Below are 144179 nucleotides of genomic sequence, written 5' to 3' on the forward strand. Positions count from 1 at the left end.
TGGATCCTGGCAGTATGGAGCAGACAACAGTCCCTGCGTTTAGGTGTTACATGAAGACAATTATTGTCAGTCCCATAAATACGCGGCAAGCCCTCACATGCTTGCCTTGGTATCTCTCTCCTTGAGCCCTGACCTTGTTCGCCTGTTACGAGATCCTGAGCCTGCATCTGACCTTGTTCCGTGCTTATCCTGACCTGGTCCCTCTTGTGTTCCTGTACCCTTTCTTTTACCCTTCAGCCCGATCCATCCCCTCCCTGTCCTGTTGGTTCCCAGTCCCTCATCTACTGATCTCCCGTGTATGACCTTGGCCTGGCTAATGTTTACATTTCTGGAACATCCTTTGTCTTTCTGCTGATCTGCTGTGTATGACCCTGGCCTGGCTGACATCTGTGATTTTGGTACTGCCCCTTGCTGTATATACTGTTGTTGTTGGTGGGTTTGTTGGGTTGGTTGTGCACTGTTTGTATTTCTTATTTATCACCTATCTTTAATAAATATCATTACTATTCACCTTTCATGCATTTTTGGTTATCTCTATGCAGTCCACATAGTCTGGTCTACTAACTCTCCTGACAGAACGGGTGTTTGCTAGCTGGCCGGCTTTTAACCTTGATGTTTTATTATTCACTTCTTATGTAAGTGCAACCTTTTATATGCAAGTTATTGGGCATACAAAGGGTATGGGGGTCCTGGTACTACCCTGGGTGACATGTATCAATGAAAAGTGATTTACTGATGCTTAAAGTGAAATAATAAAAATGAAAAATCCCTTTAAGTATAATGCCTGAGGAGGGTGCCCTTAGTCTACCTGAAAAGTGGTGCATATGTACCATGTATAGAACCTGCTGCAGCAAAAATGACATTTAAAAAGCCAAAAAAATTACATTTTCCCTAAAAGCTTTCTTTATTTTAAAAACAGCAGCTTGGGGAGCCAGTCTGTATGATGATGCCACAATTTAGTACACACAATACAAGATTAGGGATTTTTTGGATAAATTCTGGTGTCTATTTCGCAGACTTTGGATAGAAGTAACTGGTACAGAAAAATTGGGCTTTGGGTGTTGGCGGTGCCTTCACACCGTAACCTTATATAGGTACTCTTGGTGAAAGCAAGAATTGGCCTTGCTGTAAAAAAATGTAATTACATGCACCTGTCAAATAGGTGCGGAAAAATTGGTCCTTGGGTGTTAATTGTGCCCATGAAACCTATACCAAAAAATTTCTTCCAGATAAAATCAACACCCACAAAGCTAGGCAGCGTAGACAGTCTTGCAGGGATTCCAGATTAAGAAAACACTTAATCTGCAACACCGGCATCAGGGGCTTGATAGCTGCTGCTAATCCAGGAATGATTAATTTTGCTAAATGTCAGCCAGTCAACGGAGTCTGTGGACAGGCGTGCCCTTTTATCTTTCACAAAATCTCCAGCAGCACTGAATACCATTGGGAAAGCACACTGGATGCAGGGCAACACAGCAGCTCAATTGCATACTGGGCAAGTTCTGGCCAGTGTTCTAATTTCATGACCCAGTAACCCAGTGGATCGTCAACTGGAAAGCTCTCCATGTCTGATTTTCCCCCTGGATAATCCCCCGCCATATGATGCAGACACTGCCAATGGGACATGGAAGCTGACAGCCCTGGCCTCCAAGGACTAAAAAAAATTTGAAATGCATCATTGAGGCAGCCCCCTCGATGAGTTCTGAGACTTTCCCCTTGTAACAGTGGTCAAGGAAGGTTGCCAGTCAATAATTCTGAAATGCATCACTAAGGCAGCCCCCTTCTCCATCACTCCTCTCTTGACCAACAGAAACCTCAAAACTAGCTTTTCCATGAGACTGTAACTTACCAGAGTCTGGAAAGGCGTTATATAAACTCATCTTTAAGGTGTTCTCAAGATATTTAATCTTCTGCTCCCTCTGTGGGGACGGGATGAGTTCTGACACTTTCCCCTTGTCAAGGTCAAGGAGGGTTGCCAACCAATTATGATCCCTCTGCTGCAAGTACAGCTGCTGCAGCATTGCCAAAGTTGAGTTCCAGCTGGTAGGCATGTCACAAATCAGGTGGTTTACAGGCAGGTTGAATTCCCACTGAATTTCAGCCAACCAAGCACTGGCTGTGTATGACTGCCTGAAATGGCTACAGACTCTTCTGGCCTGCTTTAGCAGATCTTCCAACCCTGGGTACCTGTTTGAGAAACCCTGAACCACCAAATTGAGGACATGTGCCAGGCATGGCACATATGTCAACTTTCCCTGTCGAAGGGCGGAGGGGAGGTTACTGCCAGTATCGCACACCACCATTCCTGGCTCAAGCTGTCGTGGCGTGAACCACCTCTGGGCCTGTCTCTGCAGAGCTGAAAAAATCTCTGCTCCAGTGTGCCTCCTGTCCCCTAGACAGACCAGCTGAAGCACTGCATGGCATCTTTTAGCCTTATTTGTTGAATAGCCCCTTTAACACTTAGGGGGTATTGGTGGTTCATAGGACAATTCAGCAGAGGAGGGCATGGAGGAAGAAGAGGGGGTGGAGCTGACAAATCTTGCATCATCACTACGAGCTGTATGGAGACATGGTGGGGGCAAAACAAGCTGCAGCACCGAGCCCTGTCCTGCATTTTTCCGCATTGCAAGCAGAGTTACCCAGTGTTCTGTGAATGAAACATATCGTCCCTGACCTTGTGACTGGCTGCCTTGCCCAACGATGCCGCAACATTGCCTTCCACTTGATGGTACAGAGCTGGAATGGCCTTACGCGCAAATAAATCATGACTGGGAAACTGCCCTTGTGGTACAGCACATTCTGCAAATTGACAGAAGGGGGCAGAATCCACCAGATGGAAAGGCAGGAGTTGTAAAGCCAGCAGCTTTGACAAGCTGGAATTTAAACGCTGGGCATGTGAGTGGCAGGGAGTGTATTTTTTTTTCGCTGCAGCAGCTGGGCCAGAGAAATTTGCCTGCTATACTCTACAGCCGATGGCAGAAGTGGTGTGCTGATGGCAGAAGTGCTACAAGGACCTGTGACACCCTTCGCTATACCATCATCCCTGTCAGTGGAGGCTGCTGAGAGGTCATGAGATATAGCGGGTGATAGACCTGAAAGGTGAGGAGTAAGGAGGAGCAGAATTGCGTCCCTTTTGTGTGGATTTCAGGTGCTCTTGCCAACGGGCTAAATGGTGGGAGATTAAATGCCTTGTCAAGCATATGGTAACCAAATGTAAAAAACAGCAAGAAGCGCCAATCTAAGTGCAGTATCATGAAACTTTAATGAGATAATTATAAACGGACAAACAGCCAAATGGCTACTCACAAAGATGAAATAGGTTAAGGCAAGGACAAGTAATGGGTCCAGGGACGTCCTCCTCAGATGTGGGCAAAGTGCATGGTGCAGGTTCTCCTGGAAGCGCTGTCCACGTTAGGATGTGCAAGTAGTCACCGGGGTCATCGCTGGGTGCTGGGCTGCAAAACGATGGAGGTGTCCGCAAAGACAACCAGCGTCTAAGTGGACATGGAGAGCCAGAGCCGTCGCAGTAGACAGGAACCGGAAGACAAGCGTGGAACGCAAGGCACTTAGTCCAGGAACCAACAAAGCGGAAGTGACGTATGGACGTGTTGGATGACGCGTTTCAATGCTTCCGCATTTTCTTCAGATCCGATAGGCTAATACAACAGGTGTCCTTTTATGGGAGCTATGGAGTCAGTAACTAGGCAACAGCTATGCAGTTTGCTTTTGATCTGTTTCTACACTGCTTTTTGCTGTGCATTAAAGTACAGTATAGAGTTCCCGGAACTCTATACTGTACTTTAATGCACAGCAAAAAGCAGTGTAGAAACAGATCAAAAGCAAACTGCATAGCTGTTGCCTAGTTACTGACTCCATAGCTCCCATAAAAGGACACCTGTTGTATTAGCCTATCGGATCTGAAGAAAATGCGGAAGCATTGAAACGCGTCATCCAACACGTCCATACGTCACTTCCGCTTTGTTGGTTCCTGGACTAAGTGCCTTGCGTTCCACGCTTGTCTTCCGGTTCCTGTCTACTGCGACGGCTCTGGCTCTCCATGTCCACTTAGACGCTGGTTGTCTTTGCGGACACCTCCATCGTTTTGCAGCCCAGCACCCAGCGATGACCCCGGTGACTACTTGCACATCCTAACGTGGACAACGCTTCCAGGAGAACCTGCACCATGCACTTTGCCCACATCTGAGGAGGACGTCCCTGGACCCATTACTTGTCCTTGCCTTAACCGATTTCATCTTTGTGAGTAGCCATTTGGCTGTTTGTCCGTTTATAATTATCTCATTAAAGTTTCATGATACTGCACTTAGATTGGCGCTTCTTGCTGTTTTTTACATTGTTTTTTCAGAGTTGCCTGCTTCCACTCTCAAGTGAGCTGCCGCTGGTGCTTTTTATCAGATCTTTAATTTCAGTGACTTTTTTTATATATATATATATATATACATACAATTTTTCTATATATATATAATTTTATTGACTATCACACCCTGGATGTTTTTTCACATTTACTTTGGACTCTTTATATGCATGTTTGTATGTTCTAGCGCCATTTATCCTTTTTTGTATATGGTAACCAAATAGCTGGTGTTTTTGCCATGCTTGATCTACTTGAGGCAAAGTTTGCAAATTGCAACAGTGCAATCGGCTGCACATGTGCTAAAAAAAGGTCCAGACAGCTGAGCTGTGGGAAGTGGGCTGGGAGACAATGTGATGGAAAAGGGTGGCTGCTCTCTACTCTTCCATGATGGTCGCTTTGTTGGGGTTGTGGCTCCCCCTCATTTTCCTCCTCTGCTCTATCTGGCACCCAATCACGACAGTGACCTCGTCACCATTATCCCCTCCATCCTCATCATCACTGGAGCCAACATGGCAATACGCTGCGGCTGGGGGAACAGGACTGCCAATTTGTTGTTTACCAGTGTTCTCCCCTCTCTGTAGGTTCATGTTCCTACCTTCCTCAACCTCAGAACCAACATCAGAATCAAGTAATGTCTGTGCATCATAAAGGAGCAAGTGGCTGACACTGTGTTCAAATAACTCATGATGCTCATAATGCAATGGGTATGGCAGGAGTAGCTGTGGACAAGGAGGCAGAAAAAGCTGCTCTGACAGCTGCGGTGGACTGCGCACTAGTCTCTGCTTGGTTGATAGAGGATGAGGAGGATAAGGATGGTTTAGTAATCCAGTCCACCACCTTCTCTGCATGCTGTGGCAGGATAGCACTGGCAACATCACTAAACAGAGGAAATGTTGCCCTGCCTTAGGACGGACCACGTCCACCTTTAACTTTGGACACAGAAGCTGCGGGCCCCTTCACAGTTCCAGGGGAACGTCTGCCTCTCCTTGTTGGCCTCCCAGACATGATGGGGGGGGCTTATTACCGAAATGTTAAGGAGACTGGGAAATGTGTACTTGCACTTTAATCAATGGAAAATGGTGTTTGGTGCAATTTAACCATTTCAGCCCCAGAAGATTTTTCCCCCTTAATGACCAGGCCATTTTTTTGCGATACTGCACTGCGTCGCTTTGACTGACAATTGCGCGGTCGTGCGACGCTGTACCCAAACAAAATTGACGTCCTTTTTTTCCCACATATATAGCTTTCTTTTGGTGGTATTTGATCACCTCTGTGGTTTTTATTTTTTACACTATAAACAAAAAAAGAGCTACAATTTTGAAAAAAAAAATATTTTATATCTTTTGCTATAATAAATATCCAAAAAAAATGTAAAAAAAGAAATGTCTTCATTAGTTTAGGCCAATATATATTTTTCTACATATTTTTGGTAAAAGTGGTCTCTGCGGCGGATTCGCCACGATATCACTGTTATCGGTGGCGAGGGAGGGCCCCCCTCCTGCCATGATCCGGTGCCCTCTGCCGCTTACCGGAACCGTCGGCAGTGGCGGAGGTGATCGCGTCCTGTCGGTAGCTGGGTATGGAGACGAGTGAGGGGTCCTGTCATGCTTTTTTCTATTACAAAGGGTGTTTCCGATCCTTGTAATAGGAATAAAAGTGACATTTTTTTTTTAAAAACATTGTAAAAATCAAAATAAAAGGTAAAATAAATAATAATAGAAAAATAATGTTTAAACACGCCCCGTCCCGACGAGCTCACGTGCAGAAGCAAACGCATACGTGAGTAGCGCCTGCATATGAAAATGGTGTTCAAACCACACATGTGAGGTATCGCCACGATCGGTAGAGTGAGAGAAATAATTCTAGCCCTAGACCTCCTCAATAACTTAAAATATGCAACCTGTAGAATTTTTTAAACGTCGCCTATGGAGATTTTTAAGGGTAAAAGTTTTTTGCCATTCCACAAGCGAGCGCAATTTTGAAGTAGGACATGTTGGGTATCAATTTACTCGGCGTACCACTATCTTTCATAATATAAAACAAAATTGGGCTAACTTTATTGGTGTCTTTTCTTTTCAAAAAAGTGTATTTTTTTTCAAAAAAGTGCGCTTGTAAGACCGCTGCGCAAATACAGTATGACATAAAGTATTGTAACGACCGCCATTTTATTCTCTAGGGTGTTAGAAAAAAATGTATAATGTTTCGTGTTTCTAAGTAATTTTCTAGCAAAAAAAACTGTTTTAACTTGTAAACAACAAATCTCTGAAAGAGGCTCGGTACTTAAGTGGTTATAGGGCCGACGTACAGCTACGGCGATTTGCGGGAACGAGCCGACCTGCCGCAGTATAATGACAGCAGCTGGTCGGCTAGTGGTTAACTTGAGGACTCACTACACAGACACACTCCACTGACACACTACAACATACTGCAGTAAAACTGCACTGATGCACTTCAATAAACTGCAGTAAAAGTGCACTAATGCAATTCAATATATTGCAGTAAAAGTGCACTAACGTGCTTCAATATATTACAGTAAAAGTGCATTAATGCACGTCAATATATTGCAGTAAAAGTTCCCTGATGCACTTCAATATACTGCAGTAAAAGTGCACTAATGCACATTAATATACTGCACTAAAAGTGCACGGACACACTTCAATATACTGCAGTAAAAGTGCACTAACGCACTTCAATATACTGCAGTAAAAGTGCCCTGATGCACTTTAATATACTGCAGTAAAAGTGCCTTGATGCACTTCAATATACTGCAGTAAAAGTGCCCAGACACACTTAACCAGTTGCCGACCGCCGCACGACGATGTACGTCGGCAGAATGGCACGGGCAGGCAAAAGGACTTACAGGTACGTCCTTGCCTGCCCGATCGGACCCCCCCGGTGCCTGAGGTGGTCGGTAAATCTCCCCCGGCGATCGGAGGTGAGGTGGAGGCTATCCATTCGTGGCCCCCCTCGCGATCGCTCCCAGCCAATGGGATCATTTCCCTGCCTCTGTATTGTACACAGAGGCAGAGGAAATTACTTCATCTCTCCTCGGCTCGGCATTTTCCGTTCCCGCGCCGAGAAGAGAAGACTGGAGTGTGAGTGCACCAACACACACACTCAGTAGAACATGCCAGGCACACATTATACCCCCGATCCCCCCCCGATCCCCCCCAATCACCCCTCCCCCCCTGTCACACTGACACCAAACTGTTTTTTTTTTTCTTCTGATTACTGCATGGTGTCAGTTTGTGACAGTTAGTGTGGTAGGGCAGTTAGCATTAGCCCCTTTTAGGTCTAGGGTACCCCCCTAACCCCCCCAATAAAGTTTTAACCCCTTGATCACCCCCCCTTCGCCAGTGTCACTAAGCGATCGTTTTTCTGATCGCTGTATTAGTGTCACTGGTGACGCTAGTTAGGGAGGTAAATATTTAGGTTCGCCGTCAGCGTTTTATAGCGACAGGGACCCCCATATACTACCGAACAAATGTTTTAACCCCTTGATTGCCCCCTAGTTAACCCTTTCACCACTGATCACCGTATAACCGTTACGGGTGACGCTGGTTAGTTTGTTTATTTTTTATAGTGTCAGGGCACCCGCCGTTTATTACCGAATAAAGGTTTAGCCCCCTGATTGCCCGGCGGTGATATGCGTCGCCCCAGGCAGCGTCAGATTAGCGCCAGTACCGCTAACACCCACGCACGCAGCATACACCTCCCTTAGTGGTATAGTATCTGATCGGATCAATATCTGATCCGATCCGATCTATACTAGCATCCCCAGCAGTTTAGGGTTCCCAAAAACGCAGTGTTAGCGGGATCAGCCCAGATACCTGCTAGCACCTGCGTTTTGCCCCTCCGCCCAGCCCAGCCCAGCCCACCCAAGGGCAGTATCGATCGATCACTGTCACTTACAAAACACTAAAGGCATAACTGCAGCGTTTGCAGAGTCAGGCCTGATCCCTGCGATCGCTAACAGTTTTTTTGGTAGCGTTTTGGTGAACTGGCAAGCACCAGCCCCAGGCAGCGTCAGGTTAGTGCCAGTACCGCTAACACCCACGCACGCACCGTACACCTCCCTTAGTGGTGTAGTATCTGAACGGATCAATATCTGATCCGATCAGATCTATACTAGCGTCCCCAGCAGTTTAGGGTTCCCAAAAACGCAGTGTTAGCGGGATCAGCCCAGATACCTGCTAGCACCTGCGTTTTGCCCCTCCGCCCGGCCCAGCCCAGCTCACCCAAGTGCAGTATCGATCGATCACTGTCACTTACAAAATACTAAACGCATAACTGCAGCGTTCACAGAGTCAGGCCTGATCCCTGCGATCGCTAACAGTTTTTTTGGTAGCGTTTAGGTGAACTGGCAAGCACCAGCGGCCTAGTACACCCCAGTCGTAGTCAAACCAGCACTGCAGTAACACTTGGTGACATGGCGAGTCCCATAAGTGCAGTTCAAGCTGGTGAGGTGGCAAGCACAAGTAGTGTCCTGCTGCCACCAAGAAGATAAACACAGGCCCGTCGTGCCCATAGTGCCCTTCCTGCTGCATTCGCCAATCCTAATTGGGAACCCACCGCTTCTGCAGCACCCGTACTTCCCCCATTCACATCCCCAACCAAATGCAGTCGGCTGCATGAGAGGCATTTTCTTTATGTCCTCCCGAGTACCCCTACCCAACTAACCCCCCCAAAAAAGATGTCGTGACTGCAGCAAGCGCGGATATAGGCGCAACACCCGCTATTATTTTCCCTCCTGGCCTGACAATCCTGGTTTTTGCATTGGTGAATGTTTTGAACGCTACCATGCACTAGTTGAGTATTAGCGTAGGGTACAGCATTGCACAGACTAGGCACACTTTCACAGGGTCTCCCAAGATGCCATCGCATTTTGAGAGACCCGAACCTGGAACCGGTTACAGTTATAAAAGTTACAGTTACAAAAAAAAGTGTAAAAAAAAAAAAACCACAAAAAAAAATATAAAATAAAAAAAAAATAGTTGTCGTTTTATTGTTCTCTCTCTCTCTATTCTCTCTCTATTGTTCTGCTCTTTTTTACTATATTCTATTCTGCAATGTTTTATTGTTATTATGTTTTATCATGCTTTTCAGGAATGCAATTTTTTATACTTTACCGTTTACTGTGTTTTATTGTTAACCATTTTTTTGTCTTCAGATATGCCATTCACGACTTTGAGTGGTTATACCAGAATGATGCCTGCAGGTTTAGGTATCATCTTGATATCATTCTTTTCAGCCAGCGGTCGGCTTTCATGTAAAAGCAATCCTAGCGGCTAATTAGCCTCTAGACTGCTTTTACAAGCAGTGGGACCTGCACCCCCCCCCCCACCGTCTTCCGTGTTTTTCTCTGGCTCTCCTGTCTCCTGTCAGGGAACCTGAGAATGCAGCCAGTGATTCAGCCAGCTGGCCATAGAGCTGATCAGAGACCAGAGTGGCTCCAAACATCTCTATGGCCTAAGAAACTGGAAGCTACGAGCATTTCATGACTTAGATTTCGCCGGATGTAAACAGCGCCATTGGGAAATTGGGAAAGCATTTTATCACACCGATCTTGGTGTGGTCAGATGCTTTGAGGGCAGAGGAGAGATCTAAGGTCTAATAGACCCCATTTTTTTCAAAAAAGAGTACCTGTCACTACCTATTGCTATCATAGGGGATATTTACATTCCCTGAGATAACAATAAAAATGATTTAAAAAAAAAATCAAAGGAACAGTTTAAAAATAAGATAAAAAAGCAAAAAAATAATAAAGAAAAAAAAAAAAAAAGCACCCCTGTCCCCCCCTGCTCTCGCGATAAGGCGAACGCAAGCGTTGGTTTGGCATCAAATGTATGTGAGGTATTACCACGAAGGTCAGATCGAGGGCAGTAATTTTAGCAGTAGACCTTCTCTGTAAATCTAAAGTGGTAACCTGTAAAGGCTTTTAAAGGCTTTTAAAAATGTATTTATTTTGTTGCCACTGCACGTTTGTGCGCAATTTTAAAGCATGTCATGTTTGGTATCCATGTACTCGGCCTAAGATCATCTTTTTTATTTCATCAAACATTTGGGCAATATAGTGTGTTTTAGTGCATTAAAATTTTAAAAAGTGTGTTTTTTCCCCAAAAAATGCGTTAGAAAAATCACTGTGCAAATACTGTGTGAAAAAAAAAAAAAATGAAACACCCACCATTTTAATCTGTAGGGCATTTGCTTTAAAAAAATATATAATGTTCGCGGGTTCAAAGTAATTTTCTTGCAAAAAAAAAAATAATAATTTTTTCATGTAAACAAAAAGTGTCAGAAAGGGCTTTGTCTTCAAGTGGTTAGAAGTCAGTTAGTGACAACTTTGTACAAAAAAAAAAAAAAAAAATGTGTCACTTTCCCGCAACTTGTGTCAAAATATAAAACAATCCATGGACTCAACATGCCTCTCAGCAAATAGCTTGGGGTGTCTACTTTCCAAAATGGGGTCATTTGGGGGGGGGGTGCCATCTGAGCATTTTATGGCCTTCAAAACTGTGATAGGTAGTGAGGAGTGAAATCAAAAATGTATGCCCTTAGAAATCCTGAAGGTGGTGATTGGTTTTCAGGGCCCCGTACGCGGCTAGGCTCCCAAAAAGTCCCACACATGTGGTATCCCCGTACTCAGGAAAAGCAGCTGAATGTATTTTGGGGTGCAATTCCACATTGGCCCATGGCCTGTGTGAGCAATATATAATTTAGTAACAACTTTTTGTAATTTTTTTTTTGTCATTATTCAATCACTCGGGACAAAAAAAATTAATATTCAATGAGCTCAACATGCCCCTGAGCAATTTCCTTGGGGTGTCTACTTTCCAAAATGGGGTCATTTGGGGGGGGTTTGTACTGCCCTGCCATTTTAGCACCTCAAGAAATTACATAGGCAGTCATAATCTAAAAGCTGTGTAAATTCCAAAAAATTTACCCTAGCTTGTTGACGCTATAACTTTTGCGCAAACCAATAAATATACACTTATTGGCATTTTTTTTACCTAAGACATGTGGCCGAATACATTTTGGCCTAAATGTATGACTAAAATTGAGTTTACTGGATTTTTTTTATAACAAAAGGTAGAAAATATCATTTTTTTTCAAAATTTTCGGTCTTTTTCCGTTTATAGTGCAAAAAATAAAAACGGCAGAGGTGATCAAATACCATCAAAAGAAAGCTCTATTTGTGGGAAGAAAAGGATGCAAATTTCGTTTGGGTACAGCATTGCATGACTGCGCAATTAGCAGTTAAAGCGACGCAGTGCCAAATTGTAAAAAGTGCTCTGGTCAGGAAGGGGGTAAATCCTTCCGGGGCTGAAGTGGTTAAATATACCGCAGTAAAAGTGCACTAACGCACTTCAATATACTGCAGTAAAAGTGCACTAACACATTTCAATATATTGCAGTAAAAGTGCACTATCGCACTTCAATATACTGCAGTAAAAGTGCACTAACACATTTCAATATATTGCAGTAAAAGTGCACTAACGCACTTCAATATACTGCAGTAAAACTGCATTCATGCACTTCAATGTACTGCAGTAAAAGTGCACTAATGCACTTCAATATACTGCAGTAAAAGTGCTCAAATACACTTCAGTATACTGCAGTAAAAGTGCACCAACGCACTTCAATATACTGCAGTAAAAGTGCCCAGACACACTTCAATATACTGCAGTAAAAGTGCACTAATGCACTTCAATATACTGCAGTAAAAGTGCACTAACACATTTCAATCTATTGCAGTAAAAGTGCACTATTGCACTTCAATATACTGCAGTAAAAGTGCACAAACACATTTTAATATACTGCAGTAAAATTGCACTAATGCACTCCAATATATTGCAGTAAAAGTGCACATTTCAATGTACTGCAGTAAAAGTGCTCAGACACACTTCAATACACTGCAGTAAAAGTACACTAATGCCCTGTACACACGACTGGTTTTGCCGTCAGAATAAACTCTGAAGGTTTTTCCGACGGAGTTCCAACGGAATTCCGCTCAAGCTGTCTTGCATACACAAGGTCACACCAAATTCCGACCGTCCAGAACGCGGTGACGTACATGTATGACGGGTCTAGAAAATGGAAGTTCAATAACCAGTAGCCAATAGCTGCTGTCTTGTACTTGCTTCAGAGCATGCGTCGTTTTTGGTGCGTCGGAACAGCATACAGACGAGCGGTTTTTCCAATAGTAACTTGTTCCGTCGGAAAAATATAGAACATGTTCTTTATCTAAGAAAAAGTCCGATAGGGCATACACATGGTCGGAATATACGATGAAAAGCTCCCATTGGCCTCTTTCTGTCAGAAATTCCGCTTGTGGTACGCAGCATAACACATTTCAATATACTGCAGTAAAAGTGCACTAATGCACTTCAACATATTGCAGTAAAAGTGCATTAATGCACACTAATATATTTTGCAGCAAAAGTGTCCTGACACACTTCACTATACTGCAGTAAAAGTGCACTAACACATTTCAATTAGGGATGAGCCGAACACCCCCCGGTTCGGTTCGCAGCAGAACCTGCGAACGGACCGAAAGTTCGCACGAACGTTAGAACCCCATTGACGTCTATGGGACTCGAACGTTCGAAATCAAAAGTGCTCATTTTAAAAACTAATTTGCATGGTATTGTCCTAAAAAGGGTTTGGGGACCCGGGATTTACCCCAGGGGACATGTATCATTGCAAAAAAAACTTTTAAAAACGGCCGTTTTTTCGGGAGTAGTGATTTTAATGATGCTTAAAGTAAAAAAAAAAGTGAAATATTCCTTTAAATATCGTACCTGAGGGGTGTCTATAGTATGCCTGTAAAGTGACGCGTGTTTCCCGTGTTTAGAACAGTCCCTGCACCAAATGTCATTTTTAAAGGAAAAAATCTCATTTAAAACTGCTTGCGGGTTTAATGTAATGTCGGGTCCTGGCAATATGGATGAAAATCAGTGAGACAAACGGCATGGGTACCCCCCAGTCCATTACCAGGCCCTTTGGGTCTTGTATGGATATTAAGGGGAACCCCACACCCAAATTAAAATAAGGAAAGGTGTGGGGCCACCAGGCCCTATATACTCTGAACAGCAGTATACAGGCGGTGCAAACAAGACAGGGACTGTAGGTTTGTTGTTAAGTAGAATCTCTTTGTAATTTTGAACGGGTACATTTTTAACGTGTTTAGCTCCAGCCAAAAAATCTTTTTTAAGCTTTTTGGAAAACATAGGGAAGGGTTATCACCCCTGTGACATTTTTTTTTGCTGTCTTTCCTCCTCTTCAGAAGATTTCACCTCACTTTTTGTCCCAATGGATTGGAAAGCATCAGTGGAAAGGAGAAATGTTTTTCCCATATTAACTCTTACAGGAGAGAATTTCCCTTCCTAGGGGTAGATTTCATCTCACTTCCTGTTGTCTCCTTCCGTTTGCAAGTAGGAGTCGTTTGTAAGATAGTTGTTTGAAAGTAGGGTCCTGCCCTATATACTCAGCAGAAATTTGGGCCTTAGGTGTTGCTGTGGCCACAACACTGTAAGCCCTCACAGGGCCCTGCTGTGAAATATTAGATCAAGAATTGTAATTACATGCCCCTGTTGAACAGGAGCTGAAAAATTAGGCCTTAGGCACTGGTGCTGGTGCCACAACACTGCAACCCCTCACAGACACTCTAGTTGGAACGCAGGAACGAGCCCTGCTGCAAAGTATTGCATCAAAAATTGTAATTACACGCCCCTGTTAAACAAGGGCTGAAAAATTGGGCCTTAGACACTGGTGCTGGTGCCACAACACTGCAACCCCTCACAGACACTCTAGTTGGAACGCAGGAATGAGCACAGCTGCAAAGTATTGCATCAAAAATTGTAATTACACGCCCCTGTTAAACAGGGGCAGAAAAAATGGGCCTTAGGCACTGGTGCTGGTGCCACAACACTGCAACCCCTCACAGACACTCTAGTTGGAATGCAGGAACGAGCCCTGCTGCAAAGTATTACATCAAAAATTGTAATTACACGCCCCTGTTAAACAGGGGCTGAAAAATTGTGCCTTAGGCACTGGTGGTGGCGCCCAGAACCAAAAATGTTCTTACAAGCTATCAGCGTGATGATTGAGGAGGAAGAGGATAATTACTCAGGGATAGTCACTCAGCATCAGCATAGGCAGTCTTTGAAGGGATCTGAGATTTCAAAAAAAATTATTCGGTTACATCAGCATCAGGTGCTTGGTAGCTGGTGGTGATCCAAGACTGATCCATTTTTATGAAGGTCAGTCGATCGACCGAGTCAGTGGACAGACGCACCCTGTGATCGGTTACCACACCTCCAGCAGCACTGAATGTGCGTTCCGAAAGAACGCTGGATGCAGGACAGGCCAGTAGCTCAATTGCATACTGTGCAAGCTCTGGCCAGTGATCCATCCTCAAGACCCAGTAACCCAGAGGATTTTCGGTGGGAAAGGTGTCCAAGTCTGATCTTGCCCCTAGGTATTCTTGCACCATGTAAAACAGACGCTGGCGATGGTTGCTGGAACCGATCATACCTTGGGGCTGCGGACCAAAAAATTGTCTGAATACATCGGTCAGACGGCCACCTTCTCCACCGCTCCTTCTTTGACTGACCGAAGCCTCAGCAACACGTTGTCCAGAAACAGGAGTTTGTAACCTCCCAGTCTCTGGAAACGCGTTGCACAGACCTTTCTGCAAGGCCTCCCGAAGATGTTTCATCCTCTGCTCCCTCTGCGATGGCAAGATAAGGTCCGCAACCTTACCCTTGTAACGTGGATCAAGGAGGGTTGCCAGCCAGTATTGGTCCTTCTCCTTGATACCACGAATACGAGGATCCTTACGCAGGCTTTGCAGGATCAGGGAGGCCATGCAGCGTAGGTTTGCTGAGGCATTCGGTCCGGAGTCCTCTGGGTCACTAAGGACGACATGGTCCGCAGCCACCTCCTCCCAGCCACGTACAAGTCCATGTGTTTCTTGGGACTGATCCCTTAAAGACTGCTGCTGATGCTGAGTGCCAGGCTCCACCTCCATACTGACACAATCTTCCTCCTCCTCCTCCTCGTCCTCTTCCTGTGTGATCGGCGGGCACGCAGGAACACTGTCTGGATAAAGGGGGCCTTGAGAGCTAAGGAAGTCCTCCTCTTCCTGCCTCTGTTCTGCCTCAAGTGCCCTGTCCATTATTCCACGCAGCGTGTGCTCCAACAGGTGGACAAGGGGGACAGTGTCACTGATGCATGCACTGTCACTGCTCACCATCCTCGTGGCCTCCTCAAATGGTGACAGGACAGTGCATGCATCCCTGATCATGGCCCACTGGCGTGGGGAAAAAAAAACAAGCTCCCCTGACCCTGTCCTGGTGCCATAGTCGCACAGGTACTCATTGATGGCCCTCTGCTGCGTGTGCAGCCGCTGCAGCATGGCCAACGTTGAGTTCCACCTGGTGGGCATGTCACAGATTAGGCGGTTCTTGGGCAGGTTAAACTCCTTTTGGAGGTCCGTCAGCCGAGCACTGGCATTATATGACCGGCGGAAATGCACACAGACTTTCCTGGCCTGCCTCAGGACATCCTGTAAGCCCGGGTACCTGCCCAAGAACCGCTGCACCACCAAGTTAAGGACGTGAGCCAAACAGGGCACATGGGTCATTTGTCCCTGTCGGAGGGCAGAGAGGAGGTTGGTGCCATTGTCGCAAACCACCATTCCTGCCTTAAGTTGGCGTGGCGTCAACCACCTCTGAACCTGCCCCTGCAGAGCTGACAGAACCTCTCCCCCAGTGTGGCTCCTGTCCCCCAAGCACACCAGCTCAAGCACCGCATGGCATCTTTTGGCCTGCGTACTTGCGTAGCCCCTTGAACTACTACGGAGCACCGCTGGTTCCGAGGAAGAGGCCATGGAGGAAGAAGAAGAGGAGGGGGTGGAGGAGAGAGGTGTGTCACAATCATTAGCATTTTGGAGGCGTGGTGGCGGAACAACCTCCAACACTACTGCACCTTGTCCTGCATCCTTCCCAGCTGCCAGCAGAGTCACCCAATGTGCCGTGAAACTTAGGTAACGTCCCTGTCCATGCCTGCTGGACCATGAGTCAGCGGTAATATGCACCTTACCGCTGACCGCCCTGTCCAGCGAGGCATGGACATTGCCTTCCACATGCTGGTAGAGAGCCGGAATCGCCTTCCGTGAGAAAAAGTGGCGTTTGGGTACCTGCCACTGAGGAACCGCACATTCCACAAACTCACGGAAGGGGGCAGAGTCTACCAACTGAAAAGGCAGCAGTTGAAGTGCTAGCAATTTTGCCAAGCTAGCATTCAACCGCTGGGCATGTGGATGGCTGGGAGCAAACTTCTTTCGGCGGTGCAGCAGCTGGGGCAGGGAAATTTGCCTGGTACAATCTGACGTCGGTGTACAAAAATCAGATTGCCCACAAGTACTTGGCTGTGACACACCTAATTCTACACCTTCATTCCTCTCAGTGCAGGTCTCAGAGAGGACTGAAGGTCTCGTGGGGTTGGAAATCTCAGCTGATGAGGAGCAAGGAGAGGTCCTCTTTGTTCTTTGGTGTGGGTCTTTTAGATACGCTTGCCAATGAACTATATGGCAGGTCAACATATGTCTGGTCAAGCATGTGGTACCCAAGCGGGAGATGTTTTGGCCACGCGAGATACGCTTGAGACATATGTTGCAAATAGCAGCGGTGCGATCTGATGCACTCGTCTCAAAAAAGCCCACACCAAAGAACTTTTTGAATAACGCGCAGAGACTGCAGTGCCCTGCACATGTGGAGCTTTGGGGTGTGATGCAGTCAATGTGCTGCCCTTAGGCTGGCCCCTGGAGGGCATCCTGCCTCGTTGGTGATGTGCCGCCTCCTCCTCCTCCTCTCTCCTATCAGGCACCCACGTTGAGTCAGTGACCTCATCATCCCCTCCCTCCTCATCACTGGAGCAAACCTGGCAGTATGCTGCAGCAGGGGGAGCATGACTGCCAGATTGCTGTCCTTCTTGGGCACCCCCTCTGTCCGTGCTCATGTTACTGCCTTCATCGAGCTCAGTATCATCATCAGAGCCTTCCAAACGCTGGGCATCCTCCTGGAGCATGTACCCAACACTGTGGTCAAACAGTTCGGGGGACTCCTCAGGAGGACATGGTGGGGCTAGGGAAGAAGTCACTGATGACATTGAGCCGAGGGAAGAGGCCGCTGCTTTGCCAGACAAAGTACCCTGGGCATGGGTGAGAGAGGATGAGGAGGATGAGGACGGTTTGGTCATCCACTCGACCAAGTCTTCCGCATGTTGTGGCTCAACATGGCCAGCTGCCGAAAAAAAGGCCAAGCGTGTCCCATGGCCACGTGCTGATGAGGATGCACCGTCTCCACGACCAGCACTAGACACAGAGCCTGCTTGCCCTCTCTTATTGGCTTGTGACTGTCTGCCTCTCCTTCTTGGCCTTCCAGACATACTAATGGCCTGTAGCTGCACTAAGCTGGGATATATATATATATATATATATATATATATATATATATATATATATATATATGTACTGATACTGCAGCTAGCAAAATCAACTGCCTGCCTGTAGTATGAGAACACCACCAACCTTCTACAGGTAGCTTTAGCTGAACACTATGAGGTGGACGCACCCCACTAACTTGTAGGTTTAGCTGAACACTGTGAGCAGGACGAACTGCACTAACTGTAAATAGTCTAGCTGCCTGACTGTGGTACTAATAGGATCAAAAGAACACCAGCAATTTTCTTCAGGTAGCTGTATTTACTGTAACAAGACAAGCCTGCCTGTCAGTAAGAAGATAACAGAAACTGATCTAGCTGAACACTGTGAGCAGGACGCACCCCACTAGCTTGTAGGTTTAGCTGAACACTGTGAGGTGGACGCACGTCACTAACTGGTAGGTTTAGCTGAACACTGTGAGCAGGACGCACCCCACTAACTTGTAGGTTTAGCAGAACACTGTGAGCAGGAAGCACTGCACTAACTGTAAATAGTCTAGCTGCCTGACTGTGGTACTAATAGGATCAAAAGAACACCAGCAATTTTCTTCAGGTAGCTGTATTTACTGTAACAAGACAAGCCTGCCTGTCAGTAGGAAGATAACAGAAACGGATCTAGCTGAACACTGTGAGCAGGACGCACCCCACTAGCTTGTAGGTTTAGCTGAACACTGTGAGGTGGACGCACCCCACTAACTTGTAGGTTTAGCTGAACACTGTGAGCAGGACGCACCCCACTAACTTGTAGGTTTAGCAGAACACTGTGAGCAGGAAGCACTGCACTAACTGTAAATAGTCTAGCTGCCTGACTGTGGTACTAATAGGATCAAAAGAACACCAGCAATTTTCTTCAGGTAGCTGTATTTACTGTAACAAGACAAGCCTGCCTGTCAGTAAGAAGATAACAGAAACGGATCTAGCTGAACACTGTGAGCAGGACGCACCCCACTAGCTTGTAGGTTTAGCTGAACACTGTGAGGTGGACACACCCCACTAACTTGTAGGTTTAGCTGAACACTGTGAGCAGGACGCACCCCACTAGCTTGTAGGTTTAGCTGAACACTGTGAGCAGGACGCACTGCACTAACTGTAAATAGTCTAGCTGCCTGACTGTGGTACTAATAGGATCAAAAGAACACAAGCAATTTTCTTCAGGTAGCTGTATTTACTGTAACAAGACAAGCCTGCCTGTCAGTAAGAAGATAACAGAAACGGATCTAGCTGAACACTGTGAGCAGGACGCACCCCACTAGCTTGTAGGTTTAGCTGAACACTGTGAGGTGGACGCACCCCACTAACTTGTAGGTTTAGCTGAACACTGTGAGCAGGACACACCCCACTAACTTGTAGGTTTAGCAGAACACTGTGAGCAGGATGCACTGCACTAACTGTAAATAGTCTAGCTGCCTGACTGTGGTACTAATAGGATCAAAAGAACACAAGCAATTTTCTTCAGGTAGCTGTATTTACTGTAACAAGACAAGCCTGCCTGTCAGTAAGAAGATAACAGAAACGGATCTAGCTGAACACTGTGAGCAGGACGCACCCCACTAACTTGTAGGTTTAGCAGAACACTGTGAGCAGGACGCTCTGCACTAAATGTAAATAGTCTAGCTGCCTGACTGTGGTACTAATAGGATCAAAAGAACACCAGTAATTTTCTTCAGGTAGCTTTATATACTGTAACAAGACAAGCCTGCCTGTCAGTAAGAAGAGAACAGGAACGGATCTAGCTGAACACTGTGAGCAGGACGCACTGCACTAAATGTAAATAGTCTAGCTGCCTGACTGTGGTACTAATAGGATCAAAAGAACACCAATAATTTTCTTCAAAATACTGTAACAAGACAAGCCTGCCTGTCAGTAAGAAGATAACAGGAACGGATCTAGCTGAACACTGTGAGCAGGACGCACTGCACTAAATGTAAATAGTCTAGCTGCCTGACTGTGGTACTAATAGGATCAAAAGAACACCAGTAATTTTCTTCAAAATACTGTAACAAGACAAGCCTGCCTGTCAGTAAGAAGATAACAGGAACGGATCTAGCTGAACACTGTGAGCAGGACGCACTGCACTAAATGTAAATAGTCTAGAAGATAACAGGAACGGATCTAGCTAAACTGAATACAGTGTATATATATATATATGCAACACCTGGGATGCATATATATAGACAATACACTTTAAGTGCAGCTAACTGACTGACTGTCCTGCCTAATCTAGCTAACTCAAATGAAATGACACTGTCTCTCTCTATTTCTCAGCACACCGGAACACACTGCACAGGGCCGCCGTGCAGGTGGCCTTATATAGTGTGGGCGTGTACTAAATCCCCTGAGCCATAATTGGCCAAAGCCTCTTTGGCTTTGGCCAATTACGGCTCTCTGTTAAGGCGGCGCTGTGATTGGCCAAGCATGCGGGTCATAGTGCATGCTTGGCCAATCATCAGCAAGCAATGCACTGCGATGCCGCAGTGAATTATGGGCCGTGAGGCGCCACACGAATTTGGCGCGAACGGACCATATCGTTCGCAATTCGACGAACGATCGAACAGCCGATGTTCGAGTCGAACATGGGTTCGACTCGAACATGAAGCTCATTCCTAATTTCAATATATTGCAGTAAAAGTGCACTATTGCACTTCAATATACTGCAGTAAAAGTGCACTAACGCACTTCAATATACTGCAGTAAAACTGCATTGATGCACTTCAATGTACTGCAGTAAAAGTGCACTAATGCACTTCAATATACTGCAGTAAAAGCACCCTGATGCACTTAAATATACTGCAGTAAAAGTGCCCAGACACACTTAAATATACCGCAGTAAAAGTGCACTAACACATTTCAATGTACTGCAGTAAAAGTGCTCAGACACACTTTAATACACTGCAGTAAAAGTACACTAATGCCCTGTACACACGACCGGTTTTGCCGTCATAATAAACTCTGAAGGTTTTTCCGACGAAGTTCCAACGGAATTCCGCTCAAGCTGTCCAGAACACGGTGACAAACATGTATGACGGGACTAGAAAATGGAAGTTCAATAACCAGTAGCCAATAGCTGCTGTCTCGTACTTGCTTCAGAGCATGCGTCATTTTTGGTGCGTCGGAACAGCATACAGACGAGCAGTTTTTCCAATAGTAACTTGTTCAGTCGGAAAAATATAGAACATGTTCTCTATCTAAGAAAAAGTCAGATGGGGCATACACATGGTTGGAATATACGATGAAAAGCTCCCATCGGCCTCTTTCTGTCAGAAATTCCGCTTGTGCGTACGCGGCATAACACATTTCAATATACTGCAGTAAAAGTGCACTAATGCACTTCAACATATTGCAGTAAAAGTGCATTAACGCACTTCAATATATTGCAGTAAAAGTGTCCTGACGTACTTCAATATACTGCAGTAAAAGTGCATTAACGCACTTCAATATACTGCAGTAAAAGTGCACTGATTCACTTCAATGTACTGCAGTAAAAGTGCACTAACGCACTTCAATATACTGCAGTAAAAGTGCACTAACACACTTCAATATATTGCACTAAAAGTGCACTATCGCACTTCAATATATTGCAGTAAAAGTGTGTTGACGCACTCCAATATACTGCAGTAAAAGTGCACTAACACACTTCAATATACTGCAGTAAAAGCGCACTAACACACTTCAATATACTGCAGTAAAAGTGCACTAACACACCTCAATATATTGCACTAAAAGTGCACTATCGCACTTCAATATATTGCAGTAAAAGTGCGCTGACGCACTTCAATATACTGCAGTAAAAATGAACCAACACACTTCAATATACTGCAGTAAAAGTGCACTAACACACTTTAAAATACTGCAGTAAAAGTGCAATAATTCACTTCAATATACTGCAGTAAAAGTGCACTAATGCACTTCAATATACCGCAGTAAAAGTTCACTCACACACTTCAATATACTGCTGTAAAAGTGCACTAACACACTTTGATATATTGCACTAAAAGTGCACTATCGCACTTCGATATATTGCAGTAAAAGTGTGCTGACGCACTTCAATATACTGCAGTAATAGTGCACTAACGCACTTCAATATACTACAGTAAAAGTGCACTAACACACTTCAATATACTACAGTAAAAGTGCACTAACACACTTCAATATATTGCAGTAAAAGTGCACTAATGCACTTCAAGATATTGCAGTAAAAGTGCATTAACACACTTCAATATAGTGCAGTAAAAGTGTCCTGATGCACTATAATATACTGCAGTAAAAGTGCACTAACATACTTCAATATACTGCAGTAAAAGGTGCACTAACACACTTCAATATACTGCAGTAAAAGTGCACAAAGGCGCTTCAATTTACTGCAGTAAAAGTGCACTAACATACTTCAATATACTGCAGTAAAAATGCACTAACATACTTCAATATACTGCAGTAAAAGTGCACTAACTTACTTCAATATACTGCAGTAAAAGTGTACTAACATACTTCAATATACTGCAGTAAAAGTGCACTAATGCACCTCAATATACTGCAGTAAAAGTGCACAAATGCAATTCAATATACTTCAGTAAAACTGCAATGATGCACTACCATATACTACAGTAAAACTGCCCTGACACTCTACATTGACACACTTCAATATACTGCAGCAAAACTGCCCTGGCACTCTACACTGACACGCTTCAATATACTGCAGTAAACCTGCCCTGACACACTAAACTAACACTAAAGTAAAAAAGGAGGGTCGCACTACACTCACGCTGCACTATCACTATATTTACACTACACTGATACTCAACACTCACAATAGAATCACAATAGCACACTATTGTACACTAACTCGCTAATAGCAATGAACAGAGCCCTGTTCTATCTCTTCTCCAATATCACACTGCAAATGGCTGCTCTGGGAAGGAACCTTTTATAGTGTGGGGTTGGTCTATGAGCCATTAATGGGTAAGGTGATCATTGCTTTCTCCAATCATGGCTCTGACAGTGTTCCTTTATTGCTTCAGCCAATTAGGACTTATAATGCACTGTGCGGAGTACAGTGTATTGTGGGGTGTTCAGCGGGCCAAACAATTGGTCGAATGCCCTGACAATTTGGGTGTCCGCCAAACGGGCGAATAGCCAATGTTCGGGTCAAACTTATGCTTGACCCAAATCGTTCGCCCAACATTAGTGAAGAAATAGCAGGGTCTGACTGGCAGGATTTTCAAGAAGAGGTTGTGTTCCACCAGGTAGGTCAGATGGCAAAGATCTTGGTGGAATGGAAAAAAGCAAGTATGTGGCTTGCCAATAAAAAAACTGAGAGGACATAGATGCCTATGTAAAGTATGGAAACTTTTTGTTTAAAATGTGCCAACTTCTAACCATACCCCCAAGACCAAAAATACAAACAACTGCACATTCAATAAGTGTTCTGGTCTCTCTTAAATTCTAATTTTGGTCCCAAAATCAGGTCAATACATTAGTATATATATATATATATATATATATATATATATATATATCAGTTTTTAAGGCTCTTATTCTCTTATTATTTTCAAAAATCTATTTTGAAATACCAAAATAGTTGTAAACTGACAGGTAGCAACCCAGAAAAACCAAAACACTAATACTGATTGTCTACAAAAAGAGTTTGGGTGTTCCTCCTCCTTTTCTTTTAGAACTATATTAAACTTGACGGTATATATTTAGGGATTCAACATGCCTTACTTTTTCACACACTGCATTGATGTGAACTAGAAAAAATAGGATATAAGGCAAATCACCATGTCTATGCATTTTGAGGCACTGCCCAATGTAGCCCAAGAAGGCTGGTGCCAAAGAACACTAAGATGAGCGTAGCTGTATTAGTGTACTTGCAGCAACACAGTTGAGTAGTGTTTGTGCTATACAGTATATATATATATATATATATATATATATATATATATATATATATATATATATATATATATATATTGCACTAACAGTTAATTTTCATAAAAAGGGGATTTAGACCACAAAAAGCTTTAACAATTAGTGCAAATAAAAAAGTATCACAAACAGTACTTGTTTGAGAAACTAATAACTGAAGAGGCACAAGAGGGCTGAACCCCTGGCATCTCTTGAGAGGGGCAGTGAAACCACAAGAGGGACTCACTGGGAAAAATCCTGCTGTGGCTTCCATATTTCCTGACAGTGACAACAAACTAAGAGAACTGGAGACAGGTTACAGTTGGGGGACTTTCTATCCATATTGTCCGGACCATTCTATTAATCTCCAGGTTGTCAAGCAAAATAACTCAAAGTTCACGGATACTATTGTCTGGAAGAAAAAGTGGCTCGGACAACACAACCCCATGACAAGGGCCCAAACTTGGTATTATAAAACATACTATAGCCTTGTTTTTTTAGCAGGAGAAGATGATTTTTTTTTTTTTTTTTGCTGTTCATGACCCTACTGGAAATATTTACCTCTCACTTTCTGTTCCTGTGAGATTTGATACATAAGGGAAACAGGTGTCATTGGGATAGGATGCAAAGAAAATATAGTCAAAGGTTCTAGCTTTCTTCAGTCTACTAAAACTGGTGTTTTCTTACTGTTTACTGCTGCTGGGTTTGACAGCTGTGAGCAGATAGCTACAGCCGCTGAGTCCATACACTGCAATGTGGGGCTGTTGGCAGCACAGGCTGTCAGGAGCACAAAGTGTGCCCAATGAAATCTTATTTTTTGTAATTCAGTTCTGCAACTTTCCATGTAATTCCATGTAACCTCTCCAGCTGCATCCTTGTTACTAGATAGTAAATCAGCACCAACACTAGCAGATTATAACGTAATTGGTTAGCTTTCAATAATTATATAACATTTAAACTCCTTTGGCAGGTAAATGGTAACATACTGTATATACTGTACTGTATATTTCAGACATGTATTTATCTTGTTTAAAGATCTATTTTAAAGGTCTCTAAGTTAAAAAAAATATAAGATAATTCCGAGTTAACCACCTGGAGAGGCAAGCAGCCAATCATTGACTAGGCTGGCACATGGCTAAGAAAGTTAAGATAGACTTTCATATGTACCCAAGGATGAGTTTGATCTTTTAGAGAGAAATAGACTATTGGTACAATGAGGCTGTGTGGGACAATTTGGGTATTCCCACACGGAACTGTCATCTGCATGTGGATAATCTCATTATTCAAGCATTTGGAAATGTATGCAGCAGTAGGCCTATGGGTGCCATATATTCAGGGATCAAATACTCTTCTAATGTCCTGATGCATGCTGAATGTTCCAGGGATGAAATTAATGCTGAAGGGAATACTCTTGCATATACAGATCGGGACTTTTATGTTTAAGAATGCAACCAGCTCTGAGACCCTGTTAAAAGTGGACCTGGGATCCTATGATTAAAGACCTGGTACCTGAAGCTATAAGAAGGATATAAAGAGGGTCTGCCCACAGGTGGCTATGGCATTTGACCCTGTAAGTGTGATGTTAAGATTAGCTAGTCAGTGTGGGTATAAAGGGAAGAGGGAAGGGAAGAGGGTGTTGATAGACTTTAAGACAGTGGGCCTAAAGGAGTACAAATATAAATCCAGCTCTAGGGATAGGGGAGGAGGTGAAGCCCCTGTCACCTGAGTACAGGAGCTAAAGTACAGAGAGATTTTGAGTCTTGCCAAAGTGAAAGGTAATAGGAGCCCAATCGCCTGGTAGAGAATGCCAGGGGGTTATGCATATATGTGGAACATACTGATTCTAATGTGCCCACCAACAGGAGCTGCAAGAGTGACCGTTTGTTTGCATTTGTATTCTACATTCAGGGCCGTCTTTAATATTGACTGGACCCTGGGCAAACATTTTCTTGGGCCCCCTCTTCCATGCAATTTTGCTCCACATGCAATAAATAGCAGCTAGACTCAAAATCAGTTTACTGAATCAGATTAGGCAGTGATTGCGATTGGTTGCCAAAGGTTACAATGTATCATTGCCACTCACTGACTGGCTGCTAGAGGTTACAGCACATGACTTCTGCTTGTTGTTTGGTTGCTAGAGATTACTGTACATCAATACTGCTCACTGATTGGTTGCTAGAGGTTACTGGACATCTATACCACTCATTAATTGGTTGCTAGAGGTTAATGCACACTATTACAGCTCACTGATTGGTTGCAAGAGGTTAGTGCACAAAATTACTGCTTACTGATTGGATGCTAAAGGTTACAGCACATCATCTCCTCACTGCCTGCACACCATGGACTGGGGAGGCGAGGGGACCCATCAATAGACAGAAAACTCCTAGAAATCCTAGGATTCCGGTGATCAGTGGCAATGTGGGGGGGGGGGGCATGATCTATGGCAATTCTGGGGTGTTGATGGGATTAGTGGCAGTGGTGGGGAGATGGGATTAGTTAGGAGGCAGTACACTGTGACAAATTCTGAATAATGTAGAGCAAATCTGGAAATCTTTGGCAAGTATATAGTGGGGGATTCTACCAATGTAATGGGGAGTTTACAATAACCACCAATGTGAAGGGGGATTTACACTCACCATCAATGTGAGGGGGAATTTGCCCTGACCACCATGTAACGGGGGATTTTGCACCACCCACCAATAGAAGAGAGGGATTTCTACACTGACACCTGTAATAAGAGCATTTACACCAACCACCAGTGTAAGGGGGAATATACAATGACCCCCATGTAAGGGAGAATTTACACTGACAACCATTGTCAAGGAGATTTGTACTGACCACCAATGTAAGGTGACACTTCTACACCGACCACCAATGTTAGGGGGGATTTACACTGACCACCAATGTAAAGAGGAATTTACACTGACCACCAGTGTAAGGGCAATTCTGCACTTACCACCAATGTAAAGGGAAATGTACACTGATCACGAATGTTATGAAGAGTTTACACTGACATCCAATGTATCAGAAACCATGAACCAGACCGAGACAGAAGTACAGTAAAATCACACTTGTTTATTAATAAAAATAAAAAGGTAAATAGAGTAAGCGTAGTCAAAGCATAGCCAGAGTCCAGTAACCGGATCGGGTAGTCGGCCAAGCCAGAGTTCAGTAACCAGATCGGGTAATCAGCCAAGCCAGAGTTCAGTAATCAGATCGGGTAATCAGCCAGGCCAGAAGTCAGGGATCCAAGTAGAGGAACAGCAAGCAGGATAAGGAGCCAGAAGGGATGTCAGCAAAGCCAGTCTTTAAACAGCAATGCAGGAGATGGTTTCTTGTGATGTGACCAAGGTGAAGGACAGAATGAAGTGAGCTGGAGATCTTTAAGTAGGCGGGACTGATGAGCAGATCCACAACAGCTGGTTAACTGTGGAGAGAGATGAGAGCTGGCAATTAGCCGACAGCTGAGCGGCCAGCTCAGGGATGGAAGGGCTGAGCCAGCCCTGACACAATGTAATGGGGGATTTTACATCAACAGCCCATAAGGGGGGATTTCTACACTGGCCACCAATGTAAGGGGGATTTACACTCATCAGTTGATTAAAGGGGGCTTCTACATGGACCATCAATGTAAGGGAGGATTCGAAACTGACCACAAATGCAGGTTTGGACTTTTTGAACGATTACCAATATAAAGAGGAGTTTCTACACTGGCCACCAATGTAATGGGGATTTACACTGACCACTAATGTAATAGGAGCATTCACAGTAACCACCAATGTATACAGGGCTTTACACTGACCACCAATGTAAGGGGGACCTTCACACTGGTCACTAGTGTGAATGAAAGGATTGTACACCAAGCCCCAATGTAATGAGAAGATTTACACTGACCACCAATGTAACTGAGACATTTAGCCTGCGTTCACATTTGTGTGTGTTGAGAATACATGCAAAATCGCTTTTTCTGACACCCCAGAAACATGCAGCCCTTTCGCAGATACACAGAAGTGCCATTAATTGCACCCTCATGCATTGGCTGAGATGTGCGTATTCACATGCATCAAAATTCAGGATGCTGTGGCACCCTGTTCTTTTGAAGAAGGGTTCCACCTACAATTTTCTTACCTTTGCAGAACAGGCTAATGTTAGGCTTAATGACTATAGCTGTAGGCAGGACTTTCAAGCATGCTCCTTTACTTCCCCAGTGGACAGCATTCAGCAGCAGTGATGGTAGATTTTACCTCAGGGGACATGATATACAGTACATATGAATGACGCCTCTATTTACATATCAGTGCCGCGGTCCGCAACTTTTTACATATTAATGCTGCCACTATTTACATATAAATGCAGCTTATTTACATGTAAACACAGGGTCTGCAAGTGAGTCATCTGTACATGGAAATAGGGCAGAGCTGGGCAGCAGCAGCAGAACTTTACACTGAGATATCTGGACACAGCATGGGACTAAAACTTCAAGGGATAAGGAAAATTAAACTGGGATAGTTGGCAAGTATGAAGCAGCTGCTTTGGGCATCACAACAATGATGGGGCCCAGGGCAGCTGCCCATTTTGCCCTGCATTAAAAACGGTCCTGTCTACAATGACATCAGCAAAAGTGGAACTGAACTCAAAAAGTGAAGATTTGCAATGTATCTTTTGTCTTAAATTTCCCCTGAAAATTGCAGTGCATCTTTTGATATGTAATTTTGCCTAGACACTCCTGTGACTAGGGCTTCATTGTTGTATATCTGCAATATGAGATCTAAGACACTGCTACCTCTGCTGCTAGTTTTAGGAGTTTAGAGTGATATTTGGTGATTTTGCTACTGTACTGATCAATGTTCTATTTGCTGGAGGCTCTGACATGAGGAAACAAAGCCCTGCCTCTATCAAGATGGCCAAATCCACTCAGAGACACCAGTGCAGAACAAGGCATGGTAAGTTAGTAATGGGGAAAATATCAGCTGCGGGGATACCACAGGCAATACTGGTGACTAGTCATCAGCTTCCAGTGTTCAATTCTTCTTTGATAGATTATGTAATTGTGTGAAGTGACTATTTACTGAATAAAGCATGTAAATTAGTTCTCGACAGTCTCCTAAACTGTGTGTATCTGTCCAACCAATCCCTTACAGCATGCTGAAGAATGACACTCACGTCCACGCTGCACAGGCTTCCAGTGGCAGACATTTGTTATATATTATACTGTATTATATGCAGCACCATCCTAGTTAGGTTGCTAGTAGGATTAAGGCAAATTTAGTTTTTGGTTACCCTGTTGCCAGTGGAGCAAAGTTTGATTGCTTTTGGCCGTTCTGGGTTCTGCTGGCTGCAGGATCAACTGCTTCTCCCTGTTTTCTAGTGAGTTCTAGAATTTAGTGGGTTGGAAGAGGCAGACTCTGGACTTGCATATTCAAACAGCCTCAATCAAACCCTGGGAGGAAGAATGACTAGTAGGGGGCTGAGGTGTGTATAAATAGGCTGGGGCCTAAACAGTGGGATCCTTGTTTTGGTGGAGAAGACCCAGCCTAGAGGGTTTTGGCCCTCTGGTTCACTTAGTTGAGGGACCTATCTCTGAAGTTGCTGGGAGCTGTTTGGAGGAAAACCACTGAGGATGTGGCCTGGAGACGCACATTACAGAATCTCTCTTACTGGAGGAAGGCACCGAAGTACACAGTGCACAGTGTGTAAATGCCTAAGAGAGAGATCTGTGACTGTCCTTGTTAACCCTTGGAGAGATTTTACCAGAGTTGCTGGTTTAGGATTTGCTTATGCATTGGAGCTTCCTGAGCTGTATGTTCACCTACCCCTAGCCCCAAATGGGGTCACCCTAAAGATTTCCATTATAGCCAGAGAGTGTCCTCTGTTGTATTTTTGCACTAATTTTGGAGTACCTCAAGGCTCACCTTGCGCCCTAACCAAGTTTAACCAGTATTAGACTACAAAATTACATGCATTGCCTGTTTCTTGAGTTGTGACACTGTGGAGCTGCTGTGTGCCTGGGTGCCGTCTACCTCATAGGGAATAAAACCTGGTAAATAATAATAATAATAATAATAATAAAAACTGCTAGACCGTTCCAAGGTTTGTGCTATATACACAATATTATAATGTACTGAATTATGCAATACAGAAGCCCTGATGATGAGGGAGTGCCCGAATCCCGAAAATGTGTTGGCATTCTTTCTACTGATTATTTATTAAAACATTGCTTTGCACTCTTAGAACGTTGGTGTGGTGTTCCTTCTGTTTCCTGTATAGTTGCAAAAAAAGCTAGGCAAAAGGTCTACCTCTTTCACGTTCTATCAAAAACTTGAAAGAAAAAACGTTTTGCCTTTACACGCAATGTAACTACTTGTAGGCCGGGCAGCGTACCCATATATCGTGGTCTTTTTTCTGGTTTTGGAGAGAGCGTGCATTTGCCACCTGCTGACCTGTGCTGTGTCCAATCACAGCACGGGGGCCAGCAGGGGGCAAACGCATGCTCTCTCCAAACCCAGAAGCAAGGCCGTGATGTATGGGTATGGTGCCCAGTCAACTGATCAGCTGTGGCCAATCACACACAGAATTCTATGTGTACGAAGAAGAACTCTGTGTACTGTGAACAGTGATCTGGCTGTTTCTTCTTCCTGCAAAGCAGAGAGAAAAAGCAGCCAGATAATAAAGTAAAAGCAGCACACATTACACATTGTTATGCACCCAGTTAACCCCTTGATTGCCCCTAGATTTGAACCCCTTCCCTGCCAGTCATTGGTACAGTGTCAGTGTACCGTATTATCACTCATCACTGTATTAGTGACCCTGCCAGATAGTGTCTGTTATCGCCAGATTGCCGCCACCCTATCACAGTCCCACTATAAGTCGCTGATCACCGCCATTACAGCATAGTGTCTACAGCTGTGTAAATTCCAGTAAATATGTACACAGTTTGTAGACACTATAACTTTCGCACAAACCAATTAATATACACTTATTGGGATTTTTTTTACCAAAGATATGTAGCAGAATGCATTTTGACTTTTTTTTTTTTTTTTTTCAATTGACAATTTTTATTACATTTTTCTTTCACATAACAAAGAGGGAAAAGGAACAACATGCAAAGGACATCATGTAAGGTCCACAATAATTTTTTTATTGGATATGTTTTATAACAGAAAGTAGAAAATTTTTTTTTTTTCATTTTCATTTATAGCACAAAAACGAAAAAATCCAGTGGTGATCAAATACCACCAAAAGAAAGCTTTATTTCTGTGAAAAAAAAATATAAAAATGTAATTTACATACAGTGTTGCATGACCGCACAATTGCCAGTTAAAGTAGTGCAGTGCTGAATAGCAAAAAATGCTCTGGTCATGAGGGGGGGTAAAACCTTCTGAAGTGGTTAAAGCCCAACTCCAGGAAACTTAAAAGGAAACTTAAAAAAGATCCCTTGCATGTGGGCTGCACCCACACTGCAAGGGATCATTTCTCTTTATGTTTAGAGGACTTAGAAAAGAAGATTCACTTACCTGTTCCTTTTCCTCTTTGTGCGGTCCCTGCAGTGTCTACTGTCCCAGGCTCAAGGTCAAAGGTCCTGAGGTCATGAAGACCATCGCATGGGGCCACAGCGCTGTATCGGATGTGATGACACCACGGGACAGTCCACCACATGGAGGAGCACCACCTGCTAAGGGAGAGGAGGATCAGATAAGTAGGAGTGCTTCTCCTTTCCCCTTAAACCAAACAAGCAATTAACCCTTACAATGTAGGCACAGCCCCACTGCAAGGGAACATTTTATTTTCTAGGAGTTGGGCTTTAAATTCAAATTTGGGCAGGTGTATCTTGCACTTAGAGACATGGTGACACCGAAAAAACGTATTTCTCACAAAAAGGTTGTATTTATTTTTTTTTCCCCCATAATTTCACTGAAGTTCTGTTTATCTTGAAATACACTTTGCATATGTTTTTCAAAATCTGAAAGTACTCTTCATTTTGTAAGTCAGAAAAGAAACATAAACTAAGGAGAGCTCTAAAATTTCATCAAAGTAACTTCCCTTTTTAGAAGACCGTTTTATTTCCACTAATTCAGCTCGCCAGTAAAATACATGACTGCGGCATCCTTGCTTCACAGCAAATATTTAATACATGAGAAATAGGGCACAGCCGTGTCAAAGAAACCTCACAAAGAAAACATTTGGTTAACTCCTCTAAATTCAAAGAGTCGGCATTTCGCACGCTTACTTACAAACTTAACCTTTCGTTATGGATATTGGTCGGAACAGTCTGCTGTGTTCTACAGCATCCCAGCGCCCTTACTGGTTCTGATGCTTCCCTTTGTGTCAGGATCTGTTATTGGGTCACTTTTCATGGTGTAATAGTATTTTGTCTGAGTCTTTGCTAACAAAATATTAGTCAATTTGCACCAGCTTACCCTTCTGGTGAGGACTACATTTACCGAAAGGATCAGGCCTATATTTTCTTTTACTTACTGATATCATTCCACAGCCAAATCAGATAGGAATAATTATCCTGGGATATTAGGCGGTACATCTCCAGGACCAGACGGACGACAGCTGCTCTAATAGTCAACCGCAGAAAGGCAAAGGATTAATCGCGCATCTTAGTTACTCTGAGAATGACAATGGAAGGGCCTTTCTGGAGATTCATGATAAGTTGTTCTCAATTGTTTTCACAAATTTGACAGAGGATTTGCAGGGGAAATGGGGGGATTTTGCGGTAAGGTTTAAGTCAAAGTTTCTGACTGAAAGGACAAGGCCTGTAATTGTCCTCACCATAGGATGCCAAATCGCATTGGGAAATGGTTTTACTTCACTACCTGCAGCTGCTGAGACTATAGCATATACAGTACATTCTATAAAAGAGCTCATAAATTAGAGTTTTGTGAGGTTTTGGATGAAAGACAGTCCAAATGAATATGTTCCTGTAAGTATGAAGAAAATCAGTTAAAAGACAGTAAATGTTCAATGTAATCATGAATAAAGGCCTCGGGCATACCAGACCTCAGGCCTTTTTTCATATCAATTGACTTGCTAGTTAGATGGTTAGATTCTGATAAAAATACATTGCATTTAAGACAAATAAAACTGTAAGAACATTGTCTCAAGTGTATATATATATATATATATATATATATATATATATATATATATATATATATATATATATATATATATATAAAAATAAACAATATTTAAAGGCCATTAAACATAAAGTTATGATTTACTTTGAAAGGATATTACACAATAATTACTTGTGGACGGGTGACTGGAAGTGATATCCCTGCTTGCAGATGGTGTTTTCCATAAAACCCCATGTAGCTCACTCTGGGATTGAGTATGACGTACTTGGGAGGTAATACCATAAATTCCATGGTACATTCTTATGAGGTGTGGAGTGCTTTCTACAGTCAAATTAGCAGACAATTCTTTCTGGGATCCTGTTTACAAATGATGGAAAGGTGGAGCTTTAAGGAGCTTTAAAGAGACTCAGTCACGGTGGGTGGGGGGTTTGGGGAACAAATCTGCTACCAATATAAAGTGCAGGTACCTAGAGGTGCCCGAATATACCTGTAACAGCCTCTCAAACCTTCCTCTTATGGCCAAATTTTAGGCCATTCTGATTTTGAGGTTTGGCACATCCTTTTAGTGTACAATCTTGCTTGCCCCTTCCTACCGTCTGCACTTCAATACAAGACATAAAACATACATGAAAGTGGGGCAGAACATTTCTACTGGCCAGTTAAGTTACCAATTATGGTGCTAAACTAACGGTAATGTGAGGGGCAGGGCTTTGAGGCAAGCTTCGATACTACCCAGGAGTGTCAGAGTTTGGGCTGCCAGAGCACCCTGATATTTAGTCATGACAAGGGGGTTTGAGAGGCTGCTGCAGCTATGTACAAGCACATCTAGCTGTCTGCACTTTACAACTGCAGCAGTTTTGTTATTTCTTCCCCATGGCAAATCTCTTAAAAGAGAAGAATTGAGTGAGTACCTGCAGTTTAGAAAATATGGATTTAGCCTGTGGAAGAGATTGTGTAAGTTGCATTTTTGAAAAAGGGTTGCCATTTGGCAGTTATTCACTGTCCTAATATTCATACACTTATGAGCTACTGTATGAGTTGGAAGAACAAGGCTCTAAGTAAAATTGGTGAAAATAGCTTTTGGCTCACTCTTCGACAAAGGAGATGCATGTACCAGGCTAGAAATTCCTCCAAGTCTGTCACTACTTTGAATTGAGAAGTGCCAGTTGAAGTATTTTGGCCAACCCAAAGGACAGTGGAAGGATAATACCCTCTACCATCATTCAGGAAGACCTAGAGTCTGTGACCAGGTGTAGAGAAGTGATGATGACCTTATTCTGCATCTCTGAAGACCCTCTATAGGATAAAGCTGTTTGAAATTATTGCTGAGATGTAGATGATGTTGCTAAAAAAAGGGCAACTTGATTTTCATAAAAGAGTTTTTGAATAAATTTTAAACTAGGGTATATGGGAGACTAAAACAACCTACTGTCCTGTATTCCGATTTAAGTACATTATCAGCTGCAACCTATATCTCAAAAGAGAAGTATGGTCAAAGCCATTTTTGGCCATACTTCTCCTGTGGGTCCAGTGGCGTAGCGTGGGTTGTCAGCAAGGCAAGTAATTTGCGCCCCCTAACCTGCGGTCTTTTAGCACTCCTCGAGTCTCTTCAAATACAATAGTACTGACCTACCTGATTCCTATACTCACCACTACACTAACCTACTTGATTTCAACACTGACCAACCTGATTCCTTTACCGACCATTACACACTACACTGACCACTATACTATACTGTCCACTACACTGAGAACTACACTTAACACTATACTACACTGACCACTATACTATACTATCCACTACACTGACCACTATACTGTCCACTACACTATACTGACCACTACACTGTCCACTACACTACACTGACCACTATACTGTCTACTACACTACACTGACCACTACACTATACTGTCCACTACACTGACCACTATACTGTCTACTACACTACACTGACCACTACACTGACCACTATACTGTCCACTACGCTGTTCACTACACTGACCACTACACTACACTGACCACTATACTACACTGTCCACTACACTGACCACCATACTACACTACACTGACCACCATACTACACTGACCACCATACTACACTATACTGATCACCATACTACACTACACTGACCACCATACTACACTACACTGACCACCATACTACACTACACTGTTCACTATACTACACTGACCACTATACTACACTACACTGACCACCATACTACACTATACTGACCACCATACTACACTATACTGACCACCATACTACACTACACTGTCCACTATACTACACTACACTGTCTACTATACTACACTACACTGTCCACTATACTACACTGACCACTATACTACACTACACTGACCACCATACTACACTACACTCACCACCATACTACACTACACTGTCCACTATACTACATTACACTGTCCACTATACTACACTGACCACTATACTACACTACACTGACCACCATACTACACTACACTGACCACTATACTACACTATACTGTCCTGCCTATGGTCTCTCTCTCTCTCATCCCCCCCGGGGCCAGTAGCACAGCTCTCACGAGGGAGTCTCACTCACCTTCTTGTCCTGGCCTGCCTCGGTCTGGGGGATAGAAGGAGGAGAAGACAGCGGCGGCTCACATTTTTGCTTCTCTCCCCTGCGCTCTAGCTGCCATGTTCAGTGTCCAGCGCACTGTGATTGGGCGTATGGGGGTCATGTGCGGAGACGGGACTTCAGGAGCGATCGCGGATAGGCCAGCCATACGCCTCACATGACCCCCATATGTCCAATCACAGAGCGTCGGACACTGAACATGGCAGCCAGAGCGCGGGGGACACAGGAACTTAAAATTAGGGGGAGGCAGCCAGTAGTGACACATACTGGCACCCCCCTAAATGTTGCACCCGGGGCCACGGCACCTCCTGCACCCCCCCACGCTACGCCACTGTGTGGGTCACAGCAGTATGTTTACTATTGGACTCCTGTGACCTAGACACAGCTGATAGCAGGCTACAAGCCACCATCAATCAACAGGACAGAGCTGCAACAAGCTCTGGAAGGATCCCAACAATATTGACAGTCGGCACTGCATTTCAGCACATGGTTGAGGTACGGACAGCTGCACTCAGCCCTCCCCAGCCGGTGCTCCAGTGAACACTGAGGGAGTAGAACATATAGTCACTGATAGTCACTGCTCTCTGCTTGGAACAAATCAAGATCTGAGCGATCAGCGGTCTTGTGATCCCTCAGTTCATGGTCTTAGAGACAGGACAGCTGCAGCATCACACTGGAGTATGGATGTTTGGGGGGGGGGTTTACATCTCTTTTACATTTTTTTTATACTTCTCCTTAAAAAAAACAACTAAAGCATGACAATCTAAACAAGTATCAAATACAAGCCTCATAAAGTAAATAAAACACTTCCTTTACTGTCCCTGACAGAGCAAAATTCTCCTTCATTTGTGTTTCACACACTCCCCCCTCCCAGACACTGCAGCTCACAGTGCGAGGGTTTCAACAACAGAGGCAATGCTGCCATTCCAGAAAGCATTGGGCAGGACTAGGTATGGCAAGTTGATATTTGACAGTTTACAGTATGGGCTTATTAATTAGCAGTGATAATGAGGATAGCCACACCCCATGCAACATTTTTTTAATCCCGCTGTGGTGCAAGCAGGCACAGACTACATGAAAGTGACAACTCTGCTCTGATTTCAGGAGCAGTGCAGGATTGTTGCCGCACCATCACAGGAAGATGCATTAACTGAACTTTACTAGCAGGCTCATCAGGAGTTTGTGGGTTTTTGCAGGGGGACAAAAAAAAACATATACTTAAAGCGGTTGTAATCCCCACTTTGTTATTTTTACCTACAGGTAAGCCTATAATAGGTTTAGGAGATATTCACTCTGCATGCAGCCGCTGACGTCAGCAGCGCATGCACACTGAAGGTCTGGCACAGCATGCCAGACCTTCAGAGCTTCTTACCGGAACCGAGGGTGATGTCATTGCAGTTCCGGCCACTCACAGCACTGGACCCCACGATCTCGGAAGAAGGGACAGAAAAAGATGTCAGCCCTCTCAGCAGTGTGTGGGCGCTGCTGGAAGGGCTTTGTTCTAAGGCAAGTATTTTATAATGTGCTAGTGCTAGCACATTATACCATTGTCTTGTAGGTCCTTTTTTTTTTTTTTTAAAGGTTTACTACCGCTTTAAGTGCTGCATCACATATTTTTTTAAAGATAAGCCATAGTCCTTTTTTAAATCATTAATAGCTAACATAGAACATATAGACCATATATAAAAACGCTATCTAAATCGACAGTACCTGTTGCAGTTGTTACGTGGAACATTTACATACGTAGCTGCGAATGCTTTTGACAATTGTTTCAATGAAGTAACTTTTTTGTTTTAGGTTTAGCAATTTTTAAAGGAAAGAAAAGTTGTTGTTTTTTTAACTCTCCTTTATCGCCTTCTTCCAAAAAGCCCATGGCACTGTAGTGCATATGAGGATTATTTCCTGCAGGGAAAGATAAAAATTGGAGCATTGTGGGTGGGGTCATGGACATGACCTACGAACTGGAAACACGTAACCTATCTGTCTGAAGGTTTTCCGCTCTATTAGGGGTACTGTATATAGATTTGACCTTATTCCTGGTAAGATAATGTAACAATTTTCAAAGATCACAGGTAGGTCTAAATAGCTTTCAGAACCTTAGGAAAACATATCATTGCCAATCTAGCTTAGACAGAATGAAAGGCCAAACCAGAACCACCTCTTTAACAATCAACGGTAAGGGGATGAGCAGGAGAAAAGAGCTTTTAAAAAATATACAGGGCTGAATTATTATACGCAAAAGTTCTTAAGGATTCTGTTCATTGTTTGACACTACAATATCACTCTCTGTTATTTTCAGGCTTAAGACTCTTGTCTTTGTTTGATTGTCTTCCTTTATATCAAGGAGTTTCATATCTTAGAAAACAGGGAAGTTACTTGGATTATGTAGCATTGTCAGAGTGTGATATGTGCACACACATGGAAAGACAAGCTGTAAGAAGCTTTTATGATGCTAATTTCTCATGCAGAAGGAAAGGCCAAATAAGACTATGACCACAATAACCCTGGAGGTGGAAGTTGGAGGGGTGCAAGATCATTATATGAAGATGTGCTGAAAATAAAGTCCTATAGAGCAGTGTCATTGGTATGGAAAGAAAATTTGGGTGGATCAAAAGTGCCAAAGTGAACAATAGAATACATTATTTTAAAACTAGAGAATAAATATCAGATAGTCCTCCTTTATATTCATCACATACATTTTCTTCTTTTTTTTTTTATTCCCTTTGATATTGGCTTAGTCGGAAGCACTGTATGTCTGTAGCACTTCTGTTCTGGTTTTAGTTGAACCAAACCTGCAATTATACTAGCACTGACACATGTTGCATGGAGTCTATATGTTTTTCCAGAGTTTTCAAGGTTTCCTCTGGTTAAGCCATTTCCAAAGATATCCACCCAAAATTCTTATGTTTGTGTGTGGGTGTGGCTGCATAGACTATTCTCTCTAATGCCCCGTACACAGGGTCGGACATTGATCGGACATTCCGACAACAAAATCCTAGGATTTTTTCCGACGGATGTTGGCTCAAACTTGTCTTGCATACACACGGTCACACAAAGTTGTCGGAAAATCCGATCGTTCTGAACGCGGTGACGTAAAACACGTACGTCGGGACTATAAACGGGGCAATAGCTTTCATCGCTTTATTTATTCTGAGCATGCGTGGCACTTTGTCCGTCGGATTTGTGTACACACGATCGGAATTTCCAACAACGGATTTTGTTGTCGGAAAATTTTATAGCCTGCTCTCAAACTTTGTGTGTCGGAAAATCCGATGGAAAATGTCCGATGGAGCCCACACACGGTCGGAATTTCCGACAACACGCTCCGATCAGACATTTTCCATCGGAAAATCCGACCGTGTGTACGGGGCATTAGAATCTGTAACAACAGAGTGTCAAGCTGAGAATCACTGCTTCAACAAAATAGTTTAGAACACAGCTATGTAGAAGTCACACACATAAGTCCAGGGTAGCTCTTGCAACGCAGGTAAACAGCTGGAGGTATCCAGGGCCCAAGAACAAAGGATCACCCCACTGGAGCAGTATACTCTGGTAGCAATCAGGGAGGGTCTTCTGGAGAATCTGTGTGCCACACACTGGTTCTGACAATGAAGGAACTCTCATCTGGCTGCAGACCTCTTGCCCAGCTACCTCTGCCTCACCAGGTGTGGCCTCTCTGAGCTTCTGATGGAGAGAAGCTGAGGAATACATGCTCCCTGGGCATGACCAGAAAATGTGGACATGCCTGCAATTGAGCACAGTAAGTAAAAGGACTATACAGTATCTCACAAAAGTGAGTACACCCCTCACATTTTTGCAAATATTTTATTATATTTTTTCATGTGACAACACTGAAGAAATGACACTTTGCGACAATGTAAAGTAGTGAGTGTACAGCTTGTATAACAGTATAAATTTACTGTCCCCTCAAAATAACTCAACAGACAGCCATTAATGTGTAAACCACTGGCAACAAAAGTGAGTACACCCCTAGGTGAAAATGTCCAAATTGGGCCCAATTAGCCATTTTCCCTCCCCAGTGTCACGTGACTTGTTAGTGTTACAAGGTCTCAGGTGTGAATGGGTAGCAGGTGTGTTAAATTTGGTGTTATCGCTCTCACTCTCTCATACTGGTCACTGGAAGTTCAACATGGCACCTCATGCATCATGCTTTTTGTGTTTGGAGGAGGAGGAAACGAGTTGTTAAACACAAAACCCTACAAAAAACACACTAAAAAAAATGCATGTACATGCATATTTATGCACTCCCATTGAAGCCTATGGGGCCAAAATTACACACCTCTTCTAAAAACACACTGCAGGAAAATGCATGGATGTGAACGGGTCACATAGAAAACAATGTTAAATAGATTGTCGTGCATTGTTGCGCTTCAGCAAACGTGCTACAAATCATGCAGGTGTAAACCAAACATCAAGAAGGATGATAGATAAAAATAGATTTTACATGTTTTTCTCAAATTTATGTTGTCACTGACAAGCAGTTTTACAATGGAATACAAGTATTTGAAGTGCCTTATCGCTCTTTAAAGTATATCCAATCACATAAATCTCATATAAGCTTTAACATGTTAGTGTCATTTCAAAAGACTTTTCAGTTTTTTTAAATCTGAATCTCCAGCTTTCAATAAAATAATATCTGGTGATACTACCGTGAAGTTCTTTTTTGAGCATTCCTTTTTATTGGGTGATAAGTCTTTGTCCCTGTCTTCATATTGTGCCCCTGCATTGTCTCTCTATGACACAGGCTTCAGATAGAGATTACAAACGGCCGTTTCAAAGCACATTGTGTGGGCATAGTGCACTCTCGTCTCCATCAGGAAATCTACTCTGAAAAATGTCATGCAGCCATCACTGTAGCGCATGCTTGTAGACAGGAAGTGGCCGCAAAGAGGCTGCAGATTATCAGCAGCACAGAGGTGCAATAAAGAATGAAAAAGGTAAAACACGCATTTATTTAAATGTTAATTGTTTATGATACATAATGCTTTAGCAAACTTAAGCTGTTCATTGATAAATCAAAATTTGTCTGGTTCAGCATGTAAGGGCCGAGTTTCGATCCGTCAACATAAGTTGATCTAACAATCGACTTTATTCGATTAGGATGTTGGGAAGTTTTCATTAAATCAGCAGCTGCAGCCAATCTGCTGCAGCAGTAATCACTGTATTCTGTCAGTGGAGTTGTCCCTACTGTCAGAATACAATAACACAACGGGTAGGATTCCTCCATCCACCTTGCTCGTGGGGATGAGCCCATTGACTGATTGAAAAAAAAAAACAATCCATCTATGGCCAGCCTCATATCAGGGTTTTAATCTACTTTAACTGTAATATGGTGACAGGTTCCCTTTAACACTATTCTTGACACTCACAGACTAGAAGAAAACATGAAACTTTAAGTGAAACTCAGCACACGGTGTTTAAATTACATTCTCCCTTCTCTTTCTGTAAATGGATGATGGCACTGTCATTATTTTAATAAAAAAATATTTAAGTACCTTTTTCCTAATCTATATACAGCTGTCACATGACCCAGCTCTTTCCCAGCCTGTCTATAGAGATACATAAGCAGGAGGAGCTTCTAGTCTTCTGCTACTGGTTAAATGTTCAAAAAAAAAAAAGCCTTTAGAATACAAAGTAAAAATAAACAAATAATATCAATAAACTGTTTTAAATCGTCATAAAAATATATATTTGAAATCAAATTGTTATTATTTTTTGCCAATAACGTGGTGTGGGTGGATTTCTGCTAGTCACAGGCTGTGTGACGTCTCTCCAGCCTGTGTCTTAGCATAACAGGGAGGTGAAGCTTCCATCAATCAAGATGTAATATCTCACCCCCATTGTGTTTAGCTGGTTAGTGGGCATGGAGGAGGATGGAGGGAGTGGGCTGTCATTTACCACTGTGTATAGGCCCACATGTGTGACTCTATAGTCACATGGGCTGCTCAGATGTGATAGGGAGGAAATACTCAACATAAAAACTCACTGAAAACTGAGCATGTGCAGTAGCTGCCAACACTGCTCAACCGCATTGGGGACATGAACAGAAGGGGGAGATAGAGAGCGGCAGGATCAACCAGGTTGTTTGCAGAATACAGAAAACGAATCCCATAGTGACTGACTGAGTGAGTATGAACAACATGTAATACACCATTTATTGATAGTTTTTTTTTATGACGTGGCTTTAATGACACTTTAACATTGTTTTAATAAAGGGCTAAATATCCAAGTCACAAATTCAATTGAAGTAAATCACATTTACATATATACCTCACAGAAGAAGTTTACCAGAACTTTCACTTCATCCATTCTGAATTTTGACTTTTTCGGTCCTTTTGACCTTGGAGAGCCTTTTTGAGTGCAGAAATGGAAAAGGCAGTTAATAATGCCGAGTAATTGAAGTTATTCTAATTTTCAAGCCCACCATCTCTAGCCTTATTAAATTTGACTTTATTTTGTTACAGCATATAGGAGTCATAAATATGAAGAGAGCCGCTCAAACAGGATGGAACTTGAAATGTCTATCACCAGGCCTTTGCACAACTCTGTGCTTGCTTTCTATAGACCTTTTCCAAATACCAACATTTGAAAGTATATTAAGACCCATGTTTTCATTAAGAGCTTTAATATAGAGGCAATCAATGTAATTTGAAGCAGTGCTGGGGAGTCAGCGCTGTACTCAGCCATTGTCAGTTCTTCAAAGCATCCGTCCTGCCTAATGACTTGTTTAGAATGACTGCGGGATTAAAAGCATTTACCATATTAAAAGTGAATCTGCTATTTTTTATTCTCCCTACAAATTATCTTGGCAGTTTTAGAGCTTTTCACAGATAGGTCTAAGTGCCTATCTTACACCATTACCATGGTAACCATGGGATGTGGAGTATTTCGGAAACGACTGAATGGCTGTTAAAAAAATGCTGAGATGCCATTGCTTCCTGTTTGACTACTAACAAGTCAACTGGCAAGAAGGCGGTGAACTTTTGTCAACATATACTGTGTGTGTATATATATATATATATATATATATATATATATATATATATATATATATATATATATATATATATATATATTACTGTGCAAAAGAAGTTTGAGGCGGGTGTGAAGAAATGCTGTAAAGTAAGAATGCTTTCAAAAATATATATATTTTAACTTTTGCTTTTTATCAGTTTACAAAATGCAAAGTGAGCGAAAACCTAAATCAAATCAATATTTGGTTTGACTACCCTTTTGATTCAAACCAGCATCAATTCTTACACGTGCACACTTGCACAAAGTCAGTAATTTTGTAGGATTAGAGTCAGGTGTATGATTAACCAAGTATACCAATCAGCTGCTAATGATCATCAATTTTATATGTAGGTTGAAACACAGTCATTAAATAAAACAGCTATGTAAGAGGCTTAAAACTGAGTGAGGAACAGCCAAACTCTGCTACCAAGGTGAGGTTGTGGAAGACAGTTTAATGTCACAGGTCATACACCATGGCAAGGCTTAGCACAGCAACAAGACACAAGGCACTAATGACTAAGCTTCGAGGGGCAGAGCGAAACGCATTGGGGGCATGGCCTGGTCGGAGTCCAGGCTGAGGTTGCCACTAACACATTGATCAGAGGGATCGTTCAGATGTGCATCTAAGGGAGACCTTTTTCATAACAAGACACAAGGTAGTTATACTGCATCAGTAAGGTCTCTCCCAGGCAAAGGTTTTTAAAGCAGGCTGGTGTTTCAGGATGTTCTGTTCAAGCTCTTTTGAAGACGCACAAAGAAACGTACATAGTTGAGGACCGTAGATGCAGTGGTTGGCCAAGGAAACAATGCAGCAGATGAAAGACGCATCATGCTTACTTCCTTTCAATTCCTGAAGATGTCCAGCAGTGCCATCAGCACAGAATTGGCAGACAACAGTGGGGTCCAGGTACACCCATCTACTTTCTGGAGAAGTCTGGCCTTCATGGAAGAATTGCAGCAAAAAAGCCATACCTAAGGCTAAGCAACTCAACTATGCACAAAAACGTAGGAACTGGGGTGCAGAACAATAGCAGCAGGTGCTCTGGACTGATGAGCCAAATTTTAAATATTTGGCTATAGTAGGAGGCAGTTTTCTTACTAAAGGGCTGGAAAGCAGTAAAATAATGAGTGTTTGCAGGCAACAATGAAGCATTGTGGAGGCTCCAGCAAGTTTGGGGCTGCATTTCTGCAAATGGAGTTGGAGATTTGGTCAGGATCAATGATGTCCTCAATGCTGAGAAATACAGGCAGATACTTATCCATCATGCCATACCACAAGGGAAGCGTGTGATTGGACCCAAATGTATTCTACAGCAGGACAATGACCTCAAACATACAGCCAATGTGATTAAGAACTATCTTCAGAGTAAAGAAGAACAAGAAGCCCTGGAAGTGATGGTTTGGCCCCCACAGAGGTCTGATCTTTACATCATTGTGTCTGTCTGGGATTACATGAAGAGATAGAAGGATTTGAGGCAGCCTACGTTCACAGAAGATCTGTGATTAGTTCTCAAAGATGTTTGGAACAACCTACCTGCTGAGTTTCCTCAAAAACTGTGTGCAAGTGTACCAAGAAGAATTGATGCTGTTTTGAAGGCAAAGGGTGGTCGCGACAAATATTGATTTGATTTGGATTTCTCTTCTGTATGTTTACACTGTTTATATACTGTATGTATATATACAGCATCTCACAAAAGTGAGTACACCCCTCACATTTTTGTAAATATTTTATTATATCTTTTCATGTGACAACACTGAAGAAATAACACTTTGCTACAATGTAAAGTAGTGAGTGTACAGCTTGTATAACAGTGTAAATTTGCTGTCCCCTCAAAATAACTTAACACACAGCCTTTAACCACTTCCATACCGGGCCTATTCTGGCACTCCTCTCCTTCATGTAAAAATCATAATTTTTTTGCTAGAAAATTACTCAGAACCCCCAAACATTATATATATTTTTTTAGCAGACACCCTAGGGAATAAAATGGCGGTCGTTGCAACTTTTTATTTCGCACGGTACAATTTTTCAAACGCGTTTTTTTTTGGAAAAAAAAAAAACAGTTTCATGATTTAAAAAATAACAAAACAGTAAAGTTAGCCCATTTTTTTGTTGTATAATGTGAAAGATGATGTTACGCTGAGTAAATAGATACCCAACACATCACGCTTTAAAATTGCACACACTCATGGAATGACGCCAAACTTCGCTACATAAAAATCTCCATAGGCAACGCTTTAACATTTTTTACAGGTTACATGTTTAGAGTTACAGAGGAGGTCTAGTAATGGAATTGTTGCTCGCACTTTAATGCATGCGCCGATACCTCACATGTGTGGTTTGAACAGCGTTTACCCATGTGGGAGGGACTTATGTGTGCGTTCGCTTCTGAGCATGAGCTACCGGGGACAGGGGCATTTTAAATTATTTTTATTTATTTTTTATTTTTTATTTTACTTTATTTTTTTATTTTTACACTTTCTTTTGCATTTTTTTTATCACTTTTATTCCTAATACAAGGAATGTAAACATCCCTTGTAATAGGAATCGTTCGTGACAGGTCCTCTTTATGGAGAGATGAGGGGTCAATAAGACCCCACATCTCTCCTCCAGGCTGAAAAGCATGAGGTCGGAAAAAAAAATCCCCGACCTCATGCTTACCAGCCGCGATCGCGGCTTTGTTTACATCCACGGCCCGGATGTGACGTTATAATGTCGCGCCGGGCCTCCGACGGTCATAGAGTTGACTGGCGACCATGTGGTCGCCAGTCCATCACCTTTACCCTCAGCTTCTTTAGCAAGGCAGTTGTGGTCTTGGAGGTGTGTTTGGGGTCGTTATCATGTTGGAATATTGCCCTGTGGCCCAGTCTCCGAAGGGAGGGGATCATGCTCTGCTTCAGTATGTCACAGTACATGTTGCCATTCATGGTTCCCTCAATGAACTGTAGCTCCCCAGTGGCGGCAGCACTCATGCAGCCCCAGACCATGACACTCCCATAACCATGCTTGACTGTAGCAGTGTTGCCAACCTACCAGACTGAAATTTACTGACATGACACACAAAATTTACTGGCACAACCAAGTTTTTACTGGCATTTCCAAAAGTTACAAAATTACAGTTTTAAGTGCAAATTTCAGTATTTGGGCTACAAACAAGTATAATATACAATGTGATTTAAGGTAGCTATTCAGGCAAAAAGCATATTTCTTATTTTATTTTAAATATAGTAAGTAAGTGGCTTTTACAATTTTTTTTCAATTTTCTATAGCATATGCTACTGAGGGATGTCAGAACATCAGTCTAGGTAGGCCATACTGGACTTATCTTTGAACAACTATGGACAGAAGCACTTTCTATGTTTTTAAAAGGCAACCTTGAGCTAAGTTAAAGAAAACACCAACCTCTAATTTTTTCTGGGTTTGTACTGGGGCCTTGTGTTGTAAGCTAGCTTGTAATTAATAAAAAACCCTATGTTATGATCAACTAGATAACCTGTGCTGGCGGCCATAATAAAGGCAGATTGGCCATTTAAGGCTTTGTCCCTGTCTTCATATTGTGCCCCTGCATTGCCCCCCTATGACACAGGCTTCAGATAGAGATTACAAATGGCCGATTCAACACACATTGTGTGGACATTTGTCTCCATCAGAAAATCTACTCTGAGAAATGTCATGCAGTCATTCTGAAATGCATGCTTGTAGACAGGAAGTGGAGGCAAAGAGGCTACATATAATCAGCAGCACAGAGCGGCAATAAAGAATGAAAAAGGTAAAACAAACATTTTTTTTTTAAATGTTAATGGTTTTCCTGGTGTCTTTACCTTCCAGCCCAAGGGACAAGCACACCTTATCACACCTATATGGGCATCACAGAGACAATAAGTGAGGAGAAATTTTCCCAGTGGGGTCACAGGCAGAATTAAAAACCTAATAGAAATTTTAACCCTTCTAAACTCTATTTTTAAAGAGAAAAGTTCAGAAGGAAGCAAAAATGATCGCACATTTTGAGAAAACTGCACAATGATGTAGGAAAGCAAAGGATTCAAACAGGTAAACAAATCCAGTTTATTCCCATTATTTTCCTCATCTTGTTTGGGCTGTAAGCTCTTGCTCCCAATTTCTATTTCCTTCTATCAGGCTCTATTTATCTCACTGTTTATACTGGAAATATCAGAATGTGTTAGCTAAATAAGGTAATATATTGTGGTCATGATATAGTTCCTCTCCACAGCTGTGACATTAAAAAAAAATGACACTCACAAGCTAACACCATTTCCATTTCCCTGGCTCTGATAAATAGTTTACAGATTGACCCTTATCTTAAAATGTATTTCTGTACTGAGCTAAATGATTTGCTCATCTGTATTCCAGAAAGCTGCAAATAGCATTCCTGCAGCTTTGGCTTGTGTCATATCTGGTGGGGACGTCCAAACTTTTCAAAATCGGCTCCACAAATGATCTGTGTGATTAGAAGCTGATATTCTTTGGAAGCCCAGGAGTGCTTCAAGTTCTGTTTGCATATCAGTTAGGGAGAAAGCTGTCATAAGAGGCTTACATGGCTTCAGGTGAGTTGATAAAGTCTCTCTTATTTCCAAGGTCTTTCACTCAGGGTGACATGATGACAAGGGTCTTGGCCTGTCTATAAAGTTGAAATTGGTATTTTACCTGACATTTCATGGGAAATAGTTTGCACTAGTTTTACCTATTTGTAAATGTCCTCTGTGCAGAGGTGGATATGTCATTTGTGGAAACCATGGGACTATACAAGGGCTCTAAGGGATTAAGGGCCAGTTTACAGTACCCTAGATTTGTGTCAGATCGGAACTGAGACCCCCTATTACTGTCATGTAGATATGGATAAGGCTCACATGAGGGACCAATAATTGCTCTTGCATAGGGACCCTTTGGTTACTCTGTCTACCACTGGCTTTGGGTAAGCTCTTCAGTTGTGTGCAACTTGTAATCAGGCCAACAATTAAAGTTATACTAAAGGTTCAGCTTAAAAAAAATAATAAACATTGGTATACGTACCTGCTTTGTGCAATGGTTTTGGCATACCTCCCAACTTTTTGAGATGGAAATGAGGGACACCTATCAGCAAAAGAATGCAGGCATAGGACACACCCCTTGCCACGCCCCCTTAATGGAGAATTGTACAAAAAAAAAATACGATTGGTTAAACCCATAAGTGCTTTTTTTACCACTACTGTTCCTTTATATTGGCTTTTGGAGTTTACAAATGAAGCAATTTAGAAATCAGATGAAAGGTTTAGAGCTGGAAAACACTTTCTGATAGAGAAAAAGTGCATTTTATATACAACTATATAGATCAGACCAACAGAGGAACAAATGAGGAGCAATGAGGGACACTGTTCCAAATCAGGGACAGTCCCTCGAAATCAGGGACAGTTAGGAGCTATGGTTTTGGACAGAGCAGCCCTGGTCCTCCTCTTCTTGCATCCCCCATTGGCTCTCCTGGCTCCTCCCTCCAGCTGAGTGACCCCAGAGCAAGCTGCTTGTGCGTACTCGCTCCCGAGCAACCTATGTGTGTCCATAAGACACACAGAGTGGCTCGGCGATGCCCTCTGCTCCCTCCTCACTGGCTGTGATTGACAGCAGTGGGAGCTAATGACTCCTGCTGCTGTGTCTCATCCAATGAGGAGAGAGAGACCCGGGAAAGCCTTGGCTCTCATACACATCACTGGACCTGGATCAGGCTCGGGTGAGTATGGGGGGGGCTTTACAACCACTTTAAGAAAAACTTTCCACCATATTTTCTGCCTAACATTTCTTTAATAACTCATGCCACAATAAACAAAGTTTAAAGTGTACCAAGCAACCAACCCCCCATCTAAAAAAATATCCTGGGACTTACCCTCCATTGAGGCCCAAGAGGGAGTTGTTTTTTATTTTCAAATTTTATTGAATCAGTTTTAACCTGTCCTAAGGTGGGAATGCAGAATTTGTGCTCTTCAGGAGCAGCGTTGTCACTCTCGGACTCTGACAAATTGTAAAAAAAAAAAAGGACTCCCCGCAAAGATGACCAAAAATTAATGTCTCCTGCTGTCTACATTGTTGTTCTCTGCAGTAATGAAGACAAGCCACCAGCTGAAGATCCTGCAGAATCTTACACTTCTATGGGGTGTCAATATCCTGGTCCTCTGCTGTGCTCTGTAGTTGCTCCAGCCATCTCCTATAATGCTAATGTACAAAGTAGTGGTGTAGGGACTGGGGGGTTGAACTACAATACATATGGGAGAAGCCAGGATTCTTACTGTGTTCATTACCATATATTTTGGTGCTAGGATTAAAACAATGATATGGCTAAGATTAGAAGTCAAAGGATGCCTGTTCGGGTGACTACATCGCTGAATCCTGGGACAAGTGAGAGTGTGTTTATTAAAAGTCAGCAGCTGTAGCTGTAGTAGCAGTAGCTGCTGACTTATAACAAACACAAAAAATGACTGGAGCTCAATTGCATACTGGGCAAGTTCTGGCCAGTGGTCTATTCTCATGACCCAGTAAGCCAGTGGATCGTCGACTGAAAAGCTCTCTGTGTCTGTTTTTGCCCGTAGATAATCTCCCACCATATGATGCAGATGCTGCTCATGGGATGTGGAAGCTGACAGCCCTGGGCGTTGAGGGCTGATTTTTTTTTAAAATGCATCACTGAGGAGGCCCCCTTCTCCATCGCTCCTCCTCTGACCAACAGAAGCATCAAAACTAGCTTTTCTATGAGACTGTAACCTACCAGAGTCTGGAAAGGCGTTACATAAACTCCTCTTTAAGGTGTCCTCAAGATATTTCATTCTCTGCTCCCTCTGTGGGGACAGGATGTGTTCCGAGACTTTCCTCTTGTAACGGTGGTCAAGGAGGGTTGACAACCAACAATGATCCTTCTCCTTGATGCCACAAATTCTTGGGTCCTTTCGCAGGATTTGAAGAATAACGGAGCTCATGCACTGTAAGTTTTTCAGAGGCATGAGAAGCAGAGTCCTCACTATCACTGGAGATTACAGTATCTGGAAGTGCCTCCTTCCAGCCACGTACTACATCCAAGGGTTTTGGGGACAAAAAACCATCTCTTAAGGTTTGACGTAAGTCTTCCTTTGCTCCAATGCCTCCAAAACTGCCAGAATCCTCCTCCTCCTCTTGTGAGTTCTGTGGCATCACAAGAATGGTGTCTGCATAAAGTGGGCTTTAAAAGGAAAGGAAGTCTGCCTCTTCCTCCCACTGCTTTGCCTCGAGTGCCCTGTCCATAATGCCACGTAGTGTCTGCTCCAGCAGGAACACAAGAGGGAAAGTGTCACTGATGCATAAATTGACACAGCTCACATCCTTGTCGCCTCCTCAAATGGTGACAGTACGGTGCATACATCCTTTATCAGCAGCTATTGGCTTGGTGAAAAAAAGCCAAGCCGCCTTGAGCCTGTCGTTGTGCGATACTCACACAGGTATTCGTTGAAAGTCCTCAGCATTGCCAAAGTTGAGTTCCACCTGATGGGCATATCGCAAATCAGGTGGTTTCACAAAGGGGGAATTCCTGCTGAATTTCAGGCAAACAAACACTGGCTGTGTATGACTGCCTAAAAGGGCTACAGACTCTTTTGGCCTGCTTCAGAAATGCTGCACCAGCAAATTGAGGACATGTGCCAGGCAGTGTGCTGTGAACGAAATAAAGAGTCCCTGACCATCATACCTGTCAGTGGAGGCTGCAGAGAGGTCATGAGATATAGCGGGGGTAGACCTGAAAGGTGAGGAGTGTGGCTTTCAGGTGCTCTTGCCAAGAGGACATACTGCCTCATTGGGGTTGTGCCTTACCCTCACTTTCCTCCTCTGCTCTATCCGGCACCCAAGTTGCATCAGTGACCTCCTCATCATCTTCCTCTCCATCCTCATCATCACTGGAGCTAACTTGGCAATCTGCTGCCTATTTGTTGTTTATCAGTGTGCGTTATTTCCTCTCCGTAGGCTCATCTCATGTTCCTACCTTCCTCAACCTCAACCTCAGAGTCAGAACCAACATCAGAATCAGGTAATGCTTGTGCATCATCAAGGAGCAAGTGGCTGACGCTGTGTTCAAATAACTCAGCTGACTTCTCCATGCATGATGCTGGGGCTATGGCAGAAGTAGCTGTGGACAAGGATGCAGAATAAGCCAGTCTGGTAGTTGCGGTGAACAGCGCACTAGTGCCAGCTTGAAGGGTCATAGAGGATGAGGAGGATGAGGATGGTTTAGTAAGCCAGCCCACCACCTCCCCCACATGCTGTGGCTGGATAGCACAGGCAATATCACTAAACAGAGACAAAGGTGCCCTGCCTGAGGACGGAGCACGTCCACATTTGCCTGTGGACACAGACGCTGCTGGCCCCCTCATAGTGACATGGGAACATCTGCCTCTCCTTGTTGGCCTCCCAGACATGATGGGGGGCTTATTGCCCAAATGTAATAGAAACTGGGAAATGTGTAATTGGATGCATTTTAATCAATGGAAAGTGGTGTTTGTTGCACTTTAACTTGGGGACTACTGCTGCTGACAGAAATGTCAAAACTATAAAAAAAAATTAAAAAAAGGGGGAACAACAGCGCCGCAGTCAGAAAAACTGTGGCTCACAATTTCAAAAAAAGGGGTCAGGCATGGGACATAAAAATATAACACGCAGCAACCAAAAGAAAAAGGGGTATACAGCACTGTATACAGCACTAAATGTTATGTATTGCGGTGTAAAACTACACAGACACAATCCACTGACACACTACAATATACTGCAGTAAAACTGCACTGGTGCATTGATGCACTACAATATACTGAAGTAAAACTGCACTGAATCACTTCAATATACTGCAGTATAACTGCACTGACGCACTACAATATACTGAAGTAAAACTGCACTGAATCACTTCAATATACTGCAGTAAAGCTGCACTGACGCACTACAATACACTGAAGTAAAACTGCACTGATACACTACAATATACTGCAGTAAAACTGCACTGACGCACTTTAATATACTGCAGTAAAACTGCACTGATGCACTACAATGTACTGCAGTAAAACTGCACTGACGCACTACAATATACTGCAGTAAAACTGCTGTGACACACTACAATATACTGCAATAAAAATGCACTGACTCACTTCAATATACTGCAGTAAAACTGCCCTGACACACTAAATGTTATGTAATGCGGTGTAAAACTACACAGACACACTCCACTGACACACTACAATATACTGCAGTAAAACTGCACTAACGCACTACAACATACTGTAGTAAAACTACACTGACACTCTTCAATATACTACAGCAAAACTGCATGGACGCACTACACTGACACTACAGTAAAACTACCCTGACACACTACACTGACACTATGGTAAAATTGTACAGATGCACTACACTGACGCTGCACTATCACTATATTCTCACTACAATGACACTACACTCACAATAGAATCAGAATAGCACACTATAGCACACTAACTCAATAGTAGCAATAAACAGAGCCCTGTTCTATATATCTCCAATATCACACTGCAAATGGTTCCTCTGGGAAGGAACCTTTTATAGCATGGGGTGGATCTATGAGCAATGAGCCATAATTGGGCTAAGTCATCATGAACTTTTCTGAACGTGGCTCTGACAGTGCTCTGTGCCCTGATTGGGCAAAGCCTTCATTGCTTCATCCTATCAGGGCTTAGAATGCACTGTGCGGCGCACAGTGCATTGTGGGGCGTTCGGCGGGCCTAACAAATGGTCGAAACACCCTTCCAATTCGGATGTTTGCTGAACAGGTGAACTTTTGCTCAACACTAGACAGCAGAATTGTAAGTGTGGGAGGGAGGGGAGTGTTAGATGTACTAGCAGATTTAGATACACTAAACAAATTGAAGTCAAACTTCAGCTCACACTTTATAAGCAGTTTATCCCATTTGGGATAAAGATTTTACATAAATAAATGAAGACTGTAACCACCAGTGTCAGTGGTAAATGGTTTGTCTCAACCTTCGAACTACTACATCTGCAGAACAGCTTGTTCTTTTGAAAAACAACAGACTTATTGGCTGGATCACCAAGTGAAAATAAAATAAAGAATCTCTAAAAAAGAAAATGAATGCAGACATCACGTCCAAGAACTGGTAAGTGACAATATAATAGATTTTTACTTTTAGGTTTAAAGTGTCATTAAACCCAGACTAAGAAAAACTCTCATTACATGCTATATAACAGACTGTTCATACTCACAAAGCTTCTAAAGCATTTGTTTTGTGTAGAGTGAAATATACCTGGTTGACCCTTCCTACAGCTGTCCTTCCCATCTTCTCTGTGTCCACACTGCAGCCATGATATTGTGTAGACCTGTGTTTTTCAATTCCAGTCCTCAAGGCGCCCCAACAGGTCATGTTTTCAGGATTACCCTCAGATGAAACAGCTGTGGTAATTACTAAGGCTGTAAAACTGATCAAATCACCAGTGCAAAATAATGGGGAGCCTGAAAACATGACCTGTTGGGGCGCCTTGAGGACTGGAGTTGAGAAACACTGGCGTAGACCAGCTGGTGTCCTCTATGGAGCATGCTCAATTTCAGTTCCCTTCTAAGCTCTTCATTGCCTCCTCTTTCTTATCTGTGCAGTCCACATGACTATAGAGTCATACATATGGAGGTATACACCGTTGTAAATGACACTCCCTTTCCTCCCTCCCTCCTCCTCCATGTTCTCCTATTGCTAAAACCTATGGGAGTAGGGTATAGTTTTATAGTATGCTGATTGATTACATTCACTAAGAAACTCACAAAAACACTTAGATTTAATATAAATCAGTATTAAATATATTTACAGGTAATTGCTATTACCTGTAAAATAAAAAAAGAGCCTTGGATGCAGATTCCGTCTGAACAAAATGAAAGCTTGTGTCAATCATCTCTGACTCCACCTACACCATATTAACCACTTCAGCTCCGGAAGATTTATCCCCTTCATGACCAGGCCATTTTTTGCGATACAGCACTGCGATACTTTAACTGACAATTGCGCGGTAGTGCGATGCTGAACTCAAATAAAATTGATGTAATTTTTTCCCCACAAATAGAGCTTTGTTTTGGTGGTATTTGATCACCTCTGCAATTTTTATTTTTTGCGCTATAAACAAAAAAAGAGTCAATTTAAAAAACAAAAAAAAAAAAACGACTTTCTGCTATAAATCATTCCCAATAAAATAAAATAAAAATACGTTTATATTGATTGGTTTGCGTGAAAGTTATAGCTGCTACAAACTATGGTATATTTTAATTTATTTTCTTTTACTTTTTGTTCTAGTAATGGTGGCAATCAGTGACTCATAGCGGGACTGCGATATTGTGGCAGACAAATCAAACACCTAACTGATACTTTTGACAATTTTTGGGGACCAGTGACACTAATACAGTGATCAGTGCTACTGTACTAATGACACTGGCAGGAAAGGTGTTAACATTGGGAACACAGGATCAGCACATTCTCCTTCTCACAGAATGTTCGTTCTGACTTTCTCCTGAACGATCGGTGGGAGTGGGTTGCCGGCGGAGTGCGCCCCAGACCTGGAAGTGTCAGATCACATACTAGGTACGTGATGTGGCACAGAGCAGCTGTCCTGCAGCAGTAAATGAATGTGGTGCGGCCACTAAGCGATTAAGCATTGTATTATCTATCAGATACACCTTCTATTTAATGCTTCCTCTGATTCTGCTGGTGGTATGGTATTGTGTCTCAACTATGAATACTGCTGTAATGGGATAGTGAGACTTTAGTTCCCAGCACATGGTAATGAAAGAGTGGAGTGTGAGAGAAAGCAGCAATATAACAAGTAAATCAGTTCCTGTGCTGAAGAGAAGGATGCTGATAGGAAGATAAAGCAGAGAGACAAGCTCATCACTGTCCAATCAAAGGCTGGGGGTGGGTCCAGGACAACCTGGTATTGGAGGAAGTGGGTTGAAGGATGCTGGCAGTCAGACTGAAGACATCTAATAGCAGAAAAATAGTACTTCAAGGAAAATCTTTGGATTGAAGCTGAATAATATAGCAAAAGCTGGTTTTGTTATTTTATATTTTAATATGCTATGTATTTTTTTCTTATTTTTTTTCTAGTGTTCAACCACTTGCTGACCAACTTACGTTTTAAAAAATCCTGTCAGCAAGTGGTTATACTAGGATCACAGCTGACCATTTTTACAGTGCTGGGAAGGACCGCCCCCCCTCCTACTGCTGCAGGAAGATCAGGACTGCAGTAAGCAGTCAGAACATCTGCCCGCAAAGGAGTTGGAGCCAATGGCTGCGCTGCTATCAATCTATCCAATCAGGACCGGAGACACCCGCTGGAGCTGGTGTGCTTGTCCCCGTCGCTGGAAAGACCGGGTTCAGGTAAGTAAAAGGGGGGCTCTGGGGGGCTGCTGCAGCACAGGAGGTCTTTCTATGCATTAAAGGGGTTGTAAACGCTATGCATCCTATGCATCTTATGCGTTAAGGTGAAAAAAAGACCTGTCAGTGACCAGCCCCCAGCCTCCCCGTGTTACTTACCTGAACCCTCGAACTTGACCTACGGGGATGTGCTGTCTCTCTGCCCGGGGTGCTCTGCTCTTGATTGGATAGATTGATAGCAGTGCAGCCATTGGCTCCCGCTGCTGTCAATCAAATCCAATGACGCGAGCACTGGGGGCGGAGCCAAGTCCTGCTTTCGGCCTTTATGGACGATTGACAGCAGCGGGAGCCAATGGCTGCACTGCTATCAATCTATCCAATCAAGAGCAGAGCACCCCGGGCAGAGAGACAGCACATCCCCGTAGGTCAAGTTCGAGGGTTCAGGTAAGTAACACGGGGAGGCTGGGGGCTGGTCACTGACAGGTCTTTTTTTCACCTTAACACATAAGATGCATAGGATGCATAGCGTTTACAACCCCTTTAATGCATAGAAAGACCTCCTGTGCTGCAGCAGCCCCCCAGAGCCCCCCTTTTACTTACCTGAACCCGGTCTTTCCAGCGACGGGGACAAGCACACCAGCTCCAGCCGGTGTCTCCGGTCCTGATTGGATAGATTGATAGCAGTGCAGCCATTGGCTCCCGCTGCTGTCAATCAAATCCAATGACGCGAGCACTGGGGGCGGAGCCAAGTCCTGCTTTCGGCCTTTATGGACGCCCAATGCTGGACTTGGGAGCGCGCCCTCAAGGTAACCCCCCGGGAAAGCGCTTCTCCCAGGGGGTTATCTGATGCGGGGAGGAGCCGCGAGAGCTACCGGGGGACCCCAGAAGAGCAGGTTCAGGGCCACTCTGTGCAAATTGAGCTGCACAATGGAGGTAAGTATGATAGGTTTGTTATTTTTTTTTTAATTTAACCTTTACAATCACTTTAAGGTGAAAAACCATGAGGGTTTACAACCCCTTTAAACCCCCGTTCACATTGACTGCAGCTTTGGGTGCTACTTTGAAGACATCTGTGCAGCTTCATGCACAGGATGTCTATCGAAGTCGAACCCGAAATCGGCAAAAGCAGTGCATGCACCACTTTTTCAAATCGATGCGGCACTGCAAATTTGAATTTGAACACTGCCATTGCCAGCAATAGGATGCGACCTGTCATGTGATTTGTCCTGTCAAATCGTATGACAAATTGCTCCAATGTAAACGGGGGCTTAGGCCAGGGTTGCCACCTGTACGGGATTCACCTGAACAGTCCGAGTTTGGAATAATGTGTCCGGGTTTCAGTCTTTCTGAAACCCAGACACATTATTTAGACTGGCCTGTGGCTCCCCAAGTAACTGAGATAGTCACACAAAAATCTGTTGCCATTCGGGAGCTGCGGGCCGCTGTCTGGGGGCTCAGGTCTTTTATAATCCTATAGTGCAGTGGTTCCCAACCTTCCTAGTGCCGTGACCCCTTGATAACATTTCCCAAGTTGTGGGGACCGCTAACAGTAAAAAAAATTTTGTAGCGTGGGTTGTCAGCACCCAAGGCAAGACAAGTAATTTGCGCCCCTAAACCACGGACATTTAGCGCTCCCCAAGTCCCTTCCACGCTTACAGTATTAAAACCCCTAATGGTACATTTTAGGATGTATCACTCTTTGTTCTCCTTTCTTTCTCTTTTATCTCTCTCTATCCTAATTTTTTTTCCCCCATCCCTCTCTCTAGCCGTCTTTCTTGTTCTTTCTCTCCCTTTTTCTTTGTTCCTCCCCCTCTTTTCCTCTCCCTTCCATGTATTCTCTATTCTTCCTTCTCTCACTCCTTGGTGGGGGGAATGAGATGAGTGCAGTGGCGGCTGGTGAAGTTTTAGGATGGGGGGCGCCAGACCCTGCCCTTCCTTTTTGACCCCTCCCACTTGGTGATAATGGGCGTGGTTTCAGCGAAATAGTGGGCGTGGCTCTAAGGTGGTGTGGTTAGCATCTGAAATGAACAAGGGATGGAGGGAGAGGGAGAGAGGAATGGAGGAACAGCAGGCCCAGATCCTACACAACTGTGTCCACCAAATACAGCCTATGTCTCACCAAATGCAGCCTGTGTCCACCAAATGCAGTCTGTGTCCCCCAAATGCAGCCTGTGTCCACCAAATGCAGCCTGTGTCCCACCAAATGCAGCCAGCCTGTGTCCACAAAATGCAGCCTGTGTCCACCAAATGCAGCCAGCCTGTGTCCCAACAAATGCAGCCAGCCTGTGTCCCAACAAATGCAGCCAGCCTGTGTCCACCAAATGCAGCCTGTGTCCACCAAATGCAGCCTGTGTCCCCCAAATGTCCACCAAATGCAGCCTGTGCCCTGCCTGTATCCACCAAATGCAGCCTGTGCCCCCCAAATGCAGCCTGTGTCCACCAAATGCAGCCAGCCTGTGTCTCACCAAATGCAGCCTGTGTCCACCAAATGCAGCCAGCTTGTGTCCACCAAATGCAGCCTGTGTCCCACCAAATGCAGCCTGTGTCCACCAAATGCAACCTGTGTCCACCAAATGCAGCCAGCCTGTGTCCCACCAAATGCAGCTAGCCTGTGTCCCACCAAATGCAGCCAGCCTGTGTCCACCAAATGCAGCCTGTGTCCACCAAATGCAGCCTGTGCCCCCCAAATGCAGCCTGTGTTCACCAAATGCAGCTAGCCTGTGTCTCACCAAATGCAGCCTGTGTCCACCAAATGCAGCCTGTGCCCCACCAAATGCAGCCTGTGCCCCACCAAATGCAGCCTGTGTCCCACCAAATGCAGCCTGTGTCCCACCAAATGCAGCCTGTGTCCCACCAAATGCAGCCTGTGTCCCACCAAATGCAGCCAACCTGTGTCCACCAAATGCAGCCTGTGTCCCACCAAATGCAGCCTGTGTCCCACCAAATGCAGCCAGCCTGTGTCCCAACAAATGCAGCCAGCCTGTGTCCACCAAATGCAGCCTGTGTCCCCCAAATGTCCACCAAATGCAGCCTGTGCCCTGCCTGTATCCACCAAATGCAGCCTGTGCCCCCCAAATGCAGCCTGTGTCCACCAAATGCAGCCAGCCTGTGTCTCACCAAATGCAGCCTGTGTCCACCAAATGCAGCCAGCTTGTGTCCACCAAATGCTTCCCATAAGTGTCTGGCGTCGCACTGTGTCCGGTGTCTGAACACAGTGCACTTAAGGACCTTTTTTTGTGTGTTTTTTTTTAAAGGGCCAGTATTACAATTTTTTTTTTTTTTGCCATTTTTTTTTTGTGACTGCCTGGAGAGGGGACGGCGGGCCCCCACTGGATGAGTGGCAGTGCTGGCGGAGAGTTGGGATCTGCCAACTTAGGTGCTCTTGATCAAGGTCATCTGCTGATCTGAGAACTGTAGTGGGGACTTTTAATGGCAACTATAATCACAGGTAGTGTTACCCACTGTGTCTCCAGCTTTGTGGTGTCTCGCAGCAGTGACACCTATGCCGAAATCAGGAGAGGGGGTCTCCTTCAGCCCCTCCCACTTCACATTCCTCACGAGTCAGATGACTTCTAGTCTCTGCCCCCCAGCCATCCCATCAACTGAATGGGCGGCTGCGAAGAGGATGTGTGGGAGGCTGCAGGCTCTAGGAACAGCTCAGCTGGGCGGCCACAGGCTCCAGGAACAGCTCAGCTGGGTGGCCGCTGGGCTGGGAGAGCAGCGTGGGCATCAGGAACAGCCCAGGATTCGGTGATCCCTGGCAAATCGTCATTCGACCCCCGAGGGGGTCCCAACCCCCAGGTTGAGAACCACTCCTATAGTGTATACCACGAAAAAAATGTGCCCTGTGTCGCTAAAGTGTTTGGATTTGGCTTGAAGAAAGGGTGGTAACCCTAGCTTAGGCTGACCTACTGACTCTGATATAGTCTGAGTCACCGACTTAAAAAAAGCATGATCGGGTAAGTGAGAGAAAAGTTGTTTTCTGCATACTTGTCCTGAGTCAGGAAATGAAAGTAATGAAGCAAGAGGGGTCAACATAACACTTTGGAAGCCTCCATGTTTCTACCATGAAAAGCTTCCTTCAAGCATGGCGAGGCAGTTGTGTTATACCTCCTCTGGCAGCCCTGTTGGCACCACAAGAACTCTGTTTCCTCCTAGGAAAAAAAAAAAACACACCAAGTTATATAGCCGGGCTGATTTGCAGCGAGACATTGTGCCCTGTGATGTTATTTCATGGCACATCATCTAATAGGTGTACTTTCACAGTGCTTGCTGCTGCTGAGAGCTTCTGCAGTTCCAAGGCTGCCTTACAATCTCACTATATGAAGAGTGGAATGGTGACGGCTAATTGATTTTACAGCAGCACCGAAGGACAGACAATGAAAGTACCATCAATTTAATCCACTATTTAATGGTTCCAATTTAGCCTCTGTAAATGCTCACTAAACTAATTTCTCTGGGTTCAGCAATCTGAAAAGCTATCATATCTCTAATCTCCTTCAATATATTCATCTGGAAAAGGGAATTTAGCCAATTCGGATGTGCGGAGATGATCTGTTAGCACAGTGTAAATGTTTATAACACGGCAATCTAGTTCGTTTATAAGGATATGAAAAGTTTTATTGGGGAGGGCAGTGGAGTGGAACCATGGGATAATAGGCAGTTACCCAGCAGTCTCCGGGAAACAGGGAGCAGGCAGGCATGCAGAAAAAGACTTGGATTTACTTAAATCCCAACTGGTGAGCGGCGGCTCTACCCGCCACATGACGCACCTGGGACTCCTTGGCAAAAAGGATACTGTTGCACCGCGTTATGACGGAAGGTGTCAGACCAAAGTATGATGGCACTGGAGCTTTGCGATAGATGTGATCATAAAACCCAGGCTTTATAGTGTACATTTGCCCCATACTGTGCTGGACAGCTTGCCTCTTAAGTCAAAGTGCTTTTCCAATCAGTCAGCAGAGGTTTTAATGCGCTTTGTAAATTGCAAGCTCTTTAGGACAGCAATTGTCTTTTTTCACGCAATAAATATTTACAGCCGAGCCACTTAACACTAAATTGAGTAAGATGGCTTGTGCGCTGTTGTTGTTTGCAGAGTGCGAGGCCAAAAACAACATCATTATATTGTCAAATCGAATGCTGTGGTTAGGTGTCCAGGCCTGAGCCGACTTATGACCTCATATATAAAAAGATAATAGGAAGACAAATATTTTTTTTTTCTCTTTTTAAAAAACCAGTTGAATGGAATTTACCTTGCAAAATGCATTTTGCAATGGTACTATGGTCTATGGTACCATTCTCAGGTTTTGTGCTGTATGCACTCCAGTCATGGCTACCTCCAGGATCTGTCACTTTTCAACCTAAATACACTTGCAAAAGACATGGGGCCACATCCATGCATATTAAAACAACTTTATTAATCCAGCAGCATTAGATCACTCTACTCATGACCTCCCCTAATCAGTAGGGCTGAAAGGCATCAGAGGGGGTTCATGGGTTGGTTAAAAAAGTTGTGTTGGTGCACTTGTGTCTATCCTACTTGCTCTTACTGTTTGATTCATTACATTTGACTATTAAGAACAGAAATGAAGGTCCCTGGAATTCAATGTAAGCTTGAGTCTGCTCTTGACAATTTTTACTTTGGATACAAATCTAAAGTGCTTACAGACATAAGATACCATTTGCCTAATCTGACAGTTTAACCACTTGCCCTGGGAGTGGAGACACAAGTGCATATTTAATATCACTTTGTATACTGTATGTCCTAAACATTGTTTTCAGTTCTCTGAATAACATGCATCTATACACTAAATTTCACTTATTATATTTTCTGTGTGTTATCTGATATTTATTTTAGAAGGCCTATACCGCTATAAAAACAGCTTCCCCTGAAGAAGCCCGATCCATGGGCGAAACATGTCGGGATTTGTTGTGCTGTCCTGATTAATATCATCATTACAGTATTGTATATGGCTGTTCTTTGTTTTTATGTATACACTTTTTTGTTTTGCTCCTCAGAACAAAAAAAAACATATTTTTTATTGAATATATCTGTTGATATCTTTGCACTTTCAAAAATCCCCACACCATTCTTTCGTCCTTGAGTTTAACCACTTCCTGACCAGTGCACGACGATATACGTCGGCACAATGGCACGGCTGCGCAAATGGGTGTACGGGTAAGTCCCCTTTAAGAAGCAGCATTGTGGGCACGCGTACGCGAGCGCTCCATGACCGTGCCCGCGATCGTGTTACCGAGTGGCAGAGCGGGGAGATGTAAACAAGGCAATTCCCCGTTCTGCCTAGTGACAAGACAGAGATCTACTGCTCCCCGTCATCGGGAGCAGTGATTGCTGTCATGTCCTAGGTAGCTCATGCCCACCACAGTTAGAATCACTCCCTAAGACACACTTAACCCCTTCATTGCCCCCTAGTGGTTAACCCCTTCCCTGCCAGTGTCATTTATACATTAATCAGTGCATTTTTATAGCACTGATCGCTGTATAAATGACAATGGTCTCAAAATAGTGTCAAAAGTGTCCGATGTGTCCCCCATAATGTCGCAGTCACGATAAAAATCGCAGATCGCCCCATTACTAATAACAAAAAATTAATAATAAAAATGCCATAAATCTATCCCCTATTTTGTAGACGCTAAAAAAGGCGATAACTTTTGCGCAAACCAATCAATATACGCTTATTGCGGGGTTTTTTACCAAAAATATGTAGAAGAATACATATCAGCCTAAACTGAGGAAAAAATTTGTTTTTTTAGATATTTTTTGGCGGTTATTTATTTTAGCAAAAAGTAAAAAATATTGCTTTTTTTCAAAATTGTCGCTCTTTTTTTGTTTATAGCGCAAAAAGTAAAAACCGCAGAGGTGATCAAATACCACCAAAAGAAAACTCTATTTGTGGGGAAAAAAAGGATGTCAATTTTGTTTAGGTGCAACGTCGCACGACTGCGCAATTGTCAATTAAAGTGACGCAGCGCCGAATCGCAAAAAGTGCTCTGGTCAGGAAGGGGTTAAATTCTTCCGGGGCTGAAGTGGTTAAGCAGATCCATGATGTCACCCAGCTAAGCTTGTTTGGGTGAAAAATTGATTGGCTTTTCTTTAGCCAATTTCAACTGTTTTCCTTTAACACAAACTAGCTCCTGAATACTCACGATCACTGCTCCCCTTAAGGCCTCATGCACACTGGACGTTTTTTTTACGTTTTTACAGCTGCTGTCTTTTTGGCTTCAGACATTTATTTTCTACAGTCAATAAACTCTCCAGCATGTTCTCCTATGTGTCCATGCACGCATAGGCTGTTATCAACTGTTTTCGGCTAGGGTGTTTTTTGGCTATAAAAAACCCCCAAAACTAGTGAGTTCTGAGAGGGGTTTTTCAGCTGTAAAAATGCTCCAACGTCAAAAAACGCCTAAATATGCAGATAAATGCTCAAAAACAGGGCTTGCCAGTGTTTTTTAACCGCTTCAGCCCCGGAAGATTTTACCCCCTTCCTGACCAGAGCACTTTTTGCGATTCGGCACTGCATCGCTTTAACTAACAATTGCGCGGTCGTGCGACGTTGCACCCAAACAAGATTGACGTCCTTTTTTTCCCACAAATAGAGCTTTCTTTTGGTGGTATTTGATCCCCTCTGCGGTTTTTATTTTTCGTGCTATAAATAAAAAAAGAGCGTCAATTTTGAAAAAAACGCAATATTTTTTACTTTTTGCTATAATAAATAAAATATATATAAAAACGATTTTTTCCCTCAGATTAGGCCGATATGTATTCTTCTACATATTTTTGATTAAAAAAAAAAATCGCAATAAGTTTATATTGATTGGCTTGCGCAAAAGTTATAGCGTCTACAAAATAGGGGATAGTTTTATGGCATTTTTATTATTATTTTTTTAAATTATTATTAGTAATGGAGGTGATCTGCGATTTTTGTCATGACTGTGACATTATGGGGGACACATCGGACACTTTCGACACATTTTTGGGATGAGCGCAATGTGCACAGTCTTTTTGCCTTTAGTAAATCAACCCCATTGTCTTTGTGCAGGGCAGGCTTCCTGTAATAAAAATCAGTCACCACTGGTTTCTAGCCCCCCTTTAGTGGGAGGATGCGCTGTGTCTCTCCCACATCTATGTTCTCTGCACAGGCTATATGCAGCACAGTGATGACATCAATGCTACCTTTACAAAGTAATATCTAGGTCTTCATATATATATGGCGCACATAGGGAGGATTTATAACCTATGTTCCTATAAAGGAATATATTTGAATGAAAGTTTTTGTTTTGAGCCGATAATTCATGTGACTCCACATTCTTGACGTACCTACAGACACCAGAGAATGTTCTTGAGAAAGGGGGTCCTCACACTCCTGAAACATTGTCTTTTTCCTCCTCCTCTCTCTTTTCACCAGGGTCTGGCTCAGCTATCCTTCACATTATTCTATTTTTGGGTAGTAAATTCCTGTATGTATTTTTGTACATCAGCTGCTATATGACTTTAGTGGTGCGCACCATACTTACCCTATATACATGCAAGTATGTAGGCAGGTCTAGTCTGTTTTCTTCACTGCAGGTGGCGCTCATCCATAGAGGCAGTGCAGGTTGAGGAGGAAATAGAGAGGAGCCTCGTTCCGCTGTGATTTTCTCAGTCACAGAGAGGCAGCAACTGATTGGATGCTGGCGTCCCATGTGACTAGGTGACCATTTTGGGTCAGGCAGAGTCTATTTAAGATAAATTAAATATATGTGCATGCGCTAAAGGCTATAAATACGTGAACAAAGAATATAATAAATCTATACAATATTGAAAATTACAAACAGTGTCAAACTCCTGTGAAGAAAGTTACTAAAATCCACAATTAAATAAATGAATAAATGGTAACATGCAACATGCAAAAAAAAAAAAATGTGAGAGAGAAAAGAAAAAAATCCTTTAAATAATTATATAAGTGCTACTTGATAAATAAAGTGTCCGAAACCAATTCATACAAATGAATATATCTCAGTCCAAACCATTCACAAGAGTATATAAATCAAAGTTCACAATAGTGTCCAAACAAATAGCAGGCATTCCTAATGCTTGTATTTATGAAAAAGTGCTAAATATTCCTCATGCTCTTCTTAAGAGATGTGCACGTTGTCACACGCTCTAAGGTGAGCGCATTATCCATTGGGGGTCACTGGAGAGCACTGCAGCATGCCATAACGTGCACATCTCTTAAGAAGAGCATGAGGAATATTGAACTTTGATTTATATACTCTTGTGAATGGTTTGGACTGAGATATATTCATTTGTATGAATTGGTTTCGGACACTTTATTTATCAAGTAGCACTTATATAATTATTTAAAGGATTTTTTTCTTTTCTCTCTCACATTTTTTTTTTTTTTTTTGCATGTTACCATTTATTCATATATTTAATTGTGGATTTTAGTCACTTTCTTCACAGGCGTTTGACACTGTTTGTAATTTTCAATATTGTATAGATTTATTATATTCTTTGTTCACGTATTTATAGCCTTTAGCGCATGCACATATATTTAATTTATTTTATTTTGGCATATACACGGTATGGAACGTGGTTAGTGTGTGCAGCTGAATTAGGTTCATTTATTCACATTGGAGGCATTAACCCATTTGTGGCTCACAAGATTTTAGCACTATTTTTTAGAGTCTATTTAAGACCCTGGCTTCAGGGTTTGGCGTGCATTTAGCATGTGGATAGAGTAGGGACAAGTCACTCGTCTGTCAGGGAGAGAGATTAGTGTTAGGGAGAGGTTCCAGTTGAGTAGGGAAAGTGAAGGGACATGCCATCCTTCCTCGACACCTCCCCAGTTGGGTGCGAACTGGCAAGGCCGCATTACGCCCCTCAAGACACACCTGAGACCTACTGCTACTACTCAACGCTGTACATTCTGTGAGTGTGCCTGGTCAGGTTGTCTTCCTGTTGGGCTTGTTGTGCATTGCTGAACTTCAATTTCAATAGAGTTCTGTTTCTGCAACCAGACTCTAAATTTTTACTGCCGCTGCACCACGCTGCAGTATTGTGGTATTGACAGTGGATCGAATACACATGCTGTATTATACTTGATGTGATATGACATACTTGGATATTTGTGCCTATTGTATAATTGTATGTACAGTATCTCACAAACTTAGTGAGTGTAAAGCTTGTATAACAGTGTAAATTTGCTGTCCCCTCAAAATAACTCAACACACAGCCATTAATGTCTAAACCGCTGGCAACAAAAGTGAGTACACCCCTAAGTGAAAATGTCCAACTTGGGCCCAAAGTGTCAATATTTTGTGTGGCCACCATTATTTTCCAGCACTGCCTTAACCCTCTTGGGCATGAACTTTACCAGAGCTTCATAGGTTGCCACTGGAGTCCTCTTTAACTCCTCTATGACGACATCACAGAGCTGGTGGATGTTAGAGACCTTGCACTCCTCCACCTTCCATTTGAGGATGCCCCACAGATGCTCAATAGGGTTTAGGTCTGGAGACATGCTTGGCCAGTCCATCACCTTTACCCTAAGCTTCTTTAGCAAGGCAGTGGTCATCTTGGAGGTATGTTTGGGGTCGTTATCATGTTGGAATACTGCCCTGTGGCCCAGTCTCCAAAGGGAGGGGATCATGCTCTGCTTCAATATGTCACAGTACTTGTTGGTATTCATGGTTCCCTCAATGAACTGTAGCTCCCCAGTGCCGGTAGCACTCATGCAGCCCCAGACCATGACACTCCCACCACCATGCTTGACTGTAGGCAAGACACACTTGTCTTTGTACTCCTCACCTGGTTGCCGCCACACACGCTTGACACCATCTGAACCAAATAAGTTTATCTTGGTCTCATCAGACCACAGGACATGGTTCCAGTAATCCCTGTCCTTAGTCTGCTTGTCTTCAGGAAATTGTTTGCGGGCTTTCTTGTGCATCATCTTTAGAAGAGGCTTCCTTCTGGGATGACAGCCATGCAGACCAATTTGATGCAGTGTGTGACGTATGGTCTGAGCACTGACAGGCTGACCCCCACCCCTTCAACCTCTGCAGCAATGCTGGCAGCACTCATACATTTCCCACAGACAGCCTCTGGATATGATGCTGAGCACGTGCACTCAACTTCTTTGGTTGACCATGGCGAGGCCTGTTCTGAGTGGAACCTGTCCTGTTAAACCGCTGTATGGTCTTGGCCACCGTGCTGCAGCTCAGTTTCAGGGTCTTGGGAATCTTCTTATAGCCTAGGCCATCTTTATGTAGAGCAAAAATTCTTTTTTTAAGATCGATAACACCAAATTTAACACACCTGCTCCCCATTCACACCTGAGACCTTGTAACACTAACGAATCACATGACACCGGGGAGGAAAAATGGCTAATTGGGCCCAATTTGGACATTTTTATTTAGGGGTGTACTCACTTTTGTTGCCAGTGGTTTAGATTAATTGCTGTGTGTTGAGTTATTTTGAGGGGACAGCACATTTACACTGTTATACAATCTGTATACTCACTACTTTACATTGTAACAAAGTGTCATTTCTTCAGTGTTGTCACATGAAAAGATAGAATAAAATATTTACAAAAATGTGAGGGGTGTACTCAATTTTGTAAGATACTGTACATGCCTAATAGAAATGTACTGCAAAAGCATTTTTGTTATGTAGTGTGCTTACTCTATATATTTAAAACTGTTGGACTAACATTTCCTCTGCCACATTTAAATGTTATTTTGGTGGTGGTGGGGGGGGGGTAACCTAGTTTCAAAGTTTAAGTTCATCCCCCCACCCGCAGCCTTGTGAGGAAACATATCACGCAGACACAGGCCACAGCACCCATGTGATTGAGCCCCAATACTTCATTCACACACAGAGTTGTATTTATTAACCCAATACAGTATTAACTTTTAAATTTAGTAGCATTTTTATATGGCTGGAGCTGTGTGCAGACAGCCTATGTTATGCTATGGAGAACAAACATAGATCTAGGTCCTTATTTGACAGGCGTGCGGGTGTAGGTGTATAGCCCTGAACAGAGACAGTGTACATTTAAGGGATATTCACCCACACCTAGTCACCTGTCAAATTAAGACCTGCGGCTCTGTTTGTACAACCGCTGCTTCCCCTTAGAATAACAGGCGGCTTTAGCTGCATGAACAATCCACCCATTCACACAACCAAAGTACCTGTGCGAATGAGTCCTTAGGACTCATTCACACGTAAGTTTTTTTTTTTTTGGGGCGGGGGGGGGGGTAAAACTCCATGGTTGAGCTGCACTTTTACTGCCCACTAACCACTACCCTCTATAGTAACAGAGGCAGAGGTTAGGGGTGTACACATGCCATGGTCGCCATGCTATGCTTTCACTTTGGCAGAAATTATACCCCCAATCGAACAACAACCATTCAAGTGAATAGTCGTGCTCTGCAAGTGCCCTGCAACCACGTGCGAAGCATATTGCTGCAGGGCATAAGTGTGCGGTTAAAGCAGGAGACGAAGTTATGTTTCTCCTTACCACCATCAAATTCTCTCTGAAAAGCAATCCAAATGCTGACCGCTCTACAGAGAGCAAAGCACATATGAACGAGCCCCTCAATTTAAAAGATTATTTTTTTTCCTCAGTTCCTTTCTTTGCAGCCTCCGCTGCACAGATGAATGAATAGGAAGTGCTCAGAGGCAGTTTACTATGCTTCAATGATAAATGGACACAGGATCGATCAGTACTGATCACTCACTGTGTTCATTCATTCATTCATTCATTCAGTAAACACATATTTATCAGTTCCTATTCTCCATCCTTAAATGACCCCCCTGTGTGTCCTCTGCACAAGGGAGAGAAGAGAAAAAATGGAGAAATGTGCCCCAGGGATTGTACGGGCTGGGGATAAAACCAGTAGAAAAGTAAACAGTAAACAAGTAGGAAAAAAGTAGGAAAAAGTGAGAGAAAATGAGCGAAGGATGGGTACACAGGGGGGCCTGGACAGCAAGGGGGTGGTAGTAATCAGAGTGGTGGGTGGTAGAGGGGCGCAGATACTAGAACCGATCCCCCTGCAGTGCAGCCGTAGAGAGGGAAAGAAGGAGATAGAAGCACTGCAGGGGGAGCCACAAGAGGATCGATGTAACAGTATAGTGAACCCTCCTACTCATCATGTGCCTGGGCCCCCCATTTGAACTGTTGGGGACCAAATCCAGTATAGGAGGGCCAGCTGTACTGCTATATGACCTTGTCTAGCACCCGTAGTATACGGCAGTTATGTGACCACTCACTTGTTTACTACCCGAGTAAAGAATCTCAGGATCTCAGTCCTCATCCTCAGCACCATTATCATCATCATCATTAATTATCGCTCTTCAGGCAAGTGGCTGCCCCCCACCACCTACTCCACCCACCTACATCCTTTAACCCATTGCATCTGCCCTACAATATACCAAGGTGATTGTAACAATGTGGAATATAGCAAAACTAAGCTCAGGCTGACATCAACAATTGTTTTCACATGCTGGATGTGTAGGGGAGGCAACGTACAAACCAATTGATGGGGAGCGGTGGGGGGCAGCAGAAAATAGCAGTAAATTTAGTAAATGCAGTCTTAGCAGTAAAAAGTTGGGGTTGTAAAAACCCAACACTTTCGTACATCTGCCCCTTTATGAACTGTCTGTTGACATTACTCCTTACACGTTTGCAAACCTTTTTAGCAGTTTAGCAAAAACAACAGCGTGTTTACAAGCCATGAAAGATCTGCAACTAATTGCATCACCTGGGTCTCCGGGGAGCATGCTGCAATGAAGAGACTCAGGAGTATAGATTAGCTATCACTGATTATATTACCACTTTATTATTTTAAACTAGGCTGTTCAAAACAATTGTGGGTGTTCGGGTTAATTTCAATTTATAGAGGATAATTGTATGTGACCTAAGCCTTCCAGTTGGGACTCCCTGGCTTCATTCGGTATTGTTAGGCCCAGGTGTTTAACCTTTGGCTAAAAGCTGCCGAAATGGAGTGGGTTTATGATTAAGCATGAAATAATCTTTTACTAAACAGCGATTAGATGGGGCACAATACTCCGCCAGTGATTCCCTGCCTGGAGATTGAACAAAAGGTCAACAAAATGACTAAAATGGATATAAATGACTTATTCCACCCTTAGCCTGGGCAGAGGGCAAGGAAATATGAATAATACGGACGTATGGGAATACGTATTAATACATAACAAGTGTCACGATGAGTGAAAGATAACCTTGTAAATCTGACTGATGCCTCCTGCAAAAAAAAAATTTTGTATAATCGCAGCGTACCCTACAAAGGGCTGAGTATAAAGCTGACTGAACATTTTCCTGCCACTGGGGCGTATTTATAAGGCAGTGAATGTTACATTTACCAAACATTCACTGCAGGTGAATTGATCACTCCAAGGCTCCATTCGCACCTGAGTGTTTGCGACTGCGTGTCAGAATCGCCGCGATTCACCTTGTGACCCCAAAGCGCTGTGCAAAAATGACAAATCGCACAACGCTTGTTCAGGGGCCATTCATTTTTCAAGCCTGATGAAGGAGCACGCATGCTCCGAACGTGAGCTCGACTACGCCTCCCGTCCATCACCGCTGACGTGCTTGTTGTGTGACCGTATTCAGCCTTGGGAACCACCGGAGCTGCCGGGAACTACTGACCACCACCGCTGCCCAGCTGGACTACAGGAGCCCAAGCTACTTATGCCATGCAGATTATATCTCACCAAAATGTGAGTTGATCTTACTTTTATCAAACACTGAATTTTAACTGCGTAGCTCCCAACTGTCCCTGATTTCGAGGGACTGTCCCTGATTTGGAACAATGTCCCTCTGTTCCTCTTTACTCCTCATTTGTCCCTCATTTTGGTCTGATCTATATAGTTGTATACAAAATTCACTTTTTATCTTTCAAAAAGTGATTCCCGGTATGAAACATGTCACCCAAATTCTAAGTTGCTGCATCTGTAAATTTGAAAAGCCAATATAAGTGGTAAAAAAAAACACTTGTGAATTGAATTAACCTTTTTTTTTCTAGTTAATTCTCCTTTAAGGGGGTGTGGCAGGGGGCGTGTCCTATGCCTACATACGTTTTCTAGTAGGTGTCCCTCATTCCCATCTCAAAATGTTGGGAGGTATGTAACATACTGCACTCAGAGTGGCGCCGCTCCTCTCTCTCTCTCTCTCTCTCATTCATTTTTCAATGGCACCTAAATGAGGGTGCGATTTTGCCACGATTGCCGCATGATAAATCGCGCTGCATTCGCGACAAACCACAATGCACAAAGCTGTTGCCCATAAAGAAGCTCCTGCTCCTTTTTGAGCGACAAGCTTTAAAAATAGGAGGTTAGATCGCATTTTTAACGCTTCTCGAACGCCTATCAATGCCACACAAAATTGTGACAATGTGGAGCGGATGGAGGTATTCACACTGCAGCATTAGCGTTGCTTGGCATTGCGGCGAAGCGAAAATAACGCTGTCTGCAGAGTTTAACAAGCGCTGGCGCTTTGCTACTGCCTCCATTTACTTCTATTGAAACACACTACAACACCTTAAACAAACTGTAAACGCACTTATGGCCTTCACAGTGAGTTTATGGTATGGTTGCAAAGCGTCAAAAGTGATTATTTCCCATTTTAACCTTGTTAGGAAAAAAAACAACAACACAAAGGACGTTTGAGAAGTGTTACCTGAAGCAACATGAAAGCCTGTACAACACATCCTAAATGCTCTTTATCATTATAGGTGTGTTAATGTGCTTTTAGGCTGCTTTAAAATTTAACGCAAGTGTGAAAGAGCCCTTATTCATACAGCAACCATGCAATGCGATAGTTTGCTTTGCAACTAAAAAAAAAAAAAACACTTTTTTAGCACACACCACTACAATGCAGTTGTGTGAATTGACAGCATAGAAAACAAGGCATATTGGTGTATTTTGGGTTGCGCTGAGCCAACACAGTCCTAAAGCAAAGGCAATTTGCCTTGTCCCCTGTGGTGTCAGTCACTGCTGTGTTGCAGTGTTGTGTGCTGAAAGAAAATACTATATCCAGTACTTTTTTGCCGCACAGTTGGTTGGGAGAAAAACTACCACATCGCAATGTCTCTGTCTGAGGCTGGGTTCACACTGGTGCGAGCCTAGACATCGCATGTGATTCGCACCGCATTGCTGTGCATATCACATGCGATGTCTCTGCAATGCGAACTCAGCCATACAGTTTATATGGCTAAATTTGCATGGCATTCGGACCAAAATGGTACAGGACCCTTTTTTTGGTCCGCACTGAAATCGGATCGTATGAGTGATTCCTGTATCATTTCACAGTTCGCACTGCGATCTGCAAACCAATCTGGGGGTGTCATTAACTTTACACAGACACCCGCGGTGGTATACAGTGTGAACTGCCTGCGAGTGACATGATGCGGGAACCCGCACTGGAATCACGCTGGTTCCCACATCACATAAGGCCCCTTTCACACACACATAATGTGTGTTTTGACAGACTCGGCTTTGCTCAGCAGAGATCGCTCCGTTGATCCCCGGTGAGCCGGTGGATGACAGGTCCGTTTCCGCTCACTGTGCAGGGACGGATAGGGTGCCCACGTGTCCCGGATTGCCCGGGATTGTCCCTTAATTTATATTTGTGTCCCGTGTCCCAGGCACCTTCATTCCGGGACAATACAGTGTCCCGGAGTGAAAAAATAAAACACACCGCCACCCTGATAAACATTGCCGAACTGGTTGCTAGGGCCGCCCCGCCTCGCGTCTAGCAACCAGTGACGTTGGCTGAGCGAGGCTCACCCAGAGCTGCCCTGCGCTGAGCAGCGCTCGGAGTCCACCCACCTGCTCTCCTTCTCCGCCTCCAGCCGCAGCAACAGAGAGAGAGAGCAGCCAGAGCGTCTTCTGTTATCTCCTCCTCCTGAGTCCTGACAATCCATTCTGCAGTGCCAGTCCCGGGGCCGACTACTCCTGCTGCCTGCAGCGCATTGCCATTGCCAGCAGCCGGCTTCTCTCCTCCTGCGCCTCCTCCCGCCCATGAGAGCCGCAACCCGAGCCCCCTTCCTCCGCCGCCGGTGCTCTTTACACTCTGCGGATCAATAGACAGTAATGGAGCCGTTAACGCTGGTGTGTCCCCACTGGGAGCTACACTATACAGAGTGGATGAGCAGCGGAGGAGGGGGGGTTTCCTGCTGATGATCTACTCTTAGCCTAACTGTCATTCCTCTCTTGATCCTCTCTGCTGCATCATGTCCCAGAAGAGTCGCTGCCGGCGGAGATGTGACCACCTCTTCTGGACCCTCTTCCCTCACCTCTGCCTGATCACCTGCCTGGTGCTGTACAGCTTCTCTGGGGCCCCCTTATTCCAATGGCTGGAGGGCTCTGCTGGAGGCGACCAATCCGAAGCGGACGTCGTGCTAGAGAAGCTCTGGAACGTCTCACGGGCCGTGAACAGGAACGTCAGCGCCAGTGAGCCCCCTTATATATTTATATTTGTATATTTTATACACATATGGAGTTATATGTTTTGACTTCACTTGCTGCATGCTTGTTCTAGGGCAGTGACTGAGTATTGAAGCCAAAAACAGCCAGGGAACTGGTATTTTTACCAATGGTGGCCCCTGTGTGTCTCTTTGCAGGCAAAAAAATCCCACTCTTGAGATCTCTATCCTATTAGTAACATGGCCAACAGGTCCCATATATACCAGCCAGACCAGTACAGTACCAGCTAGGTGGCTGCCATGATCACAGTACAGGTACCTCTTTACACTCTCTGGGGGAGCAGTCAGCTGCGGGGGCCCTTACCAGGTTGGTGTTGTAGGTGTCACACTCACCGCCGTTCACTTCTAAAAACTGAGACACAGAGTGTCAATAGTATCCATAGCAACATGTGTCATGGCCTCACTTTTATGGAGATGAAAGTTGCCTGGTAGCTGTCAGTGACAACATCACTTCCTGTTCTGATACCATGGTGATGTGAGGTCACCCATAGCAACCCAATTACTCAATACCAGAGTCAGGGGAGGGGAAGATGGTTCCTGATTGGTTGTTATGGAATAATGCTCTCTACATATTATTGTTTGCCTGTCAGAGCACTGCACAGTGCACCGTAACCTGTAGCAACCCGATTTTAGTTTTGTGGAGGGGAATTGTAATTTAGACAGAAAGATGTCTTCTGGACAGGGAGCCACCAGCCGATGGATATGCATGGGTAGCCGCCCGACTGAGTGCCTCAGCGGTGCTTTTCCGGCGGTCCCCATTCAGATCAATGGGCAGGAGCGGTTTAGGAGCGGTGTATACACCCGCTCCTTCACCGCTAGAAGAAGATGCGGCTTGCAGGAGTGGTTACCACTGTTTGCTTTTTTTTTTCAAAAAATTGGGCAGGTGTGGGTGCAGGGGGTGGGGGGTGGGGGTGTCCCTGAATGGCAGTTTGGAAATGTGGTCACCCTAGGGATGGACCTTTCATTGCTCCGCTCTCCTATATAGGGGGATTGCATGAAAATGGACTGCCTGTCCGTTTTCATCTGATCCGCAAGACTTATGGAAAATAGGTCCGCATGTGTGAAAGGGGCCTAAGTGTGAACCCAGCCTGAATAGAACTTGTTACTTTTCATTAAAGTTCTAACAAAAAAGAAAAAAAGAAACAATGCAATACGCCAGGATCCATATCGGCATGGTTCTCTCCCAGTGCATACAGGGGCGAACAAGCCTCAAGGCTCCATTCACAACAATGCGTTATTTCATGCAGAAACGCAGGACACTATTTTTAACATTGATTCCTATGGAAAATGTTCACATCAATGCATTTTTGTGCCTCTGCGTTTTTGGAAAGGGTCAGGAACTTTTTAAACCCCAGTCAGTGCATTTTTTTGATTTTTTTTGGTACAATAGACTTTAATGAAGAAGCTGCAGAAAACCATGTAGTGTGTTTTTGTTGCGTTTTACTGCAATTTTGCATTTTGCAATTTTTTAATCTGCCCATCAACAAATTTTCCAATAAAAAAAAGCATGAAAAATGCAAAACATAAAAGGCTGCAAAATTGCAGTTAAAAATGCAAAAAGCACAGCATAAAGCACTGCAGAAACGCTCAAAAGCAAACTACCTAGGTGTGAATGGAGCCTTTGAATCACCGGAATTCCGCCCCGTGATTTCAAATGGCTGCAAAGGAAGGGATGAAAGCCTTTGTTGAGTTTTTTTTTCCTTGCTGAAGATCATTTCCCCAAAATTTAGGGTACATTCACAAATGAACGCAGGTGGAATCACCACTATTCCACCCGGTAATTACAAATAACTGCAAAACACGGGACGTGTTTGCAATGCCATTACTTCTAATGGCACCCAATCGCGCCACGATTTTGCTGCGATTGTCACACATTGTTGACAATCGCAAAGTGCTACGCCTGTCGCTCAAAAAGGAACATGGTCTTTTTTTGGGTGACAGCATCGTGCGTTGCAATTTGCCGCGAATGCATCATGATTTACCACGCAACAATTGCCGCGTGATTGGGGTGCCATTAGAAGTAATGCAACGCAAAGGTTTCCTGCATTTTGCAGCCATTTGAAATCACGGGGCGGAAGCGATAATGTGCGAATGCAGCCCAAATCTTGGGGAAATGATCTTCAGCAAGAATATAAAAACTCAATAAAGGTTTTCCTCCGTTCCTAATCCATCCAAAACTGAAAAGAATGTTTCTGTTGGAGTTGTGCTAAAACTGCCAGTGTTTTTTCACCCAACTACAACAGCAACAGAAAGTGACAGCTGCTCCAATCGAGTTACAGCAAATAAGGTGGACATGGTGGAGCAATATGTTCAATATTTTACTTGCTGTGAAATACCTCACCTACGTGCACCTTTCTCTTGTTAGTTATTAAGAGCCATTTTACATTACATGTGTTTACCCATTGCGATGCCATTCATTTTGGAAAGTACCCCAATGCACTAAGATAATGCACAAGCTTTGCAAAGAATCTCAACGCACGAAATCGCATCATAGTGCATTGTAGCATAACAATTCTGATATGTTTTATTTCAATAAGGTGAATTATTACAACTCACGTGAATACATGATATAACACATGTGCTTTAACGTACTGCACAAATGTAAATGGGTCTTAAATTATTTCATTGTGTGTAAAAAGCAAAACACGACTTTTTCCTGAGTGTAACAGTATAAATATTAAACTGGAAACATACTGGGGGGGAATTCAATAAGGCTGCTGCGCTATTTTTCTGGCGTTAATTGTTCATGTTAATGTGTTAGTGTGTAATTCAAAAAACATCTGTGACAGTTTTGGTTCTGACACGGACTCCTGTGCTAAATTCAAGTAATTCTAATTTGCTCCACTTCTAAATTATGGCGTAACACCTGCGCTATGTTTAAAATAAAATACTGACAGTTTGTATCATATGAAAGTGGAGTTAAGACCAACTTTATTTTGGAGAGCAGGAGCGGCCGGTCCATTAGGGGCACAGGGGAGCCGCCCCTCTGCAGGGTGCCGGACTCATAGGTTTCTATGAGTTATTTTTTTTTTTCAAGCCACATGGTTAGAGCCTGAGGCTCTAATTGACGTGAAAAAGGTTGGGCACTGGGCGCAGAGCACTGCGCCCCAAACCTACCCAGTTGTGACACTAGCAAATTAATATTCGCTATTGTCTTCCGGCTTTTCCTTCTGGCCAATCAGAGCAGGAGGAGGATCGGGTTGACCGGGAGGAGAAGCTGAGGAAGCTGTGGAGGGGTGAGTGGGGGGGGGGATCGTCACCGCGGAGGGGTGAGTGCGGGGGACCGTCACTGTGGAAAGGCTGAGCACACAATTGGCACAGCATGCACCAAAATCAAGTTCAAGTTTTACATAGGTAAATTAATTTTGCCACTTTTAGAATGCATGCAAGACACTTCTGCAAAATTTGTCTACACCAGTCTTTATGAATTCCAGGAACTGAATTTTAACAACTATTTCTAATGCCGCGTACACACTGTCGGACATTTCGGCTACAAAAGTCCGACAGCCCGTCCGACAGACTTTCGACGGACATTTGGCGGACTTTTGGCGGACTTGCAGCAGACTTTCTAACTTGCCTACACATGATCACACAAAAGTCAGACGGATTCGTACGTGATGACGTACACCGGACTAAAATAAGGAAGTTGATAGCCAGTAGCCAATAGCTGCCCTAGCGTGGGTTTTTGTCCGTCGCGGATTTCTGGGTCCGGCGTAGTTACAACGTAAAGATTTCAAGCATGTTTCAAATCTAAAGTCTGTCAGATTTGCGGCTGGAAAAGTCAGCTGAAAGTCCGGGGAAGCCCACACACGATCGGATTGTCAGCCGGCTTTAGTCTGACGGCATCCGTCGGACTTTAGTAGACGAAAAGTCCGACCGTGTGTACGCGACATAACTTTCTAAAAAAAAAAAAAAAAAATTATATATATATTTACTGTGTGCTTTACATTTAGTACACCAGATATATTTTTGGAAAAGTCTGAAACGTGTTGCTGATGTCTGATATATAGTCATGATGGGCCATAGTGATAGTGATTTTATAACCTGTGAGGGTGCGGTTGGTCTGACCTTTTTTTTTCCCCTGCTTCCTTAACTACTTATTACCCCCAATTCCGGCACTTTCACCCCCTTACTGCCCAGGCCAATTTTCAGCTTTTAGTGCTGTTGCACCCTGAATGAAAATTGCGTGGTCATGCAATACTGTACACATATAAAATTTGTATCACAGACAGAGCTTTTGTTTGGTGGTATTTAATCACCAGTGTTTTTTTTTTTTTATTTTGTTAAGCAAACAAAATTGTGAAAAACAAAGGTTTTCCTAGTTTCTTTTGCAAAAAGGGAATTTTTCTCCTTCACTGATGTGCACTGATTGGAACTGATAGGCTGCATTGATGAGGCTGCACTGCTTGGAACTGATAGGCTGCGCTGATGAGGCTGCACTGATGGGAACTGATAGGCTGCACTGATGGGAACTGATAGGCTGCACTGATGGGCACTGATAGGCTACACTGATGAGAACTGATAGGCTGCACTGATTGACACTGATGGGGCTGCACTCATAATCTCCATAACATTAAATTGTTCTGTAGTCCACAGAGAGAATGGGGCAGTGCTGAAAACACTGCTTTAAGGATTAGGGCAGTAGAGGCAGACAGCACAAGATATTAAAAAAGAATTCTAGGCATGGACATTTTTACACACAGTAGTTATATTTGGTCCTGCTTACCAGTGTAACCAGTTTAACCACTTCAGCTCCAAAAGGTTTTATTCCCTTCATGACCAGGCCATTTTTTGCTGTTTATCACTGAGCTATTTTAACTGGTAATTGCGCAGTCATGCAACGCTGTACCAAAACTAAATTTACATCATTTTTTGCACACAAATAGAGCTTTCTTTTTGTAGTATATGATCACCACTGATTTTTTTATTTTTTGCGATTTAAATTTTGAAAAAACGAAAAAAAATAAATTTTGCTATAAAACATATGCAATAAAAAATTAAAAAAATCGATTTCTTTATAAAGTCTTTATACTTTTTGACCATTGGTTAAAAATAATCCCAATAACTGTATATGGATTGGTTTGCGTGAAAGTTATAGTGTCTACAAACTGAACTGCGATAACGCAGAGGCTAGGCTTGTCAAAGCCAGGTACACCCCCCCCCCCCAAAAAAAAGTGTTTAACTTTTGGTAAAACAGGTTACAAGGATTCCCAATCTGTTATATCTTCAGCATAACAACATTTTAAACAGTCCAAAACACATGGCAACAAAGAGGTGGTTATGTATCTTCCTTAACTTGGATTACTGAGTGGTACTTTAGACTTTGTACAGTTCTCATACAGTTCTAGGAGGGGTGCTGTGGTGTTACTCGCTGTTTAGGGCATGCTGCTTATAGTCTTTTTAGGCCAGAAGCCTCCGCTGATCCTTCCCTGGCTTCTCCCAAGGCACAAGGGAGCCATCTTGCAATGAGGAAAATTATTCTCTACTCCTCACACTGCCGACATTTTCCCAATAGAGCCTGGAAGGACTCCAAACAAACCTTAAAAATTAGGTAACAGGCGGTGCCTACCCAGAGGAAATCACCCAAAACAGGGGAGTGTCCCAAGAATTAAAGGAGACCACAAGTTCCACCTCCCTTCAGTAATTGAACAAATGTATTTAAACTCTTTTCACTGTACACTTTACAGACCAAACGGGAGCAGTTGGGAGAAGTTTTTGTATGAAAGTAAGGCTTTTCCTCCCACCTCTTCAATTTACTTTTCCACTCTGGGCTTTCTCTCTTCTGTATTCAGATTCCATTATCACATGCGTAGCAATCAGAGTTGTAACTAAATAAGAACTGACGCCTACGCCGGCATCCTAAACAGCCGAACTTGTACTGCTGAAGTCTTTCTTACAGTTCCCAGTAATTTGGAACAATTTATAGACCGGGAACAGATTACTTAATACCGCAGCGACAAAACTAGGTGGAGATTGAAGCCAAAATGGCACTTGCTCCAACCTATTTCTAAGGACTGATCAATTACGAAACAGACAATATGGTGTCACATGTGATTCACAATGTCAATTTCATGCTAGGGGTAACCATTTAAGAAAGAGCTGTGTTGGTTTTACATTTGATAAGAAAGCACTGTTTGTATTTGTAAGAGGGCCGATCAGTGAGTGTGACAGCTAGGAGAGATTGCTAAATACTATCAGCTTCTTGTCTCTATTGTGTCATGGGCCTAAAAGATTTTATTCCAAATGTGATTTTTTTTTTCTCCCCTTCCTCAACCAGGCTGTGGAAATAAACTGTCAGTCTCTATTTACAGCTGGACTGGCTGGAAACGCTAAAGGATTTTTAGGTCAAATTGCCATTTAATAAATTTCAAAACTAGGAAAAGATAAATAGAGCCGGTGTTTATTGCTCATACGGATAAGGAATAACCTTTGTTTTTTTCCCAATTTCAGGATTCATTACCAGTGATGGGATGTGTCTGCCTGTGCCTGACATAAGCTTGACATGTCAGAATGTTGTTAGAATGATGTCATGTGTTCAAATTTCCTCCCAATATGGCTGCTTCATTGGTGAATCCATCATCCCCCCGAAAGAAACAATGACAAATAAATTGCCCCAGTGCATTTGGAATAGGTATTATCACCAAGTATTGTTTTAACACAAGCTGTAGATTTAAAATATTAAAAAATTACTTTTGAAATAATATTAACATGTTACAGTGATACTAAACACGCATCTAATTTACATTACCCCTTCTCTTTATGTAAATGGATGACGGCACTGTATTTATTTTGTATTTATTTATTTTTTTTTTAATCTTTATTTTATAAGTTTTCTCATTTTAAACAACATACAAACAAGCAACGTGACAAAAAAGAAATGGGTGTTCTGTACAATAAACATATTATGTTAAAGATATCCCTTCCCTTTCTCCATTTTACATTACCCTATTAAAGTCTAATGCCCCGTACACACGGTCGGATTTTCAGACGGAAAATGTGTGATAGGACCTTGTTGTGGGAAATTCCGACCGTGTGTGGGCTCCATCGCACATTTTCCATCGGATTTTCCGACACACAAAGTTTGAGAGCAGGCTATAAAATTTTCCGACAACAAAATCCGTTGTCGGAATTTCCGATCGTGTGTACACAAATCCGACGCACAAAGTGCCACGCATGCTCAGAATAAATAAAGAGATGAAAGCTATTGGCTACTGCCCCGTTTATAGTCCCGACGTACGTGTTTTACGTCACCGCGTTCAGAATGATCGGATTTTCCGACAACTTTGTGTGACCGTGTGTATGCAAGACAAGTTTTTTGTTGGATTTTGTTGTCGGAATGTCCGATCAATGTCCGACCGTGTGTACAGGGCATAACAGTGGTACAGTTTCTAATCATTCAATGTATTTGAAGGTTATGCCTCAGTTTCAAAGACCTCCCCTATCAAGAAATCCATTCTCTCAATCTAAATATATACCCATAAAACATATGTCTCCCTACACACCTAAATAACCCATTTATATGTCAATAATTATTCCTATATTCCAAGTAATATTTATTGAAATAATCTTGATCCTAACCTCAGGCATTGTTGACCACATCCTAAAATTAATATCAAATTTCTTCGACACACACATATGGACCAAGACAAATTAACACTCTAAAGACGAACAAACCGGACCAACACAACACTTCCCACAAAAAAAAAAAGGAGGGGAGGCCCTAAGTCAAGTTACGCTATAAATATTTTGATAAAATTACAGAGGTTCGGAATTCTTCCCATTGTTGCCATGTCTTTAAGATTTGTTCTTTTATACCCTCTTCTGCCATTATCGTCTGTTCCAAGGACCGCATCTCACTCATCTCACACACCCAGTCCACCATGGAGGGACCTATCGTTTTCCACCAGTTACGAGCTATGACTGTACGTGCTGCGATAAGCATATGTTGTAGAATATCTTTAATAGATTTTATTCATTCAGGAATAATTGATAGCACAGAGATTAATATATTAATAATTATAATATAATATTGCATGGTAGATTCTGTAATTTTCCGATATATACTAAACATCTTTGTCCAAAATGAAAAACCAATGGACAGTAATACCATATGTTCGACATTGTGCCTCTTGCATTAAGACATCTTCAACATGTCCCCTGATTCTCAACATTGATTTGATGCATATCCACCTGACAGCACTTTATTTATTTTAATTTAAAAAAATTAAAGTATCTTTTTTTTTTATAGTTTATATACAGCTGTCATGTGACCCAGCTCTTTTCCAGCCCATCTTCAGGGAAACCTGAGCCTCTAGTCCTCTGCTGCTGGTCACATGATCAAAAAAAAAAAAAAAAAAACAGCCTTCAAAATATAAAGAAAAATACGTCAAGTAAACATTTTAAATTGTCATATAAATATATTATTGTTCTCTTTATTATTTTTGTGCAAAAACATGGTGTCGGCTATCTAGGGGGGATTCTGCCAATCGCAGCATGTTTAATACCCTCCTGTGTCTATTGTTTGTATGTGCTTAAAAGTACAAGAAGGTGAAGCCTCCATCAATCAACATGTAATATGACGCCACATTGTGTTTTGCTGTTTAGTGAGAATGGGGGAGTAGGGAGGGAATGGGCTGTCTTTTACAAGTGTGTGTGCGCCCACATGTGTGATTCTATAGTCATGTGGTCTGCACATATAAGAAAAAGGAGGTAATGAACAGCTTTGAAAGGAACTAAAACTGGAGTAGATGTGGCAACAGTAGATGTAGATAAACAGTAACAGTAAACAGTAGATGTGGCAACGACTGGTCTACAAAATATCAGGCTGCAGCGTAGACACAGACGTGGAGGGAGTATCAGTAAACTGCAGGATCAACCAGGTTTTTTGCAGAATACAGAAAACTAATCCCACAATGACTGAGTGAGTATGAATTAGCTTGTAATACAGCATGTACTGACAGTTTTTAATGATGTGGGTTTAATTACACTTTAAAACCCAGTAGCAGTAGCAATAAAGGAGCTGCTGGGATTTATTGGCCCTTATAGCCTTTCTACTGATGATTTGACTTAGCATTCCGACCACACACTCACAGAGACCCTCAGACAGACTTACACACCATCAATCTTCTTTTTCTATTTCTTTTGGTTGATTTGTTCAAGGAGGAGAGGGTTGGGATATAGAATACCCAAAGATTGCAAAAAAAAATACCCCCCAGTAGTATATTTCAGTATTTTTAATCTAAAGCATATCTTGCAGGATTGACAGCTATCTTTAAATATCTTCATCTGCTTCCACAGCCTAGATGGGGACCTCCAAGCCCAGATGGCAATTTGTAGTTGTGGACTATTAAGGTGGGACTGGTAATTAACTAAGCAAAACTTTTTGTCAGCTTCCTTCTTTAGACAGTAGACCTGAGGAAAATGAACTGGACCTCTCAGTAGCTATACCTTCCCCAGGTAGCTGGCCTAGAAGGCAAGGACCTCTGTACTCACACCTTCCCCAGGCAGCAGACCTGAGAGACCAAGGACCTTTCAACACTGCATTCTCTCCAGAAAAAAACCCTCACTCAACCTAAGGGTCTCCCCAAATATTTATTCTCTGCTCCAAACCACATCATAAATCCCTCAGCGATTGGCCAGGGTGAAACAAATATTCGTAACCCATGACATTTTATCCTTTCACCTTAACTACTAAAGAACACACCCCAGAAGCAGGCAGAAGCAAATAGTATTCCAAAGCTTAGAGGAAACCTAACAAACCCAGATAACATGAGCAAACAGAGCTCAGGCTGGCTATAGCCTAGGTACAATACCAAATCTAGACTAAGGGCACCCCTGCTTATGGCAGCACCCCTACATTTACATAAAATTGTACTAATTGGGTTTACATACACTTCAAATAATAAATACACTCTTATGCCCTGTACACGGTCGGACATTGATCAGACATTCCGACAACAAAAATCCATGGATTTTTTCCGATGTATGTTGGCTCAAACTTGTCTTGCATACACACGGTCACACAAAGTTGTCGGAAAATCCGATCGTTTTGAGCGCGGTGATGTAAAACACGTACGTCGGGACTATAAATGGGGCAGTAGCCAATAGCTTTCATCTCTTTATTTATTCTGAGCATGCATGGCACTTTGTGCGTCGGATTTGTGTACACACGATCGGAATTTCCAACAACGGATTTTGCTGTCGGAAAATTTCATAGCAAGCTGCTCTCAAACTTTGTGTCGGAAATTCCTATGGAAAATGTGTGATGGAGACTACACACGGTCGGAATTTCCGACAACAAGGTCCTATCACACATTTTCCATTGGAAAATCCTATCGTGTGTATGGGGCATTAAACTGGAGTTTTTTTTCTTTTTGTGTATATATATATATATATATATATATATATATATATATATATATATATATATATATATATATATATAGACAACACAAGCAAATTGCTAATACAAGTAAGTTAGTACAAATAACCCTGTTTCTTAATGAATCAATTTGTAGTCGCAGGGTTTTCTACATACATATATTAACCCCTTAGTGCTGAGCATACACAAATACACCCACTGGCATAGACTTTTTTCCGTGGGGCTGCATATTTGCCTGCTCTCCCAGCACACTGACCAGGGTCTCACCGAGAGCTCCAGCCCCGTACCAAAGATTTTGAGACCTGGAACTTCCGATTCTGGGTCACCTGATCGATGTGATAGCCTCTGACTGGCTATCACAGGAATCAGTCACTGTAAAGACTGCCCCCGTGTTTTCTCTGTCTGAATGGAGGAGAGAAATACATTGTATCTCTTTCACTCTCTCCTTGCAGAGATAAAGAAAAAAAAACTGCGCATAAAAAAATAAAAATAACAATAATAATAATAATAATAATAAAAAAAAACAATACCTAGATCCAGGTTTGATCTAGGTCAGTGACAGGGTTAGTGTTTGGATCAAGGTCAGGGTCAATATTTTTTGGGGCAGGATTTATTTTATTTTTTAATTAATATTCCTGTCAGTTAGTGTCAATTTCAGTGTCTTTTAGGTAGAATAAAAAATAAGGAAAATGCACACTATTGTTCCTGGGCTGTACTACTGGTACAAACAACAACTAACATACACATGTGTGGTATCGATGTGATCGTCAGGAGCAGGAGAATTTACTTTGAGTTGTTTTGTGGTGGAAGGTTATGGTAGTAACAAGAAATAGACCGTTAAATTAAAAAAAATGTATATTTTTGTACTATTTTGGGACAGTTTTTTTTTTTATAATAAGAAAAATCCAGAGATATCCATATTTCCATTTACCACCAAATGAAAGTCCAATTTGTCCAGAAAAATATGCCGTATAATCCACCTGGATGCACAAGGTAGTTGTGATGATATGTACAGTTTTACTAACACATGTCAAAGTTGCAAAATTGTGCTTAGGCATTAACATTTTACCCTTAGGCGCAAAGTGGTTAAAGGATATCTAAATTAACCAAAATTGAGTATATATGGCATCTTACTGGTCCTTAGATGTGTTGGCTGCAGTACTTTTTTTTTTCTAGGGTATTTTCTACCCCAATGTCAATGTAGCTTCCTGTGCGCTAAACTGATACTAGAAACAACTTTATTACAATTCCCAGATATCTTCTGTGAACTACTAAACCTTCCCCCCTATGTAAAAGAGATGAGGAGAGGAGATGGTGTTGATTAGTCCTGTCCAAGGGGGGTTGATTTACTAAAACTGGAGAGTGCACAGTCTGGTGCAGGTCTGCATAGAAACCAATCAGCTTCCAGTTTTTTGCTTTTTTTTCAAGCTTAATTGAACAAGCAGACATTAGAAGTTGATTGGCTACCATACACAGCTGCACCAGATTTTGCACTCCCTGGTTTTAATAAATCAACCCCAAGTTAACAATGCTGCTGCTTTGTACTATAAATATAGTGTAGGGAGTGACTGTTGGCACTCTAGGCCAGGAAGTATGTTACTAGCAGGATCACCAGGTAAAAACAAAGGGAAAAAAGTTGGAAATTAGTGTAGCCATTACATTTGAGAACTGATCATAAATATGTAATACATTAAGTTACTGTTTTAAAGTTTAGATACACTTTAAAGACAGTGTTCTTGGTATCCCTTTGTATCTGCACACAATTGGTCTGCAGGGATAAGTAAGGAACATGCATATCTAAAAGCATGCAGGGAAATCATTGCAAACCGTTTCTCCTTTCCCTCACCTCAACTCATTTACTCTTGGGTATACTTGAGGACACTTCATTGAAGGTGTGCTCTTTAGAGAAACCATGTCTTGGGCTGCTGCATTTGAATTAAAGGTGTATAAGGAGCAATATAGCGGTTCATTTTTATCATAGACGTGCACTTATTTTTAATGGAAGCAGGGCATAGCTAAGGGGTTAACAATAAAAGCCAGCTTAAGAGGCCCAAGTCTCTTCCCATCACCTTCCATTGTAAATCCACTTATGCCGCACAAGCTCAGTCACTTCATAGATAATAAGTGTGTTCTGAAGAGCTCTACCTATCATGGAAAAATTATTTTTACAAACTGTGATGTTTCCCCTGCCACCCCCATCTGCTGGCAAGGGGAGAGATAAGAAAATGTCCAGGCCAAGTGAATATATTTCACACAGTAAAGAGCTAATTCTATGTACAGTGTTACATCAGAAAATACTAGATATGTGTTATGAAGAGAAAAAAGACAGTCTATTAAAAAGTAATATACACATTAGGTATGATTGGCTCTAATGTCATGAACACCTGCATAATGTGCTCATCAGTAACAAATTAATAAATCCACATTCTACATGAGTTTTATAGTTACTGTTTTTTTTTCACTAGTGAACAGGTGTGTTCTATAGATTATGACAAATTTCTGTGATTTTGGTTAGAAAATTGGCAAAAGTCAGGCTAAATTCAATATTTTGGCTAAATGCATTTGCACCAAGGAGTAAGGCAAAATTAAAGTTGTTTTTAAAGGATTCTATGAGCTTAAAATGGCTCTTAAGAGTCATAGGCGTTCTTTCAACCATCCTGGACTGGATTTTGGGACACAAAAATGCTAAGCCTAACACTATATTTGACCTAAATTCCAAGGCTAACCCTAATGTTATTTTTAACCCCAGAAATGACCTTCATATCAGGTCTGACCCTAATGTGCTCCCTGTCTCTAAAGGAACCCTAACCCCAAGGCCAACCTAATTCCTAAAGGTAACCCTAACCCCAAGGCTAAACCTTATACTAACCATAATGCTTTTTGGTGAACCATATGGCCACTTTCATGAAGGGGTCCCTATGGCGCCCAAAACATTGATGGTAGAATACCATACAACTAAATCAAGGCTGTTTGTTTAAGATCATTGTTATGCTAACTTCATCTTTATTTTGTTTGGATTTGCAATGCCTGCACCCATACTGATTCTTACTGGCCCTGAGGTGGACTTTGATTATGGATTCCAACTCTAATGTTAAAGCTAACCCATAAGGTAACCATAACCCTAGTGATAAACCTGAACCCTTTGTTTGTACACAAGGTAATGCAACTGCAATGAAGTGTCAGATAGTAATGCTTGGTAAGGGTGAACGAATGTGCATAACATCCAAACCTAAAACTGTACCCCATTTAAGTCTATGGGAGCCGATTCTTGATAATCAGTTCTAGACATTTTCAATGTACTAAGCAAGGGATAGTCAAAAATTGACATAGGGTGTTGAGGCACTGAAATAGGGAACATTTACCAATCCAAAAAAAAAAAAATACTATACAGGGGAGAAGGTCCTCCATTTAATGCAACATTGAGATTGAAATGGGAAAAATTCAATTACATGCTTAGGAGATGTGTTTAGCCTGTATGTGGCATGATGATACATAAGGATTCTCAAAGACAGCATCAGTAACACCATGTTCACATATTTTGGATGTGTAATGATTTTTTACTTTATACTATTGCTTGGCTTAAGTACAGTAGCAGCACTCCAAATTAATTCATTACAGCCTAAAAATACTGCAGCACCTTATTCTTTTATCCTGCTTTAATAGGCCTAAATTTAACGGTGGAAGTAGCAGCTACTACAGATCTAAAAGCTATAGGAAATTTTGCTCTCAAAAAAAAAAAAAAGCTCTTAAAGTAAAACTATAGGTAAAACTTTTTTTTTATTTTGGATAGAGCAAGGGAGGGTTATAACCCCTGTCAGTGGAAATGAGAGGAAATCCCTGCAAATTAAAGGAATTCCTTGGGGACCCCAACTAGTGTCCCCATTGGAAGATTTTATCACAAAATAAAAATGAAGAGTTTATTATCTGAGAGACAATAGCCATAAATACTGTAAAGTGGCTGGCAAACAAGTATGCTCCTCGGTTGGGTCACAATATAAAATAATGTGATGAGGCAGGCTTTAACCTGAAATAAAAATTAGAGTGTATTATATCAATGACAATAGCCACAAATATTGAACAGTCATTGGACAGTATGTAAGCATCTTCTTTTGGCCGCAATGTAAGAAGGAGAGATGAGGCAGTTTTTATCCAGAAATAAACATTAGAGTGCTTTACTTTGTAGAAAATAGCTACAAATATTTTACAGTCACTGGACATTATGTAAACAGCTTGGTTAGGTCACAACTGAAGGGGGAAAGATGAAGCAGGTTATACCTTTAGACATAATAGTCACAAATATTTTTAAGTGCTGGAGTCATGTAATAGGCTGCAAAGTTGGAGATACATAGCATGATTTGCCCTGCAGCAAACTGAAATTTGACAACTGAGGTCTAGCTTGTAAGGTCATCTGAGGCCAGGTGAAAGATGCACACCACTGGGGTTAGAAGCGCACCGCTAAAGTTGTGGACCCTTAGGCTGACTGCTGTGGGTGGAGCTCTGAGTGGTTCAGGAAAGCAGCTCCATCTGAACACTGACACAGACCATACAGGGAGGTAGAGCGTAAGATTCCTCAGGGCGCAGAATCTAAGAGCCAGCAGGTTTTCACCAGAGCTTCTGGTGGTGAGGATGGATTTGGCTGCAGCTGACTCCAGGTCACAGCCCCCGGGGTCCCTCAGCTCATGCTCACGAACTGGCTCTGGTGGACAGAGCGGAAGTAGCAGTTCAGGGTTAAACACAGGATTGTCAGGAGAACAGGCCAAGGTCGGGGAAACTAGCAGACAGGAATGGTCAGAAGGACACGCTAAGGTCAGTACACGGAAGTCAGAGATAAACATACAGCAGGACACACAAAAGCCTAAACACAACTGTTGCTCGGGCAAGACTGGCTTGCAGTGCGCGGGGTTAAATAATGTTTCCTGTTAGAGGCTGTGGTGGAGCAGATTACTTAAACACATAGGTGTGAGGGCATAGTCCCTAAGCTTAAACACAGACCAGAGAGGTAAGCAAACCGACAGGGTATGAAACATTACTGCAGATTCATTACACAGCTGCAGAAACATTGTATGGCACCTTTACAGTGCCACAGCATTTAAATAGGCCACAAACCTGGAGAAAGAGAGTATAATTTACCCTGAAGCAAACATTAGAGATTTAAAAAGGAACACAAGGGGGAGCCAGACTAAATTTAGCAATTATAAGTAATCAGTTTATTAAAAGCCAATTGGCAACTTATATAAAAAAGAGATGTAAAGGCATATCTGTGTATCAACGCCCATCGTAGCTGGTGAGTAGGGATGAGCCGAACACTCCGCAGTTCAGTTCGGAGCAGAACATGCAAAAAGTTTGTTCGAACACGCGAACACCGTTAAAGTCTACGGGACATGAACATGAAAAATCAAAAGTGCTAATTTTAAAGACTTATATGCAAGTTATTGCCTTAAAAAGTGTATGGGGACCTGGGTCCAGCCCCAGGGGACATGTATCAATGCAAAAAAAAGTTTTAGAAATGTCCGATTTTTCGGGAGCAGTGATTTTAAAAATGCTTAAAGTGAAACAATAAAAATGAAATATTCCTTTAAATATCGTGCCTGGGAGGGTGTCTATAGTATGCCTGTAAAGTGGCTCAGTTTTCCCGTGTTTATCACAGCAAAATGACATTTCTAAAGGAAAAAAGGGCATTTTGCAGCTGTAATGTATTGTCGGGTCCTGACAATATAGATGAAAATCCCCCCCAGATTCTTTGGGTCTGGTATGGATATTAAGGGGAACCCTGCACTCAAATTTAAAAATAAAATGGCGTGGGGGGGCCCCCAGGCACTATATACTCTGAACAGAAGTATATATACTATACGGCCTGCCCTATATACTCTGAAGAAAATTGGGCCTTAGGTGTTGGTGGTACCAGAACACTATAAGCCCTTAGAGTTACTCTTGGTGGGTACAGGAACGGGCCCTGCTGTGAAATATTAGATCAAAAATTGTAATTACATGCCCCTGTCAAACAGGGGCAGAAAAATTGGGCCTTTGGTAGTGGTGGTGCCACAACACTGTAACCCCTCACAGATACTCTTGTTGGGCGCAGGAACGGGCCCTGCTGTGAAATATTAGATCAAAAATTTTAATTACATTCCCCTGTTGAATGGGGGCAGAAAAAATGGGCCTTAGGCAGTGGTGGTGGTGCCCTAAACCAAAAATATTGTTGGAAGCTAGCATCATCAAGATTGAGAAGCAATAGTACAGTCACTCAGCATAGGCAGTCTTCAAGGGATCCCACATCCATAGAAAAATCAATCAGTTACATCAGTTTCAGGTGCTTGATAGCTGCTGATCCAAGACTGATTATTTTTTATGAATGTGAGTCTGTGGACAGACGCACTCTATGATTCGTTACAAACCCTCCAGCAGCATTGAATGTGTGTTCAGAAAGAAGGCTGGATGCAGGACAGGCCAGTAGCTCAATTGCATATTGAGCAAGTTTTGACCAGTGGTCCATCCTCAAGACCCAGTAACCCAGTGGATGGTCTGTTAGAAAAGGTCTCCAAATCTGCTCTTGCCCCAAGATATTCCTGCACCATGTAATGCAGAGGCTGGCGATGGTTGCTTGAATTGATCAGACCTTGGCGCTGAGGACTGAAAAATTGTCTAAAGGCATCGGTCAGCCGGCCACCTTCTCCACCGCTCTTCCTCTGACTGAACGAAGCCTCAGCAACACATTGTCCAACACCAGGAAATTGTAACCTCCTAGGGTCTGGAAATGCATTGCACAAACCTTTCTTCAAGGCCTCCTGAAGATGTTTCATCATCTGCTCCCTCTGTGAAGGCAGGATGAGTTCTGCAACCTTACCCTTGTAATGTGGATCAAGAAGGGTTGCCAGCCAGTAATGATCTCTCTCCGAATCCTAGGGTCCTTTCGCAGGCTTTTCAGAATCAGGGAGGCCATGCAGCGTAAGTTTGCAGTGGCATTCGATTCTGAGTCCTCTGGGCCACTAAGGATCACATTATCTGTAACTACCTCCTCCCAGCCACGTACAACTCCATGGGTTTCTGGGGACTGAAAATCATCCCTTGAAGACTGCTGCATGTTATCTTCGACATCCATGCTGACACAACCCTCCTCCTCCTCCTCTTCTTCCTGTGTGTTTGGCAGACCCGCAAGAATGCTATCTGGATAAAGGGGGCCTTGAGAGGAAAGGAAGTCTTCCTCTTCCTCCCGCTGTTCTGTCTCAAGTGCCCTGTCCATGATTCCACGAAGTGTGTGCTTCAGCAGGAAGAGTAGAAGGACAGTGTCATTGAATGCATGCATTATCGCTTCTCTCCATCCTTGTGGCCCCCTCAAATGGTGACAGCACAGTGCATGCATCCTTGATCAGTAGCCACTGGCATGGTGAAAAAAAGCCAAGCTCCCCTGACCCTGCTTGAACCGATCAGACCTTGGAGCTGGGGACTGAAAAAATGTCTAAAGATATACTGGAATACTGCGTTGGACCCACTTTTGCCTTCAGCGCTGCCTTAATTCTTCATGGCATAGATTGAACAAGGTGTTGTAAACATTCCTCAGAGATTTTGGTAAATATTGACATGATAGCATCACACATTTGCTGCAGATTTGTCGGCTGTACATCCATGATGTGAATCTCCCGTTCCACCACATCCCAAAGGTGCTCTGATGGATTGAGATCTGATGACTGTGGAGGACATTGAAGAACAGTGACCTCATTGTCATGTTCCAGAAACCAGTATTGAGATGATTTGAGCTTTGTGACATGGTGCATTATTCTGCTGGAAGGAGCCATCAGAAGATGGGTACACTGTAGTCATAAAGGGATGAACATGGTCAGCAACAATACTCAGGTAGGCCGTGGTGTTTAAAGCGGGGGTCCACCTATCTATCGTTTTTTTTTTTTTGAGTTCATTCACAAACTTTTCTTCTCAGCATTACATACTCACATATTGTGTGTAATATGTCCGCCTGTGTCAGATTTCGTCGGAAAGAATAACTTATATTATTCACTGCAGGCGGTTTCCATCTTCATTGTGGGCATTTGAAGCCCACAAGCATTTATTTCCTAGATGTGGTGAATGCTGTGCTCCCAGCATTCACCGCTCGTTCCCGCACATGCTCAGTGGCATCCTGGGAAGCCTGAGACTAGTCCCAGGAGTCTGGGAGAGGCTAGAAACACGCCTACTCCCATGGGAGGAGAACCAGGAAGTGCAAAGAAGAATAGAAAAATAAAAGGTAATTACGGCGATTTAAATTTTTTTAAACGGCATGTCAGCATCTAGGCAAGGAAGAGAATACATACAGATATTGTTCAAAATTTGGGTGGAACCCCGCTTGCTCAGTTGGTACTAAGGGGCCCAAAGTGTGCCAAAAAATATCCTCCACACAATTGTACCAGCAGCCTGAACCGTTGGTACAAGGCAGGATGGATCCATGTGTTGTTTACGCCAAATTCTTACCCTCCATCTGAATGTCACAGCTGAAATTGAGATTCATCAGACCAGGCAAAGTTTTTTCCAATCTTCTATTGTCTAATTATGGTGATTCTGTGCGAATTGTAGCCTCAGTTTCTTGTTCTTAGCTGACAGGAGTGGTACCCGGTGTGGTCGCCTGCTGCTGTAGCCTATCTGCTTCAAGGTTCGATGTGTTGTACATACCTTGGTTGTAACGAGTAGTTATTTGAGATACTGTTGCCTTTCTATCATTTCGTACCAGTCTTCCCATTCTACTCCGACCTCTGACATCAACAAGGCATTTTCTTCCACACAACTGCCGCTCGCTGGATATTTTCTCTTTTTCGGACCCTTCTGTGTAAACACTGTGTAAACACTAGAGTGAAAATTCTAGTAGATCAGCAGTTTTTGAAATACTCAGACCAGCCTGTCTGGCACCAACAGCCATGCCACGTTCAAAGTCACTTAAATCCCCATTCTGATGCTCGACTTGAACTTCAGAAAGTTGTCTTCACCATGTCTAGATGCCTAAATGCATTAGGTTGCTGCCAACCATGCAGGCACAGGGAGAATATGCAAACTGCAGGCAGGAAGTTTTAACCACTTCTCGCCCGCCGTATGCAGAATGACGGCCCAGAAGTGGTTCTGTTATCCTGACTAGGCGTCATATGATGTCCAGCAGAATAACATGCTGGCACGCTCGCCCATGGGGGACGCGCAACGCGGAGATCGTGAGTGCGGCATGTCAGTCTGACACCCCGCATCTCCAATCGTGATAAGAAGCCTCTGTAGGAGGCTTCTTACCACGTGATCAGCTGTGACCAATCACAGCTGATCATCGCGTGAACCAGGAAGTGCTGGTAAATGGCATTTCTCGGTTCACGCTGACAGGGAGAGCCGATCGGCGACTCTCCCTGTCAGAGGAGGGTTTGTGCTGATAATCAGCACATTGATTATCAGCACAGCCTCCTCAGATGTGCCACAACACCTTTTAAAATGTGCCCATAAGCTGTCAGTCAGTGCCCCATAAAAACACAGCTCACAGTGCCCATCAAAGTGCCAAATAGTGCCCATATCAGTGCTAATCAGTGCCCACAACAGTGCCAGTCAGCGCTCATCTCAGTGCCCAGCAGTAAAACCCGTCAGTACCTCAACATCAGTGCTGCCTATCAGTGCCACCTGTCTTTGCCACCTGTCAGTGCCAATCAGTACCGCCTATCTGCCAATCAGTGTCGCCTGTCATTGCCCATCACAGCCGCCTGTCAGTGCCCATCACAGCCGCCTGTCAGTGCCCATCAGTGCCGCCAGTCAGTGCCCATCAGTGCCACCTATCATTGCCCATCAGTACCGCCTAACAGTGCCCATCAGTGCTGCATATCAGTGCCGCCTATCGGTGCCCATCAGTGCTGCATATCAGTGCCGCCTATCAGTGCTCATCAATTCTACATATCAGTGCATCCTCATCAGTGCCCATCAGTGCCACCTTATCAGTGCCAACTCATCAGTACCCATCAGTGCTGCCTCATCAGTGCCCGTCAGTGAAGGAGAAAACAAAATTTTATAACCAAAACGAGAAAAACTTTTTTTTTTTTCAAAAATTTTGTTCTTTTTTAGTTTGTTTAGCAAAAAATAAAAACTACAGATGTGATCAAATACCACCAAAAGAAAGCTCTATTTGTGGGAACAAAATGATAAAAATTTTGTTTGGGTACAGTGTTGCATGACTGCGCAATTGTCATTCAAAGTGCGACAGAGCTGAAAGCTGAAAACTGTCCTGGGCGGGAAGGGGCAAAAGTGCCTGGTATTGAAGTGGTTAATGTTACCAAAACTGAAAGTGTATATACAACCAAGAACAAAAGTATAATGCTATATGACAGTGATGGTGAACCTTGGCACCCCTGATGTTTTGGAACCACATTTCCAATGATGATCATGCACTCTGCAGTGTAGTTGAGTATCATGGGAAAGGTAGTTCCAAAACATCTGGGTTGCCAAGGTCCGCTATGGGGGTATAAAGTGTAGCGCTAGAAATGAAAAAAAAACAAAAATATGTAGAAAAAGTGAAAAAAGAGGCTATCTAGAAAGACTAGTCTCTCACGTGTAGAAGCTTTTAACAATAATTATTGTGTGTTTCACAACTGTAAAAGTGAAAAAAATGTGTCATGCGACTTAAAGTCGCACACAAAAAACGAATATATAGTGTTACGAGTGATTGTAATATATTGCAGACAGGAGTGCAAAACGGTGTAAGGTGCAATAAACTGCAAAGTGTCAACGTATAAAGGTGACTGGTAAAGATAGACTTGCAATAAAGCATACAGATATAAAACCCGTGGTGGATCTTATATAAATGACAATGTTGTAACAGCTGAAACAAAAAAATAAACAGTAAATGTGAGTCTCAAAAGTGGTAGTAATGAAACGGGATGTAATGAAGAGGCAACTTCTGTATAAGTCAAACAGTCTTTGGGGTGGATGTATTCAATGGTGGATGTACACCCAGGAGTGCCTTCACCATCAAAGGGAAAAGGGGAGAAAGAGGTACTCTTACCAGGAGCGATGGACCCAGCTCACCGTACGGTGGTGGATCAATAAGGCATGGAAACGGAGACCTGAAGATGGGCTGCACGATAACCTCTCCAGTAGGCAGATGAACATCAAGGATGCCAATTTAGGGAGATAAATGGAACACTGCAATGCCAAACAGGTATCAGCTTACTGGAAACTTCTCCTCCAGGTAGGATGTGTGGTATTAAAGGCATATAGGGGAAAAAAGAATCTCCACATGGTGTAAATCCGTATGGTAGGATTTATTAGCAGCGAAAAAACGGATATCCAAAAACAAGTGTTCAATAAAAACAATTCAAATGAACAAATAAAAGACAGCGCAGTAAGTGGTGGCCACGGCCGGCATATTAACCCTACGTGTTTCGTCTTAAGAGACCTCAACTGCTATCACTGCTATATGTTGTAGTTTACAAGTCCTTAGATGTGGTGGCTGCATTAGTTTTATTTTTTCAATTTTTTCCCCTTTATTTCTACTTGGTTCACTGTAATAATTGTGCCTTCTGAGCAGGACATACTCCCCTTTTATTTTCTTCAACATCTCTCTCTTGAGCTGTGAAACTAAAGAACATACCTTGTACTTCCAAGAATGGAGGAGCATCTGATAGCGCTGGTGCATGGTGATTGGTCCAGAATTATCACATAGAAGATCCTTTATATTTCTATACCTGCCATCTAGGTACACTTTTCCCTTTGAATAAATTGCTGAAAACAAGAAGTTCCTGGTCTCATCTGATTATGTTGGTTATACTGGCCCCAGAAATGAAAAGAGAAATGATTAAATATTACAAATTCCCGTGTGGTTTATGGAAAATTGAATATTTAGCACCAGAGGAATTTTTTTTTCCACATAGGCCGATTCCAGCTGAAGATGAAAACCAGAATCTGAGAGATCTTGTAACAAACATTTGCCATCCCAAAGGGAATGTTTTGTTGGTTTATTGACTAAATAAGGGTATTGATTTCTTAAGAGCTTTTCTATTTCCTTTCATTGGGAAATATTGCTGGGTGTACTCTCATCCCTGAGCAATAGGTGAGAAGCTCTATCAGTGGTGCCATAAATTTCCATCTTTGCGCTTCTTCTGCTGTGTAAACAAGTGTTTGCTAGTCTAGGGGGGTTAATTTGTCCATGTTAAACGTCTCCCAATCCCCCGGGGTATCTGCTTGTAGACAGTAACGTGAGATAAAGTGGCGTATTAATATACACACCTGTCATCTGTTTTGTATATGTGTACAATTAACCTGGCTTCTTTCACACGCAGCAAAATGTTGAGTGGCATTAAACTCCTTACCAGAACAGCACAATCCCAAATGATATATCTTTACGGGCATTCCATACTTCCCAACTTTCTGAGATGGAAAAAGTCACCTTTCAGTGACCATCGTTTTAAATGTATATAAGCACAATTAATAAATCTGAAAGCTTTAACCACTTCAATACCGGGCACTTATACACCTTCCTGCCCAGACCAATTTTCAGTTTTCAGCGCTGTCGCACTTTGAATAACAATTGCGCGGTCATCCTTCACTGTACCCAAACTAAATGTTTATCATTTTGTTCCCACATATAGAGCTTTCTTTTGGTGATATTTGATCACCTCTGGGATTTGTATTTTCTGCTAAACAAATAAAAAAAAGACCAACAATTTTGAAAAAAAATGTTTTTTTTTGTTTCTGTTACAAAACTTTGTAAATAAGTAATTTTTCTCCTTCACTGATGGGCACTGATAAGGCGGTACTGATGGGCACTGATGAGGTGGCACTAATGGGCACTGATGATGTGCACTAATATGTGGTACTGATGGGGCACTGATGGGCACTGATATGCAGCACTGATGGGTACACATAGGTAGCACTGATGGGCACTTATAGGCGGCATGGATGGGCACTGATAGGTGGCATGGATGGGCATGGATGGGCACTGATATGTGGCACTGATGTACACTAATGGATGCCAATCAGTGCCAAACAATAATGATGAGATGCCTATTGTGGGCACTGATTGGCATCCATTGTGGGCACTGATTGGCATCCCTGGTGGCCATGGGTGGCATACCTGGTGGTGACTAATGGTGGGCATCCCTGGTGTTCCTGGTGACGTCCCTGGTGGTCCAGTGTGGCCATCCTTGGGGGGGCTGTGCTGATAATCAATCAGCACAGACCCCCCCTGTCAGAAGAGCAGCGATCGGCTCTCCTCTACTCACGTCTGACAGACGCAAGTGAAGAAAAGCCGATCAACTGCTCTTCCTGTTTACAACGTGATCAGCCGTGATTGGACACAGCTGATCACATGGTAAAGAGTCTCTATCAGAGACTCTTTACCTAGATCGGGGTTGCGGTGTGTCAGACTGACACACCGCAACAACGATCGCCGTGAAGCGCACCCCCAGCTTGATATCCTGGCGACCTCATATGAGGTCAGGATATTGCAACCACTTTGCCGACGTCATATTGATACATGGCGGACGGCAAGTGGTTATAGTGGAAGTAAACTTCCATCGCTAAATTTGGTAAGCCTATATTAAGGCTTACCTATAGGTAATGTAAATATCTCTTAAATTGTTTAGGAGATATTTACTGTACATGCAGCCAGTGACATCACTGGCACATGCTCTCTGAAGGAACAGCCTTTTTTACACAATGAGCCCGATTAACCCCTTAGCCTCCACAGTGAATATAACAAGCATGCTTTACTGCATATACAGACTGATTTTGTGGGTTTAGTAACAGTTTAAACAGGAGTGAAGTCAGGGGTTCAGGATACTCCATACTGATAGCAGAAATCAACAGGAGGACAAACTTCTGACAAAACAGCCTTAACTGGAGGTAAAAGGGAATGGCCACTATGTCTCTGTAAGAGCAGACCAAGTCCATCCAGTAATCTCTGGCACTCAATTTCCTCCAGGCTCCAGCACATGCACATCTGAGAGTCCAAAGTAAGGCATTACAATGTCCTAGGACAGCGGCTGACACCCAACCTTGCACGTAACACTCTTTAGGGAGGGAGACTAAGATCCTTCTCCAGATCAGACTCCAAAATAATGCCCTCCAGCAAAAAACCCTTTTAGCTTGTGGTCTCCAGGCCCTCAGGCCAGCACCACCTGGGGCCCAGACAGCAACTCTAGCACACAGTCTACATCCCAGGGGCAGCAGCCCCAGAACAAGAACATTCTGAACAGGCCTTCCAAACATTTATCACCTCTCCAGTCAGCTTCTTGGCACCCCTTCCCAGGGATTGGCTGGGGATTCAAAAATAATAATAAATCAGTGGTTGACCCTTACCTTCTATCTTCTGGAAGCATCCTCCAGAAGCAAGTGCAATCAACCACTGATCTTGGGGAAACCCTGACCAGACCAAATAACAGATAATTTCTCTGCTGAGAACAATGAAGCCAAAAACAAAATTTACCCTAACTTTTGGGTAGGGCACCGCAGAGCCACCACTGGATTACATATAGAAAGAGGCTGCAAAAAGGGTGATCAGCAGTACTGAGGTATAATAAGGGATTAAAAAAAGGTGAAAGCTAGAGCTTTATTTTTTTTAAATGGCAGTAGTTTATGATACACAGTGCAGACAAAATGCCATTCAGTTATGGTTTACATCTACTTACGACACATTGGGGTTGATTTACTAAAGGCAAATCCACTTTGCACTAAAAGTGCACTTGGAAGTGCAGTCGCTTCTTATCTGAGGGGATGATCGAAATGAGGGAAGCTCTGCTGATTTCTATCATCCAATCATGTGCAAGCAAAAATGCTGTTTTTTATTTTCCTTGCATGTCCCCCTCGGATCTACAGCGACTGCAATTCCAAATGCATTTCCAGCGCAAAGTTGATTTGCCTTTAGTAAATATCCCCCCCGCCCGTTTATCTTAGGGCAACCAATTCAAATGAATGGGCTTCAAACACAAAAAAGGAACATGCACCATTTTTACCAATGTACTGTTCGTGCTGACCCTCATGTGCATTCTCTTAGCACATTGAATGCTTGTATGATGTGTTAACATGAATTTCAGCTACCACAGTGCATGAGAGCGAATACAGTCTAACACAAAGCTAGAGGAAATATAAAAACTTTTTGTTATTTAAGCAAAAGCTGTCACAAACCTGGCAATTCAAACTGAACATATGATGAAAAAATATAAGAGATTACCATCTGTGAATATCGCATGTCAAAACATAGTAGATACAGAGAAATAGGTAAATTAAGCTGTATGGAAAAATGTTACATTTCCTCTAAGGCTTCATGTACACTAAAGCTCCTAACCTCAACTCCATAAAAGCCTATGGAGTTGATTTACTAATACTGGAGAGTGCAAAATCTGGTGCAGCTCTTCATAGAAACCAATCAACTCAGGGCTGTCTTAATGAATGAGCATTGCCCAGGTCCCCCAGCTGCATGGGGGGCCCCTGGACTTTCCCCAAAGCAGTTGGTCCTTGAGCCCACGCTACATCAAAATTGGGGGACCCCTAATGGCACTGAGAGTGATGTATACATAGAGGAGGCAGGCTGGCAGTGGTGCGCCGTGCTGTGCAGAATGATACCTGTGCCCCATGCAGCTTGAATGCTCAGAACTCGAAGGCTGCGGGGTAGGAGCTGGAGTGGGAGCCGCTGATTCGGCAGCACTGAGAGCCCACCTGCAGAAGTAGCATTGTGGATGGTGTCATGGTGAGCCCAGCTGTCCAGTACTGTTTGCACTGAAGGGATTGGAATGCCCGCAGGGATGCTCCCTCCTCTGCCCCTTCTTCTGCCTGCTTGATTGGTATAGGTGAGTCCAGTGCTGGAGGTGGGCACATAGCCAAAAGTTTACATGCACTGCATCTCCACTGGAAAAGGGAGTACTACATGGATGGAATAATGGTGCTGGGGGATATCAAAAGTATATGGGGCAAAACAATGCTGAGGGGGGATTTGGGTGTATAGGGGGTAGCAATGCTTGGGGTAGCTTGGGTGGCTATAGTGCTAGAGGTATCAAGGATGTAGAGACGCCACAGTGTAGGGGGTATCAGGGATGTAGTGGGGTCACAATACAAGGGGTATCCTATGGTACATGGCAACAGTGCTAGGGGGCATATCTAGGGTGTAGAGGGGTCAGAGTGCTGGGGGTATTTCTGGGGTGTAGAGGGTCAGAGTGCTTGGGGGATATCTTGGGTGTAGAGGGGTCAGAGTGCTGGGGGGATATCTTGGGTGTAGAGGGGTCAGAGTGCTGGGGGGATCTCTGGGGTGTAGAGGGGTCATAGTGCTGGGGGGATATCAGGGGTGTAGAGGGGTCAGAGTGCTGGGGGGGATATCTTGGGTGTAGAGGGGTCAGAGTGCTGGGGGGATATCTGGTGTGTAGAGGGGTCAGAGTGCTGGGGGGATATCTTGGGTGTAGAGGGGTCAGAGTGCTGGGGGGATCTCTGGGGTGTAGAGGGGTCATAGTGCTGGGGGGATATCAGGGGTGTAGAGGGGTCAGAGTGCTGGGGGGGATATCTTGGGTGTAGAGGGGTCAGAGTGCTGGGGGGATATCTGGTGTGTAGAGGGGTCAGAGTGCTGGGGGGATATCTGGGGTGTAGAGTGGTCAGAGTGCTGGGGGGATATCTGGGGTGCAGAGGGGTCAGAGTGCTGGGCGGATATCTGGGATGTAGAGGGGTCAGAGTGCTGGGGGGATATCTGGGGTGTAGAGAGGTCAGAGTGCTGGGGGGATATCTGATGTGTAGAGGGGTCAGAGTGCTGGGGGGATATCTGGGGTGTAGAGGGGTCAGAGTGCTGGGCGGATATCTGGGATGTAGAGTGGTCAGAGTGCTGGGGGGATATCTGGGGTGTAGAGGGGTCAGAGTGCTGGGGGGATATCTGATGTGTAGAGGGGTCAGAGTGCTGGGGGGATATCTGTGGTGTAATGGGGTCAGAGTGCTGGGGGGATATTTTGGGTGTAGAGGGGTCAGAGTGCTGGGGGGATATCTGGGGTGTAGAGGGGTCAGAGTACTGGGGGGATCTCTGGGGTGTAGAGGGGTCATAGTGCTGGGGGGATATCAGGGGTGTAGAGGGGTCAGAGTGCTGGGGGGATATCTTGGGTGTAGAGGGGTCAGAGTGCTGGGGGGATATCTTGGGTGTAGAGGGGTCAGAGTGCTGGGGGGATATCTGGTGTGTAGAGGGGTCAGAGTGCTGGGGGGATATCTGGGGTGTAGAGTGGCCAGAGTGCTGGGGGGATATCTGGGGTGTAGAGGGGTCAGAGTGCTGGGCGGATATCTGGGATGTAGAGTGGTCAGAGTGCTGGGGGGATATCTGGGGTGTAGAGGGGTCAGGGTGCTGGGGGGATATCTGATGTGTAGAGGGGTCAGAGTGCTGGGGGGATATCTGGGGTGTAGAGGGGTCAGAGTGCTGGGCGGATATCTGGGATGTAGAGTGGTCAGAGTGCTGGGGGGATATCTGGGATGTAGAGTGGTCAGAGTGCTGGGGGGATATCTGGGGTGTAGAGGGGTCAGAGTGCTGGGGGGATATCTGATGTGTAGAGGGGTCAGAGTGCTGGGGGGATATCTGTGGTGTAGAGGGGTCAGAGTGCTGGGCGGATATCTGGGATGTAGAGTGGTCAGAGTGTTGGGGGGGATATCTGGGGTGTAGAGGGGTCAGAGCACTGGGGAGATATCTAGGGTGTAGAGGGGCCATAGTGCTGGGGAGGCATCAATCTAGCAGATATATTATATGCACAGGACAGCTTTGTTACTTTATGTATGTAGTATTTTCCCACTGTTTCTTGCTGTACAGAATAATTGTTCATGTAGTTAATGCAGAGCTCCACCCAAAAGGGGAAGCTCCGCTTGTCTGCCTCCTACCTACTTGATGTCTGTTTACCTGCGCTGTCTCCATTGTAGGGGCTCCAGAGCATTACTTTGCCCAGGGGCCCATGATGCTATTAAGACGGCCCTGAATCAACTTCCAGAGTTTATTGTCAAAGTTTAATTATACAAGCTGAAGTTAGAAGCTGATTGACTACCATGCACAGCTGCACCAGATTTTGCACTCCAGTTTTAGTAAATTAACCCCTTTGTGTCAATGTAAACATAGGCTTTTAATCGTTTAGGAGCTGCTGCGGTTAGGGGAGGTTCAACCTCGCTCAACCTCCCTCTCCTGAACACGGAAGAATCACATTCAGGATGGGAACGTTTTGACCGGTAGGCCGCAAATCATGGCAAAATTGTGGTGTGATTTTGCTGTGTACATGAAGTCTAAAGGCTTAATTTAAGGCCCCCCGCACACAGGATCATCTAACTGCTGTGTGTGCCTCCCGAGAGGCACAGGTACAGCATGCTGTCCTAATGTCTGCAGCCTGTCAATGTCTAGTCTATGGCAGGCTGCAGCTGAATAGGACTAAATGTTGTGCCTAATAGTACTCGTGTTTGAGGAACTAGGCATTCAGTGACAAATGCTGGGAAAGTAGAAGACCTGTGCCAGGGGGCACGCACAACAGCGTGTGGCCCCTGCGTTCAAGGGTCTTTAGGGTGGAGACAGGTTAAAACCCCTGCCAGATTTTTCTTCACTTCCTGCCCTGAAGATGCAAAGGAAAAAGAGGAAAAATTCTTCTCAAATAAGCGGAATTCCCATATTTGACAGCTGTCCCCTGAACATCTACCTCTCAGGTTGATTTTTTCCCACATCTTGCTCTAAAATTGTACGGCTCAATGACAATGGTCACAGAACAAATAGAGGGATGAATCTCTCCAGTAGTGAGACAACAGTAATAAAACACCTTTCTCTTTTCTCAGGAAGTCCTGATTATTTTATCATTCATGCTTCGCTAAAGGTGTCCTCTATTTATGCATTTTTTTTACCCCTTGCTCATTCACATAGGAAGGGGAATGAACATCTAAGGGGCGCAGCCCCCACATCTGCCAGGCCAAGGATGTGGAGAAGAGTCCTTTGTCCCTATCAACACGGAGATGCTTTGCCAGGTAGGCGCCCTGGCAGGGTATCCTCCCTATGTTTATGGCTTGTTGCCCTGTATGGTTCAGGAGGGGGCTGCATGCTCACTGCCCTCCTGTCATGTGTCTGTCAGTGGAGCACGAGTTGATGAGGTTGGCCACTTGCACAATTCCCTTCCAAGCACCCCTGGTGGTAGAGACAAGAACTGCTAGGGCAGCGGAAAGGGTGCAGGTGCCAGGGAGTTGGATCAACAAACTTGAGCTTAGAGATGCTGAGGTCCGATAAGCAGAAGCATGGAGTCAGGTACAGAGTCACAATCAGAGTCCAGGTCAGAGATAGGCAAGGGTCTGCAAAGTCCTGGCACCAAGGTACAAAATCAGAAGGCAGAACCTTGGTCAAAATTTTAAGCCAAGATTGGTAACATGGGTAAGCAGCAGACACGAGTAAGAAAGGGGTATCCAGAAAAGAGTCGGACATAGCTGGGTCAGGATCAAGCAGACTTTCAAGAACACAGGGTAAAAGCTGAAGACCATTCAGTAATGACATGTGCAGGTCTCAGGTTTAAATAGGACATTAGGTCCCAGGATTTATGGGAGGCGCGTCTGTGCATCCACATGCTTGTCGTGGCACGTGTGTGCCTATCAGCATGCACATTCTCATATTTGCACGTCTTACCTTAGTTAAGCTCCAGTTCTTGAGAATATGTGCACATCTATGCATGGCCTGCATAGTCAGCATGAGTTTTCTGACACCTTCCTTTCCTAACTAGCCAGGCTACATGCACTGCTAAGGGCTAGGTATGATTTTTTTTGTGTATGGGGTACTGTAATGAGCCCCTGCTTGCTCTTTTACACTCTCCTGACACTCCTCTGCTGCTATTGGATCAGATTGCAGATTGCAACGTCTGATATTTCGGTCATTCGATGCTCCGGGCAGGGCAGTTTTTAAGGCAGGGCAAAAGGGGCAGCTGCCCTGGGCCCTGTCATTGTTGTGGGGCCCAAAGCAGCTGCCTCATACTTGCCAACTATCCCAGTCCCTCATCCCTTGAAGTTTTAGTCCCATGCTGTGTCCTGATATCTCAGTATGAGGTTCTGTTATTAATGCTGCCCAGCTTTGCCCTATTGTTGTGTACAGATGACTCCCCTGCAGTTGTGTTTGCATCTAAATACTGGCATTGATATGTAAATAGCGGTGACATTCATATGTAAATAGTGGCGGACCAGCAGCATTCATATGTAAATAGAGACAATATTCATATGTATATCATGTTCCCCTGAGGTCATATCCATCATCACCTATACTGAATGCTGAGGGGCATGCTTGAAAATCCTGCCTACAACTGTGGTAATTAAGCCTACCATCAGCCTGTTCTGCAAAGGTAAGCAAATTAGTGTGTGTGTGTGTGTGTGTGGGGGGGGGGGGGGTAGTGTGGGGTGTGCAGAGGTAGGCAGAGAAGGAATTACAGTTTGGAGTGCACAGGTGAGCAAGGAGGGGATCTATAGAGGGTAAGGGAGGTGGGTGCAAAGATGAGCAGAGGAGGCAGGTAGCGTTAAAGGGGAGGGGGATTGAAGTGGAGAGGATGGGGTATAGAAGTTAGCATGGGTTTTAGGATGCAAAGGTGTATTGACAGGGCGGATAAAGATGTAGGTCGCGTGTAGGGCAGCCTATTCATTTCAATGGACTGCTCTATACTCTACAAATGCGGAAGAAAGTCCCAAACCCTTTTTCAAAATCACACGGTCCCAAGTCACATGTCAGCAGATGCACGAGGGTGTCATTAACAATTAATGGCACCGCTGTGTATCTGCTAAAGGGCAGCACATTTCTGTGGTGTCAGGAAAGTGATTTTGCATGCGTTCCCAACACACACAAATGTGAACGTAGGCTAAATGTCTCAGTTACATTGGTGGTCAGTGTAAATCTTCTCATTACATTGGTGCTTGGTGTAGAATCCTTTCATTCACACTAGTGGCCGGTGTGAATGTCCCCCTTACATTGGTGGTTAGTGTAAATCCCTCCTTACATTGGTGGTTACTGTGAATGCTTCTATTACATTAGTGGTCAGTGTAAACCCCTATGACATTAGTGGCCAGTGTTGAAAGTCCTCTTTATATTGGTAGTCGGTAAAAAAAAAAATCAGCACCCTCCCCTCCCCCCAGCACTGCCACTGATCCCAGGAGTTCTAGGATTCCTAGGAGTTTTCTGTCTATTAATGGGTCCCCTCACCTCCCCAGTCCACGGTGTGCAGGCAATGAGGAGATGATGTGCTGTAACCTCTAGCAACCAATCAGTGAGCGGTACTGTTATACAGTAATCTCTAGCAACCAATCAATAACCAGAAATCATGTGCTGTAACCTCCAGCAACTAATCAGTGAGCCGTAATGTGTGCTGTAACCTCTAGCAACCAGTCAGTGAGCGGTAATGATACACTGTAACCTATGGCAACCAATTGCAATCGCAGCCTGATCTGATTCAGTAAACTGATTTTGAGTCTAGCTGCTATTTATTGTATGACTCAGAGCAGGTGGAGAGCGAAACCGCATGGAGGGGGGCCCCAAGAAAACTTTTGCCCAGGGTCCAATCAACTTTAAAGATGTCCCTAGCTCCGGGATTCGAACTACAGCTATGTGCCATTCGAATCCAGTTGTGATAGCTCAGATTAAACACCAGGCAGGCTGTTTGAAAGTTCAAACAGGAATGGATGCATTGGATGCACACAATACACTTTTATACACAGCAGTTTGAACACCCCGCCCAAACAACCACTTTCCTATTGGTCAATTGAAAAGTACACTCTAGTCCTCATGGCCATGCAAATGAGGACTTGAAACAGGGTCAGCAGGGATTGGTCTGATAGCTAGAATATAAGGGCTGATATGTGTAATGACAGAGAGAAGTCCCAGGAGATAATTAAAGTACATAAACAAACGTTCAAACACAGAACAATGCCTGAAGACAGGGCGGAGGACCCACCACTGTGTAATAGAATCAAGGAAAAATACTTCAGTATTCCAAGGACCATGACAGGTACCCCTTAAAATCCCTACCAGACCTTCATCAAGGATAAGGGTCTGGTACTGATCGCTTCTCGGCCTTTTGGCTAAGATCAAGTGTAGTATCGACTTTAGCCCTTAGGGGTGTCTCTGCTTCACAGCTAGGACATTGAGAACCATTTGCATCTATCCAAGCCAATTGGTCCTTGTGGGGTACCCTATGCTCGGCCTGGTACGATCGTTGATTAAATTCAGCTTCACCTGCTTGCTGCTATTGGGTTAGAGGCTTAGCCCCCACAGGGAACGAGATTGCGGTCTTCCCTCCTCCCCCACTCCGCATCACTACCTCCGGGCAGTAGATGCTAGAGCCTTTGTAAAGGTTACGAAAAGAGCGAAGACGTCGAGGAACCAGAAGGAAGCTGCCTAAGAACACCTGAAATGACATCCAACTCCTCGACGATGGGGAAGAGTGACAAGAAGACCAGCAAGTAGAAGAAGAACCCCATTCCAGCCACTTTCTCCGAGCCCAGGAATGCCGCTGCCTCAACCCCCACCTCTACCCCGGCCGGCACCAGCCGACCAGGACCAGCCAAGCCAGACCAGCCTGCAGACGGGCTCCCAGCACTGGAGCCTTGGATGAAGCAGACGGTCGTGCTGCAGCTGAAGGGGGTGGACGGAAGAGTTCCTGACATGACCCCGGAGATCTTTGGAAAGAAGATCATTCTGGAACAGGGGTTCAGCAAAGCGGAGACACTTTCTGTGCAGGCCTTCACAAGAGGTATATTCTTTATAACTTTTGTGTCATTTCAGGTCTGCAGAAGATACTGGGAGATGGTGAAACCAGTGGCCCTGAATCCCCTTTCCGGAAGTTCATTGCGAACTGCCCCATAACACGGGATGAAAAGCGGGTGACAGTGGCCATGAGGAACCCCCATACCAGTGGAAAGGACATAGCCACCTACCTCCAGATGTTCTACACCGTGGTGAAGGACCCAATCCAAATCTTCAATGCCAACGGCTTCTGGATAGGTAAGGGGTCTGTGCTCTACAAACTGAGGAAAGACCCTTCGGGGGACATCCAGCACCTGCAGCCTTTCTTCTCCCTGGGATCATCCGCAGGAATCCTTTTCCACCCCGGCATACCCTACAACTGTAACAAGTGTGGGCAACCGGGACACATAGGTAAGGATTGTACAGAGCTTGCTTGCAGGTTCTGTAGGGTTACAGGCCACGATACCAAGGACTGTCCGAGGTCCAAAGCCTGCAACCTTTGTGGATTGGCAGAGCATGTCTTCAGACATTGCCCCCAGAGGACCCGGACCTACGCTGGAGCCCTGAGTCAGGGCAAGCCACCCTCCAGCACCGGGAGGAAGCTGCCAGAAAAACCAAAGAATCCAAAGGAACCTCGAAAGGCCACAGGTAAGTCCACTCCCGTTCCCCCTGCCCCAGCCCCTCCCCCTACCTCCGGCACACCCCCACCCACCCCCTCTGTGCCGGAGGAGCCCCTCCCCACCCCTCCCCCCGAACCTGTCCTCCCTGGACTTCCCCACCCTCCCACCCCCCTCCACCCCCCCACCCCCCTCCACCCCCACCAGTGGCCCAACAGGAAGCCGTAGCCGGAAACGGAAACCAGAAAGCCCAACAGCTGAGGCACCCGCCACCTCCACCAAACGGGACAGGCAGAAGAAGAAATGGAAGAGCCACCCCCCTCCGGGGAGGTAAGTTTGGACCCTTGTTAACTAGACCTTCATACCCTTTTTCATTATGGCTGAGATCTCAATCTTTTCCATTAATGTGAGGAGTATCAAGGATACATCTAGAAGGCAAGCGGTTCTGACCTTTCTTTCTAGTCAGCAGAGTGATGTCTACATGCTCCAGGAGTGCACCCTTTCTCCCTTGAGGAGGTACACTCATCTGTCCTCCCAGTGGACCCTTGGTCCCTCCTACTGGTCCGGGGGTGGCGATTGTAAGTCTGCAAGAGTAGCCATTCTGGTCAGGGGTGGGCGCTTCAAGGTTGACTCTATCCATGAGCCAGTCTGTGGCCGTCTTTTGGTCATAGACGGCTCCTGGGTGGAAGAGGCAGGACCCCCGGCTGCGATGGTCTCCCAGTTGAGCTCTATGTAGCACTGTGGGATCTCGTGGGCCTGGACTTGCCCGAGCTGTACGAGGAGATGGTGGTGGAGGGCAGAATGCCTCCGTCACTGAGGGAGGGGATGATCACGATTTCGTATAAGTGGAAGGGGGAGAGATCGGATCTTAAAAATTGGCGTCTGATCTCTCTTCTGAATATAGACTACAAAATCCTCACCAAGGTCCTGGCCAACAGGCTGAAGTCTGTCATCAGACAGATCATCCACCCGGATCAGACTTGTGGCATTCCTGGTCGCAGGATTGCGGACCGCCTCGCGCTTGTCCAGGACATGGTCCAGTACATTCATGGCCGCTGTGTGCACGTGGCCCTGGTCAGTCTTGACCAGGTGAAGGCCTTCGACCGTGTCTCCCACAAAGTTTATGTGCAGAGCTCTGCGCAGGTTTGGTCTTGGGGAATTGTTTTGTTCGTATGTGAATGTAATGTACAATGACATTTCTAGTTTGGTGTTGGTAAATGGCTGGAAAACTGACCCCTTTCCAATTTTGTCTGGGGTCAGACAAGGTTACCCTCTCTCACCTCTGCTTTTTGTTTGTTGTATAGAGCTCTTCGCCCGAAGCATCTGACGGAACCCAGAGGTCAGAGGGATCACCACACTAGGACCGGACAGACGGAAGGTCAAGTGCTCACTCTACATGGACGACGTGACGGTGTTCTGTGCTGATCGGCGCTCCATTGACACACTCTCCCAGACCTGTGAGGACTTCGGCCAAGCTTCAGGGGCAAAGGTCAACTGCGGGAAGTCAGAAGTCATGCTCTTCGGAAAGTGGTTCCTGCCTTCTTCCGCACCCATTCCTTTCAGCATCAAGACAGACTTCATCAAAATCCTTGGGGTCTGGTTTGGAGCTGAGGGCGCAGCCCTGAAGTCCTGGGAGGAAAGACTGTCAAAGATGCGACAGTAGTTTGGACTTTGGAGCCTTAGAGAACTCACCATCGAAGGTAAAACACTGGTACTCCGCAGCGAGATTCTCCCTGTGTTGCAGTACCTCGCCCAGGCCTGCCTCCCCCCCCCTGTTAACACCTGCAAGGCCATCACCAGGGCGGTGTTTCACTTCATCTGGAGCTCCAAAATGGACAGAGTGAAGCGGTCGTTTATGTTCAAGGAACCCCTCAAGGGCGGTAAGGGCGTGCCCGACATCGCTACCCTACTGAGGGTGTGCTTTTCTTGTAACTGCATCCGCAGGACATTGGTTGACAGAACTGTGGACTCTGGTGGTAATTCCATGTCCCGTTTTTTCCTCTTTGGAGGACCCTTTGATGGGACAAATGGGACAGCTCCATCCCCTACAACTGGGACACCCCTTGGTACTACTTGGACACCTTCAAGTTTATTAAGGAGCTGGGGTTACATGGAGTGAATCCCGACTTGTGGAAGCCAAAAACTATCCACAAGTTGATTAGAGCATCGGACATTGTTGAGACTGTTCCAGGCCTCCCTTCAGCCACTTGCAAAGTGGTCTGGAGGAATGTTTCTTCGAAGAGACTCACCAACAGGCACAAAGATCTGGCATGGATGGAAATCCAAGGGGGGTTGCCACTCAGGACATTCATGCATGCCAGAAACCTGTGCAGATACAGGCACTGCCCCTTTTGCATCATCCAGGAGGAAAAAGCCTTTAATGTTTTCTGGGAGTGCCCCTTTGCACAGGACCTGTTGAGGGCCCTGGAACCTGAACTGAAAGACTTTGTACCACAGACTGCCGATCACACTCTTTGGTGTGTTGAACGGACTCTTCTGTGGGACTCATTCACAGGAGGACATTGACGGTGGCTGGCAGGTGCTGTGTTGCTTTAAGGACGCTTTGTGGTGCGCCAGAAAGCGCCTCATCCACCAGCTGGACAGGATGTCCATCGAGGACTGTCGCAGCCTGTTCACAGTCTGCTCAGAGACTATCACTTGATGAACTTCAAGGAGGAAGAGGAGGTCCGAAGATCCCTCCCCCCTTTCCCCCGTGTATCTTTTGGCAGTTCAATAAAGCTTTGGGCCTGTGAACTCTTTTCTCCCTCCCCTACCCCACCTCCCCCCCCCCCATCACACCCATTGCCCATTTGAATGCTACTAGACTGTATGACCTGATTTTATGTGACATGTTTTTGAAAGTAATGCTCTCAGGGTAATGCGGCGTCATGCATGATGTGATGTTTCGGGGTATTACTACTCTGCACAACACATCAGGAATCATACCGCAGAATGAAAGTAATTTATTTTGTATGCTTGGAAATGTATTGTTATGTAGTGTATTTATGCGCTGCGTCGCAGTACAGAGTGGAATGTACCCTGTTGAAGTATTTGTTTTTTGTATATTTTCTTGCAAAATAAAGTATACATTTTCAATCAAAAAAAGGGTCTGGTACTGATTTTTGCAGGAACCCCATGCTTTTTTTGGATCTGTTCCTTTACAGAACAATAGCTGGCCCTGAACTATACTAATTGTTTCTGTAGTATTCTGACAGATGTGACTGAGCTAATTATACATTCATTTTAGTGAGAGTTAGTTCCACCCACATCTTCCCACATAACACAGTTTAGTGTGATGTGTGCTATAGCCTAGAACTCCATGTTTGCTATGATGCTAGCAAAAGTGTGCGATAAGTTTTTTTTTTTTTTTTCCTTTCTCAGAAAGTTAGGATGTACTGTATGTTGAATGTTGCAGATAAAAAAGGAACCCTATTGGATTTTATACGTATGGGCTTTGCATTCACTAACATCATGCTGAATACAAAAAAACAGGTAGACCCACATCAAAAGCTTACCATTCTCACACTATGGATTATAAATATAGCTGAACACAACTCCGACAGACTTGCCATTAACACCCATGAAACACTTCCCAGCTGTTATCAGATAGATGTCACACACTTCTATAGAGAAACCGTAATTCTTCCATTCTCTACCATGTCCAAACCCTTGCACTTTGCCAAAACAATCAATGAACATATCATCACTTCAGCTCAACTATCAAAATAAGGCCCAAATAGAAAAATGAACTAGGTTAAAAAAGACAGAATTATTTTTTTTGTTGTTGTTGTTTAATTGAGATAGTGCTTATTTTAAAAACACAACTTAAGGTGAAGTTCCGACTAAAAAAAAAAAAAAAAAAAGAAAAGTCAGCAGCTACAAATACCCCAGTTGCTGACTTTTAATAATTAGGCACTTACCTGTCCCAGGGTCCAGCGATGTGGGCAAATGAAGCCCCGCTCATCTCCCCCTCCTCTCTGCAGCGCCGGCATTGTCACTGTAGGCGCCCGGCTGTGGCTTCACAGTCAGGCACACACCACGCATGCGAGAGCCGTGCTGCGCGCTGTGACTGGCCAGGCAATCATCTGGGACCTTTGACGTGTCCCAGATGATTGCCGAGAGGGAGAGGGGAGAGGTGAACTTACTTCCGGCGTTGCGGTGCCTGGGTTGGAAGTGGGAGCTGGAACTCTCTAAAAAGAGGGTTTCCGCTCCCCCCTCAAAAAAATTACATACCAAATGTGGCATGTCAGGGAGTCACCTTCCCTTGAAAGCTGAAGTTCCGTTTTTGGGTGGAACTCCACTTTAAGAAAAACTTTTGTTTTGGATAGAGTGGGGAACAGTTAGAGCCTCTGCTAGTTTTTTACTGTCATATGTGACACTTTTGAGAAGATTTCCTCAAACTTTTCCATAAGGACTGTGATACAGGGGTACACACAAAAACAACACATTTTTAGAAGCGAAAGCAAGGGTTAGAATTTATAAAGTGTTTTTATTCCTGTTTGTGCTTTCCTGTCTTCATGATGCTCACACCACCAATTTCTTTTTACAGGTATTACTGGGACAGGAAGTGAGGGAAATCTCCACAATGGAGTTACAGAGAGAAATACAAATCAGATAGGAATGTCAACTTTTCCTCATTCTATCCACAGCTTTAACTTAAATTATTCATTCAAATTTATATTTTATCAATTACAAGAACTCCAAACAATCTAGATTTTGAGATGCATAAAGAGTTGGGGCTTGCCTTAAGTGGGTCTAGTTTTTCAAATATGGGCCAATCAGAAGGAACGGATGGACCTTTCAGGGAGGGGCTTAATGTGTCCTGATTTTAATTTTGAGCCACCTAGAGAGGTTGAATTTCCCTAAAGTGTGTTTGGGGTGTTAGGCACTTCAGGAAAAAGCTTAGCTTGTGTTGATTTCTTGAAATTTTTTTGAAAGGTTTGCAGATATGGTAGTTTCAGTGATCTGGGGACCAAGAGAGTTGAATAAATATCCTCTCAAATACAGTTGGAATAAATGACTCATAAAAAAAATTGTAACATGGTGACATAAATTCCAATATATATTACTTTTGACCACTTGTTAATACTTTGAATATTGGCTTTTACCCAGTCAAGTTGGAAGCATTCTTGTTGATGTCAAATGTTGTATTGCCAGAACATTACTAATTACACAAAAAAACATCTGACCTCATCCTTGGTCTCATATAGTAGTGAAACTTTTATTAACATTTTTTACCAAGTCTTGATGCATTTTAACACGAGGTGCTGTATTTCTGTGAACTTGTATGTGTACTTATGTGCTAAGAAACTGCTGCATGCACTTTCTTTTTGTACTGCATATACTTTTTGTGAACTCTTCCTTTGGATAATAATACTATTTAATACAAGGCTCCGCAGCACATCAAGGGTCTCTGCCTCCTGCTTATGCTTTTTAGCTCTAAGTCCAGCCCCCAGCCTAATGAACCAGTGCCCCTTTTTTATTTGTTTCATTGGTAGAGACCTTCTTTGCATGGTCACAGTCAGATCAACCACATGACAAACTAAGAAAAGAGTCTAGGGTTCAATGGATGTCCATGGGGCTCAGCTACAACCTTTGTTCTTCTGCACTAAACCAGGGAGAAAGTGTAGTTGGTCAAGGCTGTGTACCTGTCTGTTACTTCACATGGGAAAATGCACTTTAAAAAAGCATTTGGCATCTGACTGGACAGGCCATGGAAAGGAAGGGAGGGGGACAAATCTTGATACCATCCGTAGGGCATTACGCTACATTAATCCATCTATGAGCATGGGTGACCCCATTGATAGCTGTGTCACCACTGGTATTGCTCTCAGGATCTTATGACCACCAAGTCCCACCATAATATCAAGCTATGAGTACCTTTAGGGGAAATCCTAAAACCCTTATGACTTACAATATTCAATATATTTAAAATGAGAGTAGTAGACCGTGTCCGGTAATACCATAAATTACTACTGCTACCTGTCGTTTAAGCATCCTGAAGCCTAATTAGCTAACAAAGAAAAATAGAGTGCATAGCATGATCTTATTTTCCAAAATGTTTTTGTAAGAGTTACTTGTGAAAGTTATCAGTACTTTTTACTTTAATTTTATTAAATTTTTGGGGTTTACTGACATTTTAATGGGAGGTATTAAATGTGCTACTACAAGGCTTATTAAGTATGCTACTTCTCTATATCATCTATACGAAGGGGGTAAATGATTGATACATTAGGTATATAATTGGACATCAGAGGTAACAGAAGTAAAATGTAAGTAAGAGGAATTTTACAGCACTATTCCTCAACTATTGTCCTCAAGTACCCACAACAGGTGGTGTTCTGAAACTGTGCATGGGTTAGAACACCTATGGTACTCACTGACCCAGGGGTTCACATGTATAACATATAAAAAATATAACAAATATAAAATATCATATATCAAATATATCTGTAATAACATTAACATATATGGCATTTTTGGATATTTGCTGGAAATTAAAATTACATAGCAGTTTTGAATGTCTCTTTAGTATACTCAGAGTGGGATATCTATACTGAGCCCTCAAGGCTACACCCCTGCCATGGTAAATATGACAGCATATTGGATTTTTAGTCTGCGTCCATGTAGTAGAAAGAGTTGGAACATCTAAGAACAGCCCTGTTGTGACAGCAGAAGTGAGACTGTAATGTAGACAGAAACAGATCCACTAGCAACAGCGGGGCGTTTTCACAGATTAAAGGAGAACTGAAGGCAAAACTTTTTTTTCATTTTAGATAGATTAAGGGAGGGTTATAACCCCTTTCAGTTTTTTTGTTTGTCATCTGTGTCCCATAATGGAGAATTCCCTTTACTTCCTGTCCTGTAGCCATAACAGGAAGTTATATGAAATTCCTCCAAAGTAAGGGAAATCCCCTGTAGTCACCAGGGTCACCAGAACTAGAGATACCATTAGAAGATGTCCCCTCAATTCCTGTTCTGATGACCACAATTTGGGATTTTCTTCGCTTTCGGTTTTAACGATCACCAGGACAAATCAAGGGGTGAATCTCCCTATCGGGGACACATGCAGCATTAAAACCTATTCTAATCCCTCTCCACTTTATCAAAAGAAAAGTTTTGCCTTCAGTTATACTTTAAATCTACAACACACATAGAAATCCATTATTTGACTCAGCCCATCAGGCTGAAGAGTAGGGAAATTTTGAAAACATGACCTGTTGGGCTAATGGGAAAATTAAAGTTTAGAAACATGAAGCGTTAACAGGAAAGGTTCTCTTTTGCGGCTTATAAAACTTTGTTGAAAATATACCAGCCTTTAATTTAATTTTTATTTTTAAACTGGAGGGGCTAAAGGAATGACAGAATGCACAGGCGGTGGTGTTGACAGAGCTAATTTGCAAAGAGGTCGCAAATGTTTTTTTAAAGATCTGCGATCTGACAGAAGTATGTTTTAATTATGCAGAGGCAATCACTATTAGTCTTAATGACTGTATGCTGAAAATTGCACTATGGAGCAGCTTTAATTCATAAACAAGTAATGCAGTTAACAGTACATTTTTAAAGTGAACATATAAACAAGCATGAATCCTCTATGTGCCCCTGCTAGATGTTTGGATTGGAATGCAATCTTCCACGCGCTATAAACCTCGTTTTCCAACGCAGCACTAGCGGCGCCCAATGAGGACTTTCTATTAGGGACAGTCAACTTGAAACTTTCAAATCACTTAAAAAACCAATAAAACGAAAAATCAAGTTGTGTAAAATATATGCTGATGATGTACACAATCATATACACTTGTGAATGCTAATGTCTGTCTACTGTCATTGACTCATGGTGACCTTTTTAATAGCTGTCATATTGTAACTATCTTTCAGGATATCTTAGCAAGATATAGATAGAGAAGTAGATTATCAGTCCTTCTACTCTGGAAATTCAGACTTAGGTCGGCTATACACTGTTATGCCCCGTACACACGGTCGGACTTTGTTCGGACATTCCGACAACAAAATCCTAGGATTTTTTCCGACGGATGTTGGCTCAAACTTGTCTTGCATACACACGGTCACACAAAGTTGTCGGAAAATCCGATCGTTTTAAACGCGGTGACGTAAAACATGTACGTCGGGACTATAAACGGGGCAGTGGCCAATAGCTTTCATCTCTTTATTTATTCTGAGCATGCGTGGCACTTTATCCGTCGGATTTGTGTACACACGATCGGAATTTCCGACAACGGATTTTGTTGTCGGAAAATTTTATCTCCTGCTCTCCAACTTTGTGTGTCGGAAAATCCGATGGAAAATGTCCGATGGAGCCCACACACGGTCGGAATTTCCGACAACAAGGTCCTATCACACATTTTCCGTCGGAAAATCCGACCGTGTGTACGGGGCATAAGACTCTTGGCTGGTTCAGCAGGAACCAGACAAGATTCAAACCATTAGTGGGCAGGCTGAATGTACCAATTTGATCGATCAACTTGGGTAAAACCAGCCTGCCGGATTTTCTTACGATTGTATGCAAGCGTCTGCTATAGCCGCTAGCGGTAATCACCGTCCTCTCCTGGCCTGGATGGCTTCCCCCACCCAGAGAAGACAATGGGTGGGGGAAGCCATTATCAACCTGTAGTTGCAAGAAAGAAATTTGTTCCATCTATGGCCGACCTAAGGTCGGTTTATTTAGATCTTGGGTAATTAGATCTAAGCCCAAATTAGTTGTCATTTGATTTATTTTAAAGCTAGTCATATGTAGATAACATTTTGTCTATTTTCTACTGAACTGGCTGAAACTACAAACATTTGATTGGTGGGTGGCCCTGCCATCACCACCTGGCTCAACAAACTTTGATCTGACGATCAAAGAAGTTGGCCTAAAACTGACCTGAACCAGTCAGCTCCTGTCACTGTTCAGGTATTCTGTAATTTTCCAACATATCTGAATTTTAAGCAGTGTATGACTAGCTTAACTCTTTTATGAGAAAATTATGGGGTCTGCCTTTGTTGACCAATACTTTTTCCTTCACAAAGTCACTTTAAAGCACTGTTCATTATAAGCAAATGCCATGTTTGCTTGCTTCATACATACCTTTAGGCATGTTGAAATGCTGTCTAGTGAGATAGTTGCTGCCACAGTCAGAAGGGAAACAATTACCAGGTTAATTTCTCACACTTTTTGCTGAGCTCTGCCTCTCTCTTTGTGCTGATAATAAAAGGGGGAGGGCTCTGCACAGTCTCTCAGTCTGCATGGGAAGGAAAGTCACAGATGAGCCGCAGCATGTAATCTCCAGCTGCTTAGAGAGAAGGGGGATCACTGGGACCTGCAGTCTTCCCTGTTCTGGGGATCTGCCACTGTGAACTCTGCTTTCTATGGACTCTTGCCTCTGCGGGTATGCTGGGGCAGCCACAAGCCTGAGTTAAGGATTCATTTAGAGAAAAGACTGCACTTTGTTTTGGAACTGTTACACTGAGAGTTTCCAGTAAAACTTCTGAAACTTTGTCCCCGCCTGATTTAAAGTTACTCAAGGGGTGTAATGCAAGTAACCCGCACACAAGGTCTACAGTGTGGGTCAGTTAAAGCACATTGTGTTTGGAAGACAGCAGTACAAGAGCTAATGCAGTACAGAAAACAGCAAGTGGTTACCAAGGGTAACAGGTTTTACATGCAGCCTGTTGTTAGTGTGTACATGTGTGTACACGTGGCAGGTGGGATAGCCTCTCTGAGTGATCCATTACAACGGAAGCAGGACAGCCCCACTTGTGCCTGTTCACAAGTATGAAGGAGGACATTTTTAACTAAGTGCATGCATGAAGCCCAGTTTATTTGTTCATGTGTACATGAGTAAAGGTACTCCATTTATAGGGCAAGTGACCCAGTCTAATGTTCCCCACGTACTTTTTTCAATGTTTTTATCCTTTTTAGCCTCTATCAAGCACTTCCTGTCTACATACACTAAAGCTAGGTACACACTATTAGCCATTGGCAGAGAGCGCTAATTGGAAGTCAGTCAACTGCTGGTTTCCCAGCATGCTCGTCTGACATACACACGGGTCGAATGTGGGCTGTTTTTTTTTTAAACCGGCAAATATCTCCTGACATGTACCCGGCTTAACTCTAGCTTCGCCAGCATGCCATTGCACTTGAGCAGTTTTCTGATAGTGCCAACAATGAGCCACACCTGAGCAATGTCTGTGAACACAGCAGCTTGTAATCTCAACCAGGGGTGCAAGGTGACACTGCCGGAACACAATTGGGTGACAGTTGTATGCCCATAACAGAAAATGCCTCAAAAAGATATGGCAGAATCACTGAGTACTTTTTTTAGTGAAAGATACCAATTAAAAAACATTGAAAACATTTTTTGAAATTATATTAAAATATTAAAGCTTAGATGACATTTTATTGATTTTATTAAGATCTACTTTTGAGAGGAACTGAGGAAACTTGCACAGACATGATAGGAATATATATAATTTACTGCATATAGATTTGTCCCTTGTAGGAATCAAAGGCATTTCTGTAAAGCCATTGTCTTAGTGTATATGTTCCATGGATTAGTCTCTTCGCTTTCATTTATGAGTGAACACTGATGGGCTACCTCACTCTTGAACAACTTTTATCTCTTATAGACTCCAGAGGAGGGATCGACTTACCAGAATTTCTGTACTATAATCCCACAGTAAGACCTTCTCATAATGGTGAACTAACGAGCTAGATTGAGAGCTCAGGTTTAGAGATTTCTTTGCCAGAAACTAGAGAATTATCTCTTCAAATTCTGCTCAAAATCCAAATATCAAATAAATGCTTAGATGTCCAGGTCAAATTTAGCAGCGTTAAAATGCCTTGACCAGCTTGACAACAACTCGGTTGACTAATTCGACTACCTAAATAAAACATTTTAAGACACAGGCTTAGAGAAGCTTTCATTTAGTACAATCTTTTAATAAATTGCACCCTCAAATGTTTTATTATAACAAATGGCCAAAAATGTAAAAACAAACAACAAAATTATTTTCAAAATTTCAAAAAATATTTTCTTTATAAGAAACGTTCACAAAAACAAACGTGCTTCTAGAAATAAATACAGTGACAGCTGTCAATGACATGGCTTTGTCTATAAACAAAGCCATGTGATCATAATATCAGAGCTGAAATAATGGTCACATGATCAGGGACTATGCTAATTGTCAGTGGTAGTAAGATCTCACAGATAGTAGCAGTCAAAGATGCATGCTCCCAACTGTGAGGGAAAGTGAAGAATAATGTTCCCTCTGCATGCAGTATTGTGAAGGTAAAAAAAAACAGAACTCCTGGTAAACACCTAAATAGCACAAATACATAAACGGTTTTACCTGCCAAAGAATTTGTTATTGTATAATTGTGATAAGCTTTTCACCCAGACACCTCTGTTTTGTCTGGATAATTACCTGCAGTAAAACAAAATTAGCTTGGGCAACAACCTGTCCCATGTCCGTGACTTAACGGGACATTAACAGAGAAACAGCATGTTGTTGTGGTTATCCCTGTCCCCTTTTCTCCTGTGAGCATGCTTAAACTATTGACCAGTGGTCCTCATACTATGTTCCAGGGGCCCGATGTGGCTATTTACTTGCCTGATCAGGCCTTTGGGGCACTTTTCCTCTTACTGATACCAACAATGGAATACTATTCCTCCCACTGACAACAATGGGGCTTTATTTCCCCACTGACAAAAATAATGTAGCACTATTCCTTCAGCTGACATCAGTGATTCCAACAATGGGACACTATTCCTCCCACTAATACCAATGGTGAAACATTATTCTTTCCACTGGCCCCAACAATTGAGCACTATTCCTCCCACTGATACCAACAACGGGACACTATGTTTCCCACTGATCCACACATTAGGACACTATTTCTCCCACTGACACCAATCATGGGGCACTATTCTTTCCACTGACAATAACAATAGGGCAATATTCCATCCACTGATATCAACAAAAGGGCACTATTACCCCCACTGACATAATGATTGGGTCTATTCCTCCCACTGACACCAATGATGGGCTACTATTCCAACCACTGACACCAATGATGGGCTACTATTCCAACCACTGACACCAATGACGGGATACTATTCCTCCCACTGACACCAATGATGGGCTACTATTCATCCCACTGACACCAATAATGGGTCACTATTCCTTCCACTGACACCAATTATGGGACACTATTCTTTCTACTGACATGAAAGATAAGGCATTAGTCCTCCCACTGATACCAACAATTGGACACTATTCCTCCCACTGACACCAATGAAGGGCATTATTCTTCCCACTGGCATCAACCATGGGATGTTATTCTTCCCACTGATACCATTAATGGGAAGCTATTTCTCCCACTGACACTAACAATATGACACTAATCGTCCCACTGACACCAGTAATGGGGCACTATTCCTTCCACTGACATGAATGATGGGGCACTATTCCTTCCACTGACACCAATGATGGGGCACTATTTCTTTCACTGACACCAATGATAAGGCATTATTCCTCCCACTGACACCAATGATGGGGCACTATTCTTCCCATTGGCACCAACAATGGGATGTAATTCTTCCTGATGATATCATGGGAAGCTATTTCTTCCACTGACGCTAACAATAGGACACTAATACTCCCACTGACACCATCAATGGGGTACTATTCCTCCCACTAACAGAAACAATGTGGCTTTATTGCTCCTCGCACTAACCAAAAATGCTAGGCCATTTTTACTCCCACAGCTCACAACCCCTGGGACATTTATTAATCCCACTCACCTCCGAGCCCTGGGCATTGTCTACTCCCACTGACCACTGACACCAGAGCATTTTCTACACCCATAATTTTTTAAGGACAGTGAGCTGGCTCTTTGTTTAAAAAAAAAATGAGGGCCCTTGCTATTGACTAATAGCACTGTGCAAAGCAATAGAGCTCTGATTGGCTTAAAGTTCTGCCCTCCCTTTTCTCAGTGGGAGTCCTGCTGTGTTGTTGATCACGTAAAGCTGATACCTTGATGGATTTTGATGCTTATGCTAATTCTATATAAATTATATATTTAATGTTTTTTTTAGTAATGCTTTCCTGGATTAAATAATATTATTTTAATATTTTCCTGCAATTCAGCTTTACTCTAAAAATAATTGTCCTGTGTCATAAGCCCCTTACTAGCGGGATTACTGGATGGGAAGTGAGCTATGTGTAGGACGACATCTCTTCTCCTCACCACAATATTAATTTTAGCTGCTACAAGCTATACATATTTATTTGTGTCTGTCACTAAATATTATTTCTTTACAATTTAATGCAGCCAGATTAATTACCATATATATCGCGTGGGAATGTCTCCACTTGTCACATGATTCTGTGCCATGCAAACTCCCTCTCATAGTCTAGTCCCAGGGGGTGGGAGCAGTGGGAGTGGAAAACACTAGAAGTATATTTAAAATGGAACTAGGGATGTGCTCAGGCGTGTTCAGATTGTACCCGCCAGGAAGCCATCACTGCACACTGCCAATTATAGGCAGTGAGGCATTTCCCAGGCCCGCAGCTGCACATACACACGCTACCTATGATTGGCAGTGTGCAGTGACGGCTTCCTGGAGGGTACGATCTGAACACGCCTGAGCCCATCAATAATGGTAACTAAGCCAGCAAAATTACAGCAGGTAGCCTTTCAGTTTTTACTGGCGTGTTACTTCCTAAGCCCCTTTATATAACTATTTTTTTTTTCTTCTATCCCTTTAAATTTTAGAGAGAGCAACTGCAGCTAGTCACAAACAGGAAATATCAGAAAAAAATAGATAAAGTAGAAAACAAAACAGCTGAAGAAAATGGGTAATAAAAGCCAATAAAACATTTTTTCCCCCTAAAACGGTTATCCTGTTCCATCGAGCCGAGGCCAAAAGATCATGCAGTGCTAATGGGACAGGTCAGCACAAATTTCTGCCATCTTTACTTGCAGGCTTGGAAAGAATTTTGTTTATAAAGAAGAAAAATAGGGTCCGGCCCAGTGCTTACCGATGACCCCAGGAGTCGGCGGTAATACCGGTTTGACTCTGGCACTTTAAGCCTGCCTTTGCTTCCGCGGTGCCTCTCCGTGTGCTGACCCATTTGCGCAGCGTTATTAGAATTGTAGAGTAATAAATGAACAGTGGAGAGTTTTTGTAATGATGATTAGGGCCTGAAATTGGCTCAGATTTACAGTGTCACTCAGGAATGGAAAGAGAGGGGGGAAAAGCATTCTGAGCGGCCTAATGGATCCATCAACTCGTTTCGGCTGCTCAGTGGGCCGAGCAGGGTCACCAGGCTTTCCGCTGGCAGCACAAAGCACTTCAATTTTGTTAGGAAATGTATCAATTTAACTGACTTGAGCAGCACACTGAAAAACCTAATGAATCTGGACTCAATTTTCCGCCACAGTGCTTCTGCGAACTGTCGAAAACAATGTCTATGGTCGGGGGTGAAGGCTGCCTGTGATAGGCCACCAAGCCTCTCCCTGCCTCTGCCGGGGTTAGCGAAGAGAGACAAGCTTGCCTTCTGCAAACCAATGACAGCCAGCAACCAGCCGCTGCCACTCTCCTAACAATGATGTCATTAAAGGTAAATTGGCCTCTATTTCAGCAGGATGATAGTGCTAATTGAGTGGCAAAATATAATATAGGGAGCTGTTGTCTGCAGTTAAAGGGAGGAGGGGGACAGATTAAAGGGCCTACAATAGTGGGTGTCAGGCATGGCAGATGTTGCTTTCTGCTGATAACTGCACTGACATATCTCCAGCTTGTCAAGGCTGAGGTTTTTTTTTTTTCCGAAAGACTTACAGCAAAGGGAAGCAGATGGCCTTTGCTGAATGGGAATGAAGTGCTTAAACAGGCTGGCTGCTCAAGGCAGCTAGTTTGTAAATAGAGGCAGTCGGAGGTGTCTTATTGATTCCGTTCACTGCCCACAAGTACGTCTACATGGCAGGCCATGAACGCTGAAGTCAAGTTTTACTGAGTGTCCAGTGCGGCAGCTGTGATTGATCTTTTGCCCAGACTTGCAAGAGATAAAAAAAAAAGAAACCCAACAGACATTAGTTAGCAATACACCCATATGCAGTATTAGGAAGTTTATCATTGTAGAATATTCACATGTATTCCATAAATTACAAAAAAGAAAACTAAGTTGGCAAATATATATATTTTTTTTATTAATCCTCCTCCCTTACATTGCAAAAGCACTTAATTCTATGTTTCTTACCATTTAAAAAAAGAGACTGAAAACTTATCTTATGGTCTTGCTACTTTGTTAAAAATATTATTTTTCTTTAAAAAAACATTAAAAAGCAGTAAAAATGTATTGAAAATGTTAAAAAATATTAATTGTCATACGAAAGATACTTTAACATAACATAAGTTTGATATAATGCATGACACCCTGGATTGTTATCTTTGTATTATTGTTCTGAATATGTGTTTACTCAATAAAAATCTTTATTGGAAAAAAAAATATTAATATCATAAAAATGTCATAAAAATGTAGTTTTTACTAATAAAGATGTATGTTAAAAATATTAATTGTCATAAAAATGTCATTTGTAAAATTAAAACTTGCAACACATTGCTTCAGTAACTATCAAATGGGCACATAATCAATAACAGTAAAGAGACAAGCTATTCTTTAAAAGAGAAAGGGAAGTAGAAGTGTTTTCACATGGTTTACATGTGGAAAAAAACAGTGAAGAATGTTTCAGCGGCATACTAAAAAAAAAAGTTGAAGACAGATTCCCAATTGAAAACTACAGTTTGTTTTACAGGCAAAAGTGGTCAGTAAGAAAATCAGTGAGAATTCCTATCAATAAAAAAACTGTTATGCCCTGTACACACGATAGGATTTTCCGATGGAAAATGTGTGATAGGACCTTGTTGTCGGAAATTCTGACCGTGTGTGGGCTCCATCACACATTTTCCATAGGAATTTCCGACACACAAAGTTTGAGAGCAGGCTCTAAAATTTTCTCCGACAACAAAATCCATTGTCAGAAATTCCGATCGTGTGTACACAAATCCGACGCGCAAAGTGCCACGCATGCTCAGAATAAATTAAGAAACGAAATCTATTCGCTACTGCCCCGTTTATAGTCCCGACGTACGTGTTTTACGTCACCGCGTGCAGAACGATCGGATTTTCCAACAACTTTGTGTGACCGTGTGTATGCAAGACAAGTTTGAGCCAACATCCGTCAGAAAAAATCCATGGATTTTGTTGTCGGAATGTCCGATCGTGTGTACAGGGCATTATGCTGAAACTGTAGTACTGATATAATGCAGCTACTACTGCAAAGGTGCTTAAAGCTAAAGCATATCTAAATCCAAGAACAAAAATTGATAGTATTGTATCTTATTGCTCCATGAAATGGTGACTGCATTAGTTTTCTTGTTTTACAGTTTTCCCCCCTTTATTTTACAGTAGTAATCCTGCTATTTATGCACTTCCTGCCCTACGATGACAAACATACTGAGCAGCATTGTCACGCTAGGACAAGAAATGTGTTCCTCATGACAAGGGGAAGTGTTTTGTAGTCCACGGAAATAGCAAGGGAATAGGCCAAATGATAACAGTCCAGAGATGAGGATTATAGGGAGTTATCAGCTCACAATATTTCTGGCTGGATGTAAAGCACTTGTTGAACAGATAATATAAAACATTTTCTTAGGGCCAGTTCAAACCAGAATGCACTGCGGGAAACCCACACAAAATGCACTGTACTTGCAATCTGTAGTTGGTGTCAGTGTAAACTTAATGGCACCCTCAAAGCAGGTTGCAAATGCAGTACGCTAAATCATATCGCATAGTACCTATTGTTGCTGTGTGTTTTTTAAAGTAGTGCATGCACTACTTTCATTGCGTTCTGGCAAAATTTCAGCCCATTCAAATGAATGGGCTGAAATTGCACTGTACCTGGATTGCATGTGAATCATGGTGTGAGTAAGCCTAAATGGTATATCTAACAGACCAAAAGAAAGCAAATAAGGGAAATGTATTGTTAGAGTTTACATGTACACTGTAATCAGTCACAACCTTGAGCAACTGAAACTAAGCAATGAACATACCATAAATACACCAAGGTTATACGTACATTTTCCTGTAAAAGGGGAACATCTTTTAAGGGCGTGCGTTAATATAATTTATGTATTTGTCTTTTAGTATAGGGTTCTGTTGTTGTGGAGGCATCTACTCGTGAAGAAGTGAAAGTATTCACGAAACGCATCGAGTTACAAGATGCATTTCACTCTTATATTGCAATAATCTTGGTTATGTAAGGCATGTATTTGAAAATATACCAGCTTGATGTACAGTACATATTGTTACATGTAACCCTTTGGTTTGATATGTTAAACATTTTTTTTTTTGTGTACTTGATACATTTATGTGTCCAATCCTTGTACAATAAATTGATAGTTTATAACTTTTGTATTATGCCTCATTCAAAGTCTCATGGGTGAATATTAGTTGTGTGTAAGGGGAACCTGTACTTTCCAAGTCTCCCTATTGGTCAGTCAGGATACCCATCTTGTTCAATGGCTAATGGAGAAGTTGTTGGGAGGGATGGTAGGGTAAGGCCAACTTTTACTGGAAAAAATAAGATTTTCTTCCGAAATTTTGGATCAACTGGCCATTTAATATGAATATCTCTGCTTAGCCATTTCTTTTTTATTGAATTATATAGGTTTGTCATAGGTTTGCTTTAATTAAAGAGAATCTTCACACTAGCAAGAAAAAAAACTTAAAGTCAGAGACTACAAATACCGACTTTTAATTAAAGGGCACTTACCAGAGATCCAGTGCCACTCTAACCCAGGCCGGTTCTTCACCAGTCTTCAGGTCCCCGACACCAGCATGTTTAGTGGGGGAAGCCAGCTGTGACTTCCTGTGGCTTCACAGCTGGCTTCCCACTGTGCTGTGCTTTGTAAATAGTCCCATAGCCTTTTGGGACCTGTGACATATCCCAGAAGACTGCAGGTAAAGAGAAAGGGGCTGAACTTCCACTCGGATTGCTTAGGCAAACCCAGGTACCTGCTCCTCCCAAAAGATGTTAAGGTGCCAAAAGTTGAAGAGAAGGGAGAAGGGGGGGAGGCAGGTGGAACTTCCCCTTTTGGATGAAGTTCCGCTTTCAATAGTTTGAGCCAACAGCACTTGTGCGAAGGATTCAGCAAAGTTCCGAAACATTGCTGTGACAGACCTAGCCCGGAGAGAGACTTTTGGAGGGGATTGTATGCTAGCCTCTTGTCAATCGATCGGGGGCCCTTGCATTTGGGGGAATGGTACTCTTTTGTGAGCTGTATGCCTGGGGACCCTTGAGGTGGTATTACTGTGGATTTGGGTCCTGGCCCCCCAGGACACACAGACTCTGGGGACCCTGGATTTGCCATATTAGAAATAGTGGCTGCTTCATAATGCTGGGACAGATACTGTTAGGAGATGCTGATGTAAATTCCAGCACCTACCTGTCTGTTGTCTGCTAAAATGTGTATTGTAAATAAGTCTCTAGTATGGGATCTAAGAGTCATTAGATCCCCATTGTTGTTTGTGTTTAATTAACTCTGCTATTGTGCTAATGTTGATTGGATTTTCTGAACTACAAGATGGCCAGTCTGGCCTAAAGGTCATGTCTGAGTCATCTAGGCTGTCTAAAAAGATTAGTTAATTAGCTCATGTTAATTAGGTTAATTAGGTTACAGCTGTATTGTTAGAGTAATATAAGCAGTCTGCACCTCCTCTTTTAGTGTATAAGAGAGCCTGTATTTTGCAATAAAGGAGATTCCTGTTTGAACTTACAGTACATACAGCCTGCCTGGTGTTTGTTCTGAGCTATCACAACTGGGTTAGAACGGCACATAGCTGTAGTTCTAATCCCGGAGCATTGGATGACCTAGCAATCAGATGTTGCGATCTGCAATCTGATTCTATAGCAGCAGAGGAGTGTCGGGAGAGTGGACCCTGAGCGAGCAAGGGGCTCGTTACAATTGGCTTTTGATTTCTGTTTCTTTATAGGAATAAAGGACAAGATCCTTATTTTACCAAGGTGTGCTGGTGGAGATTCCTATGTTCCTATGACTGTATGATGGCACATCCACCCATTCACTAAAGCTCCTTGCATAAACCTACAAGCTGTGTGATGGATACAATACAATACAACACTCCCAGAAATGTCAGATGCCTGTGTTCCCCAACTAGGCTTTGTGGTTCCTCTCAATGGCCCTACGTCCCTAGAGGACATGAATATTAAGACCTTTTAGGTGGTGTAGGTCCTCTACAGAGTAAACATTCCAGGAAGTGGGTGCTGGGCCAAGTAAAGCCTAGTACATACAGGCCAAATGTTACATAGTTACATAGTAGGTGAGGTTGAAAAAAGACACAAGTCCATCAATTCCAACCTATGTGTGTGATTATATGTCAGTAATACATTGTATATCTCTGTATGTTGCAGTCGTTCAGATGCTTATCTAATAGTTTCTTGAAACTATCGATGCCCCCGCTGAGACCACCGCCTGTGGAAGGGAATTCCACATCCTTGTCGCTCTTACAGTAAAGAACCCTCTACGTAGTTTAAGGTTAAACCTCTTTTCTTCTAATTTTAATGAGTGGCCAGAAGTCTTGTTAAACTCCCTTCCGCAAAAAAGTTTTATCCCTATTGCGGGGTCATCAGTATGGTATTTGTATATTGAAATCATATCCCTTCCCAAGCGTCTCTTCTCCAGAGAGAATAAGTTCAGTGCTCGCAACCTTTCCTCATAACTAATATCCTCCAGACCCTTTATTAGCTTTGTTGCCCTTCTTTGTACTCGCTCCATATCCAGGACATCCTTCCTGAGGACTGGTGCCCAGAACTGGACAGCATACTCCCGGTGCCGCCGGACCAGAGTCTTGTAGAGCGGGAGAATTATCGTTTTATCTTTGGAACTAATCCCTTTTTTAATGCATGCCAATATTCTGTTTGCTTTGTTAGCAGCAGCTTGGCATTGCATGTCATTGCTGAGCCTATCATCTACTAGGACCCCCAGGTCCTTTTTCATCCTAGATTCCGCCAGAGGTTCTCCCCCTCAGTGTATAGATTGCATTCATATTTTTGCCACCCAAATGCATTATTTTACATTTTTCTACATTGAACCTCATTTGCCATGTAGTTGCCCACCCCATTCATTTGTTCAGATCTTTTTGCAAGGTTTCCACATCCTGCGGAGAAGTTATTGCCCTGCTTAGCTTAGTATCGTCTGCAAATACAGAGATTGAACTGTTTACCCCATCCTCCAGGTCGTTAAAGCAAACCCATCTCTCCTCTGTGTTCTCTGTTCCTAAGATTTTATCCCAATTTATGCCTTCTAGCAAGGTTTGTAGTTTAGGGAAGTTGGCTCTTTTGAAATTCAGTGTCTTTGTATTCCCCTTATGTTTCCTATTTATGTGATTTATACTGAAGCCAATTGACCGGTGATCGCTGTTACCTAAATTGCCCCGTATTTCCACATCCGTGATCAGGTCTGTATTGTTGGTAATCAGTAGCTCCAGTAACGCTTTATTTCTAGTTGGTGTGTCTACCATCTGACCCATAAAATTGTCCTGCAAGACATTTAGGATCTGGCGAACCTTAGATGAATGCATGGTTCCCTCTGGATGCCATGTCTGGATAATTAAAATCCCCCACTATGATAACACTTCCCATCCTTGCTGCTAAAATGATAGGAGATCTGTCTCCCCTTCCTCCCTGAGGTTAGGGGGCCTATAGCATACTCCCAGTATTATTTTCCCCTTAGCTTCATCCCTTTGGCGCTCTACCCATAAGGATTCCCCCTCCTCCCTTGCTCCCTTAGTAATGTCATCTCTCACATTCACTTGTACATTATTTTTGATTTATAGGCATACCCCTCCCCCTTTTTTGCCCTCTCTATCCTTGCGATAAAGGATATACCCTTGAATGGTTGCCAGCCAATCATGAGAGCTGTTGAACCAGGTCTCTGAAATTCCCTCAAAATCCAAATCCTCCTCGTACAACAGTATCTCTACTTCACCCATCTTGTCCGCCAGGCTCCTGGCGTTGGTCAACATGCCACATAGTTTAGACCGGTCGCATATTGTCGGGTGGCATCGGCCGGTTAAATAGAAAGAGGCCGACCTGCGGCCCGTGTTAACTGCAGTCAGTCTGACAGAAGCCGGCTGCATGGAGGGGCATGACCGAAAAGGGTCTGCCGATCGACTCCCAATCAGTGCTCTAAGCCAATGGCTGAGAGTGCTGACCGAAGTGTTCTGGTGGGGGGGGCAATCCCCCCTGTTAGAACACAATAGCACAGCAGGGGAGATCACTATACTAACATCACAGTTAGTACAGCGACTCCTCATATGCTGTCAGTTTTATTTCGTTCAGCCCTGCTTGAACAAAAAAAACCTATGCCCCGTACACACGATCGGATTTTCCGACAACAAATGTTGGATGTGAGCTTGTTGGCGGAAAGTCTGACCATGTGTATGCTCCATAGAACATTTGCTGTCGGACTTTCCGCCAACAAATTTTTGTTGTCGGACTTTCCGATCGTGTGTACACAAGTCCGTCGCACAAAAGCACGCATTCTCGGAATCAAGTACGAGCCGGAAGCGCTCGGCCTTGTAAAACTAGCGTTCGTAATGGAGATATCACATGACTATTGAACCTCCTTGTTATCGGCTCGTCGTACGTCTTGTATGTCACTACGTTTGTAATTGTTGGCCAACATTTGTGTGACCGTGTGTATGCAAGACAAGTTGGAGCCAACAAGCTTCGAACAAAATTCCACGATTTTGTTGTCGGAAAGTCCGATCGTGTGTACGGGGCATAAGTGTGTACTAGGTTGCTGTAGCAAGATGTACAATAAAGATGAACTCCATAGAAAGTAAAAGTCCCCTCACGCACTGGGCTCCCCCTGCACTGCAAGGGTTAATTACCCATTTGCATCTAGTGGACTGGGAAAGGCAGTTTTACTTACCCTCTCCTGCACTTGGACAGACTCCTCCACACTGGCCTGGACCCTGAAGCCTCTTCTCCCCTATGCTATAGCAGTCAGAAGCCCTGACGTCATCAAGACAGATGAAGAGCCCATAGCCTGGCACTGTACATAAGGATTCCAAGGAACTATCTTTAAATGGCACTAATGCCAAGTGGCCGACCTTCGGTGTGCAGAATGCAACACGACAGCTGCATCGGCATGGGAGTGGAGATCACTGGAGCAGCAGTGTGTACTTCAGTTATTTCCAGCTTCCAGGAGAATTGGTCAGGTATGGTGTATACATAGTTATATTGGTCCAAGCGGGATCAATGTAACTATGTATAAAGTATCCATACCTGGAATTCAAAAGATGCTTTTAGCCTCGGTTCACACCAGAGGCGGCACGACTTGCAGGTCGCCTCACCGAGGTGACCTGCACACGACTGCCCGGGCGACTTGCAAAACGACTTCTGTATAGAAGTCTATGCAAGTCTATGCAAGTCGCCCCCAAAGTCGTACAGGAACCTTTTTCTAAGTCGGAGCGACTTGCGTCGCTCCGATTAGAACGGTTCCATTGTACTGAACGGGACGCTACTTGTCAGGCGACCTAGGTCGCCTGACAAGTCGTCCTAGTGTGAACCGAGCCTTAGGATGCAAATAAGTGAATGGTGCTTTGGGATGTGCATGAAAAGATGCATTCACCAAGGAATTTTTTTTTTTTTTTTTTTGGGTGGGGGGGGGATAAGGCTGGCCAAACATGTCATTTTCTCTTTCCATTCAACCAGCGTTTCGAAAAAAAAAAAAAAGACTAAATTCTTCCATCCATCCACACACTTGATGTGGATGGGAGAGTCCCTATTGTATTCTGGCGGCACTGATTGAGATAACATTTTCCAACAGGCTGGTCAACTTGTCTACAACCAGCCCATCCATACAGGGATGGAAATTGGGCTAGTGCCCTGCTGAACCAGACAAATTTTGATGTATTTGATGTTTGAAGTATGGCTGGCTTAAAAGACATATTGAATATCATTTTTTTAGTGTTTAGTGTGACTTTAGGGTTGATTAACTAACGGCAAATCAATGTTGCACTTTGCAAGGTCAGTTTAACCAGTAAATGAGGGGAAGCTCTGCTTACTTCCATCATCCAATCACGTACAAGCAAAACATTTTTTTTTGTGTTTCCTTACATGTGATTGGGTATTCATAAGCTCTGGAGCAACTGCACTTGAAAAGTGCACAGACTATTTGACTTTAGTAAATCAACCCCTTTAAAGGGGTAGTAAACCCTCGTTTTTTTTTAAATAAAAATAACAAACATGCCTATACTTACCTGCTCTGTGTAATCCTTTTGCACAGAGCAGCCCCGATCCTCTTCTTCTGGGGGGCCCCACTGGTGTCCCAGGCCCCTCCTCTTCATTGGGTGCCCCCAGGGAAAGCCGCTTTCCCTGGGGGCACCCGTGCGGGCTTGCTCTCGAGTACCAATGCTGCATCCATTGACATTAAATGCAAGGTAAAAAACCTTGAGGCTTTACAACCACTTTAAGTCAAATTCAGGTACTTATACTGCATCCATTACAAAATGCATGTAATGATTTATAATGAATACAGAGCTGCATTCATTTGTGTCTTTTATATTTGATTAGAGTTCAGCTATAACCATAAAATTGCTTAAAGCAGATGACACCTTTTCTAGTTCTGACACCTCTAAACTAATGAATGCTGAAATATTATTGATTACTATGGGTTATTGAATTTATTCCTGTTTGCACTTATGAAATTAGTTAGGCACACCAGAAATGGGGTAGATAAAAGTAAACCTAGATTAGGCAATGCTGGGAGTGTGGTATTATTACCCAGCAACCTTTGCTCTGCGAGCGTTGTGTGCCGCCTAACGACAGACTCGGGTCTTTGACGCGGTCACATTTTGCTGCGTAATGCACTGCCACACAGAGGAAGCTTTTCATTTTATCTTCAGATTGTCTGTCGGGTGAAGAGGCCAGTCTGTTGTCTTGACCTTTCCTGTGAATCTGCCAGCCGAGGATAGAATGGATCTATAACAAAATCACTTAGTAATGCACAAATCTCTTATATGTCCACAGACAAGCTCACTTATTAGAGCCTCTCCACGGCAAAAGTCACTTTTCCAAGCATCAGCAAATACAATTATTTTGACATTTCAGCAGAGAGTGGCAAGGCGGGTGGGAGGGGTGCAGCCATTTTTTTTTAATAATGTAATGATGATTCAGTCTGTCACTTCCTGTCTAACAAAAACCTCATAATGAGTCTTGGAAAGTCCATTTTAATAAGCAAATTATACCTTCCTATTATTATATTCTACAACAAGGACATTTGAAGGCATAAACAAAGTGATTAAAGCGCACAATAACAACTTCTTACCTGTGATATTTCCAGTTTGAGAAATTATACATTTCAAAGAAGCATTATAGCTTAAGCCAAAAAGCAAAAAGCCAAAGCTACCATATTTGACTGTATATGTATAAGTGAAATTAACTTGTAGTGAGATTAAATACCCAATAGGTAACCAGTGTAAAGTTATCTGCAGCCTTGGAACTACACCTTGCTGCCCCCTTCCAGATCTATCTGCCAATTATCTGTTTAAAGAGGAGCTCCTCCCCCTCTATCTTAAGCCATTGATGAATCTATTTTCTTTCCTTCCAAAAAATAGCTTGTTTCCTCCATCAACACAGTGGGGTTGATTTACTAAAGGCAAATTGACTGTGCACTTTGCAAAGTGCAGTTGCACTCTACAAGAGCAGTTGCTCCAGAGATTAGTAAATGAGCAGAAGCTCTGCTGACTTCCATCATCCAATCACGTGCAAGCAAATATGCTGTTTTTTTTATTTTCCTTTGCATGTGATTGAGTATTCTTTGCAAAGTGAAGCTTTACCTCATTTACTAAGCTCTGGAGCAACTGCACCTGCAGAGTGCAACTGCACTTTGCAAAGTGCACAGTCTAGTTGCCTTTAGTAAATCAACCCCCGTGAGTCAATGCCTCCCGCAGCACTATTGTATTGAATGAATGAATGAATGAATGATTTTTATAGCACTGCACATGTGAACTGAATCGCCTCAAGGTGCTTTGTCCATCCTGTGTCCATCCAGCTTGTTAGAAGAGATAGGTCTCTGAACCATGGGAGAAATACACTCCTCTATATGGGAGAACTAAAGGACTCCACCTATGACACAGGTGCACACTAATGAGAGGCAATGATGAGGGAGTGTCCACCTGTGTTAAAGGAGGAGTCCTTTAGTTTTCCCATATAGAGGAGTGTATTTCTCCCATGGTTCAGAGAAGCAGGATCTTCCAGTCTATGGATAGCGTAAAACCCAATAACAATGGGGTACTTTGTTGCAGTAAGTGGGCTTAAGCACCATATAGCAATATGGTGTGACCAAATCCCCATATTTTTTGAAAATGTTCAGGTGTTTTAAATAGCCTGCAGGAGGTAAATGTCATTTTTTGCATGTGTGCGCTGTAATATTTTGTTTCTGTTAGAGAATTTAATAAGACACGCAGCCATTCACTAAAATTAGAAGAAAAGTGGTTCAACCTTAAACTGCGTACAGGGTTCTTTACTGTAAGAGCGGATGTGGAATTCTCTTACACAGACAGTGGTTTCAGCAGGGAGTATAGATAATTTCAAAAAACTATTAGATAAGCGCCTGAACGACCACAACATACAGGGATATACAATGTAATACTAACATAAAATCACACACATAGGTTGGACTTGATGGACTTGTGTCTTTTTTCAACCTCACCTACTATGTAACTGTGTAACCACTGTGCATTCCTGCAGCCTCTGGCTATATGTGACGGGAATATCCCAGGAGGTTGCGGGTCCAAGGGCATGTCATTCTTTCTTGAGTGAGAATGGCAGTGGGGGCATGGTCATAGTGAAAAAAGGTGGACAAAAAGTGGCCCTTTTGTATTGTGGAGGATGGGGAGGTTACAGGGAGCAAAATTCCTTTTTGGAAGAGTGAAGGTCTGTAAGTCCAGGATGTTATAAAATACGTTACTGCCACTGGTTTCCTTTGGTTCAAACAAGAGTAAAGGGGCAGATTTATAGGGTTTCAACAACCAGCAGCTGTAAGCATTCTTATGAAAAAGGGGAAGGGGGTAGTCCTCAAACAGCTACAGTACAGTAAATATCATGATAAGCTCAAGTTGTCCACAATTGGCACAACAGTGATGAAAAATCTGAGATCTGTCATCTTTTTCTCCTAATTATTAACAATTTCCCAACCCTCAATTTGCATTTAGACATTTGAGAGCCAGCCGCCAACAATGTGCCTGGATGGTGACTCTCAATCCTAGCTCAACCCCGCTGATGATCAGAAATCATTTAGATATGTTCTCAATAATGTGATCATTATGTCAGGAGCTATAATCACATGTAGGCTGGGGCTTCACTGAGAAAATGAGTGTTACTAAACCCACAACAGTAACATCAGTCTGTATATGCAGTAAAGCTTCCTTGTTATACTCTCTAAAAGGTTAATCCTGTGCATTGTGTAAAAATGCTGTTTGATCCTGTCTTCTCTGATCCTGCCCTTCTTCCACTGAGCCTTGGGAGCACTCTGCACATGTTCAGTTTGGTGTGCATTGTTAAAGAATTTTTTTTCCTGGGAGGGTGCATGTGATCAGCACAGGGCAAATCAATCATTAATTGGTAGACCTAATACAAATGGGCACATACCATAAGTTGTGGACATTATTCCATGGCCAGGTTGTGTGGCTGTGTACAGATGCCCATAGTAATGAATGGCTGTACGCGGCTGTATGTGGGTTTATGCCACCAGATCTGTAAACCTGCTCATGTGTATGGTCATTCATCCCTGGGGTGTATAGTTTTACGTGTGTACAGGTTTATGCAAGGAGCTGCATAAACCCGTGTACAGAGGCATACAGCCAGTAATTTTTATTGTCAGCAGTACATGGCAGCTGTGTATCCCAGATGAGAAAATACACCCACAATTTATGTTATACGACCTCATGCTCCCGTGTGCATGATCTTATTGGGTGGTTACCCTTATGCCACGTACTTTCCGATGGGAAATGTTCGATGTGAGCTTGTTGTCAGAAAGTCCGCCCGTGTGTATGCTCTATCGAACATTTGCTGTCGGAATTTCTGCACAAAGTCCAATCGTGTGTACACAAGTCAGATGCACAAAAGTCCACGCATGCTCAGAATCAAGTACGAGATGGAAGCGCTCAGTCTTGTAAAAACATTCATAATGGAGATAGCTCATTCGTCACGCAGAAAAAAAATGCAATCTTTAAATGCAGCACATTCTCTTCTTCTTTATAATGCTAGAATAATGAAGTTGCTTTGCTGCTGTTATTCACACAGAGTTCTGACAAACGGATTTTTTAGTATCGTGATCTCATGAATAATCTTTGTTTTTTTTTTTTATCAAGATCTCCAGAAAAATCTTTTTTTTATTTTTTATAGTGATCTCCATTTTTTTTAAAAAAAATTCTCCAGATCTCCAGAATACATTTTTTTTTCTAGTGATCTCCATAATATTTTTTGTCGTTCTTTGTGTCAAGTTACCACAACATCATTATTATCTTGTATTTTTTTTTTAACCTCAAATAGGTTGGTTGGTGTTGGTGTCCCTTGTTAATTTGACATTGTATTTTTGAAATGTACCTGCCTACTCACAAACAAACAGTCCTGTTTGAAGTAAAACACATAGCCAAGTATTTGTCAAAACCAAAAATTTTAATTTATTAGGGGTCCTAACAAAATAAAGAGGAAGGCAACGCTGGAGAAACAGTTGAAATTGTTGAAGCCTTTGTACTCCAGGGCAGACATCAATTATTTGACAGGCCAAATTGGTAACCTGAGGAGTCTATTTAATAGGGAGCACAATGCGGCCCAGGACTCCAAGAGATCGGGAGCAGCAGCAGATGACATATATGTCCCGAGGCTGTGGTCTTACAACAGCCTGCATCTTTTGCCAGACCACACCAAACCCAGGTCATCACTCTCAACACTTCCTTCCACGCTTCCTTCCATGCTGCTGTTGTGGTTTGGGTGGCTGTGTTGTTGGAGGTGTTGCTGGAGGTGACCACAACAGGTCAGTGTCTGAGACCACAGCTTCAGGTAATAGATGGATGCCTGCATATTTATAATACATGGTGTGTTTTTTTATTTTTAGGTGATGCGGATGTTGCGGAAGAAACTCATTTCAACAGTGCAAGTGCACAGATCCTCATCGGTGAGATCATGGTGTGCAATCGGGATTTAGAGATGGTCAAGCAAAATATCACTGATGTCCAAAAAAAAAAATGACCAACATCACTGATGTTTTAGGCAGAATCTAAAACCAACAAAAATTGAAAATTTGCTTGTTGTATTTTTTTATTTTTGCAAGTTTTAAAGCAATTTGAAAGCCAAATTTTGAAGATGCACACAGTGTGTCAACATGTGCTATCTGCCATCACGGGATTTCAATGTACGCATTTTGTGGGGGCAACCCCTTCCTCGCAACTAAAGTAGAAGGCCATTGGAGAACCTAGGAGACAGATAAAAGAAACACAAGCAGTAAACCAAATGAAATATGAGTTCAGTTTATAATAAAAAAGTTATTTAAAACAGGTTACACATTCTCTGGCATATCAATGGCCCCCCTACCAGCAAATTACTCTAGATACTTTTGGCGTACTTTGCGGGCGCTTTGGGGGGGGGGGGGGCAAGCCAGGACAGCCAGGTTCAAGTGCCGTCAGAGTTGTGGTATCCGGGAAGCCACATTGAGGCCACATAGTTTGCTGCATTGTTGAGCAAAAAGTTATGTAAAATGCAGCGCATAGAATTATGTGATTGAGTTTATATTCCACCATATTAATAGCTGTGAGGAATAGGCGGAACCGGCTGGCCATTATTCCAAAAGCATTCTCCACCACTCTTCTGGCTCTGGCCAGCCGGTAATTAAAAACCCTCTGGTCCGGGGTGAGGGCCCTCATCGGGAACGGCCGCAGAAGATGGTCCCCCAGCGCAAATGTTTCATCCGCTATGAAGATGAACGAGAGTCCCGCCACGTTATCTTCCGGAGGTGGCAACTTCAAGCTGCCATTCTGGAGCCGTCTGTAAAACTCCGTCTGGGAGATGACTCCACCATCCGACATCTGGCCATTTTTCCCCACGTCCACATACAAGAACTCGTACGCCGCCGACACCACTGCCAACAACACTATACTACTATACCCCTTATAATTATAATAAGTATGACACAAAGTTGGGGGGTGGGATGATGCGGACTTGTTTCCCATCGATTGCTCCACCACAGTTGGGGAAGTCCCACTGCTGGGCAAACTGTGAGGCCACAGTCTGCCAGTCCTGTGGGTCTGAAGGAAACTGGAGTCAAACAAGAAAAAAAAAGTACTTTTGCACTTAACATTGCAAGCAGATTAGACAAAAACATTCTTGACCAACATAAGTATAACATTTATTGAAATGAGTATTTAAAGACAAAAGTATAATAAGGTCCACTTATCAGTTATGGCCCAGTGTAAACATTTTGGGGGGGGGATGTATTTGACAAGTAAGCCTCACCACATTGAGAGCTGAATGCATAAATAATGTGTATTACTTTGGCCATCCCCTCCTTACTTACACTATTGACAGCCCACTAGACAGGTAAGAAGTGTCATAATCCAAAAATATGAATACACACTATCCAAATGGAAGCACATTTTTACATTCTGCAATTACCTATCAAGATAATAGGAGCACAAAACTTTAAACAGTACCATTTGAAAGTATTCAGGCAGTACCTTTCACTACATGCTTTGGTGAATTCATCCATAAATATGAACACAAAAGAGGTAGGTATAGTGTGTATGGGTTTGGCAAAGTCAGCAGAGTATTGGTATCGGTTGACTTAGGGGTTGGGGGGGAGGGTTCCAATTGAGTTTGGGCCCCAAAAATAAAGCCTCTTGAGCTCTGCATGAATTTAAGGACAAAAATAACATCTCTACACATTTTAGGGGGTGTTTAGGGTAAGCACTACAATGGAGCTGACAAAATACATTGTTAAGTAGGCTAGGCTAGGTGTGTATGGGCCCAGGATAGCATGCTGGGGAGGTTAGTAAAGACAAATATGCATGAAGGACAAAAAAGGAGTATTAAAAGCTTCCAGCATGCATGAGGACAAAGAGGACATTCACAGCATATTACAATAATGGTAATTATGGAATGAAGAAATTAATACAATACATTAGAAAACATTAAATACATAGAATGTGATGTTAAAGGATAAAACTTACCTTAATATAGTCCTTCTGCAGGACCTGTACGATGGCAAAACACGTCTCTGTAATAATGATTCCAGTTGTGAACTTAATATCCTGGAGACTTCTCCCCGTCGCAAAGTACCACAAGGTGGCGATGAGCCTCTGCTCGGGAGTGATGGCTTGCCGCATGCAGGTGTCCTGCTTCGTAATATAGGGGGACAGCAAAGCCAACAGACATTGAAAAATGGGGTCCGTCATCTGGAGATAATTCCTGAAATCATCAGGATTATTCTCCTGGATCTCCTGCAACAAAGGCATATGAGAGAATTGGTCATGCTGGAGCAACCAATTCTTCATCCATGATCTCCTCCTCGCCCTGTTCATGGACTGGACTTGGGTCAAAGCAAGAACTCCTACACCAAGCCCAAGCACAGCACAAACTCTACGACGAGTATGTACCCACAATATGGCTTGAAAACGGCTGGTCAGAACAAACTAACAGAACGGACTGAAATTCAGAAAGGACCTGAGAAGAACGATCTGAAAATCAGAAATGAGCGGACAAGAACGCACTGAAAAAGAGAAGCGAACTATTAAATAGAACGCACTGAAAGACAGGAACGAAGTGACAACACACACTGAGGAACAGATACAAACCCACAAGCACAAACTGAAAAGCAGAAACAAACTGAAAAGCATGAGGCTGAAAAGCGCAAATCGTCTCTCACCAAACTTCTACTAACACGTGTTAAACAAAGGGTGGCGCACTGGCTGTTGAACTTCCTTTTTATAGTGCCGTCGTACCTGTTGTACGTCACCACATTCTTGACGTTCGGAATTTCCGACAACATTTGTGTGACCGTGTGTATGCAAGACAAGTTTTAGCCAACATCCTTCGTAAAAAAATCCACGGTTTTGTTGTCGGAAAATCCATTTGTGTTTACGGGGCATTAGGAGTAAGCAGCTACTATGTGCAACATGTTAAGGGGGTTCTTGATGAGTAACTCTTGCTTGTTTAAAGCTCAACTCAAGCCAAAAAAACAGACATTTTCCCATCCCTCCCTCCCACATTCTTTAAACTCATCGTGCAAGTTTATTTTTTTTCTTACCTGGTAGGGAAAAATATACTCACATAAGTCCTTTGTCCACTTCCCTCACCAGTAACCACCAACCCAGATTTGCAGTTTATCTCTCCCTGTCCTGTTCCCTACCACCTCCTTGTGATGACATCACTTTGCTTATGGATCCTGAGAGAACCTGCAAAGAACCTACAGCTGGTAGTGATGTGGACACTCAAAGAAGAACCCTGCTAAAAGAAAACAGAAGGGGAGTGATAGACCTGAAAGTCAGGTGACTGCAGATTTGAATCAGTAAAAAGGGTATTTAGTGGGATGAGGGATGAGGGGGGGGTTGCTTTTTTCCTTGAGTTGGGCTTTAAACAAACCTATGGATCGTGTATGTAATAGCATGTATTTGATTACAGTGAAAGCAGGCCAGGTCCAGGAAACTACTGTGTGCTCTGCAGCGTGGATGGTGCAACAGGTCTTTCTTTATGGCAAAGGGAATTTAGCTATACAGATCACTGTCTCTTGATTAAGGTTCTTGTTGAGGCTGGCTATGCAGTAAAAGGTGGTAAAATGTGCATTTTTCTGCACTTTATCATAACACAACACACTAATGCCCTGTACACACGGTCGGACATTGATCGGACATTCCGACAACAAAATCCATGGATTTTTTTCGACGGATGTTGGCTCAAACTTGTCTTGCATACACACGGTCACACAAAGTTGTCGGAATTTCCGAACGTCAAGAACGCGGTGACATAAAACACGCACGACGAGCCGAGAAAAATTAAGTTCAATAGCCAGTGCTGCTCTTCTGCTTGATTCAAAGCATGCGTGGCACTTTGTGCGTTGGAATTGTGTACACGCGATCGGAGTTTACGACAACGGATTTTGTTGTCGGAAAATTTGAGAACCAGCTCTCAAATTTTGTGTGACGGAAATTCCGATGGAAATTGTCCGATTGAGCCTACACACGGTCGGAATTTCCAACAACAAGCTCCGATCGCACATTTTACGTCGGAAAGTCCGACCGTGTGTACGGCGCATTAGGGCTAGTTTACACTAGTGTTGGCACCTTGCCCCAACTGCATTCTTTGCAAATAGTCTATCCATTTAAACCAGGGGATTCAATTCTTGCATCAAAGTGAAGGTTTGCAGCCATAGCATGTGTACACCCCATTCTGCTGCCTTTGCAACTTAAAGTAGAAGTTCAACCAAAAATTAACTAACTCTAAATCTACTGGCAGCCACATTCTAAAACGAATCTATCTAACCATGTAAAGCAAAAATTATACATACCTTTTCTGAAGCTGATCTGGTGCGGTCTCCAGCGGCGGATGCTGTGTGCAGGAGACAGTCGATGGCTGGGAAATGAATGGGAAGTGACGTCACCCATAAACTTACTATGGGGCTTCCATTGTCGGCTGTGTCCTCTACACATGCCTCCACAGTGAAGCCGCTGCTGACAGCTCAGTGTGGGACCGGAACGGCTGCAGAAGAGGTATGTATAGTGATTTCTTCTTTATAGGACTAGATAGATTTGTTTTAGAATGTGGCCGCCAGTAGATTTAGAGTTCGTTTTTGGGTGAACTTCTACTCTAAGGGGAAGAGGTTGTAAAAATGTGGCTCAACTGCACCTTTTTACTGCTCCACCCCCCAATAGCATGTGTAGATGAGGCTTTTGTGAGTTGCTGTGCCGTTAATTTATGACAAAAAAACAAACAAAACGAAAATACAAAAAAAACAAAGCCAAAAAAAAAAGACAAATGCTAAACCATCTTGCTAAGCAACAAAATGTGCAATCTCCAAGAAAAGCAGCAGGTCTAAAATAACCTGTTCAACATGTTGTCAAAGAAGAATTTCAGCATATGTATGGATATTTATAATTGAAATCTGACTTCCAAGCACCAGTTTATAGAATTTTGTTTGCTTCTTTTTGAATTTCTGCACATTCACACAAAGATCAGTGTATGCTGCATGGTACAATACCCCCTCCCCAGGCGTATGACGTAGATAGGCTTCTCTCAAGGTTAACACTGTTAACTTAAAGCAGATTTACTCCTACCTGGCATGCGCATTTAAAGTGTATGTCTAGACAAATTTGTTTTTTTTAGTTTTGGGTAAAGTCGGGCAGGATTAGACCTTGCGTTAAGTTTTTTTGTCTGTCTGTATCCCAGTGGGGAGATTCTCCCCTCTCTTTGTTCTGGTGACCATTGTCACCAAGTGAGAAAAAGAGAGGAAATGCAAGCTTTTTGCGCTGTCCCTGAGGTCAGGTGATGTGTGTAAAGATGGAATTCCCATCACTTTGGGAGATTTCCCCTGACTTCCTCTAACTTGTGTCCCTGGGACTAGAAGTGAAAGTAAATTTCCCCAATAGTACACAGACATCAAAACATAAACTGACAGATGTTTTAACCCTTCCTTACCCTAATCGTAACTAAAAAAAAAAAAATGTATGCATACATTTTAAAAACCTATCCCTATTCAGAAAGGCCAATAAAAATGAGGGATTTTAATTTTAGGCATTAGCTGTCTTAGCTTAGCGGAAACATTTGGGCACTGCAACATGCATTCCATAGCAAACCATACTTATTATTAAAAACAGTGTATCTATACATAGGGGGTTATTTCCGAAAGGCAACTCCACTTTGCACTACAAGTGCACTGCAGTAGTAAATCTGAGGGGTAGATCTGAAATGAGGGGAAGCTCTGCTGATTTTATCATCCAATCATATGCAAGCTAAAATGCTGTTTTTTATTTTCCTTGCATGACCCCCTCAGATCTACAGCGGCTTTACTTCCAAGTGCATGTTCAGTGCACTTGTAGTGCAAAGTGGATTTGCTTTTCGTGAATAACCCCCATAGTGTGTGCATGCAACACAAACATAGTATAAAATACCATGAACACACAATATGATTGTGTGTGCGCAATAAGTACACTGTCATACACGCTTATCTATAATTTATCCCCAATGTGTGGATTGAACCTTTTTTTAATCCTTTTTAACCCCTTCACACCACCTCCTGGTGGCCCTTTAAGTGGGCTATTATGCCTGGGAGGTGGTTCATCTTCTCTATAATAGAACCTCTGTGATTGGCTCTGACAACGATCACACGATCAGGAGTTTGTCTTGATGGCTCCTGATCAGAAGCCGTGACGAAGAACTGTCGGCGAGCTGGACATGCATAATGAACGCGCTTTCAGCACACAACCTCAGGCCGCCGTGGACACATACACTATATTACCAAAAGTTTACACGCACATGAGCTTCGCAGCGCATGGGGACGGAGCCCGGCGCCAAATTAAAAAAGTAAAAAAAACAAAACACATACGGTACACTGTAATCTTATAAATTACAGTACTGTATCAAATTATTTCACATCCCTTTTGTCCCCAGTGCTTTGCCCAATGCCCTGCATGCACTTTAATATTATATATACTGTTCTTTCTGCCTGGAAACTAGAGATTGTCCATAGCAACCAAGAAGTGTCCCTTTACGTCAAAAGTGGTTCTAGACCAGCTAGAAAACAGAGATAATAAATTAGAACAGCAGAAATGAGTGATAGTGATTGTGGGGAAATTCATCATCAAACACTGAAAGTGAGGACAGCGACAATTCTGCAACTGAGCAAATTTCAAAATGTTTTTGATTTGATTACATTATTGAATCAATTTTATTATTATTATATTATTATTTGTTATAATTAATTATAGTTATTTATTATATTATAATTTATGATTTCGTGTTTCAAACATTATCATACCCGGGATGTCTACTAGATGCTTGTTTGGACAGATTTAAGTGAGTTATTCCTAAGAATTACAATATACTACATATACTACTATATTACAATATACTACATTATAAAATACAAATTTCCATGCGAAACAATGTATCAAAAATCTGACATAATAATACCGCCAGGGAGGTTAATGGCATCCCAGTCTTAGTCCGTAGGGATCAAGGTTGAGTTGGACCTCCCTTTGTAGCTATAACAGCTTCAACTCATCTGGGTTGGGTGTCCACAAGGTTTAGGAATGTGTCTATGGGAATGTTTGAGCATTCTTCCAGAAGCGCATTTGTGAGGTCACTGATGTGGTCGAGAAGGCCTGGCTCACATTCTCTGCTCTAATTCATCCCAAAGGTGTTCTATAGAGTTGAGGTCAGGACTCCATGCAGGCCAGTCAAGTTCCTCCACCCCAAACTCACTCATCCATGTATTGTATGGACCTTGCTTTGTGCACTGGCCCAAATCATTTGGTGGAGGGGGGATTATGGTGTGGGGTTGTTTTTCAGGGGTTGGGCTTGGCCCCTTAGTTCAAGTGAAGGGAACTCTTAAGGTCTCAGAATACCAAGACATTTTGGACAATTTAATGCTCCCAACTTTGTGGGACCAGTTTGGGGATGGCCCCTTCCTGTTCCAACATGACTGCGCACCAGTGCACAAAGCAGGGTCCATAAAAGACATGGATGAGTGAGTTTGGGGTGGAGGAACTTGACTGGCCTGCACAGAGTCCTGAGCTCAACTTGATAGAACACCTTTGGGATGAAATATAGCAGAGAATGCAAGCCAGGCCTTCTCGTCCACATCAGTGCCTGACCTCACAAATGTGCTTCTGGAAGAATGGTCAAACATTCCCATAGACACACTCCTAAACCTTGTGGACAGCCTTCCCAGAAGAGTTGAAGCTGTTATAGCTGCAAAGGGTGGGCCAACTCAATGTTGAACCCTACAGACTAAGATTGGGATGCCATTAAAGTTCATGTGCATATAAAGGCAGGCATCCCAATACTTTTGGTAATATAGTGTATGTGGTGGCAGTTGGGTATTAAAGCCCACTTTCCTGCTGCTGCATCGGGTTCATTTAACTCTTAGCTTATTTAACCTAAAAGATGGCCACTTTAAAGGTCTATTTACATCTATGTGTTGGGGGAATGCATTCATTATGATTGCCACCCCCAATGTACTAAGGCTACACATGGCAATTCACCACAGTGCCTCACGTTACAAATGTTTGGCAAACCCTATTTTTTGTGTTGATGTGCTGGCAGCTCATTGATTTCAATGGGTGTCGCTAACACGCAACTAAATACACATTAACACGCATGCGTTAATGCACCTTAGGAATGTAAAAGGGGCCCTAAATAATTCTTTCTTACATCCTCTAACTGACAAAAAATGACAGCTGAAATCTGATTGAATGTCATGATCAACATAAAATATTTCCTGCTATATAAAAGATACTGGATGTTCATTAAAGTGGAGTTGCACCCAAAAATGGAACTTCCGCTTTAAGTGCAGGTGACCCTCTGACATGCCACATTTAGCATGTCTTTTTTTTTTTTGGGGGGGGGTACCCTCTTTTTAGAGAGATCCAGCTCCCACTTCCTCCTGGGACACTGCGACACCGGAAGAAAGTTCACCTCTCCCCCCTCCCTCCCTGCAATCATCTGGGGCACGTCACAGGTCCCAGAAGATTGCCCGGCCAGCCACAGTGCGCAGCGCGGCTCGCGCACGCGCAGCGTGTGCCCGGCTGTGAAGCCACAGCCGGGCGGCCACAGTGACAACGCCAGCGCCGCAGAGAGGAGGGGGGAGGAGGGGGGCTCCGTTCACCCACATCGCTGGACCCTGGGACAGGTGAGCGTCTGATTATTAAAAGTCACCAGCTACATTTTTTGTAGCTGCTGACTTTTATATGGGTGGAACTCCACTTTCAGTAAGTCTCTACCATACGCACAATAAGAAATATCATTGATTTCTTATCCTTCTGTATTGATACTCTAAAAATCTCAATAAAAATAATGGTTAAAAAAAAAAAATACTGGACGTTGCGCAACAAAATGATCGTCCCTTTATCCAACATGCAGCAAAATGCTGAAGACTAAACAGATCAACAAGTGCATCTCACAGATCCACAGACTGCTGGCGCTCTTAACCAAACACCTGCTCTCATACATAATTAAATACTTAAATATATAAACAACTAGCAGGAAAGCAAACACATATAATAATGAGCTGAAGCAATAGTGCACTGGAAGGAATGAACTTAAACACAAGCATGATGTTAGTGCACAGTAAATACACAAAGGTTCTTGTTTATTAACACTGCAATATGTGATAATGTTCTGTAAATCATGGAAACCTCAGAAATCATCTTTTAGCACATAGTAGACCTATCAATAAAGTTAAATCTGCAAAAATTTTATTTTTAAGGCATATGACAAAATCTTTTTGTACCCAATAAAAATAGTTTGTAAACAAAAAAAATCTGCAAAATCACATTCCCAAAATACCAAAATATAGCAACAGAATAACATCTCAAATAATCGCTACCTTTTATCAAAAGCATCCCAGCCTCAGGCTGAGAGGTGCATTCTGGGATAATGATGTCATCAGTCTGATTCAGGCAGGAAGAAACCTTTCCTCTCCTAGGGATCACTCAGACTGTACCATTGTGATAAGAACATGAAGACTACTACTGTATCATCTACGACAAGGGTCTCCAAACTTTCTAAACAAAAGGCCAGCTTACTGTCCTTCAGACTTTAGAGGGACGGAGCATTGGTGTCAGTGGGAGGAATAGTACCCCATTGCTGGTGTCAGTGGAAGGAAACATGCCCCATCATTGGTGACAGTGGGAAGAATTATGCCCCATCAATGGTAGTGGGAGGAATCGTACCCCATCGTTGATGTCAGTGGGAGGATTA

The 144179-nt window shown here is 43.3% G+C and overlaps 1 pseudogene; it reads left to right on the forward strand.

Annotated features, from left to right (window-relative positions):
• Positions 1–104816: 104816 nt before the first annotated feature.
• LOC141101889 (U2 spliceosomal RNA) lies at positions 104817–104980 on the forward strand (annotated as a pseudogene).
• The last annotated feature ends 39199 nt before the right edge of the window (positions 104981–144179 follow it).

This window comes from Aquarana catesbeiana, linkage group LG06 (genome assembly GCF_042186555.1).
Source record: "Aquarana catesbeiana isolate 2022-GZ linkage group LG06, ASM4218655v1, whole genome shotgun sequence".
NCBI classification, from domain to species: Eukaryota; Metazoa; Chordata; class Amphibia; order Anura; family Ranidae; genus Aquarana; species Aquarana catesbeiana.